At 46.1% G+C, this 144,179-nt stretch overlaps 5 protein-coding genes and 2 pseudogenes across 7 annotated transcripts; 2 read left to right on the top strand and 5 right to left on the bottom strand.

Moving 5' to 3' along the window:
* The first annotated feature begins 12,697 nt into the window (after positions 1-12,697).
* Positions 12,698-13,012, top strand: LOC136543935 (uncharacterized). The gene has a single exon (XM_066536246.1). It carries the CDS (start codon positions 12,698-12,700, stop codon positions 13,010-13,012), a length of 315 nt encoding a protein of 104 aa, XP_066392343.1.
* A 21,170-nt stretch (positions 13,013-34,182) lies between these two features.
* Positions 34,183-35,682, bottom strand: LOC136541824 (putative disease resistance protein RGA3). The gene is made up of 2 exons (XM_066533943.1): positions 35,527-35,682; positions 34,183-35,435 (listed from the first exon to the last, which is right to left on the bottom strand). Exon 2 carries the CDS (start codon positions 35,398-35,400, stop codon positions 34,297-34,299), a length of 1,104 nt encoding a protein of 367 aa, XP_066390040.1. The 5' UTR covers positions 35,401-35,435; positions 35,527-35,682; the 3' UTR covers positions 34,183-34,296.
* Positions 35,683-35,822: 140 nt separating this feature from the next.
* Positions 35,823-42,093, bottom strand: LOC136541823 (ferrochelatase-1, chloroplastic-like). The gene is made up of 10 exons (XM_066533942.1): positions 41,769-42,093; positions 41,527-41,614; positions 40,359-40,674; positions 39,761-39,904; positions 39,478-39,579; positions 38,309-38,412; positions 37,773-37,899; positions 37,170-37,319; positions 36,875-36,975; positions 35,823-36,362 (listed from the first exon to the last, which is right to left on the bottom strand). The coding sequence occupies exons 2-10, from the start codon at positions 41,598-41,600 to the stop codon at positions 36,047-36,049; spliced, it is 1,434 nt and encodes a 477-aa protein (XP_066390039.1). The 5' UTR covers positions 41,601-41,614; positions 41,769-42,093; the 3' UTR covers positions 35,823-36,046.
* A 3,913-nt stretch (positions 42,094-46,006) lies between these two features.
* LOC136541822 (uncharacterized) lies at positions 46,007-54,757 on the bottom strand. Of its 3 annotated transcripts, none has more exons than XR_010780495.1 (16): positions 54,506-54,757; positions 53,416-53,530; positions 53,010-53,159; positions 52,760-52,876; positions 52,600-52,684; positions 51,988-52,096; positions 51,818-51,885; positions 51,586-51,711; positions 51,047-51,504; positions 50,507-50,710; positions 50,348-50,408; positions 49,737-49,850; positions 49,110-49,223; positions 48,970-49,036; positions 47,568-47,682; positions 46,007-46,465 (listed from the first exon to the last, which is right to left on the bottom strand). XR_010780495.1 is itself a non-coding variant. In XM_066533941.1 (15 exons), the coding sequence occupies exons 2-14, from the start codon at positions 53,505-53,507 to the stop codon at positions 48,971-48,973; spliced, it is 1,764 nt and encodes a 587-aa protein (XP_066390038.1). In that variant the 5' UTR covers positions 53,508-53,530; positions 54,506-54,757; the 3' UTR covers positions 46,007-46,465; position 48,970. The 3 variants fall into 3 exon arrangements, 1 of the variants encoding a protein (XP_066390038.1); XR_010780496.1 differs by lacking the exon at positions 54,506-54,757 and adding an exon at positions 53,844-54,359; XM_066533941.1 differs by lacking the exon at positions 47,568-47,682.
* Positions 54,758-60,453: 5,696 nt separating this feature from the next.
* Positions 60,454-63,992, bottom strand: LOC136541821 (chlorophyll a-b binding protein 7, chloroplastic-like). The gene is made up of 5 exons (XM_066533940.1): positions 63,582-63,992; positions 63,351-63,497; positions 62,430-62,562; positions 61,491-61,583; positions 60,454-60,941 (listed from the first exon to the last, which is right to left on the bottom strand). Exons 1-5 carry the CDS (start codon positions 63,860-63,862, stop codon positions 60,645-60,647), a joined length of 951 nt encoding a protein of 316 aa, XP_066390037.1. The 5' UTR covers positions 63,863-63,992; the 3' UTR covers positions 60,454-60,644.
* A 1,066-nt stretch (positions 63,993-65,058) lies between these two features.
* LOC136541820 (G-type lectin S-receptor-like serine/threonine-protein kinase At2g19130) lies at positions 65,059-76,529 on the bottom strand (annotated as a pseudogene).
* A 64,253-nt stretch (positions 76,530-140,782) lies between these two features.
* The window catches only part of LOC136543934 (uncharacterized), a 3,541-nt pseudogene continuing 144 nt past the window's right edge, over positions 140,783-144,179 (top strand).

The raw sequence follows: 144,179 nt of genomic DNA, 5'->3' as shown, positions 1-144,179 counted from the left end.
GTTGTCCTAGCTCAAACTGTCGAGCTCTTAGGACATCTTCCCTGGACCAAGCTGCATTTCACTGGTGAGTTAACTGAGTCATCTCTTCAGTGAGCCTCTCAATCTCAGCGTTGTGCTCCCTCAGAAGCTGACGTCGGTCCTCGCGGGCATGACCAAGAGCACTAGACACATGTCTGAGGCTACGTTCAACTCCATCTAACACTCTCATCACTGCGAACATGGCGCTCATGGAAGGGTTATCACTGTTCTGCCCTTCTGCTGCCATGAGTTAGTGGAGGGATTACCTCTTGGAAAGACTCCAACTAAAGCGGCTGCCAGCTCCTGAGGAAAACGATCCATGATATCCCTCAGGATCCCAAAGGCTGCTCTGCCAGTTGCTTCTTTAGCAGTCCTGCCAGTCGACTCATAACACCAACCTGTCCACTCAGAATCGTCACCTCGGGGATGAACAACGGCCTCCACTGTAACTAAGAGACCTTCTCCCAACCACTCATTCACCCAGAAGTAGCGAGGTTCCATTCCATCAGGATAACCTACATAGCTGAGCACTCTCCACAAGAGTGTAGTCATCCCAAACTCTACAAGGAACGTGTGACGTTGACGGGTACATGGAGCAAGTTGACGGCTAGGAGCTCTGCCTCTGGTGGACTTGCGAGCAGTCTGCTTGGTGTGTGCCATCTACACCATTAACATGTACCCTTAGTGAGACAAAGCATAATGGATAAGAGTTACATAACCGAGTAAGAATTTTATAAGGGGAGGAACAATATAGTTATGTGAATGGTAATTTAACATGATGCATGCTCGTGCCATACGTCCTTACAAACTTAAGAAAAATTTGTTTCTAACGGTGGACACGGTGGCATACATACGTTCTCTCATATATAGCGTAACTAGTCGAGCTACACGTTTCATTGTTAGTGTACCTACATAAAATTTCATTTCAGCCCTAAACCCATAATGAAATATGCAGAATGTAATTGTAAATACTTTCATATATGTATACCCATACATATACTTCCGTATCAATCTACCCGACAAGAATTTAAACCCACAATTAAATACATACCATATACACATGCAAGCATGCATACATAACCGTACCAAAGCTAACTCTTCCCGACCGCACGCTCACATCTTGCGGTCATACACTCATCTTACCTTGGCGTAGAGGCATTTGATCCATACATTACCACTCAAGTGAATGGCATCCATACTATAGCACGCCGTATGGACGACGAAGCAAAGACCCCCATGTTAGTACTTAAATAGCCACCTAATAGTCCTTAATTTGGGCATAAGGAAAGTGATCGTTGGCACACTTTAGATTTCAAATACCTATTAAATAACTATTAGTTGCTAGAGAAGGGTTTTTGGAACACAAAAACTTTTGTTTTAAATACACTTGTGACAATTAACGTTGAATCTTGCTCTGATACCAGCTATCGCAGAACCGACCAATTTATAAGAATACAAGTACAATGGTAATCCGCAAGCGGTCGCACTGTCATACTTGAACCCATATAAACCCGGTAGTCCGTCGAGTACCACGACGGGTCTCGATAAACGATTTACAACAACCAAGATCGTACAGGATTCAACATACATGCCACATATTACATAAAGTTCACAGATACTTTTCATCATCAGAGTACGAATAAAAGTTATTACAAACCTAGTTTGATAAATAAAGCGAAAGCAAATAAGTTCGAAGATAAGGTTTCCAACATAGTTTGATACAGTGCCAAGCCAGATCACGGTCCACAAAAGCAAAGATAGGAATTACTAAAGAAGCCTGCCCAAGGCTTACTCCTCATCCACAGCGGGATAGAAGCAACTCTTGCAATAACTATGATACACAGTGCCATCTGCAATAATGGGAAAATAAACCCTGAGTACGAGAAGGTACTCAGCTAGACTTACCCGTCATGAACCAGAAATAAAATGACTCCAAGGATTATGCAAGGCTGTATAAGTGGACGTAACTTGACAACATTTTGCGAAAAAGGCAATTTACCCGTTGTACAATTATGATTTCTTTATCAAGTTAATTATAACTATCCATTTCTAGGTTAGCAACTATCCTGTGCCAAACATGTGGTATATCATTTAGAAGCATACAATAGTAACCATAGCAGGTATTGTAATTCCATATTCATCTGAACCATCATGTTTCATAATATAGTTACTACGATGTTGGGACTAGCCAAGTTTCTCACTATCCGGGAGAGACGGTGATTCGAATCGATTTCAACCAGCTGGGAATTTATTCCTAACACAAACCCAGGCAGACCAGATCAACGGTCACCTTAGGTCACCTTTGGTACAACTCAGGTACACATTTCGCGGGTCCATACCGCGCCGCACAATCTGGAACACCAGATGCCAGGATGCTCAGGCCAAGCCTACCCTTGGGCTTAGTCTGATCATTCCCTGGAAGGAGCGTACAACAGAATGGTTCCCAGCCTGAGTTGAATTACTCGGCTTTGTGGTCAGAACGAGTTATCCGGCTAGCTAAGTGAGAGGCATGCGTTCAATCTTGTCAGAAGCGCCAACAATGGTACGGTCCTTAATCGACACAGACGGGGATAGATCCACACCCAAGACCTCCATGTCTTGTTGCTTCTCTATCTACCTCCCGTCCGGTCTCGATTTACTTTTACCTCATGGTTCTGTTCCATGATAGCAGATATAGCCAATCGTGCTCCGGTATCCACCTATATCTCGCAAGTGACAGGACATCACCCGACTTCTACCGGTCTAAGCATGGCTAAGCATATATTCGATCCTGGACCTATACCGGTTAAAGGGTTAATATCTGGACAAGGAATGTACATGCACCGAGTGGTTTCATTCAACTCTTATAACCTAATGCATCAATCATAAATACGTAAGTAAACATTTGTAAATTACTAGGAGACTTATAATGCTCCAGGGCTTGCCTCGCATAAAGGAAGTAGGGCGGTGGTCAGGACACTCCAGAAGCTCTTCAGGGTTCTGCTCCACGCCTTCGGGAGCTGTGGCTTGCAGATCCTCCTGCGGGTTCCCTTCCTCTGCTTCTTCAAATTCTAGCAACGTGATCTCTTCCTCCGATCCTAGATGCATGAGTATGGTATGAGTATTACGAATGCATACATGTTAACAAGTGCATCACGTTGTTTGAGTAGGTGCATATCTCTTCTCGATTATTACTTAACTACTTCTACAATGCATCGACTATGCCACAAACAGTAGCTACTTATTTCACTCATAACTGGAGTTCTACAAATTAAAAATCAGTGATCCAGGACTTTCTGGAAAGCTTATCAAATTCTCTACAACTTTGTTATTAACCATTTTTATAGTCTACATCAGTTTCAACATGCAACTCATCACACTCTAGAATCAGTCCGGAAACTATTTAACATGCAATATAAAGTAAGAATACTTTTACTTTAGGTAATCATTCAAAATTTGACAACATATAATCTACCAACAGTTTAAGCATACTAATTACATTTAATACAATATAATGGTGGAGCCCAAACTATTTATTTAATTGCCTTTATTATTTTATTTAGATATCTAGGTTAATTAATAAACCTATATCGGATGTACTTCATAAATTCCCAAAATTTTACAGTGCCTTACTAATGCTATAAAAGGACTACTATAAAAATTTCATGTTATTTTACTAAGTAGAATATTCTATACAAAAATGAAAAGGAAGCAAGGCTTGAAACAGCATAAATGGAAAATCCTATTGAAAAGTGTCAAGCAACAGATTTCTTATTTTTCTTAACATCCATATGGTACTAGTATTACCTCCCACAAATTTCATGAATTTTGGACTCATAAATAATTTATAAAAATTCATGCAAGGATTGACTAGCCATAAAAGAAAAATCTATAACTATAAATATACCCATGCACTAGTCCTAACATTTTTACCCAAGCTCATATATGCTAAGACTAGCTTACCACAAAAATTTCATAATTTTTGGAGCACAGGAACTCTAGATATAAAATAAACAAATTTAAATGCATTCAAAAGCACATTTCAAATATTGATTTAAATCTCCAAAACTTTCTACTGTAAATGTTAAAAACACATTTTTCCTAAATACTACACCTCCTAAGGAATACTACAAAATTTATTTCACAATTTTAGGAGCTACCAAACTAAAGATACAAAAATAATAAAACACATGTGAATCTGCATTCAAACTGAACTGGATTTGAAATATTGAGTCGCTGACACGCGGGACCCACTGGTCAGCGAGACCAAAACAGAGCACAGCGGCGCTGCTCGACGGATGCGGCCAAAGCTCGCTGATGGCGAGTACGCCGGTGGTGACATCATCATAGTGTGACCCCCGTGACCTAACGCGTCGATTGGTCTACTTGGCCGGCCCTATCGTCGACACCAGCGACGACGGCGGCGGCCATGGCGGCTCGGCGAGGCGGGACATCGGCGGTACGCCGGCGACGACCTTGGCGGCCCAACCTAAGGTGCAGACGAGCATCTAGGAACGCTGGGGGACCTAGCGCGCTAGCTAACAGAGCAGGAGGGGGACTGTGGCGGTGTGGCCACGACGACGGAGTCCGCGGTGGAGCTCCGATGAGCATCGGCACGGCGCTGACGCTTACCAAACTCGAATGGTGGGCACGGGAAGAAGTAGTGGGTCGCTGGGGAGCTAGTTGTGCTGCTGCGGTGAAGAATGGATGGCTAGGCGTGAGCTTGCGTGGCTATGGCGACGGCGGAGGTGGAACGAGCTCGCTGCAGCACTGCGGCAAGGAGGAAGGCCGAGGCAACGCGAAAACGGAGTGCGGTTGAGTGCGGGCGGGCGCTGGCGTGATGAAGGTGCGCTTGGGCGCGTTGTGGCCTGCGTGAACAGAGCGCTGGCGACGCGTGGCTGCCGCCGGGGACACGCGGCGCGCGGGTTCTGCCGGTGTCGGCCACTAAACGGCGCCCGTTCAGTTCGTCAGTCATTCGATGGCCGCCTGACAGCGTGTTTTCAAGTCGACTTATCTGCTAAACCGTGGCTCCAACTCATAAACCGCCTTAACAAAAATCCTAGCCCTATGTACCAGCTTCAACTCTTGTTCAATAATCGTGTCTCCATTCTCAACCGAATTCGAGTTATATTGCCATGAAGGTCAGCTTGTCAGGCTGTCCAATGAACTTGACTTAGAAAAAATTTCTTAAGTGTTGAAATCAAGATTTTGATGATTCTTGTGATCCAATTTCAAACACGTTAGGAGCTGAATCAGTCAAAGACCCAAAAATCAAAGTTGTTCCTTATGTCAAACACTACAACTTTGCTTTAGTGAACTCCTCCATGCAAGGTCTCTAACACCTAGTTCAACTTTAGTCAAACATGTCACTTTGAAATCATGATACATACTCAAACCATGGCTAAATGACCAAACTAGCCCTAGCCTTAAATACCAAAGTTGTTCATGATGATATCCTAAGCATGTTTAAGAAATTTTCAAGGTCATCCTATCATTTTATGCAGTGGTCACTCATAGAGCTATCCAGGTCAACACATGAAATATTACTTAAGTGCTTGATCATGAAAGGTGGCCTTCATGAACAAGGTTCCTTGTGTTAACCTGAGTGTAGCTAAGGTGTTTTAGTGACTAGCATTACCCACTTGCATTCATTTGCACAGGATCTTATGCATATGTTCTAAGAAACACGAGATAACAAGCAATGTTTCATATGTTTCGATCAAATGTTTCAATTGTAAATGATGAGTTATGAATGCTTGATGCCCATGCTCATGTTATGCAAGTCAAGTTATGCGAGGCTAACACTCGAGGTGTTATAGTCGCTTTTACCCTTAAATCTATGCATGCTTTCTCTTATCGGTTTCGCTATCGACTCCTCAATCTTTAGTGACACCCGACCCCAGCAACGTCAAGGGGCTCAGGACCATTGATGACAAAGTCTTTGTCAATGCCTGGAACATCAAATATCTACGTTGCTTTTACCCTTAATTTACACATGCTTTCTCATATCAGTTTTGCTATCAACTCCTCGATCTTTAGTGACACCCGACCCTAGTAACGGCAGGGGGTTGGGCCTCACTCAGGGGCTGATAAGAGCATATCTATCCAGTAAACATTCTCTATGTTCAACCCTTTCTCACATTAAGACCTAGATGCAAGGGTTGCGGAAACAAACGCTGAGTAAAACTGGTCGGACCACAAGAAACCTATGCCCCAGTGGCTATGGTGTTTTTGCTCACCAGCGTGATCAGAGTTTTTTGCCCGCACCCCAAGCTTTTTAGCCTTAACTACGGAAAGAGTCATAACGCATTAAAGAGTATACCAACCTGGCAAACATTCTCTGTGCCTGACCCTTTCTCATGTTAAGATCTTTGAAGCAAGGGTTGCAAAAATGAATGCTGAGTAAAAATGGTTGGACCGCAAGAAACCTACGCCCCAGTGGCTACGGCATTTTTGCTCACCAGCGTGATCAGAGTTCTTTGCCCACACCCCGAGCTTTACAGCCTTAACGATAGAAACGGTTGGAACGCATTAACCTTCTTATACAAAAAGGGGAGAAGAGCTAAAAATCTATTCGGCCATAACAAAATTTAAGAGCTTGTCCACTTATTACAAGTTCACCGCCTGGCTTATCTACCTAACTAATTTCTCAAGGGGGTGATCTCATCCTCTATCTCCACAAGTAAGTGCTCTGCTAGAGGGGCCACCTCCTTCTTGATGTCATCTAGCTCGGTGCGAGAACCATCATAGGTAAGGTGGGATATGGAGCTAAAAACGCTCCTAAGGCCCATTTCAGCCTAGGAGTTCAAAGGCTGGCCTGCCAACGGGTTCACACCACTTCAGGGTGCCCTTAGAGTGAGGGGTGAAAATGGATGGGCCCACTAGTAGCCAATACCTAGGCACACGAGTGCCATGGGCATCCCAGCCCACGTTCGAGTCTTGGTTGGTTCCCAGTCCATGGTTTTTTCTCAAAGAAAGGCAACGAGCCCTTGGGACTGGTCGAACAGACCCAAGAACTATATGGATTGGCCACTAAGAATCTAGAGTCAGTCACTAGCTGACCCATGCTAGACCCCTATGAATAGGAACCTAGGGCCCCACTCAGACTAGCCCAATAATAGCTCACTGAGCACCATGTTTTGTCCATCGAGGAAAAAGGTGACACAGCTCAGCCCCTCTATTTTATCAAAAAAACGCTTGAGGGATGACGATCACAAAGACAAACTAACCCGTAGATCGAACCCCTGCAATGTGCTGGGGCTCAAGGGAAGCTGGACTCGCAAGGAGACCGAATGTGCGGTCGTAGGACGTTGGCTCGGATCCTAGGGAGGGGTATGTACAAAAGCTAAGGAAAACATTTATGAAACAAAAAACGCTTCCTCTTTCTAGTTTCGCTATTGTCTCCTCGATCTTTAGTGAAACCTGACCCCGATAATGGCAAGGGGATGGGCCTCACTCGAGGGTTGATAGGGGGTATATATATATCCTTTCTAAAATAGTCGCCGTGCCAACCCTTTCTCACACTCACATTAAAAACGTAGAGGCAAGGTTTGTGGAAATGAACCCTGGGTAAAACTAGTTGGACTGTAGGAAACCTACGCCCCAGTGGCTACAACACTCTTGCTTACCAGCGTGATCAGAGTTTCTCACCCACACCTTGTGCTCTATGGTCTTAACAACAGGAAGGGTCAGAATGCATTATCCCTTTTTACACATAAAAAGGGAGAAAGAACAAATTTGTTCAACCGAAACAAAAGAACAAGCTTGTTTAACAGAAACAGAACGGTTGGAACTTGTTCGCTTATTACAAATGTGCCGCCTAACCTATCTGACTAAACTAACCCCTCAGGGGATGATTTCATCTTCTATCTTGGCAAAAAGGTCATGCGCCAGGGGGGGCACCTCCTTCTCGATGTCGTCTAGCTCGGTGTTGGTATAGATGAGCGTGAAGACTTGGCTCATCATCGCTAGATCGATGTTCTCATAATGAGAAGGGCATTCACGAATGATCAGTGAACGCCAAAGTGAAGCACGCCCCTTGCCATATCACATGCCTGGTCCATGATTTGGGTGGCGCAAACCACAAGCGAGCTTGTCTCCTGCTCCGGGGCCAGCTTGAGCTCATCGTAGACTAGCTGGACAGCGATGCGTAGGTTGTCATGTTAATCACTCGTCTTTTGGACGATGTCCTTCACCTCGCTAAGCTCCTTCTCTAGGCCACAGCTCTTCACCACCTCCGCCTCGAGCTTGTTGTCGAGACCTGCCCAAGTCACCTATCGACCGTGTCAAAAGGCTTACCATGGATTCTAGGGAGAAAGACAACAAGGGAAACCAGAGACTTACCATCCACATCCGCCCAAAGCCTGCGCACCTCATCATGCTACCAGGTCACCTCGGCCTCTAGGTGTTGAACCTCTTCTTAGCACTGATCGACCACCACGGCGAGCCCGGTGGACACGCCCTTGGCTGCAACCTTCAGGTACCTCTCCCTCTAAAGCTCACCCTAGAGGTGGTTGATCTGCTACTGAGCGGTGGCGTGCTCCTAGTGAGCTAGCTCAATCCCCGTGCGGAGCTCCTCTATGGCTTAGAGCAAATTGTCACGCTCCTTTCATAGTTATTCATCCTCCACAGCGTCCATGCGCACCCTCTCGATCAGGGCTACGAGCTTGTCCTTGGCCTCACGGGCATCATCACGAGTGTCCTTATCCCTGACTCAAAGGTCGGCCACCTCTCAAGAGGTAGGGGCAAGCTTAGCCACCTCCTAATGAGCGGCAGCCAGCTTTGCAGCTAGTCCCTCATTCTACCGCATCTCCTCAGCAAGGAACTAGGACTTCTCCCAGCTATGGGCCATAAGGATCTGCAAAGAAGACAAGACTTAGAGGCACAGAAAGAGAACATGGGGGTCGAAAGCATGGTCATATCATACCTGGCCAACTGGGGTGACAATGTCATGCATCGAGCTTAGCATAGTGATTAGGGCGCGAACTATGTCCTTAACCTTTGTGTGGATGCTCCCCATTCCCTCTCCTCTACCGCTTCATCGAGGGCAGCCACCTGGACCAGAGACCGGGATGTCCCCGCACTGACCTCAAGCGGCTCCAACCTCTCTAGCGGCGGTAGCTCCTCCAGAGCGGCTCCTCTAGCAATAGAGGGGGCAGGTGACACGAACATGGAGGTCTGCCCTATCGCCACATCTGTGAAGGATGCCTCAGGTGCTCCCCCTTCTGTCTGCCCCACCGTGGACATGACCACCTACACGGATGATGGCTCCAGCCGTGCCACCTCTGCCTATGACATCAAGGACATGACTGGCCACGCCACACCCGCCATGGGCACCCTATACATGCCCTCCTCTGTCTACTCTCTTTGGGGGGTATGACCCTAGATACCCATGGTAGACCACATGGGTTGCACCCCCAGGGGTGACCCAGCCCACAAGACAAAGCCTTGCAGAGCACGGCGATGCTCGGCGCGTCCTACAAGATATTGGGAAGATATCTTGAAGGTATTATGAGATCTGTTAGGATACGTATGATCCCATGATTCCTGTAATCTGTTATTACTTTTTGGTTATCTACTAGATCTAACTGACCTATAACCCTACCACCCAAACTATATAATGCGGGTAGGGACCCCCTCTAAAAAGATGCAATATTATACGATAGCCAATACAATCCAACAGACCACAGGACTGATGGCCTGAACCTATCTAACTCTTGTGTCTCTGTTGCCTTCTTGTTCTCGATTACACGCATCTCTGTCGATCAATCTACCTTCATGGGATACCCCTCGGAGGACTGCTGATGATATTCTATCGACAGTTGGCATGCCAGGTAGGGGTGTGCGTGTTGTTTCCATGTTGAACAAGATGGTACTTTTTGTAGGCTCTTTGTCCCTCCCGTAGCCTAGCCAGATCTTCATGGTTGAATTGATCTCCTGGATCATCAATGCTGATGGAGTCAGAGAGCTCATTGAGCCGGTGCAGATCGATTCTACACCAATCACCCCAACACCTGTGACTGCAAATCCAATCTTAGAGCCACCTCTGAGGTCGTCGTCATCAACAATTCACCGCCCACTCCCTCGCTACCTGAGGAGGCAAATCAATAATGATGATATGATCGCATCCATCGATCAGGTTGGCTAGAAGCTCGCCGATTGCCTCTCCATCGCGGAATCGGCTCTGACCACTCTAGTTCAGCACTGACCACCCTCCTACTCTAATCTATCGGAGACTGATCAGGAAATGCCAAGGGTTATGGCCCTACCCTTCAGGCTCATTAGTGTTGCCACCACATACCAAGATGCCCTAAGGGGCAAATTTGCTGACCAGGTTGGAGATATCCATCCTCTCGCCGACCAGATCGCTGACCACCTCTCACCGACTGTCAACATGCTATACCTCGGCCGATGCCCTGAAGCATCGCTCCAAACCATCCTAGAGGAAAATCTAGACTCCAAGCCCTAGGGCTCTACGGAGACTGTTGTCGAAACCACCACCGTACAACCTCCTTTCCCTCCCTTCCATGGAGGCAGAATTTTCAATGTCAACATCGACAGCCCCCCATAGGATGGGGAAACTGAGGAGGACCACACCGCTCGCATCAACAGGAACATCAACCATGCACAACACCAAGCAAATGAGGTTGCCCTCATGCTAGCCGAGGCTGCTCGCAATGATCAGCTCAACTCGCAAGGAAGGCCATGCCCACTCCAACGCAACCTCGAAGATGAATTTATCTGTGTTGACAGCCACAGCATCTACAAGACCCCAAGCACCAACTTGGTCATGGCCGCCAACAAGCTCACCTGGCTCCCGCAAACACCGGAGGTCGCCAAGGTCGCCGCCATGCTTGAAGCGGCACACTACCAGGTCAACGAGATCCGCTAGGATTAGAGACCTTCCTACTCAACAAGCTCGATTCGTTGATCCACCATGCCAAGATCAAATCGCTGCCACAGCTAAAGTCATTTCGCCAACTAGCACCACGACGATGGATAGCCTCTCTAGGGGGGAGCTAGGGGCAACCGCATCGACCATCCTCGCCAACACGACCAGGAAGTCAACTAGGATGTCCGAGCACACATCAATAATCTATGAGATGTGTGATGTCATATCGACGAGTGCCGTTTCTCTCGCCATGAAGAAGTATGCCGCCATCAAGAATACGAGCAAGAGTTTGGTAATCTAGACTTTGCCCTCTGGCCAATCAACCATCGGCAATGTCACAGATCACGATGGTGATGATCCCAAAGGGCCTCGAGCATTCACAAGGGCACTCCGAACACTCCAGTGGCCCTATGGTTTCAAAATCACTAGGGTCAAGCCCTACGAGGAACGGATGAACCCCACACAGTGGCTACAAGCTATGCCACTACAGTGCGCGTCGCTAGAGGAGATACAAGCATCATGGCAAACTACCTTCCCATCATGCTCATGCAACTACGATGAATTGGTTCACAAGCCTAGCCTCGGACTCCATCGGATCCTAGGAAGAGCTGAAGAAGGTCTTCACCAACAATGACATGGCTACATGTACTTGGTCGGGCACCAAGCATGATCTGAACAGCATCTACCAAAAGCCATCTGAGCTCCTCCATTGCTACATCAGACGCTTTTCCGAGATGAGGAATTCTATTCCCAACATCACAAAAGCAGAGGTCATCACCACCTTCGTTCGAGGACTCCATCATCACGACCTCCGCTCCAAGTTCAATCGCAAGCCACCTACAGGAGTGGTGAGATGATTACGACCTCCGATCAAAACGTCGATGCCAAAGAAATTGAAGTACGTTTCAATGAGGATGCGGGCACTCATTGCCCAACTCACCGCAGTGATGAGCGACCCGACGACCGACGCCATAGCTACCGCCGCTACGACGATCGCAGTCACCATCGGGACAGTGGCCGTGAACAGCCAGAAGGGTCCAAATCTAATCAATATCGCCGCCGCCGACCAGACCACATTGTTGCCGCCATTGACAAACCTCACACCAAGCGCAACTACAATGAGCAGTACAAGAAGATCCTCAAAGGCACGTGCCCTCTCCACAAGAACAGCAAGCACAAGATGAAGGACTGCCTCGGCTTGGCTAAGGAGTTCTAGGCTAAAAAGCCAGACAATGACAACAATGACAGAGCTAGAGGCCATCGACCACCTAGGGACATCAACAACACCTTCTAAGATCACAACAAAGTGGTCTCCACCATCTTCGGGGTCCTCACCGCCATCGAGAGCAGAAGATATCGAAAGCTCACCGCCCATCGGGTGCTCGCCATCAATGCGGAAGACTTCATCGCCAACCCTAGTTATCGCCCTAGTCTGAGGTCCCCATCACCTTCAGCAGGGCTAACCAGTGGGTGGACATCCCTTACATAGGGCATTTCCCCCTTGTTCTTGATGCAACTATCAGGAAAGTGTTTTTTAGGAAAGTACTCATAGACAGCGGAAGTGCTCTAAACCTCCTCTTCGCCGGAGCCCTAAAGGAGCTAGGCCTTGGGATAGGAGACCTCACACCCTCTGACTCCTCCTTATGGGGAATGGTACCTGACAGGGCATCCAAACCACTTGGAGAGATCACCCTCCTAGTATAGTTCGGCACTGCTAGCAACTACCATGTCGAGCACATTAACTTCTACATCGCCGACTTCAACACCGCCTACCATGCCATACTTGGCTAGCTAGCTCTGGCCAAGCTCATGACCATACCACACTATGCCTATCTAGTGCTGAAGATACCTTCGCCCATAGGAGTACTGGCCCTATGGGCCAACCTCTCCATTGCCTACACCTGCGAGACAGAGAGTCTCGCCCTCGTCGAAGCCACCGACCTCTCCATCCAGATGGCTAGCATGGTCACCGATGCCAAGACGGCGCCCATCGATGACCTAGAAATCCTAGCGCTGGAGCCTCCATGTGCCTCCGCCAAGTCCAAGGAAACCAAGGAGGTCGGCCTCGGCCTCGATGACCCCTCCAAGATTGTCAAGATTGGGGCTCACCTCGACCCCAAATAGGCAAGCGCGCTCGTCTCGTTCCTATGTGCCAATGCCAACGTGTTTGCTTGGAAACCTATAGACATGCCAGGGGTACCACGGGAGAAGATCAAGCACTCCTTGAATGTCTTGCCGACCACCAAACTGATCAAGCAGAAACTCTGACAATTTGTGCCAGACAAGAAGGAGGCTACTAGGGTAAAAATAAAATGGCTCCTAGCCACCAGATTTATTAAAGAAGTGTATCATCCTATGTGGTTAGCAAACCCTATTCTTGTTCAAAAAAGAATAAAGAATGGAAAATATGTGTTAATTACACTAATCTCAACAAACACTGCCCTAAAGACCCCTTCGATCTGCCTCAGATAGACCAGGTTGTAGACTCCACCGCTAGCTACGAACTGCTCTCCTTCCTCGACTGTTACTCTGGCTATCACCAGATATCCCTAAAAGAGGATGACCAGATTAAAACGTCGTTCATCATGCCTTTTGGTGCATATTGCTATACCACCATGTCTTTTGGACTCAAGAACATCGGGGCGACCTACCAAAGGGCCATCCAGATGTGCCTTGATCAACAGATAGGCTGCAACATCAAAGCTTATATCAATGATGTGGTCGTCAAGTCCAAGACCATCGACAATCTTATCGCCGACCTCGAAGAAACGTTCGCCAACCTAGAACGATACAGATGGAAGTTGAACCCTTCAAAGTGCATCTTTGGAGTTCCATCTGACATACTCCTGGGCTACATCATCAGCGCCCGCGGTATCAAACCCAACCCTAACAAGGTCTCCGCCATCACCAACATGAAATGGCCAACTTGCGTAAAGGACATACAGAAGCTTACAGGCTGCATGGCTGCTCTCAGCCGCTTTATATCACGCCTCGGCAAAAAGGGACTACTGTTCTTCAAACTCCTCAAGGCCTCCAAGCACTTCTCCTAGTTGGAGGAGGCAGATATAGCTTTTGAGTAGCATAAGTTATTTCTAACGAATCCCCCGATCATGACGGCACCTCGACCAGACAAAACTCTACTGATCTAAGCGGAATATACGGTGGCATACATATGTTCTCTCAATTAGCGGTAACTAGTCGATCTACACGGTGCGTTATTAGCGTACCTGTAGAAAACTTCATTGCAGCCCAACCCAATAAGATATAATGCTAATGACACAAGTAGTACTAAGATACTCTCCATATATACATCCCCAGATATATATACTTCGGTATCCAAACTACCCAACAAATGTACCCACAATTAAGTACCTTCATATATACATGTATGCAACATGTAAATACTCCAGTAACCACAACTAGCTCTCCCCTAGACTGATGGTTGGACGATCATGCTCTCGCAACTCACGCTTACCTTGGCGTAGAGGCAATTGATCCATACATTACCATTCAAATGAATGGCACCCATGCAATATCACGCTGCATGAACGACGAAATAGAAACAATCAATTCCCCCAAGTTAGTAATTATATATAAGCCACCTAGAAGTCCTTAAGTGGGCTATAAGGGATGTGATCACCAGTATACCATAAAAATTTTGATTTTTTTGAACACTTATGTATAACTATGAGTTGGCAAACAGTTTTCACAACAAAAGCTTTTGTTTTAAATAGCCATAAGACATGTTTAATGTTGAATCTAGCTCTGATGCCAGCTATCATAGAACCGACCAATTTATAAGAGCACAAGTACAAAAACAATCGCCGAAATGATCAAATTCTTGAACTTGAGCCCATATAAACCCGGTAGTCAACTAAAATCTCGAAGGATTTCAAACCAACTTGCATACAACCAAGATCACAGTAATTCAACATAACATATCATACGTTACAACATTTTGCAGACGTTCACAAATAGATTACATCATCACAGAGTCATCATTATTACAAAACAAGTCTTGTAAAACATGCGGAAGCAAATAGTTTGACTTACACACCCGAGTTCAATACAAATACTGGTTCACTGATCACAATCCCGCAAAAGCATTTAGATAAGAGCAATGGAGATCATGCCCATGATCTAGTCTTCATCACCCGTCGGGTGGAGACAATACTTACAGAATCCCTGATATAGGAGGTCATCTGCAACAAGAGAGAATAAACCCTGAGTACGAGAATGTACTCAGCTAGACTTACCCATCGAAAACAAAAACAAATGACACCAAGGATTATGCGTAGCTTAATTTAGTGGATCTGGCTGACACTTTCTTTTTGCAGAAAAGCATAATTAATAATGATCAACTCTTAACCTAAACTAGCAGTGACTTTTAGCCATTAACCTATCATCTATATTAGCACTTGTACTAAGCAATCATTTTATTAGGGTGCAAACATTAATAACCATATCAGGTATACATTGTGGCAACCTTATCATCATCATCCAGTTAACCATATCGTTAAATTAATTGAATCTACGTTGCCGCTGCTCAGTCAAGTTCTCACTATCCGGGAGAGACGGCGATTCAAATCGATTCCTATCTAGCTAGAGGGTTATTCCTAACACAAACCCTGCTTCCCCCATCAGGGTCGCAAACGAGTCACCTTTGGTACGATTCAGGAGTCGCGAGTCCGAATAGATCGACATTCTCAGAGAACCACTCTGCCAAGGTTGTTCGGGACTCTAACCTACCTTGGACTTATGCCAATGGCTCTCCGCACATCCTTACTACCTCCAGAATGCACGCCACTGCTCGCGTCCCCGGCCTGAGTCGAGCTACTAGGCTTCACGGTCGGAACGACTTATCCGGCCAGCTAAGTGTTAGGCTGCGTTCAACATGACATAAGGACATACAGCGTATCGGTCCTTAAACGACTCAGACGGAGTCACTATGTCCAAACCTACACAAGACTCCGCCCGGTCTTAATTCATTATTAACATGGTTCTTTTCCATGATAGCAAATATAGCCAATCGTGATCCATCTCGTCCTAAAGCTCGCAGGTGACAAGAAATCACCTGACTTCTACCGCACTAAGCATGGCTAAGCATTTAACCCGTTCCTGAACTTAAATAGGATTCCAGTGCGATATCTGGACAAGGAGGGATATATAATGCAGCAATTGGTTCCAACCAATTCCTATACTTAACGCATCATCAACGAATAAAAGATACTCAATGTATTTGTAAAAACATGGGAGGCTTAATATGCTCCGGGGCTTGCCTTTCAGGAAAGAGGAAGGCTGGTGGTCAGGGCACTCGGGCAACTCCTCCGCGGCGGTTGCTTCATCGGCTTCCTGCACCTCAGGCTCCTTCTCCTGGTTGGCTCCGTCGAACTCCAACAACGTCACTCCCTTCGGCACACCTATTGCATGAATGCGCAAGATAAATATCATGGATGCACATGAATGAATGTCAGGGATGCTCGGGGAATGCACATGTTCGTTGTAGTCTGCATATTCCAACTTAAGCCCTATTCAAATCACTTTACTTACCAAGTTTATACAACCTAATGTATAATTGCTCATCTTCAGTTAATGACCTAGCACCTGCACCTAAGCATATTCTCAAGTTAGGCTAACCCCTAAACAATCAACGAGAACATTGCATCAAGCATACACTCAAGTATTTGTATTTCAGCAAAATGAAGACTGTGTAGTGGTACAGTAAACTAGCCATAACTAGAGATTTATAAATCTAAAAGATATGCAACAAGACAATTTGGAAAGCTTATGAAATTATCTACAATTAATTTTCAGACCTGAAAGCATTATTCAAACCATTACTAGGTCGAATTCTTTAATCAACAGAACTCTGTCCTCACAAGACAGAGAGTAAGCAAAACTGGAACCCAACTTTAAACAGTTGTAGTTCCTAAACTACTAGGACAAATGCCCTGAAATTTTGACAGGATCTAGATACATAGATTATCTACAACTTTTGTATTCATCATATTCTCAGCAAATCAAAATATCATGGGGAACTTTCTAAAGTCCCCAGATCTATCCAGAGGGACATAATGCAAACGAAATAATTATTAACTTACGATGTAAACAAATAATTGGACAAAATTAATTCTACTCACTTATTACACATATCACAAGAACACCAGAAAGTATGGTGTTCATCACCAAAACATTTCTTTGAATACCTTTCTTAATTTATTTAATTAGTTAGAGGAAATGGTAAACATATATGAAAACTACACCATTAAATCTACAAAAATTATAGTAGATACAACATGCTCTAAGTAGACTACCATAAAAATTTCACACCATTTGAGTAAGTATAACAGCCTACACAAAAATGATAAGGCATAATGGCTTAAAATGGCATAATTAGGAAACCTTGGTGAAAAGTGTCAAGCAACAGATTTCATATTTTTCCTAGCATCCTTAAGGTACTAGGATACTACCCACAAAGTTTCATGGTCATAGGATTCTTAGATAATTTACAAAAATTCACCCAAGTATCAATCAATGATAAAAGGAAAATCTATAACTCAAAAACCATACATGCAATGACTCTCAAATTTTAACCAGAGCTTCTACTAAGCAAGAATAGCTTACCCACAAAATTTCATAATTTTTGGATCACAGAAACTCAAGATATGATTTAAACAAGTTTGCATGCTTTCAAAAACACATTTCAAGTTCCTATTTAATTCATCCAAAATTTCTACATCATGTGCTCAATCCATATTTTTCTTAAATACTAGACCTCACTGTGAGTCTAACAAAATTTGAATCACACCATTTGGATCTACACATTTGGAGTTACAAAATTTACAAAATAGCATTCAAAACTAGAAATTTAAACTATCCTTTGGAACAAGCAGTCACTGACGCGTGGGCCCCGGGTGTCAGCCGACCCCACTCGTCAGCGATATAGAACAGAGGAGGCGGCGTTCAATGGCGCGGCGGTGGTCTTGCTCGCTGACGGCGAGGACTCCGGCGACACCAAGGCCACCTACGTGCTCTACGTGATGAGAGGAACTGATTGGTGCAAGTGGCAAGACCTAAGACCTAGCGGAGGGGGCTCGTCGCCGGTGATGGCAGCACGGCAGAGCTCCGGCACGAGCTGCCGGTGATGGCAAGCCATGGCTGCCTCAACCGAGCTCGGTATGAGCTTCAGGAGGTCACCACAATACTACCCAAGCAAATAGAAGAGTACGGAAAGGTTCCTAGCTACCCCAACCACGGTGGCCTTAACTCCAGCGAAGACACGCACATGGCAGCAGTGGCGGGAATGCTCAATGCGCCCTTACCAAAGCTCAATCGGCTTAGCTAAGAGGTGGAAGAGGTAGAGGAGAACACGGCGGAGCTATGGTGAAGATGTAGTTCGTGTTTTTGCGGCGGCGAGCAAGCACGAGCTCATCGGAGTTGCTGCAGCTGTTGCTGCGGAGCTTCGAGCGAGCGGAGGAAGCGAAGGAAGTAGAAATTGGACTGGCGAGCTGGTTGGTAGGCGCGTGGGGGTGGTTCATGTCATGGCCGGCCGTGCTAGGATGCCCGCGGTGCGTGGCTACGCATTCAGGCGATCAGCGACGGGTGGCGCCACACGGCGGTGATTTTCTAAACTCAGTCAGCACTGCAGCGTGTCTGAAACGGCGATTCAGTTAACCATCGACGACTGACAGTGAGACTTGATGACGTTTGATCTCTTAAACCGTGATGAATTAGTGGAAGAAATGTACATGAAAGTTGTAGAGTTAAGATAGGGCTCCAACAATGCTTGAGAAATCAACAGCTAATTTTCCATAGATCATGAGTTGTATCAAGCCAAAGTCGGCTCAATCAAACTAAAATGGCATTTAGGACATAGAAAAATTTTCAAGTGTTGAATCAGCCTTCAATACTGACTTGTGGGTCCTTTTTGAACATGTTGTGCACATTTTCATAACTTGGCTTCTAAACAAAGTTTGTTCCTTATAAAATTTTCTACAACTTTGCTTTAGGTTGCTCAGACATGCAAACATCCTAAGCTACACTTTTAAAACAGTCAAACAAAATGGTTTAGGGGTCAAAACAAATCAAACCACTTTTTGAAATCCTATTTAGGCAACATGATCAATATGAACAATGTTCCAAATGGCATTCTAGGTGTCACTAAGTTGTTTAAGAGAATTATTAGCCACACCACACCTTGGTCACACAAGAATCAAGCATCGTATGTATTGAAACAATGAAAAACACATGAAATGTTACAAACATTTCATAGTCATATTTCACATGTTTCATGATCTTGTAGCATAGTATTAACTAACCATATTTCCCTAAAGTGAGTTGCACATGCTGCACTTAAGTGTTGCACACTTTTCATTACATACAAGAAACAACACACATGAAATATGCAACATGTTGCCATGTTTCAAAATCATGTTTCATGTGATATAAGCTTATGAATGAATGAATGATGCTCATGTTCATCAAATGCAAGTGTAAATGTGGAAGCCAAACACCTAGGGTGTTACAATTATCACCGACCATAGAACTACATTCACTGGTCATCATTTTTGGGACTTCTGTAAAGACCGATGCATCTCCATCAAATACGTCTCTATTGCCCATCCTAGAGCCAATGGCCAGGTCGAATAGGCGAACGGCATGATCATTGATGCCCTCAAAAAGAGGCTATTTCAAAAAGAGGAAAAGCATCCAGGCAGATGGCTCAAAGAGCTCCTAGCTATGGTCTAGGGACTACACACTCAAGCTAGTCGCAGCACCGGTGTCTCTCCATATTTCTTGGTCTACGGCTCAGAAGACATACTTCCAGCGGATATTGCCTTCCGAGCATCTAGGGTGGAACATTATAATGAAGAGCAAGCCGCAACTGTTTGGACAGAGGACATTGATAGGGCCAAAGAAGAATGCCTCATCACTTGCATCTGCACAGCCAAATACCTAGAAGGCTTGCGAAGCTACTACAACTGCAACATCAAAGGTCGTTCATTTGCTGTCTGCAACCTCACTCTCCGTAGAAAATAGAAAACCAAAGGGATGCACAAGCTCTCCTCCGCCTGGGAAGGGCCTTACATGGTCAAAGAGGTTACTCAACCAGGGTCTTACCGGCTATGTGATTTGGACGGAATCGATATCCCCAATTCATGGCACATCGAGCACCTTATACATTTCTATCCTTGAAATGCTCTAGATATGTATTCTCCACTCCATAATGAATGAAGTTTTGGTTGCCATAATTTGTCTCAATTATTTCTCCATTGTAGTTTAATCTCCATTTGCGGTCACCAGCTCTAAGCTACTCCTTAACAAACTCCAATACGTGATCTCCATAAATGCTCCACCACGTTTCTCCATATCTCCAAGATATTTCGCCAACCGCCGAGCAGCACACGTTCTGCTCTATGTTCTTTGGAGAAGACCCAGTCTCTGATCTCTCCCTACACATGCTACGGGCTCTACGCTCTACGTTATGGGTGGTTAGCTGTGGTTCCTCGATCACGCCTGTTCCTCCTACACGTGCACAGGCTCCACGCTCAATGTTATGGAATATGGGCTAGCCGAGGCCAAGAGCCCAGTAACGAACTAACTGCTCGAATGCTACCTATACCACATATAATCATGTTAGGGTTAACACTACAATGATTTTTCACTAAAATACTAGCAAACTGCATAAACATGCACATGTCACTTTACAATGTTTGTACACATACATGAATGTTTGTCTGCGCCCTTGCGCATTTTAACTATCCTCTCTAGCTATTACAGATTACTCTTTGAGCAGGTCATTATGTTTGGCCCTCTCCGTCCACCTTGCCGAATAGGTTGACGTCTCTAGCAAGCTTCTTCGTCGCGTCCTAAACCTCATCTTCTAGCTCCTGCTGCTTCGTCGCACCAGTCCCTCTAGCGAATCTGGCCCCTATCGCTCATAGATCTATGGTAGGGTAATGAGACTAGACCACCGCTAGGGCATGGGTCACGGCAGAGATAGTGGCATCACGGTTGAAGTTTTTGAAGTTCTCCCACGCCGCCTTGCACCTGTCGCTGATGGTGTCCGAACGAGGCGGCCTGTCGTCAAGCTGAGGAGCTGCCTCCATGTCGATGTAGTCAAGCACCGGTCTGACTTCGGCCACCAAAGTGTTAAGCTTTTGCCTTTGGGTTTGCGCCTCTAGCTCCAACACATTGAACTAGGCCTTGGTCCTTTGATGGTATTCTGCAAGCACCGAGAAGATCCGTCAAGCGAATAAGTCACTTTAGCAACAACTCCGACCATGAACTACTCACCTTTTAGCTCCTCGGCCAGTTTCTCCGCTTGCCCAGATGCCTTCTTCTCCTCCTCTTGGAGTTGACTGATGACCTGATGCAACTGGCCGAGCTCCGCATCTTGCTCTACAAAAGTGACGATCATCAGCAACATTAAAGTTGTTCGGCAATACAAAAAAAAGCTCACCGATCCATAGTACCTTTTTCCTACTCGAAGAGGCTTCTCAGCTGCTCGAAGCTGGGCCCTAGTTGCTCAAAGCTGCCCCACAACTGCTTGGACATGGTCGCCAGCTGCTCGGATAAGGCCCCCTTTTGGTATTCTAGGTCTCGCGCGTTAGATTCGGCAAGATCTCGCTTGCGCTAGGCCCTCTGGATGTTTTTCTCCATAAGCTTCAACGCCTCCTTTAGCTTTGTGTTCTCCTCGGTGAGGGGCTCCATCCTCTTGATCAGCTATCTCTGTTGTTCGGCAGTTCATGCTATGCCCTGCAAAAGCAACAAGATTATGAAGAACTCCAATCTCCAACGTCAAAGATGAACATTGATGATGCAATACTAACATTGATCTGCTTCATCGCCGTGGAAAGGGCGGACTCTAGTCTCCTGACCTCCCTAGTTGTGTCCTCCTCTTCCATGACCACCACTTCATTGCCCCACTTACAGAGGATCCGGGCGGCTTGAGGTCGTGTTTCCTCATGCTCAATCTCTTCCACCTCGTCCTCTTCCTCCGTAGCCGGTGGCGCCACCTAGGGGCTCGGTGGCCACACAGCGTGTCTGACCACACCCTCTGACATCTCTAGGAATGCCACCTGCTCCTCTAGCATCACTGTTTTCTCCACCCTAGACTTTGGTGCGGCATCGGCAACTCCAGCATCTGCCTCCGAAGATCCGGCGGCTCCCGCCGTTGCCCTAGGCATCACCGCCAACTCGTCCGTCATCAACGCCAACCGTTCTCCACCGCCAAGTCCATCAGCAGTGGCGGTTGACTCCTCCATAGGCCGTCGAGCGCCTGGGGACTCTGGGATGGGGACTGCTGGTATTGCCTCTGTGCTGGGGCCAGCACCCGGCTATTCACTAGTTTGGATGGATGGATTCAAATCATTCGCACGCTTCACTCTGCATCAGATTAGCTCGTTAATCGCCGCAACTATAAGGATCCGACAGCAAAATGAATTCTAGGCAAGGATACTTACACGTCAGCCTCTCGGTACATGATTATGAACCAGCGCTGCCTACCCAAGCCCCTAGGCATGGCTCTGGGGTCAACCCGCATGCCCTGGGGTGGAGGTCTCACGGCCCCCACTGTCAGCCTCTCCTTCGCTTGTCGCTCAGGGACTCCCTTCTCCTGCTACTCGGGGACTCCCTTCACCTACTGCTCGGGGACTCCCTCCCCTCCCTTCGATTGCACCTCTGCACGCGTGTTGCATGGAGGCACTTCAGTGCTCAGAGGAGGATCTACTGGAGCCCCGTCGTCATCCGACCACTCGTACATCGCCGCACTCTGTGTCCGAGTGGTCTGGTCACCACCAAGTGAGATGCCACCCAGCTTACAAGGAGCTACACCCACCATCTTCCTCTTCTTATGGGTTGGCTCATCTACTGCCGCCTTCCCCCGGACTTTCTCCGACACCAGGAGGGACTCTCTGTCTGACCAGCGTCTGCGCCTCCAGACTCCGACGAGGCGCTGATGGCACCTTCCTTAGCCTAAGTTGTTGGCCGGGCATCCACTGCCTTTAGCCAATCGCTCCTTGGCATGCCCAATAAGTATGTCGCTTGTTCCTGTGAATGGATCTTTCAACAAGTGAATCAGTTCACTGATCCGCAACGGTACAAGACAAAAAGCATAAGGAACAAATAGTTGAGACTTTTACCTGAGGAGGTGGGTTCACAAAGTTGAAGGCTCTCATCTGCCCTTGCACGTTGAATGACACATTCAGAGCGAATAGGTCAGCTACTCGGCGTATCACATCATCCCTCGATAGCTTCTTTGTCCTCTCCCGGGTGCCGTTAGTGTCCCCCTTGAAGTCAAAGCCCGTGTGGGCCCTCTCCTTGTAGGGCTAGACGCAGTGCACTATGAATCTTGCCTCCACCAGTGTGCCATTCATCTTCATGCCCTTTGAAGCGACCTAATTTCCACGAAGGGAAATCCACAGAGTTGAAGTGTAATAAGACCGTTGTAGATCATATTATCCAAATTCCAGTCAAATATCACATCCATACAACGTAATTTTAGAGTATAAATAGTGTGGAATTATATAAATTATTACATCACTGCATTGGTGCAATGAAAAAGTAGCATTCATTCAGAATAGCTTGAAGATGAGATCGCCAAACTCGAGCATAGGAACGAACCCCTCAACTGTCAAACTCCTCGGAGCTATACCCCTCAGTAGAACCTATGTGCCAAAATGTATCAGTACGATTTGTACTGGCCACTCCCACCCTATGAGCATTGCTTTGTGGAAGTTGGATGCAAGTGGGGTATAATCAAAAGGAACCTATAAGGCTGGGGTTTCCTATGTTTTAGCATATCAAGTATATAATAATAGTTGGTCAAGTTTTAACACCATTCCCACACACATTCCACCCCATTCCCATCTAGAGCCAGGTTTTGATCCTAGGATCGATATACCACCATCCCCTTGTCATCACCATACCATCACTTAGTCGACAAGCCAACTCCCTCTTGGCACTGTCTCAAGGCCCGTAGCCCCTGGCTACGACCGACACTATCTCACGGGGGAAGAAGAGAAGGACTCATCTCATTATCTAGTTTAAGCGAAACCCAGGAAAGGTCTATAGCCAATAGGTCGGCACATGTATCGATCGATCAACCATACACTCTGCAGAGGTTTTACATAACCACAAGATCTGCCTTCTTCACTGACCGTCGTCAACTGGGCTGATTCCGGCCGCTTGCTAGCCTAGGATAATGCCACTCTACCATTCAGCCCTGGTACACCCCAAGTCTAGTCTAGGGTGGCTGAAACTATGAGTCATGAGCCAGGTCCACAAGGTCTCCATGAAGTCTCGAAAGGGTGTGGGGGAATCCTCCATGCCCCGTACCTCCTTGCACTGTCCGCTATCAACCTAGCAGTAGTGGCAATATCCTACCAAGTAGTCTGGCCATCTAGCACCATATAGGACGAGTGGTATGTAAGGCTTCCCGGTGAATCTGAGTACTAGTAAGTCCTTAGGGATGACCAAGCTAGAATATCTTCATCAGGGTTTCCATTTATCATGCCACCACAGCACCTCCACCCCGAGCTCCTCCCATCATAGGTTCACACCCAGGACCACCTCATATACCATTTACCCACCACAGGTATCCATTTCCAAGGGTGCCCAGGTAGCACCCCATGGCAAGACTTGCCCCAGGCTCATCGTATACTCCAACTTGGTCGACACAACCCTCACCCTCCACACACCCAAGTCACACATGCAGCACTCTCCCCATAGTCCAGATAACACCAGTTTCCACCACGCATTAATGTAGTATAAGCATAGTAGAAGTATAAGCAATGAAATGTAGCAGTAAGCATGTGTCTAGCCTAATAGCAGGGTATGCAGGGGTAAGGTTGCATCAAGGTAAATGCCATCAAGTGAGCATACTACCATGCAAGTCCTATCATAGTGTGAATATAACAATAAAGTAAGCAATAGCAGTTCTATATTATCCATGCGTAATAGGTGCTACGAGATTGGGTGGGATGTGGCACCTTCAGTGTAGTCATCTCCGTACTCCTCACGGTACTCACGATCCCCATCCATCTGGTTCTCCTCTGAGTCTACAAATGATTGCATTTTAGTCACGTTAGCGACGTCTATAGAATAGCACCAAAAAGCAATGAAGATTCAAAAAGAGCCAAATGCACTCAAACATGGGTTCATTGCGTAGAGCTCGATTTTAGATGAATTTTGGTCCTAGTCTTGTATTTTTCTGAGTTCATATGAATTAGTTAGGAATTTCTGAAGTTTAAATCATTTCCGAAATGGAAAAGGCAGAATTAATCCTGGGCTGACATGTGCCACACTGTGACTGGTCCATGTGGCATGCTGATGCTAGCATGATGTCATCATCTCAGTTCCGAGCTGATAGGTGGGGTCCCGCATGGCGGTGTCACTGACATGTGGCCCCGGTCAACGGTCAATGTTGACCGGTCAATGGTTAATACAGGCCAGGCCCAAACTGGACCGGTTGGGTCTGGATACGGGCTGGGCTTTGCCTACCACGTGGTGCGCGCTGGTGTGGCCATGTTGTCATACTAGGCCACTAATGGGCCGTGGTCCATGGGTGCAGGTGAGGCGTGGTTCATGGTGAACCTGCCTGTGTTGGTCCAGAGACCGCAGAGCCGGTCTATGAAGGACTTGGTCCACTTACTCCTTCCCAAGGTTTGGTTCACGTGCACGACGTGGTCATGGTCGGAGCTGCTCGGTGGAGCTGCTCGGGACGTGGTCGGCGTGGTCGTGGTTGGCGTGGTCGTGGTTGGAGCTGCTCGACGGAGCTGCTCGGGATGTGGTCGGCGTGGTCGTGGTCAGTGTGGTCATGGTTGGAGCTACTCAGCGGAGCTGCTCGGGACGTGGTCGATGTGGTCATGGTCAGTGTGGTAAAAATCCCCTTCTCTTCCCTGACAGGGCTCCCGCTGGTGGTGAGGTCACCGACAAGCCCCCGTGGCGGTGCTAGCATCCGATTATGGTAGGCAATAGCTTCCCCATGCCATGGCGACTACGACGGTGGGGTTGGGGCGACGACTAGGGCTTCCTAGGGCTCTGGCCATGGTGAACGGTGGCGTGAGTTCATCGATGTGCATGGACAGGGCTGCAGTGGTAGCGAGAGCCCAGTTGGAGGAGCGTGTGAGCTCCACGGTGCTTCTACGGCCATGGTGGGCATGTTGGAGGAGCTCCTGGTGCTCCTAGTGGCTCTGACCATGGTGGTAGGGGCAAAGCGGAGATGGTGGCACTTCGACGAGGTGCGGTGCGGCAACGTAGGGCTCCAGTGGGCTTCTTCCTTGGCTAAGGTGAGCATAGTGCATCTCTCATCATGACAGAACCTGTCGGGTGTCAATGTTGCCTTTACCGCAATGCAGAAGACATAGTGGTCTCACCATGGTCGTGCTCTCGGCCATGGTGAGCATGCCCGTGCATGTGCGCTCCTACTCTGATGTACAACATCATGGCTAGGGTCCTCCTTTTGGCTGATGGCAGCATGCATGATGCATCCTGGGTCTTGGCAAGCATGGCCATGGCGGTCTCCCTAGCTAACCAGTTGGGCTAGGCCAGAGCTCGAAGCTTCAGCAAGGTTTCGATCATGGCGGTGCATGTTCCATTTGGCTAGGGAGGTGGTCTCAGCAAGATGGCTCACTGTAGGGTTCGTGGTGGTAGGATGGCGGTGCGGTGGCGAGGCGAGGCCGTGATGAGGCAATGTAGTGCCGTGCCGAGCAGCTACGTCATTGTAGCTATTCGAGGCGGTGCTCTTGGGTCCGACGAGGTCCTCCCCGCCGTGGCTTCCTTCTCCTCCTTGCTTCTCCCTCCTCCCTCTCTCTTGGCTTGACGCTATGTGGTGCTATGCCACCAGCGGTGGCGGCGAATGGGCTGAGGGTTAGGGCTCATGGATGTTGGCCTTTAAAGCTGAGCTCCAAGGGCTCCAATGGTGGATGGTGATCGGACGGTGGTCATACGTGCAGCGCATCCGGCAGCCCACATGCGGTAGCGTAGGCACAGCGCAAGGGGAACAAGGTCATGCGATTTGCGTGACCCTAGGCCCACGCCTACCATGCTGGTTGGCTCCCGGTCGCGTGGTGGAGAATGCATGGGCAAGAGGAAGAAGATGCTACTGTGCTGACAAGTGGGGTCGGGTCGTCAGGCGCTTGGTGCGATGTGGCTGCGTGCTGTGCGTGATGGCTGGTGAGTCGGCTCAGCTTGTCAGCGGCTGTGCGCGTGCGGGCAGCGATGCTAGGCCAGCTTCGTGGGCTACGCATGTGAAAGGGCAGGCGAGACCTGGTTTGCAAGGCCGAGCAAGCCTAGGCTGCTGCTGCCCCCTCTTCTTTCCTTTCTCTTTTATTTGTTGCCAATTTGGTTAGGGTTTATCCTAATATTAAGTAAGTTAGTTAAATATCACATAAGGCAAGAGAATCCAAATCACAAGTGGGATTAAGGATGCATGCATGATTTATTTATTTAGGAATTTAATTACACACGTGGCATAAAACCAAACTATGCTTATGATCTTAACCTAGTTGGGTCACATCCAATCCAAAACTAGGGTTAGGCTTCTACATATGTCACTCAACATCACATAGGGCTAACACAAAAATTTTGTAGTTGTGATTTTTGGTGTGTGGATTTTTGGGTTGTTACACCCTTTATCAGGCTGAGGAGCTCCCTCACCTGCTCCATATCAGCACTGTTTGGCTTCTCCAACCAGCTCTTCTGGCTCTCCGAAACGTGGTCGATGTCGCAACAGATGGTAGGGTGGCTCTGCTTCATGTAGAACCACCTAGCGTTCCACCCCTTCAGTGACATGTTTAGTGGTATAGTGATGTAATCGCCCACCAACCCATCACGGAGTTGCAGATATATGCCACCGACCACTCTAGAACCGCCGTCGCATTTCTTCTTTAGCCAGAATAGGTGCTGAAAGAGGTTGAAGTGGGGAACAATTCCAAGATATGCCTCATAGAAATGGATAAAAATAGAGATGTGCAAGATGGTGTTTGGGTGGAGATTTCATAGACTAACTCCCTAGAACTCCAGCAAATCCCTCAAGAAAGGATGAACAGGAACTCCCAATCCACGCCAGAAGTAATCCTCAAAAACTACAGCTTCGTCGGTATGAGGCATTGGGTAGCGCTCACCATTGGCCGGCCACCATCCAATGGTGACACAGTCTGGAAGAACGCCCGCCTCAACCATCCCGTTGATCTCCATCTCCCCCATGAACGATGGCATCCACTCATTGTCACAGCTGGCTCCGGTGGCCGCCTTCTTCGGGTTTCCAACTCTCCTCTTCGGCGCCATCTCTCAGATCTAGTTTGGGATTGGTGGTGGAAGCGCATGTGAATATGAATCTGGAAGCACGATGGCTGAGGAGGAAGATGAAGTGGTGAAGTGGCAATGGTGGGAGCGCGGAGTGCGGCGGCACAGTTATAAAGCACTCCTCCCACCTTTCACATTTGAGGGTTTTTGGGAAACCGCTCCACGATTTGCGCCTCTCCGAATTCTCCAAAACGGCGTGGTGGATGGTTACCTGGGATTTCGCGCAACTATAGCCCATATCACCCATTTTTTGCCGTAATTTGTTACTGCTCAACTGAATATTCGCCGACTTCTCCGCAATCCATTAAGGCTCAATAACTCCTACTGTACAACCATTACTCCAGTTTTTTCTCCACGATTTGTTTTCTCCAAGATTTCCACTTGTGGCTCAGGGACTACATCATCAATATGACTTGGTTCCTCACCACACTAGGGACTTTCTTCTATTGACTTTTGTTTTGGACCCAGGCACCATGTGACCACATCACCTACTGTTAGGCTCGGGGACTAAGTGGGCACACTTCACCTTATGGTGAATGTGCTTTTCTCATTTTGGGGCTACGCTTGGGGACTGGCTACCTGCTCGGCTGGTCTTCTACTTTTCTTCTACTTTGGACCCTGGCACCATGTGACTACGTCACCTACTGTTGGGCTCGGGGACTAAGTGGGCACACTTCATCTTGCAGTGAGTGTGCTTGCTTTAATCTGGAAGACTCCACGCCTAATGAAGTCGAAGAAGACTATCTCCCTTCCTCATGGTCAGACTCTAAGTGGGCACACTTGGTCCACTATGAGGAAATTTTTGAATTTGAACTTGAGCTCCTTACATCCTTATGACAAGCCTTACTTGGGATACACTGCTTGGCGACGGTTCACACTACTCAGCGATGGTTCACACTGCTCGGCGATAGTTCACAACTGCTCGGCAACTAATCACGGTGGTCGGACCATGAGTCTGACTGCTCGGACAAGCTCAAGATGGTGTTGCACAACAGATACAAGGCGCTCGGGGACTAGCTGTAGGGGGTATGACCCCGGATACCCATGACAGACCACATGGGTTGCGCCCCCAGGGGTGGCCTAGCCCACAAGACGAAGCCTTGCGAAGCACGGTGCTGCTCGGCGCGTCCCACAAGACACCAGGAAGATATGCTAAAGGTATTACGAGATCTGTTAGGATACGTATGATCCCATGATTCCTGTAATCTATTATTACTTTTTGGTTATCTCCTAGATCTAACCAACTTGTAACCCTGCCCCCCGGACTATATAAGGCGGGCAGGGACCCCCTCCAAACACACGTAATATCATACGATAGCCAATACAATCTAATAGACCACAGGAGTAGAGTATTATATCACGCTGATGGCCTAAACATGTCTAACTCTTGTGTCTCTGTTGCCTTCTTGTTCTCGATTACACGCATCTCTACCGATCAATCTACCTTCGTGGGATACCCCTCGGAGGACTGCTAATGATATTCTATCGACACTCTCCCATGGACGCAGCCATCGGCTGTGCCACCCTGATCGATGCCGTGGCCACCCCGATGCCACTCATGCCCTCCACCGATGTGGCGCCAGCTAGCTCCTAGTGTGCTTGCTAGAGGAGGATCTTTTTCAAAGCGAGCCATAGATGAGTCCCACGTCCTCCGACGCTGCGAGGGACATGGCGGTCAGTTTGCGGCAAAAATCTGTTAAGACAAAAGGATGAAAAAACTCTTGACTCACCTTGATGCCATCATCCGAGGACATTTAGGGGTCAGCTTGCCCAACTCTGGCTGCTCCTCGTTGGCACATTGCCGCTTCGAGCCCTCCCTCGGCTCGAAGGGCTCGGACAAATCAGAACGGCCACCTCCCATCGACTCCAGAGGCGCCGCCGAGGGCTCAGACAGAGCAGGGTGACCTATTTCCACCGGCTCTGGGGCCGCCATGGAAGGCCCAGACAAGGCAAGGTGGCCTGATTTTGCTAGTTCTAAGACCGTCGTCGAAGGTCCAGACAGGGCGGGGCGGTTTGATTCCACTGGCTCTGGGGGCGTGTCCTCCCCCTCCTGCCCTGAGACATGCCATGGGAAGGGCCCCACCTATGGTGAAGGCAGGTCCTCATCCTCGGTGGCTAGTTCATCCCACTAGATGGGCGACCTAGAGCCACCATCCTCCCCCCACCCCTCCTCTTCTTACTCTTCCACCTCTTCTCCCAACGAACCTTGACACCGCTTCCCTCGATGTAGCTTCGCTCGCTGCTTCAACCGCCGTTTCTTCTCCTTGTCATCCATCTTCTTCTTCCTTTGTCATCCATGGCATGGTTCGCCTCCCTCATAGCCACATGCTCTGGTAGTGGCGCAACAGAGTCCTAGAAGGCTGACCCCACCGATAGCTCGATGAAGCCCATGTTCGGCCGCATCACGGGATGCCCTAGGATCAAGAACACGGCATCAGCCTCCCCCATGGCCTCCTTGATGCGCTGTGTGACCTCACTATTTTAGAGAAGCCCCTGGGCGAGCGTCGTCCTGACGAGCTACGCGTCGGGCATCATCCCGTACGGCGGGAGGATGCGCGCCATCAGCGGCGCCACCGTCCTCGCTTGATACCCCCCGATGACGCTGGCCCCGTGGAGGCCATAGGTCTTTAGGAACATGATGGCCTCGAGGAGGTTGCGCATCCTTTTCTTCTCCAGCGGCAGGGTCATTCTTCAAGTAGAACCAATGTGAGTGCCACCCCTTGTTGGATCTAGGGAGCTGGCAGGGCATGTACTCGGCCGCCCACTGCCCCTAGAGGTGGATGCCCACGCATCCCATCGGCACTAGGGTCTCCCAACCTCTCTCCTTCTTGATTAGGGAAATGGAGAAGAAATATCTCCAGAGCTCGAAGTGGGGCTCGATCCCTAGGTACCCCTCACATATCGCGATAAAGGCCGCGATGTGCTAGATCCCATTGGGGTTCAAGTGCTGCAGCTCGATCTGATAGTGGTACAGCAGACCCTAGAAGAACGGGTGGGGAGGAACTATGAGTCCGCACTCGTGGAAGAGCGTGAAGGAGATGATGTAGCCATCGAGTGGCGCCGGCGCATCCTCACGACCGGGCACAAGCCACTCGGCCGCATTGGTCCTCCCATGGAGAAGACCATGTTTGATGAGGCCCTCCATGTGCGCATGGGTAACATCAGAGCAGTACCACGAATCAATGGAGGACGGAGGTGGCTGCGGAGAAGCAAAGGCGGCAGCGGAGGAGCGGAAGCTATAGATCTAGGGCTTCGGCGGTGGATTAGCAAGCATGGCAGATCCAAACGGCAGAGATGGAGAAATGAAAAAGGTAAGGCTGTGGTTTTGGTGTGTAGAAACGTGAAGGGGGAGACCGCTATTTATAGGGCGGAGCGGGGCGAGAAGGCAAACCGTTCACCTAGATTCACGCGCCTGTTGCGCTGCGTCACGTCACCTCCCTTCAAAGATCACGCGCATGCTATCTCTAGCCGTGTCCTCGAATGATATGTCGAATGACGGTTCACCCATTCAATGGGCCAAGAATCGTCGTAGGTTAGGAGGGATACATAGCTGAAAAATGCTCCTATGGCCTATTCAGGACTAGGAGTTCGAAGGCTGGCCCACCGACAGGTTCACAACCGCTTTGGGGTACCCTTAGAGCGAGGGGTGGAAAGGGATGGGCCCACTAGCGGCCAGTACCCGGGCGCATGAGCGCCACGGGCATCCCAGCCCATGTTCGAGTCTTAGTCGGTTCCCAGTCCATGTTTTTTCCTCGAAGAAAGGCAACAAACCCTTGGGACCAACCGAATGGACCCAAGAACTATATGGATTGGCCGCCAAGATTCTAGAGTCGGTCACCAGCTGACCCATGCTGGACCCCCACGAATGGGAAGCCGAGGCCCACATGGACTAGCCCTTTAATAGCTCATCGAGCACTAGGTTTCGTCTATCGAGGAAAAACGTGGCACGGCTCAGCCCCTCCGTTTTACCAAAAAACGCTTAAGGAATGACGATCACAAAGATGAGCCGACCCTCGACCGGACCCCTGCTACGCGTGGGGGCTCAAGGAAAGTTGGACTCGCAAGGAGACCGAACGCGCGGTCACAGTACAACGGCGGACCGATCGGATCCTAGGGGACTGGAATCAAGAAAAATCTTTCTGACCTCTCGAATCCTACGGTTACATGCCCCAAGAAGACCGATCGCGACAAAAGGGAACCACCGCCCTACTAGGACACAACGCGGGCTACAAAAAGAAGGCCAAGGCCCTCAGAGTCCTCCCGTCCGAAAAAACATCCAAAGGAGTATTCTACTCCTCCGTAGGCTCGAGGGCTACTGTTAGGTATCGATATTAGGGGTACCCAAAGTAAGGAGGTTAGCGCCAACGCTAACTTTCTCGGATGGAGCAAGACATATTAAAAGGTCTTGCCTGACCCTAAGGCCATGGACTCCGTCTCGCCCAACCTCGTGGCCACGGGCTCCGTCTCGCCCAAGGCCATGGGCTCCGTCTCGCCCGACCCCAAGGACGTGGTTTCTGTCTCGCCCAAGGCCGTGGGCTCCGTCTCGCCTGACCCCTTGGGTGCGGGCTCCGTCTTCCCTGACCCCAAGGACGCGGTTTCCGTCTCGTCCGACGGGGATCCATACCGCCGCCAACCACTCTAAGTCCAAGCGTATGGGTCTGGGTCAAAACTCTGACACCAGGGAAGAGACTGACACGCCTCGATGTAACCCGTGGCCATGATGGGCCATACCTGGGTATTCACATCAAGAACGGTGTCGGACGTGCCGGTGCTGTTCTGCCAAACCCTCGTACAGACGCTGGCAGGCGTGTCAGTTCACTACGACGTCCGCCGGGATGAAGTGGAACGCCATGACCGGTAGATGACGCCTACGCATGGCGCCAGTGACGATCAGGGCCGCGACGTGAAGCCGTCCCTGTTGACATCTACAGGATCGGCGAGACCCGCATGAAGGAGAAAGACCCAACGACCCTGGAAGCCTTCTCCTCTCTCGTTCTTCTCCTCTTTCTCCGCTATAACTCGTGTTTTTCCTTCGCCTATAAAAAGAGAAGCAGGGCGCCCCATGAAAGGGGATGGGGATCCGGACAAAATCAGAACACAAGCGCACGACACGAGCACACGGCTGAGTGGCAAGCGAGCTCTCAGCATCCGTTCACTCCTTCCACTAAAGACTTGGGATCATCTCCCTCTCTTGCCTGTTTGTAACTCATACTGTAAACCAAGTGCCGGTAACACGAGCAGCAGCGAACTATACGTAGGGACGTTCCGCCCGAACCAGTATAAACCCTTATGTCATCCGAGAATATCATCCGAACCAGATGCGTAAATACAAATTTACTCGTCGGTGGTCCAAAAACACCGACAAGATCATACATAATGACATGCAAAACTTCAATAATATTGTGTTCTTTCTGAATTGTCATTCGACAAATTGTTGTAAAATTCAACACATTATAATGTTTTTGTCGGAAGCTGTAGAGGCGTGATGATTCCGCATTTTTGCTTGTTGATTGCATCTGATTTGGATATGGCACAATTATAAATACAGCTACCATATGGCGGCATGCGGGACTTCCATGCGAGGACCTCAGGTCTCTTTTGACATAGAACACGTCCGGATAGAACATCCTGCAATGTTATTTTAGGAACCGCATTGTGAGGGCCTGTTTGGTTTCCATAAGTCAGGTGACTTGTTAAGTCAGATGACTGAAAATCAGTGATTTATAAGTCATGCATGTTTGGTTGTGGATGGCTTATAAGCTCATTTAAGGTGTGGGCTCCACGTGGAAAAGGGTGACTTATAAGTTTTAAGCAGGGGTGAACCAACTTAAAACTTATAAGTAGGGGTGACTTATAAGTTGGTGGTGTTTGGCAAAATAAATCACGTATTTCACTTTTTAACTTATAAGTAGGTGACTTATTTGGAACCAAACAAGCCCTGAATTGTCCGGTAGCAACCATAAAACACAAAATAACGACTACTATCTGATTCTGTTCTCCGATAATATTGAGGCTTATGTTCTTGCCTAAAACCATTGCAGGGATATTTTTTGTAGCATGCAAGGATTCGTAGCCAATATATTGAGCAGTGAAATTGTCTCTTAGCAAGCTGTGAACGATCCATTCATCTTACTTGCTATTTCTAGGGCAACCGATTCCAGTTTTGGATGATCTTTGGGATTTGCACTCCCAAATGTAAGCACCTTAAAGAAATACCAGTATGCTTCTATCGGTAGAACATTTAATACAAGGGCTTGTGTAGTACCAAATTTTATGATTTTGCTTGATCTACTCGTGATAACGATTTTGCTTCCAGATTCAAGGCAGGCAGCAGAGTCAACATTCCACCTCTTCCACGTATCCTCTTCAACGTCCTCTAATAATTCAGTGATAACTAGCAATCTCCTCTTTCCATTTTGTGTATTATTATTTTGGTGGATTGTCAGATAACCTCCATCGTCCTTCAAAGTTGCCAACCGTCTGTCTTTGACATCTTGGGTGATTAGCACTATCCGAGAAAAATGTTGACGCACTTTCTCGCTATTGTACACATGTGCAACTAGAGCGCTCTTCCCAACAGCTGCTGCACCAATAATTGGTAGAACCCCTATACTTTGTTCAGTACAAAGCTCGTTTTGCATCAATAAATTGATGACCCTCTCCATTTCCATTTCACGGCCAAACATGCTCAGGCCAATCATCAGATGCATAAAGTAAGGTTGGCGGTACCGCGGAGGATAGTTCTTCAGAAATGCGAGAAACTCACTCATGTGTAAGATGATAGTGCCCAAGTTTTTGGACACTTGCTGATCTTCTTTCATGCATGGTGTGCATGTACCACCAACACTAGAGAGAAAAAGGCGCTTGGCAGGACTGAATTTGGAGAGGCTAAAATAGTGGCTCATGTTATTGTGACCTTTGGCCTCGTCTTCTCTGGCTTGGTTTCCTCTGAAACTGACCAGGACGTAGTAGTCCCTGTGCATCTCCTTCCTCAGGATGTTCAGTTGCTGCAGCATGGCTTGGCTTGTGATACTTCGCCCGTCCGCCTCCTCCAGGATGACGCGGACACGAAGTAGCAGCAGTTTCAGACTCTGGGGCATCTCATCCACACTTTCTATTGATTCTTCTGCCATGTATTTGTCAATCAAGAATGAAAAAGATCTGCTCGCAACTTCACCCAGAATCGCAGTCAAGATGACCTCCATTGATCGAGAAACCTCTCTTTGCAAGATTGGCACTCCTATCAGTCACCAAAAACTGCCTCTCAATTCGGATAGTCACTACGTATTAACGTTGACATTATATATAACAATGCAGAAGGCGTTACTTACAACATCTAAGCATAGGAGTATCAGCCACCTCGTCAGGATAATACCAAATGGCAGGTGCATGCATTCGTAATAGCGTTCGGCATAAGTCAGTGACCAAGATTAGCATTACATCACCTATGTATAGGAATAGCAGTCACCTTGGCAGTCATAAAACAAATGTAGCAATAGCAGTATAGCACATGCATGCCAAAGTATGGAGAAACTTTCAAGGAAGACAGCTGCTGCCTACAACAGCCTCCAGTATTACCGATGGGCTAAATAAGATTATCCAAAAAAGAGAAGGGCCTACAAAGACCTTTGAGCTGTAATGTTCTGTGCTTTCATAGATTCATTTATGAGACCAATGTTTCCTGTGAACAATATCAGAAACAGCAAATTGCAAGCTCCTACCTTGTGGCCTAAAGGATCTCTAGTTATGATCACCAAGTTCCTTGCAGTTTTTCCCATTATCAATCTCAAAATTTAATGCTTTGGGAAACTACCTATCACACCATTTCTGCTTAGTGCTTACCTAGCAAACCTAAAGCATGGTGTTCCGGAAAGCAGAAACTAGCCTTGGTGATAACAGCAGGATAAATGCCAAGATTGAGCCAAAGAACATCTTGGTCAGGTACTGCATCAGGTCCATGTTGGAATCAGTGTCTTCAGGCTTTCTGGTTGAGAGTGCTGAAGCAGAGGGCAGGGCTTCGACAACAGCATCTGCAAGGTCGGAGATGAACGTTGAAGTGCATCCAAGAGCAGGAACCCGACCCCAGTTCTCAATGCCAGATTCTAGAGCCAACTCCTTGTACTCCATGTCTATTTCTTCCAATGTCTCGATGTGCTCACTCACAAAGCTGTATTTGTCATAAATGGTTCAGCTTACATCAATAACCACAGCAACATAATATTGACTGGTAAACAGAGTAACCAGATACTAGCATATCAAAAAACCCCAACAAGACATTCATTGACTGTAAAAACTGAGCTCCTGGATTGTGTAGTTGTGTTCTATGGACAAGTTCTCATGCAAAAGATCCTTTTAGGGGAGGCATCTGATTCTAAAATTGTTTGAAATAAGTTCTCCATTCATTAATACAATGGAACATACAAGCTTTTGCAAACACATAAGATGCGCATAACATGTTATAACATTAAATTCATATTTCATAAGGCTTTCAGATGGTCAACATTGTGCCAGAGATACCAATGTGATCAATACAAACAGAAATGAGGAACTAACATGTATCATGAGAAGTGCATGTCGTAAACTAACCTAAAGGAAATGAAGATCATATAGAGCTACATGTTGCTTATCTCGTTTGTACCAAAAAAAAATTGCCAGGCCAGAAATGCTAAACTTGATTACCTTACTGGAACAGCCAGGAGGCTCTTCACACCGTTTTGACCAAGTTCTACTAAAACTTCATCAGTATATGGCTTCAGCCATTGAACTGGCCCCACCCGACTCTACATGTAAAAGAAATGTTAACAGTAGTAAATTGTGACCAGAAAAAACTAAAGAACTGGTAACTCAGAACTCTATAAACTTGGCATTTTCCATTTCTAGTTTTCTTGCAAGATAATTTGATCATTTAAACATAAGTGCACATCTTTGAAATTGTTAGTGACACAAGTACATATCAAATTTGAATAGCCTATACCTGATACGCCAAAGTGTGACCATTTAAGATTCCTCTGGATCTCAGCTCCCCCATTATCAAAGAAATACAATCCTCCATCTGATCTCTGTAAGGATCTCCAGCATCCTCAACATAGGTAAGTGGCACATGTGCACTGAAGAATATCATAACCTGCCATTTATTTTCACAACAATAAAAAGTATTGTCAGACTGAAATTACAGCACAATTTTCACATGATTATCTGTAAACTAACTGCAATGCTGCTTTCAGCAAAAACAATATCTCGTGCTACTCAGAAATTAACATGGACTTAGAACGTGCCAATATGTTAGTTAAGGTAACAAACAAAGTGTCATGGAAGTATTTTTTGCTATACATCTAATAATAACATCTGCATTTACCTACTCTTAAGTCTTAACACATTTGTGTATATTACTGGTCAAGTTTATCCAGAGAAAGATACCTATAACAATCTCAAATCACAGTTCCAATAAAATTCTCTTTGTAAGGAATTGTATAGCTAGTGAATAGCTCTAGTGAAATTTGGAATGTGTATATCAAATAAGTGATCCTCTGTTGCTAACTGTAGAATTAAGATGGAGCTAGAATTACGAATAGGGCACCTCTTCAGGATTGGAAAAGGCAGATAGCTCTTTTTCAATTAGGTCAGCCATTGATTTCACATAGCCACCACGTTGGTACCACGATTCGATAATGGAAATTGGCAAGCCAGAAAAATATGAATCTTCCCTGCATGGAAACCTATGCATTAGTATTCCAAGTTCTTGTAGCATCAAAGACGATAGAATCTCATATGCTAGAAGTGGTATGTTTGATGGTGCCTCGGACAACCTAGCAACCCTGCTGCTGCCGGCAGTTAATGAAATGAACTTATGGGGTCTAGCAGGTAGCCAGGTACCAAAGGGATTTCTTTCTTTGTGGCCTTGCAGCGAGGAAATGGTTAGTGGTAGTGTTTTTGTTGGTTGTGGTAGTTTCTTGAGTTAAAAAATGTGAATGTAATGTTCAGTACCTAGGGGTGTGGTTGTGTGTGTGTTGTTTGGGTTCTTTACCCTCTTTTTCTTCTTAATATAAAAGATAACGCAGCTCTCCTACATGTTAGAGAAAATAAAAGGGTCTCATATGGGAGAAGGGATCCTACTTGACAATGTTTTGGAGAACACGAATGCTTGACCCACTTGTTGATATGGAGTACTGAGGGTAGAGTGGAAGAACAACGAGCTTGGAAATCTTATCCTTCTTAATCTATCATTAACCAAAAACAAGAAATAGTTAATCATCAAATAAGAGTTGTATGGACAACAAGGAATAACTATGAAATCTGTTTGGTGGAATACTTGAACATATGACACTTAGGCCCTGTTTGGTTGGGCTTTTGGCTTTGGCTTTTGGCCCCAAAAGCCAAAAGCCCAACCAAAGGGGCTGCTTTTAGAGGCTGCTTTTTCAGAAGCGGCTGCTTTTCCGTAGTACATTTTTGAAAGCTGGTTTGACCCTGCTTTTGGCTTTTGGCTTTCTGCTTTTCAAAATTGGTGGAATAAAAAGCTCTTCCATAGTTATTTCAAGAGAGATAAAGATAGAAGGTATATTTTATACTTGTTTAACCAAACAGCTTTCAGCTTTTCTACAGCTCACAGCCCACAGCAGCTTTTCCACAGCTCACAGCCTACAGCAGCTTTTTCCCACAGCCACAGCTCAACCAAACAGGGCCTTAAATTAGGGTAAAAAATGTCAACTAGAATAATGCAAACATTGAGTCCATAGAAGAAAATTATATTCAAAATAACTACATTCCAAGTATACATGTTATTCTAGCTTCTAAATCTTGATAATAAAAATATTTCAGTCTAAAGTTCCAAGATTACTTAAAATTATTTTTCTGATACACCCTTCCACCCTCACTATATCATCATTACAAGCAAAAGTAAAGATTTACAATCAATTGCAGTAGCAATGTCATTGACATTGTCGATTTCTCGCAACAAATTTTTCTCTTTTTGGACTCAACCACAAAGGATCCGTCTAAACCAATGCTGGTTGCAAAGATGGAATTAGCTATCACGTGATTATTGTTAGCTCATACACGGACAGGCAAGTGCATATACAAGCAGGAGTTATTAGGGACAACTCTACATACGCCACTCGATGAGGGTACTATGGTCTTTTGAATGGATGACAAGGTTTTTCTGCTAGATGCTAGAATGATATGCATTTGGAAACTGATTGAATGCTCATGAGACAAAAGAAAGAAACCGAAGAAAAAAAGATTTAACAGGAGGAAAACATTAACAGAGGCAGGGCGCTAGAATTTACCTGATCAATGGCTTCTTCTGTGAAAGGATACCAATACCGCATCCCAACATATATATTTGCGTTCCAATTTTTCTTTTCCAAAGCAATCTTCAAAGCATTTGCCTGAAATATCAGTTATCTTACTGAGAATGCGATTTACACTGAATTGCTATCAACACGTCTTGAAAGATTCAGAGATTTAACAAGTTTTGAACAAACTGATAAACCACAATCAATAAAACAGGTCAAAAGTAAAGAAATGCAACAATAATTTCACAACACGGTCAGCCTTGTGAACTTATACCTGCTCATCTGTAATTTTCCTCAATGGTGACCCACCACCGATTGAAGCATACCCTTCTTTACTCTTAGGAGCTCTAAAAGTAGAAATAAGTTTGGCCAGTGGTCTTTGAAGAAACCTGAAGAGCCTAGGCAGTCGAATGATATCCTGAAAAATAGAAAAGAATTATGATAATTTTTAAAACTAAACTGTAACAATTGATAAAACAAATTCAGTACACATACAAGAAAGAGGGATTCTGAATTTATAAATTCATATAATTAATGAGAGAACTTCGTAAATTAGTATTTGCTATGTTCAGTAGCACAGACATGCAAAAGTTTTTGTTTTAGTTGGCACTCATTCAAGATTCAACTACCATGGAAAACAGTTAAAATGGAAACTTCAATTGGTAAAACACACAAATAAGGTGTTTTTTTTTTTTTTTTGCTTTAGGCTCCAAATTGCTAGGCTGATCAGTTCAGAAGCTGATATTAAGGAGTTGCATACAATCATTCGAAGTTATCAGACAGCATTCGATAAATTGGCTAGATACAATTAGTGAACAGGTCCACTGGCAGAGAAATTATCATTGTGGTGGTACTGGGGTATGACCACTTACTGAATCAGCAAATAGGTTGAACAAGAATGGTTGAACATCGTCGAGGGTCTCTGGACCACCAAGATTTAATAACAGTACTCCAATTTTTTCTTCAACAACACTGGAAGATACATCTTGTTCATCATCAAAAGTGGCAACCACATTTGCAGAGGAAAAACTAGCAGAAAGATTCCACTGATGTTTAAACACTGGACTTCTGTAAGCCAAACGAGAGGATCCATTTGTTGCCAATTGCAACGGCTTAACATTCTCATGCAAGTTCTGCTCATGTTTGGTAGAACCAGTAAAACTTGTAGAGGTTGTTTTGCCACATGACCTGCCAATAGTAGAACAACCAATCAAATATAGAACCGATGATGTATGCTTGCATGCCAATAGAACAGATCATCCAATTTGAAAATAAAGGCCATTCCGTCTGTCCATCCCCAGTAGCGAAATCATCTAAGCTCAGCTCGAACACATCCCAAAAAGTTTATAAAATTAGTGATGTGAAGGATGAAGTGTCAAATAGAATTATGCCCTGATTTACTACGGGTTCCAATCAAAATGTCTACTACTAGCTAGCAACATATTTGATTTAGCAATATAACTTAAATACTTACATATATTCTTACCAGTAGATCCTTTTAAATTTGTAGATTTCAGTTTCTGTGTATTACAAAATAATCAAGAAATAAAAGATAACAATTTTTTGGGTAGGTCTCATAGTATTAACCTTCTTCCAGAAAATGCAAACCCAAATAACATGGTTTGTAACCACAGTATTATGCCATCTTGCCGGCAGATTAGATACCCTCAACTCTTGTAGTAACATGCATATCTTGATTTGGCGATCGAAAAGAAATTGATCTTACTCAAGTACACTTTCTGAAATGGGTTGCTCTGGTGGGGAAACAATGGATCACTAATGAAAATTATATATATATATATATATATATATATATATATATATATATATATATATATATATATAGGAATGGAAAACAAAACAATCATCATAAATAATGCTAGAATCCCAAGGCTTCACAGCCCCAAGAACAATATTCCATACAGCGTTTTCACTCCAACAATCATAAAAACTGAATTAGTTAGTCCCACGGTACGATCCCAGACCTGCCTGCACCCGATCACAAAAGAATGACAAGAGAAGGGACCGAGGAGCACTCACGTCGCGGCCCCGGTCTTCGTCCCCAAGATTTGGACGGCGCCGGCGCCCCTGGAGCCCAGAACCCCGCGCTCCATGATGCCTCCTTCAGCTGCAGGATTTTTCATTTTATAGGAACATATATAAAAAAAACAATAAAGCCAACCCTCCATCGGAGGAGAACGTGGGGGCCCGGCCTGCATCCATCAAGCGCCATGAACAGGAAAGACGCGCGGAAAGAAGAAGGGCGGAGAGAAGGAACCAACCGGGGGAGCGGCGGAGAGGAAGCGCGGTCGGCACAGCGTGGAGGGAGATCTGCTTGTACCTGCTCGCTGTCCTGAGTAGTGGGGAGGGAGTGGCGTGATGGCGTTGGCGTTGGTGTGGGCGTGGATCTCTGTCTTCTTCGCGCCTTCCTGTGTCCTCTCGAGTCGTCTGCTGTTTGCTTTCCGCTTTCGGTCGGTTTGGGTTCGTCGTGGCGTGAAGGAGACGAAGAAGAAACAAAATGCTGGGTCAAATGTGGCAGCCCGAAATGACGAATCCGCAACTACCCGGAGGCCGGGAGGCGGACCCCCGTTCGGCCAGTCGTTTCCACGAAATATGGCAAGTAAAATTAAATCATTCTTATAGTAAAATTTAGCAAGAAAATAAGTTGTATGATAGGATATTAAGGAAATATGGCACATTATAATTATAGCAATAAACCAAATAGCTGCAAAAAAAACTATGACATAATTAATATGTAGCGTACCAAATTATGATCACAAACTAAACAGACCCTTAATGCACCACAAGTGTATAGCGTGGCAAGCCAAAGCGGAGAAAAAATAAAAAACATTGTACATATATTTTTTTAATCTATCATTTAATAAGTTCTTTGAATTAAAAAGTAAAAAACCAAGAGTGTAATTTCACGTAAGTACACAGTACACTGCGGTTGTGGAAAATATAGCTAAACTACACAGGATAAAATCAGTTTCTCAAAAATGTACACATAGATATCACAAAAAAAAAAAAATATAGAAACTACACTTTTAGGAATCAACTTTTTTGAAAAAACTCTAGAAATCAATTGTAGAAAATGTGTTAAGTGTAGCTCCTTAAACTTTCCCCATATTTTCCTTGATCGACAAACTCTAAAAGTAAAGTCATGGCTCCTTAAATTTTTAAAGTAGAAGACTAGATCTAGGGCTGCAAAATATAGAGATGACTAACCGAAGAGAGCAGCATAGCGCTACAAAAGGTTTGGTATGGCTCCTCCGGAGAAGCCGAAGCTAGAAAAAGGCCTGCCAAATAGGCCCTAAGCCCCTTAACCTCATATATATTCGATCCGAAAACTAAAAAATTCATACGCTTCGTTGTCTACCTTTTTACATGAAAAAGTTGTATGCAATTTTGATATTAAGATGTCCTGCAGCAAATATACATTCTACTTAGCAAAAACAATATATCTAGAAAAATCAAAACATCTTATAATTTAAGACGAATAGAGTAATATGGAACTATTGAAAATACTTAGTAGTGACAGACCCAACCTTGTTTCAGTTATATCTTCCCCATCTTTTTAGAACCTGCGGTGCACATGAGATCCCAAGTTTGATGAATAGACCATGAGGAGGTAGGATGACATGTGAAAATGGTCGCAAATGGTGATTTTCAGAGTTTTAACACTGCTTCCCCTGTGTAGGAATGTCATACCAGTAGGGTTGCTCAAAACATGCGATACAGTGCATGTTTTAATAGTAGCACATGTTCTAACAACCTGTTGTGTACATACATGGACGCGCATGCATACATGTTATATAGCTCACTCTGCCTGTCTTAACTAACTCACTTCGGGTTTTTTTTTTTGACAAACACTTTGCTTGGTATAGACAACCTTCCCTAAGGGGAAGAATGCCCATCCCTTCCCTCGCTTCACTCGGACAATTGTTAAAGAAGAGAGAGCTAGCTGGGGGGCCGAATTTTTTACTTTTTCGTCTTTTTTTTAAGTTTCTCACAAATAGACTCTTGAGGAAAGATTTTAGAATCTGAACCTTTAGCTCGGCACTATCGATGCTGCCGCCGAGATAACACGTCTCGGCGCCAGCGTCCCTGGCGCTGAGCTCTTGGGCTCGACGCTGACGTGACGTTGATTTGGCAGGCATCTCGGCGCCGTCTACTCTGACGCCGAGCTTGGCGCCGTCGACTCTGGCGCCGAGCTTGGCTCCAGGACGTATGGCGCCGAACGTGGGGTAAGCGCTAACAGTGGCAGGACGCGAGCCCCGGACAGCCTCTCAATCTGATAGCGCTAACTTCTCGCTCTGCCGCCGTCCCGTCCCATCATCTATCCATCGTCCGGTCGTCGTCCACTCGTCCTACAGTCCCACACAGCACACAGGCGCACACACACACAAGGCCGCACGTTGCACGCTCCTCCAAGCAGCAGCAGCTCAGCTCATCACTTCATCAGCACATCACGGCCGCATGCAGCAGAAGAAATGAAGAGAGAACCTCAGTTTTCTCGCGCATCCATCCATCCATCCATATATATATACACACACACGAGCACACGCGCATGCCTATAAATCATGGTCTGCCTCTCTTTGTTGCTGCGTGTAAGACGTGATTGACCTTTGACTTTAACTTATGATCGACTAGACTAGGCACGGAGCCAGCGGTGGGGCTAGGGGGGCTCCAGCCCCCCTACCGCTCGCGAGCAAACGAAGTCCCGTAGAGCCGCCGTCTGAAATTTCAGCTGTAGATGTACAGATAGAAGGGGCTGAGATTTACTGAACCTCTTTTCTTACTAATTGCCGTTGTTTAGCCCCTCCTATATGTTTTCCAAGCTTCGTCCCTGGACTAGACAGTGTGAGCGATCTAAGATTTGAACATGAATGTGAAGGCTGATGGATGAGATGAGACGAGACTGATTGAAACCGTTTCATTTTTTTTTTTTTTTTGTTTGGAAGCACGTGGCTTGTCCGCTCTTTGTTTCGCCCGCCGCGCTTCCCTGCCCGCGAAAGGGTGCAAGGGCAAGGAAAAGCTCAAAGCTCCCCCTGCCACTGCCGCAGCCAGTGCCAGACGCCCAGACCCGGCCTCGCAAGTCGAGACTAGCGGGCAGAAGGCAGAAGCTGCCTGCACAGCGCAGTACTGGCACCGGAATTGTTAAAAATTTAAAAGGAAGACGTGGACGACTACTTGCATTCACATGTCTACTAGACTGTATAGTAGAGTATTATTTTTATATTAGCCGCTGTAATACGTGAAAATAGTACTATGCTACTCTGTTTCAAATTATTTGTCGCTTTTGGTTTCTGTGCCACGAGTTGAACTCGATTCGTACAAAATATGTGCAACATTTATATCTCCAAATATATTTATTAAAAAAACTAGATTCAAAATTTTTTTCAAATGATACTAATTATATACTATAGATATTTTTGTCAAAGTTGTTTCTCGAGAAGACGAAAAGACAAGATATTTTAGAACGGAGTGAGTATCTCTTCCTCTCTACTCCACCTCCATCATCTTTCTCTAGTCTAGTACTAGTAGTACTCATCCTGTCACTGTAGGCTCATGGCTCATGGCTCTCTCCCTCGGCCTGCTCAAAGCTTTCACGCGCCGCTGTACTGTCACTCTGTCAGAGAGAGAGAGAGAGAGAGAGAGTAGACTAGGCCGGGGTGGATGGGCAGCTTCGAGGGACGACGGACGGACAGGTAATGTCGCTGTCCGTCAGTACTCACCCGTCCAGTCCTGCTGTGCAAGCCTGCAAGGCCAAAGGCCCACGATGCAGGCATATGCAGCCCTCCCCGGCGCCTCGGGCAGCGAGTGGGGGCCCAGCACCGGCATGCGTAGCGGGGTGGTTTGTCTCGCGGCGCTTGGACAGGAGCCGGCCTGCCCAATCCGCGGGCATGATATTGGCTAAAGTGCTTTCGAACAATTCAAAGCAAGGTGAAAAGGAGTTTCAAAATGAGGTAAGCTAATATTTGTACGCCTGCCGCGTCGACGTCCCCTGCTCGAACCTAGCAACTCATTCGTGCACGCACAGGCACGGCCGCACCGTCCCTTGCTCGACCTCGCAACTCATTCGTGCACGCACAGGCATGGCCGCACCGTCCCCTGCTCGAACCTCGCAACTCATTCGTGCACGCACAGGCACGGCCGCACACCACGTCGCTGTCTGCGCTGCACTCCCACATCGCTGTAGTCACCGTTAGGTTTTAGTACACGTCACTACTGGCCAGTCAGTTTTCTAGTGCGACAACATGAGAGCTGCCAAAGGCAACGTGCAGTGCGCATGATGAGCTAGTGACCAGAGCTCGACGCCAGCATCTACGGCGCCGAGATGCCTGCCAAATCAACACCACGTCAGCGTCGAGCCCAAAAGCTCGGCGCCAAGGACGCTGGCGCCGAGACATGTTAGCTCGGCGCCAGCATCAATGACGCCGAGCTAAGGATCCAGAATCTGAAATCTTTCCTCTAAGGGTCTATTTGTGAGAAACTTTAAAAAAAAAACTAAAAAGTTAAAAATTCGGGCTTGGGGGCGCCGCTCCCTTTCATCAAATACATTTATTCGCAGCCCTGTATACAAGAACAAGAATGGTAACAATTTCAAAAAACTTATTATCATCATCATCAAACTAAGCAAAGCACTCATCACATCTCGGAGGCCAGGCGTCAGTACATGGCTCGCATCCATATTCATACAGGCGACCGTATTCTTTGGTGGTGTCCTCATACAAGTAGTCTACCATCGTTGGTAATTCATGCTGGATGAGGCGGCGACTTGTCCATTTTCTCATAGACGGGGGCTTCTTACACACGTTAACCGCACCTAAGATAGCAGCCCTCGTTGCTGGTACAATGGTTTTGCAAAGAGTGGCTCGTTAATCAGAATAATCGGAGGCTGAAATCTGATGTTTTCCGTTAGGCCCTCTTAGTCTTGGAGACAGATGAAAGTATGGTCTTAGTTGAGCATAAGTTCCTGTAATAACAATGAACCACCTTCAGCAAAAAGCAAAACCATTTCAAATGAACAATATTGAAATTAGTTTATGCATAGGGTCGACAGTTGACAAGCCTTCACCAAAGAAACATACAATTCAAACCCCTCTAACGGTACTAACCTTTGTAAACCCACTATATCACTTAAGTTTACCATTAAAAAGTTGGCATGGACGCATGGCGTAGACTAAAATGCAGTGGACATCCAAACATAGTCGATGTAAGTAAAGAAATTTTCTAATACTTCCTCAAGTCACAAAGCGGCATTTTGGAGGTGTCTTAAGCCAACAATTCTAATCTTTGATCGCATATTACCTTGTGTTGAGTTCGGATATTTGAAAAATGATACCACTAGATTTTTCTTGAAACAGGGTTTCACAAATATATACTTTTTCCATATTTTATAAATATTTTGTAACAAAAAGTAGTGAAAGTTGTGCCTTGGAGACCATGTCAATATCCAAAAGTCACTTGTGACTAGAGGAGTAAAATCTAGCTAAAAATTGAAAGCTACTGATGACATTTTCCTTTGTCTGCCATACTGTAGTATGTACATATATAGATATTGATTTTTGCAGATCTCTAACTTGTTTTCTGAGACATAATATTATTCTGGATATTTTGATGTAAAGTTTGAAACGATTCGCACTGCAAATCTCCCTTCATGATGCCTAAGTCCTAAGCATTAAACAAATGCACCATATAAGATGTTAATTGTACACAACTACATAATTAGTGGCACTCAACATTGATTTTTTTTCCTGATTTAAAACTCTACAACAATTTACAATAAACCGCTAGGGAGAATTTAAACAGTGCACTGAACTAACAGTTCAGCTCATGATGGCAAGGGCGCATGGCAGCCTTAAGGAAATGCTTGTCCAGCCGATACCATGATTATATCTAAGGCTTGCCATTGGAATAAAATATAACATTGACTACTTGTAAGGGATGGAAAATTAAAGCATCTAATAGCAAACGATCATTTATTAGTGGGTGACAACCAGAACCTGGGCATTCTGTTTCCACATATGTACAAGCATCATCAGAACATGAACATATAAAAAAAGAATAAAGGGGACCTCTTCCAGGATGTTGCAGAAGACACAATCAAGATAGGGTTCAGCAGCATAAGAATGTGATGCTGAGATTCAGTTAATATGTCCAGAATTGCATTTAAAGCACATGCCTCTAAATCTACAATGACAAACAAAGAAACAGAAAGTTATCTTGAGTGGATCAATGCTAGCAATTAAAATCCAAAAATTATACTGCAATAGTAGCATGTTGCAATAATGAGCGTTCAAGACTTCAGGGTATGGTAAAAGACGTAAAGATCAAGGCTACTACAAGAATGAGCTTGGGCAAGCACAAGCACACTATGAAGTCTTCATCCTCAACCGTAACTAGCTTAAGATCAACTTAGTATGCTTGTGCTTATGTACTTGAAATAAGTGTTATTGCTATCCGAGAAAATAGACCTAGTGGAACCCCTCCTGACAAGAGCTTGGCTACATATCTTAGAACCCCTGTTTTTAGTTTCTCGTTATTGAACAATTGAACATTATAAATAGAGAAAATGTTTAGTGTTCAATCCTGTGAAATGTACTGCGAAGTCAAACTACTGTACCAGCCAAGTACCAAACTGCAATCCTTGCAAACAGTAAAATGGCAACAGTGAAACAACTAAGGCCCTGTTTGGAATGGAGTTTTTTCACAGGAATTTTGAAGGATTGCTCTTCCTCAATTTTGCTGATGTCATAGGATGTTTGGATTGAAGGAAAGGATCCTCCCGTTCCGGAGGAAAGTTTTGCTTTCCTACACAAAACACAGGAATAAAAACATCCACCGCAATCCAAAGTTTTCGTTGATGGCCGAGGCAAGCACACGGTGAAGAGAGAGAGGATGAGGGTGGGAGACAGTCAGACTGTGAGCCGGCAATAAAGAGAGAAGGACACAGTACTTCCAAATAAAAAAATACAATAAAATATAGAAAAGTACTAGCTGTGAACCGGCCAACTAAAATCTCATGCCCAAACATGTTACAATTCCTATGTTATAAATTCCTGTGTTCCAAACAGCCTAAATTTTCTGTTCCTGTGTTTTGAAATCCCGTAGTTTTTCACTTTTCATCATACCTTATTCCTGCGTTTTTTCCTATTCCTGTGTTTTGGATTCCTTCGTTCCAAACAGGCCCTAAAAGGTTGTCTATAGATATCTGAATGCCATTTTCTATTTATAACTCACACTGCCAGACTACATACAGGGAATAAAAGGAACATGGCTAATCATGATCCAATGCGAAGTGCACTCTGTCTAATTATGACAAGATTCAAACTAAGTACATATCATACTCCTCTGGGCTCGTTTGGATAAACAAATCCCGATGGGCATTGGACTCCAACTAATTATCCCCTCAATCCCTACCACCAAATCCCCATGCGGAATAGTTAATCCGAACAAACAATGGTAGGAAAGTAATACCTCATGAGCATTCTCCCCAGCGAGCGGATACTGCACCATGGTGCTGAAGAAACCTAACCTTCCCTTGCTGTTGTACACCAGAAGCATCAGCAGAGCAATATTTATTCCATTTTTGTAGCTGATCTTAACTTGCTACTCACCTTAGTCCCATAAACAAGACTTGATCCAGGGGAAGGATGAAAACATGCAACATTGACTTCTTCTCCAGCACTAGGAAGAACTCTTACAAGCTCCATGTCTGAAACTCGATACACCTATGGTAGTGGAAAACAACAATGATACTAATACTTAGATTCTCAAACCACTAGGTTGTACTGCAATGTAAATTACAATGAATAAAGTGCATCTATTTTCAACTGTCATAAATAGGTATTGTGAGAGCAGTTTGGTCAGATATTCCATAACAGATTATTAATTCATATACTTATTAGTTAGTAATCAACATGCTTAACACAACTTGCTAGGAACAAAAAGGCTTTGTTGTTGTTGTTAGTTAGTTAGTCCCTTTGTTGTTCCAAATTATAGGTCACTTTAGCTTCGTCCTAAGTCAAACTTCACTAACTTTGACCAAGTTTTTAGAAAAATCTATTTACATTTACAAGCTCAAATAAATGCAGAACTAATATGATGTTGCAGATGTTGGTGCATTTTTCTAAAAAAAAAAGTTCAAATTTAGACTTAGGGCAAAGCTAGAATGACATATAATTTGGAACAGTAGTAGTAGTTAGTAAACAACATATGGTTTAGAGCAAGTTAACCATATATACCTCCAAGACTGTGTACATCGGAACTCTGGTCTCCCCACTGATGAAAATGGTCCTCAACAGTGAACTATGTTGCCGGCCATATGCCAATAGTATGTGTTCTGATGTGGGTGAAAACTGCGGTGTATGAAAAATATTACAACACAGAAAAAAACGATATTCACTCACATACATCCAAATTAAATAATCAGAACTGCAGATTTGTATAACATATAAAATCTATCATGCATTGCTTCAACGCTAAAGGTATCATATACAGATTGATTCCTAAGTGAGTCCACACGATTGATATATAATCACCCAACACGATGTTAATTGCTCTCAGAAGAGAAGGAATAGATGAGAACTCATATTTGTTGCTAAAAAAAAATTGGGAAACTGGACATATGTGCAGTTTGCTGCCTATAAAAAACAAATGGTAGATAAGTAAAATAAACAACCTAAAAAATAAATGATAGCAAATTTAAACTGGACAAAAGTGCAGTTTGCCAGTGAGCTGCCTACATTGCTCTAGAAAGGAATACATGGGAACACATATTTGTCTCTTCAAACAAGCACACCTCGTAAATAAAACAATAACACAACCCGAAAAACAAAGGTTCAAGGAAAATAACCTGGATGGAAGTTAAACAGTGAGCAGCCTTTATTGCTCTAGATGCAAGAACTGTTCCAAATCTATATGGGTGTAACAAAATATTTATTATTGGTCCATTTGCAAACAATAGCTAGATAAAGGTTATCTGATGGAAAAGAACAGCAACAAGCAAACTAACGTTGCGTCTTCAAGAGAATAAACCCGAAGCTCATATATAATTTGGCGAGACGGAAGGGTGTGCCGAGTTGGTGATGTTCCAGCCCCAGCAGAATCATAATGTTCATGCAATTGACTTCCATGGTCACCATCTCTGTGTGGCAGCACACATGCAACACAAGCAACCAAAAATCGCCCACAGGGGGAAAAATGGGTACCCATTTCGCTGCAGAAAATTTAACAGAAACTTCAAGTAAGTAAATAAGTCTCAAACTTCAGCTGCAATAGAAATCTAGCAAAGATGATAAGTGCTACCCAATATTACCAATGCAGCCAAATGATACAAATTGTAGCTGTTACTGTTTTCTGGCGTAACCAAACATATAGAAGTTGATTGCCAACAACAGTATGTAGCAGTTCAGAATTAGCATGAAAAAGAGTAAAGAATCAGCCTTTTGTGTCTAGTGCATCAAATACGTTATACATTAAGAAGCGACATCAAAAGATCTAGTTAGTTGTGATGCACAGGAACATTTAGGGGAAAAGAAGGAACATTGGGCACCTGCAAAGTACAGCATGAGGAATTGTCAAGAGGCATGCCTCAGGCCCTAATGCGATAAATGGATTCTTCATGTTGTGACGCCATATTCTTAGCTTCACCGTACAAGGTAATTCAGTGCCACCACCAAGCAGAGACGTAGTTTGTTCTCCCCCAACACTTAATGAGATAGCAGGAGCTTCAGCTTCAGCAGTATGAGTACCCAGAAGGGAACTCCCAATACCAGGTACTGAGGTCATCAGATGATGGCCTGCGGTATCATGTTTCCTTGACCCATCGAAACTGCCAGTAGTGACTGGAACTGATGATGAAGCATCAACCTGCTCAAAATTATGCATGTACGATAGTTCACTAATCAAGTTATCTACCCCAGAACCACCAAGGAGAGGTGTGTCTCTGAAGGAATAATTGCTCAGAAGTGCAGGGGTCATCGTTGAATCTTCAGAATCAAGGTTGTGAACCTGTAAATGGACCTACCCATGAGTTTCATCACAACCAATTAGACTAGGAAAAGTTTGGATGTAGCGGACACAAAAATTGACCTCTGCTGTAAGTAGATATGGCGCACCATGGGGGTGAAACTGCACAGCTCTCAGTGAACGGCGGGTTTTTAGTATGATTGGAGGTTCCAAAGTTTCAAATCGGTTATTACAGTCCCATATAAACAACTGAAAAATGTGTTTATAGTTTGTACATTAGTATATATCATTTTAACAATTAATGGTGAAACAAGTAAATATAGATACAATAGTAAATTCAACACACAGTTCTCACTTTGTGACCTGATGCAACTGCCAGAAGCTCCCCTGTTGCATGAAATGCAATTGATGCAATTGGCCTATCTGTGAAACAAATGTTAATAAAAATTAAAGCGTGTTACTTTAGAAATACCCATAAATAGGGAAAAAGTTATCTATGGCAATTGGCTTGTCAAGGATGATTACAGAAGGGCAGTACTGCAGTGCAGCGAGATGTTTTAGCATCCCAAAGACGAACTTCACAATCCAAACTTCCACTAGCAAGAATATCAGAACGCTGAGGATGGAATCTAACCTGCAACAGAAAACCACCTTAATACATAGATACTCAGAATGATAGGTCTGTGACAAATGATACTTTTCAAATTGAGAAACAAATCTCTAGTTTCTCTTTATAATGCTTCCCTGATCTAGTAAGTTTGTTGTGAAATGGAAAATATGCAGTGTGTTTTTCAATCTCCAGCAAATGGTGTGTGTTTCAATTTCCAACAAGCAGTGCGTTTTTGGAGGAAGACGACGACCTCAAAGGGCCCCTTTGCACATTTTTTATAACTATTGGTCATTGTTTGTCAAAATGTATTGTTTTCCTTAATATATACATCAGATCTGAGACACTTATGTCTGTTTTAAAAATATAAATTTAGAAAATATGCAGCATAAAAACATAGATGACAAACTAGTATTGTTTAAACTGTTGATCACTAGAAAACATTACGAACAAATTACTATTTGTGTATCTATTTAGAAGTGGTTTAAGCACATAAGGAAACAAAATACAATAAGAATTACGTCACGTACCACCCATGGAGTGCGCTGATGTCCAAACAGTACATTCAAGCATTTCCCAGTTTGGCAATCAATTATTTTGACAGTATGGTCACCACTGGGGATAAAGCGAAGTTAGTCTAAATGTTCTTTGGTATTTATAGATCATAATTCAGCAAGTTAATTAACCTACTGTGTGGATGCAAGTACTCTCCCATCTGGACTAAATGCAGCTGCAATAGTTGCCTTCGAAGAAGGCAGAAGAGGGCAATATTTGGGAATCCACCAACGCAAGAACTCTGATTCAGCCCTGTAAAAAGAGGGTAAAAAGAGGGTCAAAAAAGGATGACAAAATCGATTAGAAGTAAAGCAAACAGTTTAAGCCTTTATAAAAACAACTCGTAAATATGCATCTTGATTTGGTAAGAAAAAGGGTCACTTACCAAGAAAGGAGATCATGCCGAGCATCGGTGCCCCAAAATTTTAATTCAACAGGACAAGCATCACGTCTTGGAGGTTTGGTCCAAAGATTTTTTGCTTGGTTTTTTGTTCGAGGTGAGACCTCCCGCTGAGCTAATAGACCAAAAATGTTTCTGGTAATGAGATAGGGGAAATGAGTCACACTCAGCAGATGATTGTTGCCATCAACAGTTAAAAGGAAATTGTTTTGGTAACAGATATAGTTCATTGGTTCTTTTACAAGCAGAACCTCACTCAATTTATCTCCACGGGATAAATCATAGGGCTCAAATCACAATTCGGGATTCTAATGTCCTCGAGGTAATGCAACAGAAGTTTCTATAGCTCAAAATACTAGAAAAAGAAATGATATGTTATCATCAGTTTTACCTTTGCCTTATTCTTGGTATTGATGCTTCATGTCTAGAAACTGATTCTGGAGCTGAAGTGCGCTTCCAGTCTTGTATCCGACATTCTGCCATCTCAGAAATTTAACAAATCCCACCTAAAATAATTTAACAGACCAAACAAGACACGACCATAAATGTGGTGTTCATTACACTTACCTTAATATAAATTGTAAAAATTGAGAAATTTGCAGAATGATGGGTTTGGGAAAAAAAACATAGAGAGGATACTAGCACAGATGTCCAAAGCCCTGGTTCCTCAGGGCAGCATATGCTAAGATATTCTTAGCACAGCCAACGGTGACAACATACTGATTCCTGATTTGGAACAATTATCTCATATGCTAAATGAGTGTAATAAAGGCTGAGTTAGCACAGCAGATTACATCATACTGCAACAAAAAATTGTACACTGGTGATGTAGTTTTGTAGTTTTCATCCATGTCCTGTGAATGATTTGTCTCCATGGTCATGTACCTATGCTCTCATATAGATTGATGCACCCTCTTCCACATACATGATCAAATTCAAGGTTCCTTTGTGATCGTTAGGTAGCTAATATGTCATACAACATATATCAAACATAATGACCAGCATGCAATTGATTTATTCTATCAGAACACATGCTAACTGCTAACAGAGATCAAAATACAGGAAGTTTTATTCTCCATCATACTTGCAAGCACGACTCCACGGTGAACTCCGTACAGATGGGAAGGGAAGCTTTCAGCAACGCAAACCAATACAAAATACGGGTACGCCACACGGGACTCGCAGCAAATTCAACGGAAAAATAGGCGGGCATAAGCTAATCCTGATTTGGGGAATTCGGACTGCAGAAGACTCCAACCACGGATCCGGTCGCAGCAGCAAAGCCCATCTACGAGAAAGAAAACTAGTCCCCAACGCAATCCGCCACCCCCCATACTACTACCCTCCGTCCCTCCCCCAGGACAACCGCCTGACCCCCACCCTTTTCCCCCGAGACGAAACGCGAATTGCCTCCGCAGGAATTCTTCGAGGAAGGGAACGCGAATCGCCACGGTCGGCGACGAACCGCGGCGTGGGAATACCTTCGCTTGCGACTTGCGAGGACGGCAGATGCCCTGTGACGGTGGCCCGGGACGCGGGCGCAGCAGCCAGGACGAACAAGCTGGCGTGGGAGGTGGATGGAGGTCCAGCAGCCGCCACCCCCGCCGCCGGCTGGCCAAGGAAAAACCCTGACACGCTCGTTCGTAACGGCAGGAGGCAGGCAGCAACGAAACAACAGGGAAAACCAAATAGAAGAGGGACAGGGCAGGCGGGCGAGGAGACGACGAGGAGGAGCGGAAATGTCTTGCACAAGCGGAAACTGCGTGGTGACCCGTTTAATGCGAAAATGTGTCTGCACGCGCATTTGGCACAATTTGTCAAAGTTTCTTTTTTATCCATACCAATTTTCCAAGTTTGGAGAACTAGCGTTACTGTTTACCTATTTTGAAACGTACTATTATAATTCTTTGAAATACGCCTCGGTTTACGGTTGGGTTGGACTTAGACCCACCTGTAGGTGCACGGGACCGTATAGGTATTTCTATACGGATGATATTGCCCTTAGCTACTCCCCTCTTTCTACTCATTGACGTGTAGGCCCCACTTGTCATCCCCTTCTCTTCTCTCCTTCTCTTACCAATGGTGGCTCTGGCGCACATGCTGGTGGTGGTCATCATGCAGCGCTCGCATTCCTCCTTCTTGCCTTCCTCTCCTTCCCTACGGCTCAGCTTCGCGCTCGCCTGCCTCCTTGCCTTCCTCACCTGCATAGGCGGCGCGCGCCCGTGCTGGTGGGTTTGGTCATTGGCGCCATGGCGAGAAAGAGCTCGCGCACCGCCATGGCGGGCGGAGGTCCCACATGCGCCTCGCCGCCAAGGGCATGGGCCTGTTGCAGGTCGAGGGCATGCGCAGTGATGCAGATCCAGAAGCAAGCCTCGGACGTGGCTGCATCCGTCGCTACTCGCGAGGCGTCGCAACGGCTCCACCTCGGCCGTGTCACATGGCCATGGAGGGGTAGACCTCCAGGCGCACGCGCTCCTCCTCCTCGCCGCGCCGGCGGCCTTCCTTTGCCTCGTCGCCGAGATTTGACCGGGGGAGCTCTGAAGCAGGCCATCGACGAGAGCGAGCACGGCGACTAGAAAAACAGAGGCGGCGACGACACGTGTTCGCCGCAGTTCCGACAAACGAGGCGACGATGTGGAAACGGCTGCCCTCGTCCGGTGCGGATTATGTCTAGGAGTACCGCAGCGCGAGGTTGAAGGAGAAGCTGGCATGTGGGGCCCACACGTCAGCGAGTGCAGGGAGAGAGAAGCATTATGGGTATTTTGGAACATACGTGAATACACTAGCCTTTAGTCGCCTGTGCTTGAGCCCAACGCTGTCAAATACGTAGAAAATGGCACAATTCAAGCTAAAAAAGAATTATAATGGCATGTTTCCAAATAGTCGAACAACAATGGTATTTCTCTAAACTTGTAAAATTATAATGGTACCAATAAAAACCCTTTCTCAAGCGAGCTGAATATGCTCTCATAAAAGATTAGTATATAATGAAAATAAATATGGTTGCATTTTTCAACTTCAATTCGCTTTGGTGGGGCAATTCATTCTCTTTCTTCCTATATAAAGTTGTTTTGTCAAACGGTTTATCAAAATAGTTTTTACTTCACGAGTAAAGATATTTGTTAAGCAGAAAAGTTATTCGACGAGTCAAGCTGACCTATGCTAAACGGAGCCTTAGAGCATCTTTAAGAGCCTTTCTAAATCTCACTCTCTAAATCATCATTTGGAGAGCCATTTGCATAAAAAATCACTTTCTATATCTTTTCACTCTTCAACAATTTTTCCATATCTCATGTGCACTCTAGAAAGCCATTCTCGTCTTCTATTTTTGGCTAGCGAAAAATCTGAAATAGAAGATGGCTATATTTGGATGACCATTTAGAAAAGCTGTTGGAGGGTAGTTTTTCACCAAAATCTCTATTCTAGCATTTAGTAAAGATCCTGGAAATGCTCTTAAGACAGAAAATAAGTGTTTTAAAACGTGATAGATCCATCTGTTTGAGCCTGGCTCAGTTTGCTCCCCTGTACTTTTCAATTATTCCACTCTATCTTAATGTGAATTTTTTTTGTTACTACATATATATAAATTGAGTTGTAGATTCAGAGTTAATACATAATGTCATATGTTGAAAAATAGATTGAGATTTTCATAATTATTTGTAAAAGAATGTGAGAATCTAATGCTAATTTTACCTTACAAATTACATGAAAAGTAACCATAAAAGTGTTTATATAATTTTCTGACATAGCGCATCATGTCCCTCTACCACCACATAAATATTGAACTTGTGTATAGAGAGAAACAGAAAAAAAAAAGACAAAACGCATTAACGGTAGATTGGATCAATTGGAATACTTCAGGGGAGTGAATCAAGTGTAATTTTTTATTTCAAAGGGCTAAACGGATAAAGTGTTCACTAGTAGAGTAGACAAATCTGACTTCTCCCGCTAAAAATATGCGTTACCGTACTTTTTAGGAAGCAAATTCAAACCGAAATGGAAGTACTATTTGTGGTCCAACAAATTAATCTTGAACAAGACCATCATGGTTCTCTTGGCGACGTAGCCTCGTTTATGACGAGATCCACGATTACACTTCGTTACAAACTTTTTGAAAGTTATTAATTTTCTTTTAGTATTTTGTGGATAAGAATCGTTACATCATCATGTTCAAATATAAACGAGTAATGTCATTTTCACACAAAAAGGTATACATATTACAATATTAGGCTTATAGAATGGTAATGCTACGATTAGAGCGTCCGCCCGGGCGTGTGCATCCGGATGGCCCTATTCCTAGGCCTGCACAGCGACCGGACCTATTAGGCAATCGGCCTGCTTCCTTCTATGCTCTTTCCCCCATCTCTACCCCATGACAGAATCGCCATCGACAGAAAATCCCCATTCGCTTACGCTCGTCGCGGCTTCACCGTATCGGTCGCTCGCCCCACTCCACCTCGCCGATGCACGCTACTTCTGCCACCACGCCACGTCCACTCCTCCTACAGAACCTCGTCGACGCCCGCCTCACTCCGCCTCACCGCTGCGCACCGTGTCTACCGCCGCGCCGCGCCCACTCCTTGTACAGAACCTCGTCAACGTCGGCGTGGTCGACGAGTCAGACGTCTTCGCGGCACGGGGGATGACAACGATGACTTCCTCCGGGCACTCATCAACGCGGACCTCCCTGGCGGGGACGTCGACCTCGGCGTGTGGAAGCTCCTGGTCGTTGCGGCGCTCTCCTTCGTCAGCGTGCCCATGCTGCTCGGGTACCTCGTCCAAGCAGCAAGGTGACATTGCACAACACATGTTGTAAGCTTGTGTTTCAAGTATGTCAGATGTTTCATCTGGATGTTGCAAGTGTTTCATTTGGATGTTGCACATGATGCAATGGCTATACACGTATGTTTCAAGCGTTTGTTCCAAATATTTTATCTGGATGTTGCAAGTGTTTCATTTTGTTAGTGTTTCACCTGGGTGTTGCATATATTTTACACGTATGTTGCAAGTGTTTTATCTGGATGTTACATATGTTTGCAATGGTTTTTTAAGAATTTCCAAGTGTTTTGCGAGTGTTTCAGACGCATGTTGCAAGTGTTTCATACGTATGTTGCAAGTGTTTTATTTGAATGTTTCAAAAGTAGATCGGTATATTACACATGTTGCAATGTGACCCACCCTGCCACAACTGCCTGCTGCAGCTTCTTGGGTGCCGTGCATGCGCATGGGGGAGGGCGGAAAGATGGAGCACTGCTTAGCAGCGGGCGCGAGAAGTGGAGGGCGATGGCGGTAGGGACACAGGCGGTACCCGCGCGCCATGCGGGTGTGGCAAGCGGAGGGGCGCGCGCGGAAAGCGGATGGGGCGTGGGCATCCGGACAGAGGCACGAAGTGAGGGCGTTCCTGTGAGCAGCAGCGTGAGGCGCAGAAACAGACTGCAGCAACACGGGCGCCTGCGCGTTCGTCCGGACCGTATATAGAAATAATGCTCTTATGCTGATACGGTCAAGTGCTATGGTTATTTTCTTTTAAAATTCAGAGTTTTTTTTATTCTTGACATTGTATTTTTATCGTACACTAATGCTCACACGGACAAGCCAAGATAAAGCTAGCCAGAAAAAGGAAAGGACAGAGATAAATAGAGAGTGCGCGAAGCGGTTCCTCCCCGCGCTCGCGCTCACACTTGTCTTCCTCCTCGTACTCGCGCTCGTCCTTGCCCCTTCGCCGCCTCCTCCACCATCGTCGCCGGCCAGTGGCTGCCTCGCCGCCCGCCTTCCACCTCCGCCCCTGGACCCCACCCTCCCCTAACCTCAGCCTCGACGTGCCTCCACCGTCCTCGTCCTTGCCCACCCTCGCCCCCGCCCCCACCACTGGCGACCGGCACGCGAGCCGCCTTGCTGCGCCACCCACCTCCCGCGCGCGCCCCTGGACCCCGCCCACCCTAATCCTAGGGCGCCTGCAAGCTCCATCGCGACACCCGCTCCGCCCCGCCCCGCCGCTGTCTCGCCCGCCTCCACCGTTGTGTCACGGCCGCCGTTCCGCAAACCCCCCTCTAAGCCCGCCAGGGAATGGAACCCTAAACCCGCCACTCTGCCACCATCTTCTTCTTCGTTTCCGGCGTGCACTCGGTTGGGCGCGGGCGCGAGCAGGAGGAAGAGCGCGGGAGGCAGAGGGAGACGCATGACCCGTCGCTTAATAGAATTTGCGAAAAGGAAAACCCAAGGGAGAGGCGCGCGTGACGTCGTGGTAAAAACAAACGAAGGCAGGAAACTTATTGTTGGTCAACATCAAGAAATTCAAATCTTCAAGTAAACAGCCTGTTCGGTTGGCTTGTGCTTGTCGTAAACGATCGTGAATTTTCAACCGGAACAGTATTTTTCTCTCATACCAAATCAACCAGCAATACTTCTTCACAAACCAGCAACGAACAAGCCCAGCCAAACGAACAGGCTGAAAATTAGGAACAGAGGGACTCTTGTCGTTTAATCATAATCATTGGATTGGATCCAGAAAATCCATTGCAGCATGTAAGGCACTCCGAAGACGCACTACCAAACTGTAATAATCCAACTGTACATAGATCACTAACCACTGTTAAATACGAATATCTATCTAAGTAACTATAAAAAAAAAGGACATACCTAGTGCAGAAAGCTCCCGCTCTGTGTGTGATCTGAAAAATGATGTTAGTGACAAGCTTTACCCTCGCCTGTGTAATGCGAGGAAATCGCGACTCGAACCTGGGACCTTCCGGTTAAGCCTGGGCGTTCGGGTTACCCGATTTTTTTGGGTCGGGTAATTTGGGTAATTCAAAATTCGGGTAATAAAAATTGCTACCCGATATTACCCCCGAAAAAACACTACCCGCAAATTCAGGTACCCGATAATTCGGGTTCGGGTTCGGGTATTACCCGATATACCCAAATTTACAGAAAACAACAAACTACACTAAATTTCAGTAGCGATCTATATATAATTTCAGCAGCAATTTGTATAGAATTTCAATAGCAATTTGTAGAGAATAATATATTACAGTCACTCATTCAAATAGAGAGAATTATATTCTAATAAAGTGATAAGTTAAATGGTTCAGCTAACAACACATGATAAATATAAAGACAAAACAAATCTTTGGGTAGTTCAGGTAGTTTGGGTACCGGGGGATATTACCCGAATTACCCAAACTAATTTCGGGTAATCAAAATCGCTATCCGAATTTGGGATCGGATACCTCGGGTTCGGGTAATTCGGATCCGGGTTCGGGTAATTCGGGTACGGGTAATGGGTATCGGGTATTTTGCCCAGGCTTACTTCCGGTCACCGACGGTAAGACTCTACCGCTTGCACTAGGCCCGCCCTTCTATCTATTTAAATAACTATAGTAGCCAATTTTCCAAACCCATTGGGCTTGTTCGGCAGGACTGAAAAATAAGCCAAAATACTGTTCCGACTGATTGCTGTGAGGGAAAAATATCGTTCTGTCTGAAAACACGGTTCGCGTGAACAGTGCCACTGTGAGAGCGCTGGCCAGCCAGCCGAACGCGGCCATAGTGTAAAACTGTAGATGCTATACAATATACACACGCGTTGTTCTGATTCGTGCCACTCTGGCAAATTTTCTTTTAGTGGAAGGAGGACAAGATGTTATTATGGAGTGGGTCGGACAGGTGTTCAACCAGGTTCTGTACAGGGCCCTTGCCAGTCACAGCCGCCTGGATGTAGAATCCTAACCATGCTACCATCGCCAGGCGACCGTTCTTGATTTCTTTCACCTTGAGATCCTCAAATGCCACGGGATCCTTGGACAGGCCCAAGGGATCAAAAAGTGCTCCTCCTGGGTAGTTTATGTCACCAGGAAGATATATTCCCAACGGTTCTAGTGCCTCGATCCCACAATACCTCGCATATTCAGGTCCAACCTGACAAATAGTGTCAAGATAATCTTGTTAGTGCAATACTTAATCATTTGAAGCAAGGGATAACAAGGGAATCATGCGACAATGGAATATTCTTAAAAGACGAAGAATCTTTGTGAAGTGAATGTCTATGTTTCCAAAGTGTTTGCAAGCATTTTTTTTAAAAGAAAATGCATGGTACTCCCTTTGTTTTACTCTATGGTGATTGCCTAACCAAGTAAGTATGAGTTCCAAGAAAAAAATAACTGTACGATGAATATTCATACATACCTCTATTTTATAACATTGATACAACCACTTCTCATCTTTCAAAGTACTTATTTAGGATTATGGAGTACAAATATTGCAATAACTATACTGATGATGAAAATTGGACATATTCTCCCAAGGCCATGGACAGAGTGAAATGGAGGGAGTACCTTACAAGGTCAATGAATTTCCATGGAGCAGGTCTTTATGTTCTCAAATTGTTTAGGCATCAGCAACAAATGAATCACTATGTACAGAGGGGGGGGGGGGGGGGGGGGGGGTTGTTACAAAGGACAGTATTACCATCAAGAGGGCTTGGCAGATAGCAATTACAATGACACCTTGACCACCAGCAATTCGGAATCCAGGAATCCCAAGGTAATCAAGGGTATCACCCTGTATAATTGAGCCAACAGTTAAACGGAAAATACCAGACAAAAAGGACAATGTTGAGAATATATATTTTATAAATATAAAAAATAGTATAGTTTTCCTTACAAAATTTCTGTAAACATTACAGATGTAGCGGAGCTGGAGTACATGCTATATTGACACAATTTTACGGTCCACTCAATAACATTTTAAAGATAAGAATATAAAATGAAACGTTATTTGAACAGTTTTGCTAAGTAATTTCCTTTGCTCTTTATTGCAGATTTGATAAAATTTTACCTTCAAATCTGTCTTCTCAGTTTCCGTTAAGATTCCTAAGTTTGATTCTCATGACAGTTTTAGGTGCCACTCTTTATCTAAAAAGTTCTAGGTGCCACTGTGAAACAACACAGCAAAATAATAGTGCATCAACTATAAATAAAATCCTGATTTTGATAGTAGAGCATGCATGTGTATTCATCGGCCGCTACTGTTCCATCTCCCAATACAAGTAAAATGGCTGATGTGCCAGCATTTTGAGATTTTAGTTTTGCCAGGACGTGCCACCATGCATTGCATAGAGGATTAGAGGGCAACAGGCCGGTTCTTTTCCAGCTCTGGAATTTGCAGCAATGCAGATGATTCATCAGAGAGAAATGAAAACTAGCCATCAGATGCTGAACATCTATTTGCCTAGCAAATAGAATGGATCAATCATGCAAAAGCAAATGACAGAGAACCCTACCACTTATGATTGTAACATGCCAGATTTAATCTTAAAAACTGCAGGTTTGTACAATTCAATTCTAGGAATTATCAATTTGTTCTACACAAATTTGAAATTGAAAAACATGAACACCAGCATTGTACCTGAAGTTTTGCATAACCAACTTTCCACCAGACAGGCTCAACAAAATGCACTAACCCAAATAGATCTAATAGCTCAGGAATAACAACACCGAGAGCAGCAAGCATGGCCCACCGACAATGTAAGATCTCGAAGCTGCAAGGTAATATTGTTGGACAGAAGTCAGAACTAGGAAAGTAGAGAGAAACGCAAAGCACTTACAAAGCTAGCACAAGTGAAGAAAGTCTATATCACAATTTCAGAAACATAATTGATTTCATGAAGCTGTGAAAAGCAGTAATCATTGTTGGTCAGAACCTGGAAAATATGAATGGTGCAGAGAAATCAAAGGGATTAACAAGCTCCAATGGAAAAAGGTTCACATCATGATTTCAGAAGCAAAAGTAGCCCTTAAAAGGGGCGTACCCAGTGCAGAGAGCTCCTGCTCTGTGCGGGGTCTGGGGAAGGGTGTCAGTGGCAAGCCTTACCCTCGCCTGTGCAATGCGAGGAGACCGCGACTTGAACCCGGGACCTTCCGGTCACAGGCGGTAAGACCCTACCGCTTGCACCAGGCCCGCCCTTCAAAAGTAGCCTGTGCAACGCAAAAGTAGCCCTTAAGGACTGCCAAATATTCAATCGTTTCAGGATAGGGACAAACACAACAATATATTGCCTGTAAGTTAAACAACGAGTCAACGACAACAGGCGGGTACTGAAAAAGATGGTATAGTTCTGCCAATTAATGTAAGGAATACTTTACTTTGGTACTAGGAGCACCCTAAAACTACCTGAAGAAGATAAACAAGCTATTGTTCCACTGCTAGTTAGTACTTAAAGAAGACGGTATAATTAACTGGAAGAAAAGAAGACAGTATAATAAGGGGAAGGGGAAGAAAAGACAGTATAAGTAACTGATGCGAAGGAAAGGAACAACGGTGACATACTTAAAGTAGTTTGCGAAAGCAACGGGATCCCTGCCCAGACCTGCAATATCGAACCCATAATCTCCAGGGTACTCTCCGGTTAAATGCTCAGGGTATTCGTAAGGCACGGGACCAAGCCACCGCGGCCGATCTCCGCCGTACCAAAAGCTGCAATCGTTGCCACTCAGCTACAGCTCAGACAAATCAAATGCTGTTTTCCCTTTCTAATGAAGCAAATAGGACGGACTGCACCTGTTGTTACGGGCGCCGCGCGCGGCAGCGCGGAGAGCGTCGGCCTCGGCAGCTGCGGCGGCCTTCCTGTCCTCGAGGCGGCGGCGGAGGCGGGCGCCCAGGGGGCTGTTGGCGAGGGCCTTGACGGCGGTGAAGGGGATGGCGGAGAACACCAACACGCCCGCCAGCTCCTGCCATGACGCCCGCACTGGCGTGGGACTCCGCCGCCGCCGCCCCTGCAGGGGGAGTGCGCTGGGCGGCGCGCCGGAGCGGAGCAGGAGGAGAGACGGTGGCGGCAGCATTGCACGCGAGTCAGGACCCACTTGTCAGTGTCAGAAGGAAAATGCTCCAGCCGAACCGAACCGCTCGAGGAGAGTGTGGAAGGAAGAGCACGGGCAGCGCCACCGCCACGTGGCGGGAAGATGGTCACGAACATTTCTCCGTGCTCTAGAAACGCATTCCCAAGACTCGTCACCGATTTATTCCGGTCCCAGCTGTAAAAAAGGTATTTTCTGATTCAGAAAATTGGTTCCCCAACACATTCGCTTTGATCTAAAAGAGTTTCCCAATTTTAGCAAGATTGAAAAAAAAACTCGATTTGCGGTGGCTAAACAGCCGCCGGTCCGTCGGCCTGTTCGCTTGTTGGTTTCAACCAATCCAAATCAGCTAGCCAACAGTGTTTTCCTCTTACAATAAACCAGTACCAGCCAGCCCAAACCAGCCCAGAAACCAACCAGCGAACAGGCCACGTAGCTTTATGAGATGAGCCGGTCACAGACCTGTGCTTTGGACGTGGGACAGACGAGGAAGTTTTTCCCCCTAAAAAAACTCATCTCCAACGACTCGCAAATCCACCTCCCAATCTTTTTGTCACTTGAAAAAAAACCCACCCCCAATCCTAGACGCTAATAGGCATTAGACGCCTAGCCCTACGCAAGGACGCTGTAACGCCGTAAGAAACAACCACAAATAAAGGTACACAAGTCACGCGCAATTTACTTAGAGTTAGCTATCGTGGCTTCCACGGGGAATAGGTACAAGAACCCCTCACAAATCACCGATCAGAGCTGGAAACAATCACCACTCTCCGCTCAACGATCACCGCTGCTCCAAGCCATCTAGGTGGCGGCAACCACCAAGAATAATAAGAGAATCTGCAGCCAACATGATCGCAAGTGCCACTAAACACGATGTAAATGCACTTTGGATGCACTCCCAACTCACTAGACGATATATCAAGGAGTTACTTTTGTAATGGAAATTGTAAATAGAGATCTCGTTAGTTCAGATAACCATTAGTGTTTGGCACTTAGTTGGCATATTTGTGCCTTGTTGAGCTATATATTAATATTTTAGTTTATGCATTAAATTAATGTCTTGAATATCCCGTAAAAGATCAAAAAATTCCAAGGTGCAAGAAAGAAATTATTTATTTAATATTTTGGGCAGTCACAGGCTCCACACCAGGACTTCATAATTTGCTGAAATAAATAAAGTAGCTTCAACTTTAGAACTATTTAGAATTATTACATTGCAGCCACACTGGAGCATTCTGTAATAGCCGCAAGCAGTCTTGGCATGGGAGGAATATCAAGGTCCTGTAGACCCTCAAGAACTCGAACTACTTCACCCATTGTTGGCCGGTCAGACTCATTGTCCTGGATAGACCAGCATGCTTCTCAGCCTCCTCCAAGCTGAAGTCTCCATGTAAATTTGGATCCACCAAGCTCTGCATATCTCCCTCATGAAGCTGGCTCATGGCACGCACAGGGAAATAAGAAACATGGTCCATGCTGGTAGTGTTGGATACCACAGATGCATTCCTTCTTCCTGATATGATTTCCATCGGTACCGTGCCAAAGCTATAAACATCAACTTTTGACGTGATAGGAACCCCGCTGAGCCACTCAGGGGTAAGATACCCCATAGTTCCTTTAAATCAGCCTGTTCGGTTGGCTGGTTCGTATTGTTGCTAGTTCGTGAAGAAGTACTGCTGACTGATTTGTGTAAGAGAAAAATACTGTTCCGGCTAGAAATTTACGATCATTTACGACAAACCACAGCCAAACGAACAGGTTGAATGTAGTTAGAATCCGGCTAAAATCCCTACCTATGACCGACGCCAACCCAAAGTCTGCAATTTTAGGTACAAAGGATTCATCGAGAAGTATGTTTTCTAATGTCACAATGTACGATGCATTCCCGACAACTCTGATGCAGGTAGGACAATCCTCTAGCAACCCAATAGCTATCTGATGTCTGGTGCTCCAGTCTAGGACAGCCGCAGCACCATTCCTTCGGAAGAGATGGGAATTGTTGGCCCCTGGATCTTTGAAATGGGTGAGCTGATCATTCACCTACGTTGCCGACCACACACTATGGCTAGAGATATAAAAAGGGAGAGAGAACATAGCGCACACACACAGCACAAGTATCAGCGTTGGCCGGAGTTCTGCAGAGGAGATGGCAAAACTGAACTCGCTCTCTTTACTGAGTTGCAGTGGGAATCTATATATACAACTCTACCCATCTAATCTTAGTACACAGACATGTCAGGCTGCCATATTGCTACAGTGACTAGATATGACAGCAGGACTGACTTTGGCGCCTGCCCCTGCTGTGGCTACAGTGCGGCAGGGGAGCTTTTCGGCGCCTGTCCCTGCCACGTGTTCATACATGGAAGCAGCAGATTACTTAACAATTCTTCCCCTAATTCTGCTGCTAACCCCTCGAACCTCCACCATGCCAATCTTCTTCAACTCCGTGAACCGAAGACAGTCGAGTGGCTTGGTGAGAACGTCCACGAGTTGCCGACCAGTTTCGACGAACTCGATGACGATTTGCCCTCTATTGACACAATCCCTAAGAAAGTGGAACTTGACGTCGATGTGCTTGCTTCGGTCATAGAGAATTGGATTCTTCGCGAGGGCGATGGCGGGCTGGTTGTCTACCATCAGTACTGGTGGATGAGCTTCCACACCGGCCAGCTCGCCCAGCAGCCGGCGCAGCCATATAGCTTGGCACGCCGCTATGACCGCCGCCACGTACTCTGCCTCGCACGTGGACAGCACCATCACCTTCTGTTTCAGCGACAACCATGAGATTGGAGCCGATCCGGGGAAGACGAGCACGCCAGAGGTGCTCCACCGTCCGTCGATGTCCCTAGCCATGTCTGCATCGCTGAACACAGTGAGCTACAACCCACTTTCGCCCGTCTTGGGGAAGACGATCCCATGATCCACTATCCCCTTGACGTAGCGCAGCAGCCGCTTTACTACAGCCCAGTGATCTTCTTGGGGATCCTCCATGAAGAGGCTGACGTAGCCCATGATGAACGCAATGTCCGACCTCGTGTGGACTAGGTAGCGTAGACCGCCGATGATGCTCCGGTAGATTGTTGCATCTACCTTCACCGTGGTACTGGCCTTCGTCAGCTTCAGTCGCTCCTCTATTGGAGTCACGCACGGCTTGCACTCATCCATGCCGCTCCGCTCCAATAGCTTTGAGGTGTACGCGCTCTGACCAAGCGTGAGCGCCTCCTTCCCCTGTCTCACCTCGATGCCGAGGTAGTAGGAGAGCACGCTGAGATCGCTCATTCGAAAACGAGCTGCCATCTCGCGCTTGAAGCTATCGATGTTCTCTACACGCGTGCCGGTGACGATCAAGTCATCCACATACATGTCGACGATGAGCTGCTCCTTCCCCCATAGCCACGTGTAGAGCACGTGCTCGGTTACGCACTGCGTGAACCCAAGCTCGCCCAGCCTGGCATCAAGCTTGGCGTTCCACGCTCGCGGGGCCTGCCGCAGCTTGTAGAGCGCCTTGCGCAGTCGGAGCACCCTGTGCTTTGCTCCCTTGATAGCAAAACCCAAAGGTTGTCTGATGAAGACCGTCTTCGCCAGCTCACCATTAAGGAAGGCCGATTTTACGTCTAGATGATGGACACGCCAGTCCTTCACTGCTGCCAAAGCCAGAAGCAGTCGGACAGACTCCATGCGCGCTACCGGCACAAAGACTTCCATGCGCACTGGACAAAGCCTCGAGCGACAAGGCGCTCCTTGTGCTTGATAATGGCGCTGCGCTCATCCCGCTAGGGGCGATCGGACGACATCTTGGAGGTGGATCGATGAGCTCTTAAGTCTCATTTTTCTCGATCGCCTTCATCTCCTCCAGCATCGCCCGTCGCAAATTTGTATCACGCTCGGCCAGCGTGAACGTGGGCGGTTCCTCTGCACTGATAAGAAGTAGCTCTGGGTCATTGAGCAGCCAACCAGCCAGCCCTAAGGATCCTATGCCGCCGATGATGTCGTCCAACCTGCGGAACCGCACCTCCTAACCGTCGTGGAAGGCATCCACAAACTCAGTGATGTCGCTTGGAGGTGAGGCGAACTCAATCGGCGTCGATGGAGTTCCCTGTTCCGCTGGAGTGATCAACACATCACCTAGAGTGCTTGGCACCCCAGCTGTAGTGTTCGGGACTACTCCTGGACTGCTCGTCACCACTCCTAGAGTGGTCGACATCACTGCAGGAGTGCTCGGCACCAGTCTTGGAGTGGTCGGCACCACTGCAAGACTTTATGGCTCCGCTACAGGAGCACTCGGCACCCGTCCTAGAGTGGTCTGCCCCACTACAGGACCGCTCGGCACCACTCCTAAAGTGCTCGACACCCATCCCAAAGTGCTCGGCACCGCCCTAGGAGTGCTCGACTCTGTTGCTGGAGTGGTCGACACCTCCTCTCCAGCATCTCCACCACCATGGATGACCAAGTGTTCGACGACGAAGGTGCTGGTGAAGCCGCCAGCTTTCCCCATGCCTGGACTGTCCCAGTCCTAGGCCGCCTTCTCGTTGAACACGACGTTGCATGAGACAAGCACCTTACCTCCACATGGGTCATAGAGTCGGTACGCCTTGGTACCTTCCGTGTAGCCTAGGAGCACCATCGGTGTGCTCTTGTCTTTGAGCTTGCCGAGGTGAGACTTGGTGTTCCTCACATGGCCGACGTAGCCAAATGTCCTGAGGAAGGACATATTTGGCTTGCATCCATGCCAAGCCTCGAGTAGTGTTTTGCCCTTCAGGGCCTTGGTGGGCGTGTGGTTGAGGATGAACACCGTCGTGGTCACCGCCTCACCCTAGAACCTTGCCGGCATGCTCTTGGCCTTCATCATGGATCGAACCATGCCGACCACCGTCTGGTTCTGCTGCTCCACCACACCATTCTGCTGTGGCGAGTACGGCGTAGTGTGGTGTCGCACCACACCCTAATTCATGCAGTACACAGCGAACTCCACCGAAGTGAATTCATCGCCCCGATGAGTCCGCAGCACGCGCAGCTTCTTGCCGCTCTTCGCCTCCTCGCGTGCCTTGAACTTCTTGATCACCTCCACCGCCTCGTCCTTGCTCGTTAGGAGTTATAGCCACATATAGTGACTATAATCATCCACGAGCAGGAGGAAGTACTGCCGACCACCGTTTGTGGCTGGCGTGATTGGTCCGCAGAGATCGCCGTGGACGAGCTCGAGAGCGTTCACCGCGTGATACTTGGCCGCCTTTAGGAACGGTAGCCTCCTTTGCTTCCTAGCCAGGCAGTTGTCACATAGCTCGCCTCCATGCTTAATGTGGGGGCAGCCCTTGGACCATCTTCTCTAGCCGATCGAGCACGTTGAAGCTGAGATGGCCAAACCGGGCATGCCACAACCATGGCTCCTCGGTGTGCCATGCTGCCAGGCACACTGGCTGCTCCACCTTCAAGTCGAACAGGTATAGCCGGTTCCAGGAACTTTTCACCTTGGCAAGAAGGCGCTGCTCTCGGTCCCTGATCCTGAGGACGCCGTCCTTGATCAGTACCTTGCTACCGCACTCATCCAGCTAGCCAATGCTGACGATGCTTGAACGCAGCTACGGGATGTAATATACATCTGTTAGCGTGCGGTGCTCGCCTTTCTAGCACCTAAAGATGATGGTGCCACGCCCTCAGATCGCTACCCTTGAGCCGTCACCGAACTTCACCGTACCGGTCATGTCATCGTCGAGCTCGGAGAAGGCTGCCTTAGAGCCCATCATGTAGTTGCTGGCGCCGGAGTCCAGGTACCACCGTTGCTCCTGCTCGCCACCCACACGTTCGAGGTGGACTTGGGCGCGCGGTTTGTTGAGGTGGACATCCTTCAGAGCCTTGCTAGGCCCTCTCACCGCCATCACCTCTCCCCTCTTCTTGGTCTCAATGTCATGCAGTGCGTAGAACGTCGCCATCAGAAGAGTAGCCTCATCATCATCATCATCAGCCTACGCCAGATGAGCCTCAGTCTTCTTCCCCTGCTTGCGATTTGGGTACTCCTTTGTCCAATGGCCTGTCTTCCTGTAGCGCCGACAGGCGTTGGTGTTGACCTTCTTCTTCTTCTTCTTCTTCTCCGAAGAAGCCTTGCCGCGGCGCTTGCCATCGCCACCGCGGTTGGAGAAAGCTTCTTCGGAGTTCGTTCGGGCAGCCTACTCCTCCTCTGTCAGCAGCAGCTTGCCACTATTCGTTGTCACTGTGGCCTGCTCCATGCGCTCATCCACCGCACGTAGACGACCTGTCACATCCTCAATGGTGAGGGTGGATAAGTCCAGCATCGTCTCTATAGAAAGAGCGATCTGGATGTACTTCATCGGCATGGAGTGGAGGTACATGGAGACTGCATCTTCTTCATCGATGGTGACACCGTGGCTCCTCAGCTTGCTGATGAGCATCTGTAGGCAGAGGGAGAAGTCCTCCACCGATTCAGCATCCTTGAACTTGAGGTTGGCATACTCCTGCTTTAGCAACTAGGCCGTCGCCTTCTTTGCGTGGTCGGAACCGACGCGCATCGCCGCAATGGTCTCCCACGTCTCCTTAGTAGAGCTCTTTGCCACCAACGGCTCCTTGTACTTCGCTGGCACAGCAATGAGGATAGCCTCCAATGTTGATATGTCGTCTTCTTTGTTGTCGGTGCTCTTGTCAATAGCATTCCAGAGCTGTCAGGCTCTAAGCTTGACCTTCATGGTCACCGACCACTCGCCATAGTTTGTGTGAGTTAGCGTCGGCCAACTGGTGCCGCTGACCTCCCGCACTATGCACACGACGACCTTCTATCATGGTTGGACAGCCACAGCAACGCCGCTGCTGTCATCCATCTCCAAACCGTCCGTCATCGTCAACGGTTAGTCCGACGACGACGCTTGTATGGCTCCGATACCACTTGTTGGCCCCTGGATCTTCGGAACGGGTGAGCCGACCACTCACCTACGTTGCCGACCACACACTATGGCTAGAGGTAGACGAAGAGAGGGAGAACAGAGCACACACACAATACAAGCACCAGCGTTGGCCGGAACTCTGCAGAGGAGATGGCAAAACTGAACTCGCTCTCTTTACTGAGTTGCAGTGGGAAGCTATATATACAACTCTACCCATCTAATCCTAGTACACAGATATGTCAGGCTGCCATGTTGTTACAATGACTAGATGTGACAGTAGGGCTGACTTTGGCATCTGCCCCTGCTGTGGCTACAGTGCGCTATGGGAGTCTTTTGGTGCTTGCCTCTGCAGCAGCCACAGTGCAACAGCAGGGAACCTTTCGGCGCCTATCCCTACCGCGCGTTCATACAGGGAAGCAGCTGATTACTTAACAGGAATCAAGAGAACCATCGCACATATGTTCATACACAAGCAGCCTCTTATCACCTTGACAGCAGAAAACAACCAATTTGACCAGATTGATGTGTTGGATGAGTCCAAGTGCACTCACCTCTACCCTGAATTGCTTCTCTCCCTAGCGGACACCGTCAAGCCTTGTCACCTCTATGGTAGAGAGGCCACTTATTACTCCCTTGTATACGGAACGAAAGCCTCCTGCTCCCAGCTTCTCTGAGAAATTCCTTGTAGCACGACCTAAATCGGCGTAGCTGAAGACAGCAACTCCAACACTAGCTTGACTGCTTGGCGCCGGTGATGACACACCACACCAGTACTTGAACCTCTTCTTCCTTGAGATCATCAGTATGACGATTAGCAGCACCCCAGAACCGATTACGCTTGCAGCAGTAATGGCTCCAATGGGTAGTTGTTTTCTTGTCATACCGGCTCGGGTCAAGCTTGAAAAATCTCTGGCGGCGAGGCCGATGTAGACTGAATCTTCAGAGCTGATCTTGATGCCATCATCCTAGTTCACACTGAACAACTTGCCGTGCCAGACATAGCATTTGGTGCCTTGGTAGGAGTAAGCAGTGCAGGAGCAGTTGCTAAGGCAGACTTGCAGGCATTCGCTCCTGGTCATAGTATGCAGGCTGCTTTGGGGGCCATAGGGCAACGTGACACGAGCTATGGGGCGGAACACGTCCGTCGAACTGCTGCTGCCGGTGTTGGCACCACTGCAGTCCAAGGTAGTGTTTCTGGAGCACCCTCATGTCCGATCACCGAGGTCCCAGTCCTGGGGTGACGTCCGGGAGAAGCTCTCCATGCACTCGTAGGGCGGGCGTGAGCTCCCCGTGCAGACGGTGAAGGGTCCGCAGGTGGCGTAGGGACTGCAGGGGTCCACGGGCTAGACGTAGATGCTGTACCATGACTGGTTGGCGTGTGACCACACGTTCATCTTCACCTAGCCATTCGTGTCGATGGAGAAGAAGGTGGAGGAGGACTCGTCCGGCGAGATGTACATGTAGTACTCCTCCTCGCTGTTGTCGACGTACTCCGGGACGACCAGCCCACTGGCCTGCGGGTTCATGTGTAGCAGCGCCCTGAGCGCCGGGATCTTCATCCCTCCTGCCGCGTCCGGCGACCACCACTAGTAGGTCTTGTAGGGGTAGATCCGGCGCCTGATGGTGACGTTATTCCTGGTGGTGGCGTTGGTCTCCAGCCCAACGCGGAAGGAGCCGAGGCCTGGGTCTATCTGGCTCTTCCATGAGATGCCCACACGGTTGAGGCCAGTGACCTTGTTCCAGCCAATCTTGGCGTGGGGGAGCAACACGTTGGTTGGGTAGTCGAAGCTCTGCCACAGCCACACCATCGCCGTGGCATTGGACGAGGGGTTTTCTAATGATTCTATGACAAGGTTTCCACTGTTCTTGAGGATGGCTCTGCAGGTTGCCGTGTTGTTGGCTTTTGCTATGTGGGTGGACCAGATGACGACGGATTGTGTTTGTGTGGTGGTGGCGTTGTTTGAGACGATGACAAACAGGTTGCCATCTACTGAGATCTGGAGCTGCGTTGCACTTAGATAGGGCTCCAAGATTGGCCTCTCCCGGTTGGCGACCCAGACGGGAGTGACGAGAGGGATCTTGTTGAACCATATGCCAAGGTACCAACCGGGAGAGGTAGACGACGGCTTCTTCATGTTGCCGGGTCTGGGCTACCCCAGACCAGTTTTTTCCCCACGGTGCGGAGCACTCCCCTCGGCTCTGAACCTCCCGTCACGGACGCTAGACCTTCCCTCGCGTGCACAGCAACCCGAGACGGAAGAAGGTTGTACTGTCAGGGATGCCCTGTGGACCCCAGAACCAAACCGGCGCCCCCGAAATGCAAGATTGGCGCGCTCCAATCCTGGGCATGGCCCACGCGTAAGAGAGAGTGAGCGAAAAGAAGGGCGCGGGGTCGCGCAGGTGGGAGGCGCATGTAGCCCGCGAGGCCAGAAAAAATCTCCCCATCCTTATCCTGTCAACTGCTCACCTCCCAGATTCGTCTCCCCATTCCCCTTCCCTTTCTCTCTCTCCCTCTCAGATCTCGACAGCCGGCGGCGGAGCACGGCCAAGCGCAGGTAAGGCCGCCACCATTAGGCGTCCCTGTGATAAGCTGAGTCGAGGTTCCCTCTCTCTTCTCATAGCTTCTCCCTGTCGTTCCTTCTCAGGGCCATGGTGTCGCGGCACCTCCGAGGACCGCACCGACAACCGACAACGGCACGGGCACGGCGTCAACATGCTGCTGCTTCTCTCTATCCTCCACGGCCTCGTGCCATGCCTCGACGGCACTTGGGCGGATGCAAGGGCCCCAAGCCCCTTGAGGCGGCGTTTGAGATCCAGCAACGGCGGCAGTGCTTGGGCCACCCGAGTCCCCCAGCGCCGGGCACCTATGAGCACCCCCAGCGCCGACGGCATCAGCTCCCCCAAGCGGTGGCACGAGATCCCCCAAGCGGCGGCGCGAGATCCCCGGCAGCAGTGCGAGCTCCCCCAAGCAGCGACACGAGATCGGGAGTACGAGATCCCCCTTAGCACGAGCTCCCCTGGCGATATGGTTATTGTTTAAGGTAAGCACCCTTTCTCCGGCCTTCCTACTGTGCGAAGCCAAGCACCGGACAAACCCTAGATTATTCTATTTGGCAATCTGTATTTCGATGTGATCTAATCACAACTTCACAAACGTATGCACCACGGCCAGGGCGCCAGGCCGGCAGCCATCCTCCCAGTTGCGCAATCTTCTTCCCCTTTTCCCCTCCCTATTCTAGCTCGCTCGCATGTCACCAGGGCACCAGGATCTGAATGCTCTGTGTTTGATAAAGTATACAAGGGCATTCCAGATATTTAATTTATAAAGCATATACAAGGGCTCCATGATTTTGCATTGCTCACCACAACGTCTCTACCCAATGATGTTTTGACCTTTTCTTTGCAGGTTGGGTGCATCATTGCAAACTGAAAGATCTAGTTATGCATAGATCCGGCTTCAGCACTGAATTTTTTAGATGGCCCTTCTACAGAGTGCTAGAGCACTGAGCAATAGACACTGAATATTATGATTTGACTTATTAAAATGTTTGTTTGCAAATAAACGACTCTGCAGAGGTGCTAGAACCCTGAATTTATATTGTTTTAGGTAATTTATATTGTTTTAGGAAATTTATTTACCCATCTATAGAGGTGCTAGAACACTGAATTTGAACAATAGGCACTGAATTTGTATTGGGCAGCTGCATTTTCACTGATTTGCTGTACAGACATGCAGTCCATTTGTCCTCAATGAGCTGTGCCTTATTACCTAGATATAGGTTAATAATTTGTGTTAACATTTGCTTGCACTTTTGTCAATTTGGATTTGGCAACTACTTCTTGCAGGTGAAAAAGATCAAACTGTTCTGTAGGACAAGACACTTTTCAACTAGATTAGGTAAAAAATGTTTATCAACTATCATATGCCTACATTACCTTTCCTCACTTAATAGAAGCATGCATATGCCTATAGTTTATTATTTTCACATGCTTATATTTATTTGAGCTCCAACTGTCAACCTCAGATTTGTACTGAATGCCATATATAGTGACTTTGCTGCAGGTTTGGATCTGAATGACATATTAACATTGACCGAATAATTTCCAAGATTTAGTATGTCCACTTAGAAAAGAATGATTTCCAAAAACATTGACAGTATTATCTATTCACTCACAGAGGACATTACTTGAGATGATCGATTTCCAAGATTTAGTCTGTTTGCAATTATAAAGGTCCAAGAAGCATTCATCATGTTGATACAAATTTTTTGCAGGTCATTGCTGACAATAAAAAACAAATGGAGATACTGCCTGTCATGCTTAAGGAAGAAGAAAGTAAACATGGTAAGATTACCGGCTCACATTATTTTTGCTCTTAGTTGACCTGTTTAGGATCTGACGCTTATGCAAACACAAGATCTGACTGTAGTGTTATCCAAAAAAAAGATTTGGCTGTTCTATGATTCATATAGATTTTCTGTCCTTGCATCACTAGTGGAATAATATACTCAAGGGCAGTCCTGAATTTAATTGATAATAAAGCATACACAAAGCTAGTGAGTTTCATTCACTTGCCATCTTCCCTGCTTCTATCTGTCCCAGGTCTTCCCATACCTCTGTAACACAAAGCTAGATACATGTTTTATTAGGACTGTTCTAGTGTTTCAGACAACACTACAAGACTATTTTAGCATTTCAAACTACACTGCACAAAGTGCACGTAAGCTTTAGTGTTTTAGTGCTCTATTTGTATCTGAACTGCAATTAGAAGATTCTACTTACACTTGCTGTGAGTATAATCTCATGGCTACATCCATGACATATGATGATCTCATGAATGGTTCTATATATCTTGTTTTGATTGTAGAGAGGGACCGGACATGTGCAGTAGCTGCTGCATTGCCATCACAGGGCCTGTTAGGATAGTTACTTGACTTCTATTTCTTACATATGTAGCACTGCAGCTTCGCTCTTCTAAGTTTATTTTGCAAGACAACTAGAATGTAGCTTAAGATTGATCTGTTGAACATTGTACTATCTGATCTATGTACAATGTTAAGATATGGTTATATGTACCAAGACTACTGAGTGTAATATTTACCGCTTGTGTGGATGCATGATTAAATGATGAGTATTTGATTATATGTACCAAGACTACCTAGTGTGACATATAGGATGCATGATTAAATGAGCTATGAATCACTGATTTGAATGGTTAAATGATGGTTTATGGAGCCCTGACGGTTGGCAACCGACAGGGAAGATCCTACGTTCGTCTCCTGACGGGTTGTAGCCGACGGGAAAGATTTAGATTTTCCCTGACGGTTTCGAGACGACAGGAAAGATTTGGATTTTGCCTGATGGTAGGTGACCGACGGGGGAAGTTTCTGTGACGGCAGATGAAAAACTGACACCAAAGATCTTCCCTGACGGCTCTAACCGTCAGGAATCAATCTCTGACGGATTTCCGTCAGGGAAAGTGGACTTTCCCTGTCAGTTCATTCTTGACGGCTTATCCCTGACGGTTACCGTCACGGATCACTTTCCCTGACGGTATTAGCCACTTTCCCTGATGGTGTCGGCCGTCAGGAAAGAAATTTGCCGTTGCTGGAGACGAGCTTGTTGCCCATGGTGAACGCCTGGCCTGGCATCAGAGTGTTGTCGTCGTCTCTTGCAGCTGCACCAGTACCAGGAGGAATAGCATGCAGATGCAGTGTAAGGATGAGGAGGCCGCGGAGGAACGTGTGGATGGTAGGCATGGCTGCTCTGTATATATAACTATGTCTATGTGTGCTTGCGCTCCACCTCTGCTCTCTTTGTTATTTAGAGAAGGACGCATAGAAGACGAGACCTGCAGGCAACTAGCGTTGCATACGGGTCAAGTCAAGGCGTCCGTCAAGTTCATCCAGATCCAGCGCTGTTCACGAAAAATACAGCACTGGACATGATGGCGAGCCCCACAGCTTTGAATTTCTCAGTAATGCAGCTTGTACCATAGGCGTTTACTTGGTCAACCATGCATTCTATTGAAGCTCTTCGCTACATTTTTTGCACATCCCACCAATGAAAAAAAAACATTTTAAGACACAGGACCCTAATTAGCAGAGGCTGGTATATTTATGAGCCATCTCTGCAAATGGTTAAGTGGATCTCAGACAAATGGCATGTCTCTGTTAATCATCTATAGAGGCGAAGAGACCGCCATTGTTAATCAATTATTTACAGAGACGAACGTCCTCAAATGCCCTGTCTCTACTAATCATTTACAGATATGAACATCGTAAGAAGACCGTCTCTATTAATTGATTATAAGAGAGGCGGCCTTCTTAAAATGTTCGCCTCTGAAAATAGCTATTAATCGAGACGCATGTTTAAGGGGGTCTGTCTCGAAGAATAGTTGTCTAGAAAAATTCATAATTTTTGAAGATGAACTCAGATGAAGATATACTTCATACAGAAATTGCATGGCTCCACGCGATCTACAACTTTATAGTTGATAGGTTTTTTATTAGGAACATGCAGAGTTCGAAATTCATTTAAATTCTTAGATTTTAAAATTTAAGATTTAGAATTTTTAAACAACCTCAAATGTTGACATGATCAATATAAAGTTGTAGTTCTAAATACAATCTACAACTTTGTACTTAACACTTTTTAAGTTTGAAGTCATAGAGACCTAAATATATTCATTTTATGTTCTAAGTTTCAAATTTTAAAATCTTGAATATTCAAATGATTTCGTATGTTGACGTCATCTATACCAAAGTTATAGTTGTCAATGCAATCTATAATATTTTGGTTGACAAGTCTTTTATTTAAAAACATTTTGAGTGCCAAAAGTTTGTTTCAAAATTCTCATATTTTGAGATCAAAAATTTGAAATTTTCAAACTATTTCGGATGGAGACACCCCTATACAAAAATTGTAGATCCTGATGACATCTAAAAGTTTGTAGTTGACACTTTTTTCATTTGAAATCATTTAAGGGCTGAAATATTCAATACAAAATTCTTAAAGTTAATATGAAAATAGCATCTTTCAATTTCATAAGGTAATGTGCAGTGTAGTGGCAGGGAGTGAATACTTAAGATTAGAGGTTGTGGTTTTAAGTCTTAAAAGTACATTTTTTGTTTTTTGAAATTTATTTTTTGTTTACATAGGTGGACTGATTTGCAGAGCGTTACACCGCCTGCCTGCCTCCATAAATGGCCCTCTGCCTCTATAAATGTCCTGTACTAGTGTGCCATGGTAGTGGTAGTTACACCTGGTTTTGGTTTTGCATATTTTACACTTGAGAAAATTCATATAATGTATACACATGATGTACAGCATATGTCGAAACAAGATTACACATGCATGAACATTTCTGTAGACAGTCTGATGACCACTAAAAATAATCCGGAGAGATAATGTCGGGTTCAAAAACCCGAGGTCCCTCATGGACCGGCTTCCCAGCAAAAGGCTCGGCCCAGCAGATAATGTTGCGAACAACGCACAAACTCTTGGGCCGGCCCAAGTACCTGAACGATAGGTCAGAAGAGCGATCCGATCGCCGACCGAAAGGCCTGGCCGAGGAGGAACGGCGCCCGCTTCCGACTCTAGCCCGCCTCTCTGACCGGAGCGCTCCCTTCGGTCTCCAGCCCGCCTCCGGATGGCCTCTTCGACCGGAAGTCCTGGCCAAACACCACTTCCGGCTCTGACCCGCTTCTCCGACCGGGGATGCGCCGAACCCCTGCTTACAACTCCTCTCTGATTGGCGCAAATCAGAGCCGACTGGGACCAACCGACCAGGGACGCCCACTCGGTAAGGACCAGGAAATAGACGGAGAAAGCAAGGCAGGGCACTGAAGTCAACCGCAATACCGAGGACCGTACCCTGTACACCTACAGGATAGTACCCTGCGACCTCCCTGGCATAACAGAACCTAAGCAGTGTTGTAGGCGCCGACATTTCCCTTACAGTGTTGTGGGCGCCATCAACTCCCATACCGGACAAACACGGTAAGGCTCCCCCCACATACATCTGGGGCATCAACAGTTTTGTAGGTGCCGGCACTTATCGTATCAAGCGAACATGGTAAAACACCTCAGATGCCTCCGGGCATCAACAGTATAGCAGGCACCGACATCTGCTATGCCGGTGGAAGACGACGTAACCTCCCACATGCATCTGACATTCAACAGTGACATTAATAGTGTTATGGGCGCCTACAATCATCTTGTACCCGACGGCGTAGACAACAAGACTTAGCATACGTACTCTCTCTCTCTCTTGTAAGATTATCCTCTTCATCTATAAAAGGGGATGCGTTCTCTCCAACACAGTTCAGTTGATTCAGATCGATCAAGTTCACTAGTACACAACAATAGAACCACCAGGTTCAAACCTCGAGCACACGCTCGAATACATAGCACCTAGCGGAGCTCCCGTCACTCTCGGCCCCTCTGACCAGAGTCCGACCGGACCTCTTGTACCCCCATCTTTCTCCTTCTCGTTTGTAACCCCACTGCAAACTTCGAGCACTTGGGCTCAGGAATAAAGTCACCGACCGACTGAAACTAGACGTAGGGCACGTTGCCTGAACCAGTATAAACCCCGTGTCATTGAGTGCTAGGCCACCTCCGATCACAACGTATGATAAAACTACAAATATTTACGTGTTGGTCACTTTCTGCACCGACAGTTGGCGCCGTCCATGGGGAAGACGCTGTACGTTCAACACTTTTTGGTCATCGGATGACCCACTTTTCCGCCGCCTTCGCCATGGCGGGCTCAAGCGATACGACTCGCTTTGGCTTACTTGAGTTTCCCGCACTCCCACCTGTTGGGACATGGGTTCCACCCGTCTTCGAGCCGTCCCAGGCCTTCCTCTTCGGAAGCCTAGACTTCGCCGCCGACCAGCTCGGCGTACTACACCTCCGTGAGGAGGCACTCGTTCCAGCGCCCGTCGGAGGGGCACCCTCCATCGGCTCCGGAACGCACGACGACTTCAACGATGAGGCGCCTGCACTTCATTCCGAGTAAACTCTCTACTCAAACCCCACTGTGAGTAATGTACATGCTGTTATTTACTCGCTATTCACTATCTTTCGCCAATTATCCGGGGGACCCCGTTGTCCCCACCGTGACCTCCATGCGACTGGTTCCCCTATGGCCTTGCGTCCCCCGTGGATGCGTACCCCCGGGGGCTCCGAAGGATGCTGGCGCCGCCCCCTCTCACGTATGAATTCATAGGGATGGCGAGCTATGCTCCCACTTGTTTTCTCAACCTCATAGATGACGATGTTGAGAGTGACGGCTCCAGCATTGGTGACGTGGCACCTAGCCACCGTCCGTCCTAGGAGTGTGCTATGGCAGACGCTCTGGAACAGCCACCGGTGGTAGCGGAGTCCTTGCAGACTAACACCACTCTAGACCCTCATGCGGGGACCCTCGCGCTCACAAGAGAGCACGGCAAGGAGCTACGACAACAGTGGTGCACCACACTGCGCCCCGTGCACATAAACCAGTGAGCGGCGCCTGGGGTCACGCCCCCCAGGTCTAGCGCAACATCAGGGACGAGGGGAACGATCCCCCACTGTTCGCTCGGGCTGACCAGAACATCGCCGCTATGACCCCTAGGAACAGGCGATTCACCGGAACCTCCGGGCACTGGTGGAAACCGCTGCCATTCAACAGGCGATGAGCTCCGCATCACGACACCGACTCGTGGCCTCTCTCCCCACCAAGGGAGTGGGGACGCACTAGATGAATCACTCCACCCGCTCACCGCTACAGCCGTTGAGCGCAGCCCAGGAGGCCACATCTGTGCCCCGGCTTGACCTGGCACCCGCTCCGCACTGACCGCCTATACACGAGCCGCTCGGGCTAAACCAAGACGCTCGCAGCATGATCAGCAACCAACATTGGTCCTGGTATGATGATGATGTCCATCAAGCGACAATGATGGCAGGCGACATAGACCCTGGCCGGACCGTCGCAAGGAGTGGTGAAACACACCCAGGCTTGGTCGCCGGTTGAACGACCGGAGTCCCAGCCCAGATGGCCTGGGACCATGAGCCTTTGGCCGATGCATCCCGAAAGCGCTGTTCCCACACGCTTCAACAGAGGCCAGGGCAAAGGCAAGGCCAAGTGCGAGGATCAGGACGAGGGCCCTCCGTGCAGAGGGGCAAAAAGAACAGAAAAGATCACCACCGACCGGCTAACTTCGCGTTGGTCGCCACGGCTGGTCATATGGGCAAGCAGCCCCAGTAGGGCCTTCCGGACCACTTCAATGTGCTCATGGAGAGCCCGTGCACCAACCACGCCTACCCCGTCAAACACCTCTACGAGAGCTGCGAGCTCCTCAAGCACCTTCTATGACAGGCCGGTGGGCCGAAGGAAGAAAAAGGCGAAGAAGCAGTGGCCAAGAAAGGGAGCGTAGCGAGCAAGGATCCGGACGACTAAAGGTCAAGGTGATCCGACCGGTCTACCGACTGAAGGACGACAACGATAATGTTCTCACCAGCGCTTGAAACAGCTATGTCGTTTCTCCCCCTAAAATTCAGTCTTACCATTGTTTACTTAACGTTTGCTCCTATAAAAGCGTCCTGACCCAAACACTTTCGGCTCGGGTCACTCGGGGGGCTCCACTACCACCTCTCTTTTTACTTTCACATGATAAATACATTTTTCCCGAATGAAAGGGTGGTCCATTCCTTCAATTTCCTTACATAACTTTGCTTAAAATATTCTGACCAATTGTGCCCCGCCTCTACCTGTGGTTACGAGCGACTTATCCTTGCGGACCATGCCCAAGCTCTTAAAGTTGCAGCCTACGGTGCGAACGGGTAGGTGAGAAAAAGAAGAGAATAAAAAACAAAGTTATGCTAAGGTAAAAATAAGGAACGAACGGAACAAGCTTCCCCGAACGGAGCAGTTCCATCACAAAAACAAAGTTACTATATTCATAAATACACAAAAATGCTTTACACAGGGGGCTCCCCAACGGCATTATCTTCTAACAATTGCTAAAGTATTTCTACTACTTGTACTATGGCTCCACGGTGGCATCGACCACCGGCTCAACTGACGAGGGCACAGGCTGCTCGCTCCCTGGCTAGACGACATTCAGCTTGGTTGAAGGCAGGGCGGCGTCCACTTCTGACCTAGGCTCCACGCCATCTGCAGGCTGGGCGATGTCCTCCTGACGCACGCTTCCGACCATGTCCTCATGGCGAGCATCCATCACCCACTGCGCGGAGACTTGCATGGCCAACAACCTTGCGTGTGGCAGCAAGCTCTCCCCGAGCGACTAGATGTCCTTCGTGCTATAGCCGTCAGCATACCCACTGCAGATGGTGGCAAAGTCTAGGTTCGGGTGGTAAATCGCCACTGAAGTCAACACCCCCGATGCTTCGTAGAACAGCCCTTGGGTGATGATGGCCCGGACCTCACCCGAAACCTCCGCCAGCCGGATGGCGGGCGCACTAGTACTTGGCGCCAACCCGAAGATCTCTGAGACGATGAGCTGGGCAACATTGCGGATCTGGCCAAGTTCCCCCTCGAGAGCACATCACTCTTCAAGGGACTTGGCCAGTGCCTCCGCATTTCGGCCAAATGTCGCCTTGGCCGTCTCCAGGCCCCACTCCAATGATTCCACCTTTCCACCCAGCTCTAGAAAAAGGATGACAAGCTTAGAATCAAGCTAAAGGAAGAAACCAACATGTCGAAAGTAGAAAAGGTACTTACCGAGGTAGGTATTCTTGAGGACAGAGATTCCCTCTGCCTGCTGGGTCACTTGCTCGCGCAGCTGGGCGTTCACCTCCTCTGTCCCCATCACTCGGCCCCGAAGCGCGAGCACTTCCTGGTCTGTCTCCGACCAGGCCTTTCGCTCCGACTCCAGGGCATTCCGCTCCAACTCCAAGGCATTCTGCTCTGACTCCAGGGCATTTCGCTCCAACTCCAGGGTCTCCAAGGATCTTTGGAACGCTGCCTCGGTGTCCGCTAGGGACTTCCATAGCTCCACCTTGGTCTCTACCTAGCGGGCCTTCGCCGCCTCAAGCCCCCGATCGATGGTGGTCGCCCGCTCCGCCGTCCGTGCCTCGGTCGCCTCCGCCGCCTAGTCCTGGGACTCACGGCGGGTGGACTCCAGCGGACGCTCAAGCTTAGCCATCCGGGCGTGCTCCATTTGGAGGAAGCAGGACTTGCAGCATGACATCTCCTCTAGGCCCTGCAAAAACGAGAAGCAAGCATGTTGAGGCAACCGACGAAAGACCAAGGGGTTAGGGACGAGCGCGTGAAACTCACCATCACAGCATGGCGTAGGTCAACCTTGACCAACTGTTGGACGGACTTAACCCGCTCCTAGGCATCCTCAAGCTTTACCGACAGCTTGGCAAGATTGGACTCCATGGTGAGTCCTCTCCCCCCAAGGATGTCCCAGAGTTGACACTCCTACGAATTCCGAAGGATGAAACGAACCTTGGTCGGGTCCTTAGGATAGGGCCACTCCAGGTTAGTCTCCTCCAGCCTGCTGGAGGGCCTAGCCCTCAACTAGACCACTGCCAGCTCCTACGACGGCGCTAGCAGCTCCACCACATTGTCTGCTTCATCATCGGAGGAGATCTCCACCACCTCAGTTTCATGGGCCACCGACAGGCATTCTGGCTCTGTCCTGGCTGCATCTCCCACTGGCACCACCAGTGCTGACTGGGAAGGTGAGCCATGTAGCCCTCCACCTGGTGAAGCAGGAAGCTTGGTCTCCCTCTCCTCTTCTGCCGTAGCCAGTGGAGGAGGGGCCATGAGGGACACCTCCGACGCAGCCTCCGCCATCACCACCGGGATCACCGCCAGCACCGTCACCGCCGCTATTGTTGTACTAGCAACCACCCCCAGAAGGGAAGGACTCGCCGCCACCACCCTGCTCTCCTCGCCGCTTGCCGCGGCGCGCTGTAAGGTCTCCAAACCTCCTGCATGGGAGTTCGGGTGATGCTCAACCCCGTCAGCATCCGGCCACTATCAAAAAGTATAGGTCAGTCGTACTCCATAAAGACTCAACAGCAAGGTCAAAAAGAAACAAAGAAAGACATACCGGGATGTAAGCGATACGACTCAAAAACCAAGACCTGACATTGATGGGCCCGCTGGGTGAGGACCGCTCCTGGGCTGTGACCCGCGCCACCTCACTTTAGCTGGGGCAGAGTCAACCCAACCGGCTCCTGCTTGGCCCATGAGTCACCACGACCTTTGGCTCAGGGCACGCTGACCGGAGCAGTAGGTGGGGCATCCTCTCGTTGTGAGTCACGCGCTGGCGTTGACCCCAGTGATGCGTGGGTGCAAGCCCGCTCCTCTGACATCCTAGCTTGCTCGGCCGTGCCCGTGGCAGGTGGGGATGAGACCGGCGATGCCACCGAATGGCGTGGTGACCGCATCCGCTTCGCCTCCTATTTGCCAGCAGCGTCCGTGCTCGCAGCACGCTTCCTCAGCACGGGAACATCGCCGCGCCTCTCCGCCTCCTGCTCACCGCCAGCGGACAACGCCATAGGATCACGATGACCTCCCGACTTTCCTCCTCCTCGGAGAAAATCATGTCATCCCCCACCTCTATGGGGTAGTTTGACTTGAGCTCTAACTTGACGTCGCTCCTATTTTCCCTGACCTTCACGCGCTGGGCAATCTCCTTCTCCTTCTCATACTTCCGCTGAGCCTCCTCAGCTTTCTTCTTCTTCTTGGCGTCCACCGCCTCCTTCTGGGCGGCCTGCCGAGCCACGCCCTCCGGCCCCTTTAGAAGGTGCGGCCGAGACTTGTAAGCTTCAAGTCCCTACAAAATAGGTGACTCAAAATAAAAAAAGCAGGAAAGCAAAGGGGTAAAGAACATGGAGCAAAGAGAGGGGAGCATACCAGTTTGGACACCATTGAGGCGTTGAGAGGTCCGGGCTTTCCATCAACCTTCTCTTTGGGCTTTAGCTGCAGCACCCGATCGAGGCGACTCTAGACCTCGTCATTCGGTAGCTCCTCCGACGACACATGATCGGGGTCTGTCGGGCTGCTGTACTTCCACATCGGCCGTGCCCTCTCCGGCAAAGGAGCAACCCGATAGCGGTAGAGGGTGTGGAACACCCGCACCCCATCAAGGCCATGCCGCACGAGCTTCTAGAGCTCCGCCTCGATGATCTCCACCTTCTTCTTCTCCTGATGGGAAGGGCCCCACGACCAACTTTTCTACTAGTGAATGCCAGAAACGATGCCTCCACCAGGTTCCTGATATAGAACCACTCCCCGTGCCACCCCCGGTTGGAGTCATAGGGGATGTGCACGGGATACGAGCCTCTAACACTTGGTTTCTTCTGCAGGGTGAAGCCCCCCACCGGCGCAGCCTCGGGCAGATTCCCCATCGACAAAGTTCGCCTAGAGAACAGCCACCGAAAGAAGTCCGTGTGCGGCTCCATCCTGAGGAAGGCCTCGCAGACGGTGATGAAGCCGATGATATGTAGCACCCCTATTGGATTAAGGTGCTGTAGCTCCAAACCCCACTCATTGAGGAGCCTGCATAGGAACCAGTGCGCGGGGTATCCTAACCCACGCTCGTGAAAGGCAAGGAAGGAAACCACCTTGCCGGGCCAAGGTTGTGGGAAATCCTCCCTCCTGGGAATCCTCTAGTGCGCCACCTCATTCGGTGGTAGGAACCCCTTCACGACGAAGGCTTCTAGTACCGACTCCCTCACAATGGATAACCTCTAGCTTGACATTTTGCTCTGGGTTTACAAGTGAAAACTATGAGTTTTCTCCTCTCCCTCACTCTCCCCTTTTCTCTCCCGGGAACCACCATGGCTCTCAAACGCTCTCGGCAAGAAGGAAGATGAGAAGAGGTGGCAGATGAGGAATAGGCGAAGGAACAAGGTGAAAGCCTTCTCCCTTCTCCTACTTAAGGAAAAGGGCGCAACAATAGGGAAGGCGCACCGATCGAGGAAAGGCAAAACGACAGGGGCGAAAAACCCTCTCCCTTCCCCATTTAATGCAGATGGGATACAATGGGACGTGCCCTGACCAATGAGACGCGCCCTGCCCAACGGAACGGTGCCTGATTAGATAGGACGTGGCCTGGGTCTGGCCCACCACTACTGCACACCGAGCGCAAGAACCAAAGCGCCACAATGCGTAGGCAGCTCTTCGCCTTCCTAGGCAGGACTTGGAAAAACCCAAAACAACGGGATCTCCACCAGGAGAGACCATCGGGCTTCCTAAGTCGATCAAACGGCTCAGGAAAACACCAAGAGACAGGTAAGGAGCAAAGGGACGCCCCATGTGGGCCATGCTGACTTCATCATGAACGACGAGCATGGGTCCCGGTTGGACATTTCCGATTGGACCTCTTCAAACCCCGTCACTCGAGTCATCAAGGTAACATTATCGACCCCTGCTCTTTCTTTATAATCATTTCATGCATCCGTATACACATTCATTCCATACGCCCATGCCCCCAGATGATTCAGGCCCCTGCTCTTTCTTTATAATCATTTCATGCATCTGTATACGCATTCATTCCATATGCCCATGCCCCCCGAACGATTCATGCCTGAATCATCCGGGGGCTCGGGAACTAAGGCATCGCACATGTAGCTAAATGCATCACAACGCTCCGTGTTGCATCATGAAGCGGTAGTTGCCTCATTCAACATGAGCAACGACCGACCAAGGTTTGAAGGCCGGCCCACGAAGGGCTCGAGGCTGCCTCGTGTCAAACCAAGCCAGGGGAGAAAATACAGATGAGCCCCATGTGGCCCTCGCCCAGTCTGCCCCAAAGCAGACGGGGTCATCTCAACCTTCTCGTTCGATCCTAAACCTCTGCCAAACCCATAGAATCTCCATCGAGGGAAGGCCAGCGGGCCACCTGGGTCAGTCTCTAGAAGGACCTAGGCATCTGCCTGGTTGCAGGTAAAGGAGCAGTGGAATGTCACAAGAGGGCTATGCTGACCCCATCACGAATGATGGGCCCGGATTCTACTCGATCATACCCGTTAGCGAGCTCACCGAGCACGTCACTCGAGCCCGAGCGATCGAGGCAAGCGACAAAACTTAGCCCCTCTGGTTGTGAGAAACCAAGGACGGGGTAATGCACAAAACTCAAACTGACCCCTACCAAGCCCAACGGGACTCAGGGGCCCAAGACACCTAAAACTAACTACCTCGGCTACGTGGGCTGCACCGAGGCTAGGATCCACAAGCTCCAACTCACCCGATCCCTAAACTAATTGCCTCGGCTGTGTGGGCTGCACCGAGGCCAGGATCTGCGAGCTCCGACTCTCCCAATCCCTAAACTAACTACCTCAGCTGTGTGGGCTGCACCGAGGCCAGGATCCATGAGCTCCGTCTCACTTGATCCCTAAATTAACTGCCTCGGCTGCGTGGGCTGCACCGAGGCCCGGATCCACGAGCTCCGTCTCGCCCTATCCTAGGCTAGGATACGTGAGCTCTGACTCGCCCGATCCCTAAACAAACTGCCTTAGCTACGCAGGTTGCACGGAGGCCAGGATCCACGAGCTCAGTCTAACTAACTTCCTCGGCTGCGCGGGCTGCACCGAGGCCAGGATCCGCGAGCTCCATCTTGCCCGATCCCTAAACTAACTGCCTTGGCTACATAGGCTGCACTGAGGCATGGATCCGCGAGCTCCATCTTGCTCAATCCTAAAAACTAACTACCTCGACTGTGCGGGCGGTACCGAGGCTAGGATCCACGAGCTCTGCCTCACCCGACCCCAAAAACTAACTACCTCGGCTACGCAGACTGCACCGAGGCCAGGATCCACGAGCTCTATCTCACCTGATCTCTAAACTAAACTACCTCGGTTGCGCGGGCTGCACCGACGCCAGGATCCGTGGCTCCATCTCGCCTGATCTCAAAACTAACTACCTTGGCTACACGGGCTACACCAACGCCGGGATTTGGTTGATGACTCCGTCTCAATTAAAAATGCACACACACACGCCCGCTGACAAAACCCCCCAGGCGATCCTGCCCAAATCGTCCGGGGGCTCGGGGGCTACACCCGCGGGTGCGCTCGTGTGCACCCGCTGACAAAACAAAACTTCTCCCGCTGGCAACACAAAAAACCCCCAGGCGATTCCACCCAAATCGCTCGGGGGCTCGGGGGCTACACCTACGGGTGCGCTCGTGCGCACCCGCCGTCATGACAAAAATCCCCTAGATGATTCTATCCAAATCGCTTGGGGCTCGGGGGCTCCTGTCGAGTTCATAAACCCAGGGTCCCTCATGGACCGGCTTCCCAGCAAAAGGCTCGGCCCTGCAGATATCGTTGTGAACAACGCACAAACTCTTGGGCTGGCCCAAGTACTTGAATGATAGGCCAGAATAGCAATTTGATCTCCAACCGAAAGGCCTGGCCGAGGAGGAACGGCGCCTGTTTCTGACTCTGGCCCGTCTCTCCGACCAGAGCACTCCCTCGGTCTCTAGCCCGCCTCTAGACGGCCTCTCCGACCAAAAGGCCTAGCCAAACACCACTTCTGACTTCGACCCGTTTCTCTGACCGGGGATGCGCCGAACCCCTGCTTACAACTCCTCTCCGACTGGCGCAAATCAGAGCCGACTAGGACCAACCGACCGGGGAAAGCAAGGTAGGGCACTCAAGTCAACCGCAATACCAAGGACCGTACCCTATACACCTACAGGATAGTACCCTACGACCTCCCTGGCATGACAGAACCCAAGCAGTGTTGTAGGAGCCATCAACTCCCATACTAGACAAACATGGTAAGGCTCCCCCCACATACCTCTAGGGCATCAACAGTGTTGTAGGCGCTGACACTTACCATACTAAGCGAACATGGTAAAACACCTCCATGCCTCTGGGCATCAACAGTATAGTAGGCACCGACATCTGCTATGCTAGTGGAAGACGACGTAACCTTCCACATGCATCTGACATTCAACAGTGACATTAACAGTGTTATGGGCGCCTACAATCATCTTGTACCCGACGGCGTGGGCAACAAGACTTAGCATACGTACTCTCTCTCTCTTGTAAGGCCATCCCATTCATCTATAAAAGGGGATGCGCTCTCTCCAACATAGTTCAGTTGATTCAGATCGATCAAGTTCACTAGTACACAATAATAGAACCACCAGGTTCAAACCTCGAGCACACGCTCAAACACATAGCACCTAGCGGAGCTCCCATCACTCTCGGCCCCTCTGACCAGAGTCCGACCGGACCTCTTGTACCCCCCATCTTTCTACTTCTCGTTTGTAACTCCACTGCAAACTTCAAGCACCTGGGCTCAGGAATAAAGTCACCGACCTACTCAAACTGGACGTAGGGCATGTTGCCTGAACCAGTATAAACCCTGTGTCATTGAGTGCTAGGCCACCTCCGATCACAATGTACGACAAAACTAAAAATATTTATGTGTTGGTCACTTTCTGCACTGATAGATAACATGTTTGTCTTCGTACTAGAGACATATATGATCGTATTTTACACAAAAAGTGTGTGCAAACTTATTTCAGCATGCTTTACGTGTTTGCATATTTTTTTTCACAATTATATCAAGTACAAACAAAAAAAATCCAAATCTAATTAGATAGGATGTAGCTACCATGTGGGGAAAGACCGAACTATGCTGCTACATTCTCGTTCAACTTGTTCAACCACTTTGCACGGACTATCTCATTGGATTATTGCATGGACCAAGTTTTTTTATTCCTCAAAACGGGTCATACAAGTTGTATATTATCAGAACATAGACTAAACACACATCGCACACGTACACCGCTAGGGTGCATGCTAGATCTAAAACCAATACTACCCATAACACAAGTCTACATTCACAAAGACACAGAGCTTCACTACCTATTGGCGCTTGTTGGTATTTATTAATGGCACTTGTAATTTAGGAAAGAATATATATATACAAAGAATTTTGCAAGCGCATAGATATACCATTATAGTACTTTACCCGAGAGTACTTTATGTATCGTTATTTATATTTTTACCACAGGGAGGAGCGATGGCTAGAGATATTGATAAACATAATACTTATGATGAGATCATTAACTAAACACTTAATCTAAATAGGGTAAGCGAAATGATATATATAATAAGTGTAAGGCAATGATAATAATCCAGAGATAGAATTAGATACTCATAAATGTAGTATAGCTAGACTAAGTGATAAAATAAGAGAAAGATTCCTAAGTCATTCCTATTTACCAAGTCTTTTGTACACTCTAGCATATATACTTTCATCTATAGCATAATTAACTCTTTATCTACGCATAAGGAACATTACTAAGGAAAATCAAGAACAGAGCTTGACTTCCTTCGCAATTAGGTCTTACTTGTTCTACAGACGGGGAGTGGACTACAAAGGACTCAACAAGAATGTCACACTTGCGATCTACCACATGGCTCGGAATGTAGAGTGCATCCACAGGTAAACAACATATAAGCACCATGCTTACATAATGTCGACCACTTAACTCACTCGAGTACTGAGCTAAGCGCTTTGCGAACTTATGCATAAACTTAGTATCAACTATGACTATATCAAGCATACTACCAAAGCAAACTAAGAACATAATAGATAGAAACATAATATAGATTAAGCATAAAGTCATGAATAATAGAGGATACAATGGCTATACTAGTCTCCTGATGATGAATCCCAAATCCTGAGCAGTAGCCCAACTCTACATGAATCTTACTAGCTAGCCTATACTAAAGCTTTAAAGTATTGGAGATCTATCCTATTCTCTCTGGTGGATCTTGTCAAATGATTGTGGTAGCTCTTGATTGAAGATGAAGAAGATGCCTCTGGAGGGGGTTTGGGGTGCCTTATATAGCAGGAACCAGGAGTCCTGTGGGCCCATGAATCTATGGCATCATCAAATCCGCGCCCTCAAATCGAACCGACCTTGAGCAATGGTGTAAGATTGATCCTTAGAGGCGGTGGAGAACCGATGTTGAAGAGGAGACTAACAGGTGGCCCCCACAGGCCAAGGGCCTGCAGGTGGGGCCGGCCAGCCCCACATGGCTGCCCCTCGGGCTGGGTCGCGGTGGTTTGCCTTCTAGAGTGTTCTAGAGTCTTCCTAAGTCGGTTTCATCATGGATAAACGTGATTTGATCTGACGATTGGGTCCACCTTGCTCATTTTCTGAATAAACCCTACTGAAAACACAGATTCACCAAAACTCATAGAATTTGTCAGTTTAAACCCATAAACCTATGTTGGTGATCATTTTTATGCATTTATACAAGTTATATTGATGGTTTATGATGAATATTAATTATCATCAATAGCGCTACATCTCCCCATGTGGTCAATACACTAGTAGAGAGCACATCTTCAGTTTTTACCTTTATAGTCCCGGTCAGAGTTGGGCCCAAGACTAATGTGAGCATTAGTTCCAGTTGGAGCCACTTGTAAGGCACTTGTGAGCATTGGTCCCAGGACTAATGTGAGCATTAGTCTTGGTTGCACCAAGTTTGTAAGGCACTTGTGATAGATAGAGAGGTGTGGTTGAGGCTAGACCCAATAGTTTAATTCCTCTTTTTTCTTGGTTAACTGGCATGGTTATATTTTAGAAATGACTATATTCACACCCCCTCTAGTTGGCTCCTTGTTCCTAAGAACGGCGTGCGAAGCCGAGGAGCATGCGCAATCGACACAAAATGCAAAGAAGTGCGCACAGGAGGGGTCACGGGGTGGCAGCGCATGGAACAAAGGAGAGCACGCGCATTGGTGGATCGTGAGGAGGCAATAGGGTGCACATGGGAAAAGTGTGTGTAGTAGAGTGGGAAACACGCGGATGTGCAGGGAGAGAAGGCCTATGCATGGGGGCATCACGCGGTGGGGTGTCCGTGTGGCCATGGAGTCAGCGGTGTGGGAGAGATGCTAGGGCAGAGAAGGAAGCTAGAGGGACCCGAACTCTTGATACGATGTAGAGAATTAGGGAACATCTCACACGCGTTAAGGGAGAGGTGACTTATATATATAATAATCAAGATTTACAACTCAGAGTACAAGTAATGTACATACATATCTAATTCGCAAAAAAGTACATACATATCTCTAGGCTATACATATCTCTAATATACACCACTATCAACTACACATAGAAAGAGTTGTTATAGATATATATAACGACCAATCATAAGTCACTGAAATAGCTTATATAACGACATATAAGAAGACACTAAAGATGGGTTGTGGTATAATGAATCTCACTCGTTGTGATATGGCTAAATCTTGCAATATAGTTATTTCATTAGCCGATGTCATACAATGGATATATTTGTAGTTTGCATGTTCTACTAAAAGGTGGAAAATTTTGCTTGATCATGTTGATAGGTTGACTGTCAAAAACCCTTATCTCATACTCATTGGGAGAGTCGAATAAGTATTGTGCAGTGTTGGTATTTCTTATGCTCATGTAGAATATTCCGCAAGTGCACAGAATACCACTACAGCATTTCACCCAGGAGTATTCTAGGGTATCATATTTATCCACAGGGAAGCAATGGTAAAGAAGGTGATAGTTAACCTTGTACTCCCCTTTTGTCCTCTCACCATTGAATTCTCCTGTGTCTCATATATGATAAGAGTTATGGATAATGAGACACAAGAGAATTCAATGGTGAGAGGACAAAGGGGGAGTACAAGGTTCCTATACACTTCTCTATGACTATGGTTCTATTCTAGTATACATCAGAGTGGAGAACTAAGGAATAGGTAAAACATAGTGATCACCTAATAACACTTTGGAGCAATAGTACCTTTCCAACCCTCGAAGGAGATGAGAAAGAGTGGTCGGGGGAAGGCTACCAAAATGCTCTATGAAAACACCAATCTGAACATGGTGGATTGCAAAGGCCTTACGGAGTTGTCACCTCTAGGGCTACCACAACTATCCATGGGATTGGGCGCAAGCTTAGGTAAACACTAGCCTAGACACCATGTCTACTGTTGGTATAAATTAATACACATAGAATAATCCACAAACGCATGGATATTATACCGATGTAGCACTTCACTGGGAGTACCCTATTTTATATCAAACTCGCTGAAACGTGTGTGAGAATAACCAAATCTAACTTAACCCAACTTCACAATCAAGGCTAGATAATAGGAGCATAGAGGAGATGACAGAGGTCTTCTAGTTCTAACTTCAGTATTGTCTTCTATTGTTCAATTCTAGGGATATTACTAAAGAAAACACAGGCAGAGTATGTTTCCTATAGCAACAATGTCTAGCTAGGACTATTAACAGGAGCTGGACTATAAAGGATTCAACAAGGCTATAAGAGTCACCCTGGTGAGCTACCATCGATCTGGAAAGTAGGGTACATCCACGAGTACTCGAGTCTAAGCACCATGCTTATACTATAAATACTACTTTAACCCAGGAGCTACAAGGATTAAAGTACTCAAAGTGAGTCGCAAACCTGAAGAACAATATGAACAAGATGCTTACTTGAATTAGAAGTCAATTACTAGAGAAATCTCAGAAGCAAGCTCATGAAGAGCTTGATTCCACCAAGGTACAAGCTATTGAGAGAGCACCGACAGGCTAGGACTCCTCTGAAACTCTTCCCTCTCACTCTATCTCTCTATCTCTAATACAAGACTAGATCCTATCGAGGACTAATCTTCTCTTGATTGCTAGCTCTGATCATAGTGGAAATATGAATTAGGGTTTTTAGCCCTCAGGCTCTCAGGATCAAATGCATCTCTATACCCTAGAGGGGGGTGTAGGCTGGTATATATAGGCCCCTTGAATCATCCTGGACATTCGGATCAAACCGACTTGAATAAACGGCGTAGATGCAATCTAGGAGGCGGTGGAGAACTGACGTAGGAAGCTAGAGGCTGACTGGTGGGCCTAGGGACCAGCCTGCCTGCATGTGGGACCAATCAGTCCCACATGTTAGGAGCTCAGGCTTCGCTTCGATGGAGAGCCTTCTAGAGTCTTCTAGAGTCTTCCCACATTGTTTATCCTGCGGAATTACGTGATTTCCCTTGACGAATAGGTCCTCCTTGGCGGTTTTCTGATTAAATCCTACTAGAAATACAGATTCACCAAAACTCATGAAATTTGTCAGTTAAAACCCCTAAGTCTATGTTGGTGATCTATTTTAGTCATTTATGTTAAGTATATTGACGGTTTGTGATTGGTGTTAACTACCGTCAATGAACTCCCCCACACTTAGGCTTTTACTCGTCCTCGATAAAAGGATGGATTACTCAAGACATAACCTTAGGACAAGACATCAACATAAAACCATTCCCAGTCATACATGTACTATGGGATTCAAAGTGTCACCATCTTCCTTTAGTCAAGTCATTTGGAGAAACAATTTAAAATTTTGAAAAACAAAACATAGCTTACCTTCTCCTCATGTAGTACTCTCAAATCGCTCAATATGTAGTATTTTTGGATCCTCACCAAGGCATGGATGACTTTGACTTCTTTCTGCCTACTTCTAAAAAGCTTATGTGGAGCTCAGGTTAAGATGAATATGAAAACATACTTGTATTGCATATATTGTAAAGTCAAAACAAGGATATGAGGAGAAAAATGTCATACTCTTAGATCAAGATGTGTATGTGTGTGGATATATATATGGTGGCTAACCTAATTCTACTATGCTCCTTGAAACATACCTCTCTTGTTGAAACTTTGAAGCACTTCTGCAAGAAAACATGGGCTATCTTCTTCATCATATTTTTTTTTCTTCTTCTTCTTTTTTCATGGCGGGAATCTAAGCACCCATTGTTTTAGATATTTCAGACACTTGTCCATTTTTAATACTTTCTTTTCTTTTTATGAATAACTTTTGCATAGCCCGTGCCTCTCCTTCTACAATTGAAACTTTTCAAGAGAGACATTTACAAGAACTTGGAGCATTTATCCTAACAAGCATATTTTTGTGTCTATTCCCAGTGTAGGAGTAGAACTTTTTTGGGTGAATGGAAAACATGTTTTTGTGTACTCCTAGTGTAGGAGTAGCAGATATGTGTGGTGTGTACATGATCTTGATCTTGAGAGCATGATGAATTTCTCAACAAGGGTCACAAGGTTGACCAAACTCAATACAATGACAAGTAGTATATGTAGAAGGTTCTCCTAGTCTATCATATTGGCTCTGGTGGGATATTGCTTACCACAAAGGAGAGGTATAGCTATTCATTTTACTTTTTGAAATAAAATTCTCCAATAACGAGACATCAAGAATCAAGTTCTCATTATTCTACTATATCTCATTCCACAACAACTTACGTAGCATGGGGTCCCTAATAATAAGTTCTCAATAGTAGCAAGAATTCCAAGAAAAGTATTTTGTGAATCTATCCTTTAGTCATGACTAAAATAATCTTTTCCTCAGGTTTTAAAATTGTTTTATCAAAGGATTTTCAATTCAGTTCGAAACAGAAAGTATAACATGTGAAAATAGAACATATGGGCCGCGAACCTGACCGTGGACGAAGTACTAGGCGAGGAGGCATAGAGATGGGCCAGCCGACCCATAGAGGAGACCGGGTGTCCTACTTCGGAGCCTGTTTGGGTCTTACTTTGGTCGGCGTGGTTCTTTGCCCATTACTTCCTAAATTTCATGATTTTTGTGAGCGAATTCTGTTTTGTTGTCGTGGTGTGCTTCCCCCACACTAGTTTCCTGTTTACCTTTATGCACAACATGTGGAGACAAACACATATCTAAAAAGAAATAGAGAGTAGGTAATAATAACAAGACTCCATTATAAGGCACTTTATTACACAATCAAACTTAAACACAAACTTTAAACTAGCAAACTTTCAACCACTTTAACAACTGAGCTAAATGAGCCACCTAAACATACTATCTTTAAATACTTGACTTAACCACTCGTGCCTTATCATATCCTATCTCACTCTTACTTCCTAGGCTTGGTAACATAATGATTTAAAACATTTACATTGTGTTGTAGGCTCTTGCGATGAACGTGTTCTTCGTCAATCGTCAGTTCTAAAGTGTGAACAAAATCAGTAAGATCTTTAATCTTTTTCCGCAAGAGTGCCATGGTCATCCATGGGCACTTCTCCTCATTCTCTAGCATAGCTGATGGTGCCCTCCTCTTCTCCTCCTTAGGAGGAACAACCTTGATCTGCTCCAGCATAGCCCGGACTCCATCAATGGTTGTACGTGGGGTGATCGATTTATACTTCGCGCATGTAACATCGCCGAACTTATTGGTCTTTACTCTAGTTAGCACTTCGTGCCCCTTTGGAGGGAGGAGGTTGATCTCCTTCGTCACCTTGATCAACTTCGGGACATCCAGCTAAGGTTTTTGCTGGCATGGCTTGTCTTCAAGAAGTAGACATGGAGGCAGCGGAGCGATCACCAAACGATGGATAGCTTGGGCGAAGTAGGATTGGCTTTGATGAACGAGAGTTATCTCTTTTGGAGGAATGATGCTCAGCGCAAGGGCATTGGGTTTCTTGTTTAGATCAAAATTGAAGGGGACGATCTCTCTACCGGCCATTGAAACTAGAGAGGAGAGCTTTGGTACTGTTAGAGATGGAATGCTTTGATGGGATGGCTATGGAGGTAGGTAGAGGCTCGTTTATATAGGGGGACCAACTTGTAGCAGGGGTCAAGATCTATCTATTAAGGTCTCATAACGAAGGAATATGCGAATGCGATGAAAAACTATAGGATTGTGAAAGGGGAAGGTTCTAGAATACACGAGAGAATTGACTGGACAGGAGGTAGCTGATAGTGGGGGCGGCCGATCTAGAGGTGGGACCAGCTGGTCCCACATGGTGTCCTCCCACGGAGATTTTTCTCGTGGCGGTTTCTAATCCCTATCTAACCCCGAAAACAATATTTACCCGTTACGAAACATAAAGAGGATGGTAGTGGTGTAAATCTATGGTAAAATCAGAAAATCTACCTCATCCAAATCCTTAGGTGGTTTTTAGGTTCTAGAAAGATCTTGAGACAGTGGCCATTTACCTTGAATAATGTACCTTCATCATTTTGAAGTGTTACCGCTCCATGCGACGAAGTGCTTATAACTTTGAATGGTCCTTCCCATTTGCTTTGAAGTTTTCCATGGCCTAATAATTAACCCTGGAATTAAAAAGTAATACCTTATGTCCCGAGGCGAACTCCTTCTTGATCCTCTTATCATGCCATCTTTTTGTTCTTTCCTTGTATATATTGGCGTTATGATATGCTTTTTCACGCTATTCATCAAGCTCAGAGAGTTGCATCTTTCTCTTGGTCCCTGCAGCTTCAAAGTCCATGTTCCATCACTTGATGGCCTAGTGAGCTTTGAATTCTAGCTTAACAAGTAGATGACATGTCTTTCCATAGACAAGTTGATATGGTGACATCCCAAGTGGTGTTTTATAGGCTATTCTGTAAGCCCATAATGCATTGGGTAGTCTATCCTTCCATGCAATCCCCATTTCGCTGACTATCTTTTGCAAAATGTTTTTAATTTGTTTATTTGATGTTTCTGCTTGGCCACTTGTTTGAGGGTGGTATGGAGTAGCGATGTTGTGATGGATCCCATGTCTCAACAAGTAGTTGTGAAAGTTCTTGTCAGTGAAGTGAGGGCCTCCACTAATCACCATTCTTGGAACTCTAAAACGTGGAAATATTGTCTCTTCAAATATCTTTTTGGTGTTCTTAGCATCAGTAGCTCTGCATGGCATGGCTTCAACCCACTTAGAGACATAGTCAACTGCCACAAATATGTATTCATAGTTCTTCGACTTTGGAAATGGTCCCATGTAGTCAATTCCCCAGACATCAAAAAGTTCAATCTAGAGGTTGTTGGTAAGTGACATGACATCTCTTAAATTGATATTCCCGTGCCTCTGACACGCTCCACACCTTTAGATGAAGTCCTTTGTATCTTCATACATGGTTGGCCAAAAGAATCCACTTTGTTAGATCTTCGAATGAGTGCGGAATGCACCATAATGTCCTCCATACGGTGATGAGTGGCATCATTCTATGATCTTAATGCCTTCTTCCACTGGTACACACCTTCTGAGTAGGCCAACAGAGCAGACTCTGAAGAGGTATGGTTCATCCCATATGTGGAGACAACTTTCATAGATGAGCTTCCTTTTGTTCTCCCCTAGTGGTACATAGCCTGCAACCATGAAATTAATAATATTTGCGTACTAGGGATCGGATTTTGTGATCTTGAAGAGCATGTCGTCCCGTAAAGAGTCATTGATGGGCATTTCATGTGAATTCTCAAACTGCATTCTGGACAAGTGATCAACAACAGAATTTTCTACTCCCTTTTTTTATCTTTTATTTCTAAATTAAATTCTTGGAGTAGCAAAATCCATCTTATAAGTCAAGGTTTAGCATCTTTCTTAGTGAGCAGGTATTTCAAAGCAGCATGGTTAGTATAAACAATCACCTTTTGCTCCTACTAAGTAAGATCTAAACTTATCAATAGCAAAAACAATAGCCAAGAGTTCTTTTTCGGTTGTTGCATAATTAAGTTGAGGTCCTGTCAGAGTTTTGCTAGCATAAGCAATTGCATGATGCTTTTTATCTTTTGTTTGTCCCAAAACTACCCCCATAGCATAATCACTAGCATCACACATAATTTCAAAAGGTAAGAATCAATCAGGGGGTTGAATGATTGGTGCAGAGATGAGTGATTTATTAAGAATGTTAAAAGATTTCAAGCATGCATCATCAAATTCAAAGGGAACATCCTTGGCCAAAAGATTTGTAAGTGGTCTAGCAATATGTGAAAAATCTTTTATGAAGTGGTGGTAAAACACTGCATGACCAAGAAAACTGCGGATCCCTCTGATATTTATAGGAGGTGGTAACTGTTCAATTACTTTAATTTTAGCTCTATCTACCTCAATCCCTCATTCGGACAACAAGTGTCCAAGCACTATGCCTTCTTTAACCATGAAATGACATTTTCCCAATTAAGGACTAAGTGCTTTTCTTCACATCTTTGCAAAACCTTGTCTAAATTTTCAAGACAATCATCAAATGTTTTTCCATAAATAGAAAAATCATTCATGAAAACTTCCATGATTTCTTCAATCATATCCGAAAATATAGACATCATGCATCTTTGAAAAGAAGCTGAAGCATTACATAATCCAAAAGACATTCTACGATAAGCATAAGTTCCATATGGACTGTTTACACCAAAATTTAGAAGAACGTGGGAACTCGAAGCTTCCAAGATTGTGTCATCAAGGAATCGATTGCATAAGGATCTATATCAGCTGGTTCAGATGCGATACTTGGATCGGCTCTCTTCGGATGACGTCAGTAGATAACATCAATAAGCTACAGTTGGCATCGGGAGAAACATGTCGGACTCTACAAAAAGGGAAAGATTAGGGTCCAAGTTATCTTAAGTTAGGAATGTTTTCTCTTATGCCAAAAATTGTAAGGAGTTATATTTGAGTAGGATTCACACTTAGGTTCTGGGTATAAATATTGGACCCCGACTATTGTAAGGAGGATATCCAATCAATCAATACCAATTACTTTTTTTTTGCTTCACGCCAACCCTTAGGAGTTGGAGTACTGTAGATCTCGGCGAGTTCTTCAACAAGCAAGGCTGCATCGGTCCGACCGACCTTCAACTTGTCTGTAAGTACCGTCATGGCTTATACTTCTGTTTGTAAGGCTGCATCGGTTCGGCCGACCTCTTATGAGCTCTAGTATGACCTCCACTGCTCGAATTAGATTAAGGTCAAGTTATCGGCTCTGCCTAAGGGTGGCATCCTTCGGGTAGATTCATTAAGTTACCAATTTTGCTGATATTCTTATTGTCATTAGTTTCAGCAATATCAACCTGCCCGATCGAGATCGATCTAGATCGGCCTCACATCCTTTTAGTCCATCGTTTATTTATGTCACATTGCGATGATTCTTACTTTAAACGATGGATTATGTTTTATCAGCTGTTCTACTTTGATCTTGATCATGCATAGTACGCGGCTAAGGCATGTCTGATCTTGAGAAGGTTTACTAGCTAGTTGAATCTGGTCTATATTTTGCTATTATGATGTAACGATCTGGTCGATCCCCACTATTAGTACTTTAGATCGGAGTATGCTAGTTGGTAGATTTGCTTTCGACCAGGCATGACCTTGACTGTTTGCTATGCCTGCATTGGCTAAATAGCCGATTGCCTATACTTTAACACTTATAGTGTGTCTTCATGATTCTGTTAAATGTGAATATATCTATTTATTTTAAAGGTTTGATTTGTTGTCTTTATCACGGCTACCATCGATCTAGTCAAACCCCACTGTTAAAGATAACAGGTTAGGTCTAATGAGTTTATAGATCTATCCATATTGAATAGTCGATTGCTCTCATGCTGTAATCCCTTTTTTACCTGAATCGGCTATTTTAGCCGATTCGTCTGCGCTTTCACATATATAGCATGTTTTTCATGAACCTGTCAACATATAGATGGTTTTATGGATTTATTGGCTTTAGTTTGTTATCATCATCATAGTTGTATTAATCCGGTCAACCCTCACTATTGATGGTAACAGATTAGATTCAGATCATTTGTAGATTCATCTGTACTAGACAGTCGATTTGTTCGCATGTTATATCTTTTCTCGTTCAACTTATCGGCTCAATGCTTTACACTGGTTAAATCCACCTAGCTGATGATGTTACTTATGTCTAGGTGGATTGTACTCATTATCATGAATCAATCATGACCCATGAATACCACAGTGTTTAACAGCCAATTTCTTCTCATATCAGCTATTTAGTCGATTTTCCCGTCTGGCTGCTCTCAAAGCGGCACACTTGGAACTGTCTGGGCAAACCCGACATGTTCCACCCTAAATTACTGATAAACTTTCTCTCCTTGTCAATTGTAGGTCAAATTGACTGGCACGCCCTCGGGAGGAATTCGCAGGATCGGCTGGTCCTGCGTTGAATCCAAGTGGATCTCCAGCCTTGCTCCATCAAGTAGATCCTTCTGGCTTGCTGTGTGTTGACATTTTCGCGTCGACACACATTCTAGCATGCTCAGTGGGACCCCATAATTGTCATCGCAACTCACAACAATAGGGACATCCTTATGGTGCCTTATGAAGACCTACCTGATGAGGATAAAGATGTCATCAGTAAAGCTATAGAAGAATTTTAGAACAAGTGTTTGTTGTCCTACACCAAGACACGTGACAATAAAGTTGTTCAAAAATATCCACTACCAAGAGTTTTGATGCATGGGCAGTCAGATACAGATGAAGTTGATGATAGGCGTTTCTTTGTAGATGCCGTAAACAAATATGTTCATGATGCCATGTTGAACCATAATACAGCTTTCTTGAACACATTCCATAATACCATGAGAGAGGTGTTTCATGGATGTCCAATTGATTAGGTTGGACCGGCTTACTACAACATCCCACATCTGTCGACTCAGGGGACTAATCAAGCCGGTACTAGCCATCAAGAAGCAGAACTAACTGGTAATGATGATGTCCAGGTAGTTTAGAGCTCATCTGAACAAGTTCAAGGTACCACTACTAATCAAATGCAAAATAATCCTAGATTATCAGTGCAGTATATGCAACAGCCAACGGGGCAAGTTCAGAATTAAATGGTTAATTTTGGCACATCAGGCCAAATATCGTCGTGGGCTCAAAAGATAGCGCCATCAGTTCAAAGGATTCGTAGAGACATGGATCCCAACATCTACAACCAAAGACTTCAAGCAGCAAATTAGCAAAGGACCCAACAGATAGAGATCCCCCATGGATATCATTATGGAACAGATTACAATGCCCTTCATATGATTCCAAATCTAGGGTATCAAGGTACCCGAAATTTTAATCCACAGATGAGTCAGCGATTGTAAAGAAATCTAGATTCAAATGCTGATAAGTTGTTGCTCAGAGTGACCGAGATGATGAAGAATCAGTTTGGTTTGAAGCCAAAAGGGCAGACCTTTTCGTACAAACATCCATATCTAGAGTGGTATGATTTGGTCGCTCTTCCTACAAATTACAGGCTCCTAGAGTTTGCTAAGTTCGCTGGCCAAGATAGCACAAGCACAATAGAATATGTCAGTCAATATCTTATATAGTTGGGCGAAGCATCCATTGAAGAGGCTCACCGAGAGAAAAGAAAATTACTGATTTGACGACCATAAGGCAGAGAACTAATGAATCAGGTGTCGAGTTTCTTCAGAGGTTCTGAGAGACTAGAAATTTGTGCTTCTCATTGAATCTAACTGATGATCAGCTAGCTGCTTTAGCTGTTCAAGGAATGTTGCCAACATAGAGAGAGAAGCTGTTGGGGCAAGAGTTTGACAATTTAGGTTAGTTGGCTCAATGAGTGGTAGCCCTCAATAGCTAATTCTGGAATATGCGCAGAGATACCCGATTCTAGAAGAGTGCCGCAATTGTCGAAGCCTATAATCCATATTCTGTTGATGACGGCGATGAGGACGACAAAGAAGAAGAGATTGCTGCGGCCAAATGGAATTGGGGTAAGAAGACAGTAATGGTGCCAAATCCTTGGGGAAAAGGAGTTGAAGAAAGCTATGATTTTGACGTCACAAAATCAGACAAGCTCTTTGACTTCTTGCTTGAGAGGGGACAAATCAAGTTGCCCACCAATCATGTTATGTTAACTCCTGATCAATTGAAGAATAAGAAGTTCTGCAAATTTCATAACGCTACTTCTCATTCTACTAATGAGTGCAGAATTTTCCGGCAACAAATACAAAGGGCTATTCAGCAAGGGAAGCTCAAATTTGATACACCTCAGAAGATAAAAGTTGATGATAATCCTTTCCCATGAGATCAGAACATGGTTGATGCTAGGTTGCTCAAAGGGAAAACTAAAGTCTTAACATCAACTAGGGCCAAAGAAGCCAGAACCATCGACCCAAAGATGCAAATATCGGCTGATGAATATAGAAATATTAAAAGACGTTGTGACCAACAGAAGAGCTGATACAAGCAAGGAGAGACGTCAAGGGATAGAGCAATAAGGCCGCATGTCACATCTCAAATTTTGTTGAATAAATGGCAACAATAGAGGAAAAAAGATTATCAGCGTTGGTTAGAAGAGAAAGAATACCAGCGTCAATAGGAAAAAGATAGGTAGAAAGAAAGCAAGCTGAATCACATTGGAATTGTTCTTTCTTCAGACATTGTTGGAATGAAGGTTTGAAATTGCCTACTAGAAATGATTGCCCAGAGTGCAGTGAGCAATATTGGGAGTTTAGACAATCTCAAGCCAACCACCGGTCTGTCCATACTCGAGATGAGTATCATCATAATAATGTGGATCGGCGCTTAAAAAATAGAAGTGTTCCTGATCGGCTTGGGAAGCGAGTCATTGATCAAACTGGGCTGATTATGAAGAAGGAGGTGACGAGGAAGAGTATGTTTGGTAGGAAGGGCAATGGTGTCCAGGAGGTTTGACAAGAAGCCAAAAAAGAAGAGTGCAACGCCTAAGGAACATAGAGCTAGAATAGGCTCAAGCATCTGGTAGACCTCAAGTGTGGCGTGCTAAACAAACAGCCGATAGGGGTCAACCATCGGCTAACATTCAAATGGCTTTTCTATTGCTGTTAGAATTTAGAGCTCCAGTAGACTAAGAAGTCTATCTAGATTTTGACGAATTGGAGTATGAGGAGATAGTTGCCAAGTTGACAGTTGTACACCAAGCTATATTCAATAAGCCAGTCAAGCATCAGCACTTAAAAGCTTTATATGTAAAAGGTTTCGTTGATGGGAAGCCGATGAGCAAAATGTTGGTGGACGGAGGTGCTTCTGTCAATCTTATGCCTTATACTACTTTTCGTAAACTTGGCAAGGGTCCAAGAGATTTGATTGAGACTGACATGATGCTTAAGGATTTTGGGGGTAATGCATCCAAGACTAGGGGGCAATGAACGTCAAATTGACAATCGGAAGTAAAACTTTGCTCACCACATTCTTCGTCATTGATGGAAAAGGTTCATACAGTTTACTCCTTGGTCGTGATTGGATTCATGCAAATTGTTATGTACCATCGACTATGCATTAATGCTTGATTCAGTGGCATGGAGATGATGTTGAGCTGGTTCATGCTGATGATTCTATAAGTATCGCAACAGCTGATCCAATGTATTGGGAGCTAGAAGACTTTGAGTGTTTTTCTAGCAAGCTATGGGAAGGAGGCTTCATTAAAATCAATGATGATGGCCAATAGCCGATCCAAGCAGTCGGCTCTGAGAGTTTGTTTTAATGGATAATCCAATAGATGGTACGAATGGTAAACTAGGACATGGCTTTACGTCGGCCGATGAATTAAAAGAGATAGATATTGGTTCTGGAGATTGGCCTAGGTCAACGTATGTAAGTGCTAAGTTGGATCCTGAGTATAAGCAAGAGTTGGTAGATTTATTAAAGGAATTTAAAGATTGTTTTGCTTGGGAATATTATGAGATACCTGGTTTAGACCGATCAATTATTGAACATCAGTTGTCAGTCAAACTTGGATATTGGCCATTTAAACAAGCTTCGAGGAGATTCAACCCAAACGTTCTTGATGATATCAAAAAGGAGACTAAAAGATTACTAGAAGCAAAATTTATTCGACCATGCCGATATGTAGAGTGGATATCGAATGTTGTTCCTGTGTATAAGAAGAATGGGAAGTTAAGAGTTTGCATCGATTTCAGAGATCTGAACAAGGCTACACCCATGGATGGTTATTTGATGCCAATAGTCAATATGTTGGTAGATGCAACAACCGGACACAAGGTTATTAGTTTCATGGACGGCAATGCAGGACATAATCAAATTTTTATGGCTGAGGAAGACATAGCAAAAATAGCTTTTGGGTGCCCTAGCATGATTGATTTATTTGAATGGGTTGTGATGACTTTTGGTTTGAAGAATACTGGTGCAACTTATTAGAGGGCGATGTATTATATTTTTCATAAGTTGATCAGTAGGATTATTGAAATCTACATTGATGATGTGATGATAAAATCTATGGGGTACAAGGAACATCTAGCTGATTTGCGGGAGACTTTGGAGTGCATAAGAAAATATGGTCTAAAGATGAATCCCAATAAGTGCGCCTTTGGAGTATTAGCTGAACAATTTTTGGGTTTAATGGTCCACGAGAGAGGAATCAAAATTGGTAAAAAAAGTATGAAAGCAATTGACGAGGCAGTGCCCCCGACTACTAAAATAGAGTTACAATCTTTGCTTGGTAAGATTAATTTTATCAGGAGGTTTATTTCAAATTTGTTGAAAAAGGTTCTGCCGTTTTCTCCCTTGTTGAAGTTGAAAAATGATCAAGAATTTAAGTGGGGTAACGTACAACAAAAGACGTTTGAGGAGATAAAAGAATACATGAAATGTCCACCCATGCTGGTCCCTCCTCAGCAAGGTAAGCCTTTTAAGTTGTACGCATCGACCGATGACCAAATGATTGGATCGGCCTTAATACAAGGGTTTGAAGGAAAAGAACGAGTTGTTTTCTATCTAAGTAGAAGACTTTTGGATCTAGAAATAAGATATTCCCCTATTGAAAAGTTATGCTTGTGCTTATATTTCTCTTGCACTAAGTTGCGACATTACTTGCTATCGGCTGAGTGTATAGTTGTTTCCAAGGCTGATGTGATCAAGCACATGCTATCAATGCCAATATTAAATGGGAGAATGGGGAAATTGATTCTTGCATTGTCAGAATTTGACTTGAGGTACGAATCAGCTAAAGCAGTCAAAGGGCTAGTAATAGCCGATTTTGTCACCCAGCATCATAAGCCAAGTATTGGCTATGTAGAGCTGGTACCTTGGATGTTATTCTTTGATGGATCCTCATGCAAGCAAGGTGGTGGCATTGGTATTGTTATTATTTCACCTCGGGGGGGGGGGGGGCAAGTTTTGAGTTTGCTTTTTCGACTGAACCAATGACTACCAACAATAAAGCAGAATATAAAGCTATTCTTAAGGGGTTTCAACTTCTTCATGAAGTAAAGGCTGAGACAATTAAAGTATTTGGAGATTCACAGTTAATTATTAATAAGTTGATTGGCCTATATGAATGTAAAGATAATATTATGAGGGATATTATGATGAATGCCGAAGGTTACTCAAGGGGTTTCCTCATTTTTCTCTTCAGCATATTCCGAGAGCATAGAATCAAGAGGCTAATCGTTTAGCTCAAAGTGCGTCAGGTTATCAAGTGTTTCAAGAGATCTTAAGTAGTAAAACCTTGACTAATGATTGGAGAGTTGAAATAGCCGATTACCTTAAGAATCCATCACAGAAGGTTACTAGGAAGCTAAGGTATAAATCAACTAAGTATGTTTGGCTAGATGATCAGCTATATTACAAGATAGTCGATGGGGTGTTGCTTAAATGCTTAAATCAAGAAGAAGCTAAGGTGTTGATGGGTGAAGTACATGAAGGGATATGTGGAGCTCATCAATCGGCTTATAAGATGAAATGGATTATTCGTAGGACTGGATATTTCTGGCCAACAATGCTAGAAGATTGTTTTGAATATTATAAGGGGTGTCAGGATTGTCAATGTTTTGGTAATATTCAAAAATCACCCACATCGGCTATGAATCCAATAATCAAACCATGGCTGTTTCAAGGTTGAGGAATTGATTTAATTTGCTAGATTTTTCGCCTTCGAGTAAAGGTCATAAATTTATATTGGTAGCAACAGATTACTTCACTAAGTGGGTTGAGACAATTCCTTTGAAGACGGTAACCTCAAAGAACATGGTTGATTTTGTCAAGGAGCATATTGTGTATCATTTTGGGATTCCTCAAACTATCACTACTGATCAGAGGACATTGTTCACATCAGAAGAGTTTAGAGATTTTGCTGCCAGTATGGGAATTAAGTTATTAAATTCTTCTCCTTACTATGCTTAGGCTAATGGCCAGGCAGAGGCGTCCAATCAAATTATGATTAAGCTGATCAAAAAAAGATCGAAGAACAGCCAAGGAAGGGGCATTCAACGCTTAATGAGGCATTATGGGCATATAGGATGGCCTATCATGGATCGATTAAAGTGTCACCTTATGAACTTGTGTATGGTCATAATGCAGTCCTTCTCTGGGAGATTCAAACTGGATCAAGGCATGTCACGCTGCAAAATGATTTGTCAGCCGAAGTTTAAAAGAATCTTATGATGGATGACTTAGAAGACTTAAGTTGCCATTGACTGCGTGCTCTTGAGAATATCAAAGCCAATAAGTTAAGGATTGTGAAGTATTACAATAAGAAGGTCAAGAGCAAATAATTTTCTGAAGGGGACTTGGTCTGGAAGGTGAAATTACCGATCGGGTCAAGAGATAACAAGTTCGGCAAGTGGTCACCTAATTGGGAAGGACCTTATCGGATTAAACGTTGTGCGCCTGGCAATGCTTATATTTTGGAAACACTAGGAGGAGAAGAGGAGTTTGACAGAGCAATCAATGGAAAATATCTAAAGAAATATTATCCTAGCATTTGGATTAATACTTGATAGCTGATTTGTTTAGTCATCGGCTCTAATGGCCGGTAACAGAAGGATATCGCCTCTAGTTCAAAAATAGACCCGAAGGGGTAAAAGCCGGTATGATATGTATCGCCTATAGAGCAAAAACAAGCACAGACAAATTGGTACATGGGACATGAGTATAGGGCAAAAGAGAAGTCACCTAAAACGAAGAGATTGTTTGCTAGCTTCTCCTATTACAAACTAAAGGCTATGGAACACTTTGTTCACTATGTCTTCGGCCTGGGAAGTGAGGGCTATAGAGTTGGCGATGTTGAAGAAGTCCTTGACCAGGCGCTCATGGTCCTTAGGGTGTTCGGTGGCTGGGAAACTATGGGGAAGAAGTCAAAGCTCGTAACCAGAGCGGGCTTGCACAACAGCCAGTGCCATGGCAGCACCGTGATGAACACCATGAAGGGCAACTTCTCTGACGCGGTTTGGGACATCATACAAATGAACCACTGGCATGGCACCCCTGGCATTGACGGATCCTGCCACATACTCTACAACTGATTGAAGGCTGTCCAACTAGGCCGATAGGTCTAAAAGAATTCAAAGGGGGGATAATCAAGTCTTGAAGACAAAACTAAGAAAAATAGAAAATTGTGGTGGACATCTCACCAATGATTCTAGCCTCGGCCTTGGCCAGCCTTGCTTGAGTAGAGTCGGCCCTATGTTCCAAGATGGTGAGAGTGTCCTGCAGCATGTGCAGATGAAGGTCCATCCGCCCAAAATCACGGGTTGCATCCTCCTGATGATGAAGACGGTGGCATGGTGGCACAGACTCATCAAGGGCCTCTTCAGCGGACCTCTTGCCATTCTCTATGCCTTTGAGCCTATTGAAAAGCAAATTGCACCAAAGACACATAAGGTTTGGGAAGAAGCAGGTTGTTTTTTGATCCACATCCATGGCCTGTATATATAGCCTAGGAGGTGAGAAGATAGGCTTCGTCGGGGTTATGGAATTGAAGTCAGTTATGGAAATAGATCAACACTCCGGAAATTCAGGGCACAGATCATGAAAAAACAATGGATTCGGACTTATTGCTTCCCATAATTACAAGATACCGTGAGATTGATACAAAAGGTTTACATTAACTGACGGTCAACCCACTAAGGCTTCTTTGGATTAAAGGGAGTCCGGACACCCACAAGGCCGAAGGTCATCATGGACCAAGTCATATCGGCCCGCTGATAGAAGTGGCATCAGGGGAGAGAAAAGGCCGCTTGCTAAAAAGATGCCCATATATCCAACCAATTTCTTGGTGGCTGGGAAACCATGGGGAAGAAGTCTGTGGTTTCCCCCGATGAGCATTTGATAGAGTGAACAAGGGAAAGGTGTCCACACATTTTAACCCTTGCAAACACTAGAACAGCTCTATGATCATGGTGAGAAAACTCAGGTGATGTCACAAGAGTTCTTCTAACCGTAGCAGCTGATCCTCTTGCTCGACAAGGCACTGAAATGAGCGACACAATCACCCTATGCACAAGAATTCTTCTAACCACTCAAGACCCTCATAGCAAGGAATTAGACCATGGAGGGTCTAGCAGAGCCAAGGGCACTCGAGGCGGCAAGCAGAAGAGAAACATAACTAAGTTATTGGATTGCTCTCGCCAGAGTCGTATAGACATTTATAGTCGGTCTAGAAGGATGGATCCAAGCGCCCATGAAGTAGTAGTGCTCTCGTGAAGCTTTAAAGTATGGGCTCATAAGCAGGCAAGGACGTTAGTAAAGGTGACAGATAGTAGGCCCTAGATCTAGATTCTCTACCCATGACTACAGTACAGACGTGGTAATTTTGGAATAAAATTCCTTTTATCCCAAAATTGGGGGGCATGTGTTTACACCAACATTTGGAAGAAGAACGCAGGAACTCGAAGCTTCCAAGATTGTGTCATCAAGGAATTGATTGCATAAGGATCGATATTAGCTAGTTCATATGCGATACTAGGATTGGCTCTCTTCGGATGACTGTTTGCTATGCCTGCATCGGCTAAATAGCTGATCGCCTGTACTTTAACGCTTACAGTGTGTCTTCATGATTCTATTAAATGTGAATATATCTGTTTATTTTAAAGGTTTGATTTGTTGTCTTTATCATGGCTGCCATTGACCCGGTCGAACCCCACTGTTAAAGATAACAGGTTAGGCCTAATGAGTTTATAGATCTGTCCATATTGAATAGTCGATTACTTTCATGCTGTAATCCCTTTTCTACCTGAATCGACTATTTTAGCCGATTCGCCTGCGCTTTCACATATATAGCATGTTCTTCTCGTATTGGCTATTTAGTCGATTTTTCCGTCTGACTGTTCCTGAAGCGGCACACTTGGAACTGTCTGGGCAAAACTAGCTTGTTCCATCCTAAATTACTGATAAACTTTCTCTCCTTGTCAATTGAAGGTAAAATTAACTGGCATGCCCTGAGGAGGAATTCGTAGGATCGGCTGGTCCTATGTTGAAGCCAAGTGGATCTCGAGCCTTGCTCCATCAAGCAGATCCTTTTGACTTGCTGTGTGTTGACATTTTTGTGTCGACATGGACATGTAAAGGTGGTTTTACTTTGGTCATCTGGATGGATTAGTATCTGGTGATAACCTGAATAGCCATCAAGGAAATAAAAGAAGGAGTGATTCGCCAGTCGCTCCAACATTTCATCAATGAAGGGCAATGGAAAATGATCTTTCTTTGTTGCCTTGTTTAGTTTTCAGTAATCTATGCATATCCGCCATCCAGTGATGGTTCTTTAGGGGATTAATTCATTCTTTTCATTTTTAACAGCAGTCATGCCTCCCTTTTTAGGATCAACTTGAACTGGGCTTACCCACTCACTGTACAGAATGAGATAAATGATCCCAGCGTGCAGGAGTTTCAAAACCTCTTTCTTAACAATCTCTCTCATCATATTATTAAGCCTACATTGTGGCTCCTTAGAAGGTGTAGAATCTAGATCTATCAGGATGCGATGGATGCAAAGAATAGGGCTAATCCCTTAAGGTCTTGGAGCGAGTAGCTAAAAGTAGAATGATGCTTTTCTAAGACAGTTATCAAGCGAAGGGATTCTTCCTGAGAGAGTTTATCACTTATGATCATAGGAGAATCCTGATCATTATTGCAAAAAGTATATCTAAGACTAGAAGGCAGGGGTTTAAGCTCAATGGTGGGCTTAGGTGGTTCTAGCAAATCATCTAAGGGTTCAGACTCTATAGGATTTTCTTCTTCCTCCTCGATGAAGAATTGGGCATCATCTTCAAGGTTGGGTTCGATCAAATCATCAAGAGATGCAACCTTAACCTCTTCCATTGGGTCTTCCTCAGGAATTGGCTCAGTCTCAGCATTCAGAGAATGAGTGATGAATATAGAGAGTTTAAAATTTTTCTTGAGTCTTATATTCAACTTCCCTGTTTGTCCTTCTTCAATAAGTCTTTCAATTAGTTGTCCTATCAACAGGTCAAATTCCATGATATCAAAGATATAGAAGCTCAAATGAACCATTGTTTTTTTACCTAGATAGGGAGGACATAAAGTATCCTCAAACTTGGGAGAATGTTTTGAAAGACTTTTCAATAACTTTGTTGTTGGGGTTAATGGCATGTGTTTCAATAAATCATGGGCAAAGGATGTAGACATGATATTAACACCCATAACTGGATAGTAAAGAGCATCAAAAGGAGCTTTGTTGATTTGGTAACGAATGGAAATAGAAGGTGAATCTAAATGAATCACATCAGAAGAAAGCACTGATTCTTCTAGCCATTCATTGCTTATTGTGGACACTAGCTCTTTTGTAGTCTTTTTAAGGAAAGCTTCCTCAGAAGGGTCTAAGGGTTCTTGATTGTATTATGATTTCCTAGGCTTATGGGGTTTCCTTATAATATGGTAATTCGAGGTATTTCCATATTCGTCAAAAAGTTCATCGTCGAGTTCAAGCATAATATCTGAAATTGGAGTTTTCTCCTTTTGCGGTGGTTCGAGATTTAGGATAGCTAAAGTTAGTGATGGGTTAGACAAGAGTTTAGGTTCAGCTATCTGGGATTCCTCCTCTAGTGACTTCTTTTCTACGTCTTCAGGAGTGTTCTCTAGGATTTTAGTAAGAATGCTTCTCCCCAAATTGGTAGAAACATGGAGGAATGAGCCTCCTGAGGCCATATCAAGATGCTTCGAGGTTTTCCTATCAAGACCCATATAAAAGTGTTGAAGAAGGATGGGTTCTTGAATGGCAAGGTCAGGGCCAGTATTAATGAGAGCATTAAAATGTTCCCATGCCATGCCTAGAGATTTTTTTTCTTCTTGTTTAAAAGATAGAACCTCTGAACGAAGGCTGACTACTCTAGAGATGGGAAAGAAATGCAAGCAAAAGCTAGAACATAAGGCTTCCCAATCTCCTTGTCTACTCCTTATGGTGAGCTTGTACCAATGTTTAACTTTTCCTGTCAAAGAGAAAGGAAAAAGTTTCCATCGTAAGGTTTCGTCTGATAAGCCCGCTATGCGTAGGCATGCATAGGTCTACTCAAACTCATTTAGGTGGGAATAGGGATTTTCATCATCTTCACCCGAAAAGGATTGATCCTGAACCATGTTAATTAAGCACAGGCGCAGCTCATAGCTAGGTGTTAGGATAGGATTTGCAGATTCTAGTGGCTGTAAGCGTGCACTTGTAGGTGCGGCGTATTGGTAGATAGGGGTGGATTCTGGATCCATGGTAAAAAGGGAAAGAAAAGATAAAATAATAATGATACAAGGATAAGCTAGGTTCGAAGTTAACTTAGCAACCGTTTCCCTGGTAATGACGCTAGAAATGCTTGTTGGTATAAATTAATGCACACAGAATAATCCGCAAGCGCACGGATATTATACCGATGTAGCACTTCACCGGGAGTACCCAGTTTTATATCGAACTCGAGGAAACGTGTGTGAGAAAACCAAATCTAACTTAACCCAACTTCACAATCAAGGCTAGATAATAGGAGCATAGAGGAAATGACAGAGGTCTTCTAGTTCTAACTTCGGTAAGCTTTGTCTTCTATTGTTCAATTCTAGGGATATTACTAAAGAAAACACAGGCAGAGTATGTTTCCTATAGCAACAATGTCCTGCTAGGCCTAATAACAGGAGGTGGACTATAAAGGATTCAACGAGGATATATGAGTCACCCTCGCAAGCTACCACCGATCCGGAAAGTAGTGTACATACATGAGTATGCAAGTCTAAGCGCCATGCTTACACTACAAATACTACTTTAACCCAGAAGCTACAAGGATTAAAGTACTCAAAGAGAGTCGCAAACCTGAAGAACAATATGAACAAGATGCTTACTTGAATTAGAAGTCAATTACCAGAGAAATCTTAGAAGCAAGCTTATGAAGAACTTGATTCCACCAGGGTACAAGCTATAGAGAGAGCACCAACAGGCCAAGACTCCTCCAAAACTCTTCCCTCTCACTCTATCTCTCTATCTCTAATACAAGACTAGATCCTATCGAGGACTAATCTTCTCTTGATTGCTAGCTCTGATCCTGGTGGAAATATGAATTAGGGTTTCTGGCCCTCAGGCTCTTAGGATCAAATGCATCTCTATACCCTAGAGGGGGGTACATGTAGGTATATATAGGCTCCTTGAATCATCCTGGACCTTTGGATTAAACCGACTTGAATAAACGACGTAGATGCAATCTAGGAGGCAGTGGAGAACCGATGTAGGAAGCTGGAGGCTGACTGGAGGGCCTAGGGACCGACCGGCCTGCATGTGGGACCGACCGATCCCAAATGTCAGGGGCTCAGGCTCTGCTTTGGTGGAGAGCCTCCTGGAGTCTTCTAGAGTCTTCCCACATTGTTTATCCTACGGAATTACGCGATTTCCTTTGACGAATAGGTCCTCCTTTGCGGTTTTTTGATTAAATCCTGTTGGAAACATAGATTCACCAAAACTCATGGAATTTGTTAGTTAAAACCCCTAAGTCTATGTTGGTGATCCATTTTAGTCATTTATGCAATGTATATTGATGGTTTGTGATTGGTGTTAACTACCGTCAACATCTACGCTAACGATTACTACTCTAGTCATGATCTATAACTAGAGCACTCGATGCGAGCGAAGAACCCATGCTAAGCTAAGATACAATTATACTAACCACACTTAGCTATACAACTAAGTCATTAACTAGATAAGCAGGTAAGGCATACAAGTAAATAGAGAAAGATAATTATACTAAAGCATGAATCTTACAAAGAAAAGATACAAAGGCATACTAGACCTCAGAAGACACCTCCGGAACCCAAGCATAGCTCAACTCTTCCTCACTCCCAACTCACTATTCTACTTCTACATCTTGAGAGAGTAGAGAGAGCTTCTCTTATGGTGTGTGTTACAAGTGAGGGGTGAGGGTCCTATTTATAGCCTAAGGTGGAGTAGGGGCTACTCCAATGCCACGTCAGCGATCCACGTGACATCCTCTCCTTGCCCTTGGATCAAACTAACCTTGAACCACCATAAATCAATGCATAAGATTGCTCCCAAGTGTGTTTCCTTGCATGTGTCCGAAGGAGAGGTAGTGGAGTGACTGAGGGGCGCCGTGTGGCATAGGTAGGGCGCCAACCAACCCCTCACTGTTGAGTGGGCCCTCCTCCTCTAATGTGGGGCCCCTTGGGATGTAGTAGAGTGTGGGTATGAACACCATTTGTCCATTTGAGCACCGACATACCACATGGTGAGTCAACAATCCAAGTGATGCCTCTTTTTGGACCTTCATCTTGAGCTGACTTGGAATCAACGATGGAGAAGACTTGGAGGTGTGTTTCTTGGCCTTGGGGTGAATCGGTGACGTGGCAAGGGACCATAGGGTGCCGGCCGGCCCCACCAAGTGGGCCTAGACCCTCCTGCCATGTGGAATACCTTCTAGAAGCCTTGTATTGATGTGTGCTGAACATTTTTGCCCTTGCATACACAATCTTCCAAGTACAAGTTGAAATATGTGAATTATAAACATAAATCTCTACTTGTGGTATTGTTTTCTCCCATTGTTAGTGCAATGTTGATGGTCAAATTGGCATTTAGTGACCATCAACATGCAGCCTATCAGGTATCAAGCTCCTTAGATAAGACCAGCTTGTAGGAAACAGAGAAAACTTCAACTGATGACATAAAAGCAGTGAGTGATGCTCAATCAGTTGTAACTGCACTTGAGAATTTTGAATTTTTAGTTGGTATGTGATGAGATCCTAACATATGGGTATATTAAACCTCGAGATCTATGGTTCTTGACCAAAGAGACAACCCAGCCAATCCCTCCAAGATTGCCTAGGGCTCGGGGGCTATACGCATCGGGTACGCTCATGCGCACCCTCAGACTAAGGAACTTGCCCGAGAGCGAGCACGCCAGGGCCTCTACTCAGGGCTCGAGGGCTCGCTTGAGCCTCAGGCTCCTGATTGATGGGAAACCTACGCCCAGCCCTTGGTTCTTGCTCGGCCTACGATGCTAGCCATGGCCTAGGCATAAGATGACACACCTTGACTCATCGAGGCTCGGGGCTCCTCGATGCAGCACCTTGGGCGTGGCCTTGCCGACCGCTCCCCCGATAGGGTCATGCATGGGGTGTGACACAAGAAGACAAGTTCCCTCTCGGCCTCTAGGGCCTCGAGGGCTCCTAGGCCTATGCATTAGCCCATAGAGCCGACCTCCTTCGCCACCAAGAAGACTCTAGAAGGCCAACCTAGGGGAGGCTGGTCCAAGCCAACATAGCCTAACATGCAGAGTGTTAGAATAGAGTAGCCATATGATGCCCAAGGCTTCTTTGGCTCCATGACATCGCCATAGTCCATAGAGCACCACTGTAGGACCCTCCTAGGCTCCGGCGCATGTAGACCATAGGCTCAACCCCCAAACTGCCATGTACATGACCTCTCTCGATATATAAGGGGTAAGGTTGGATCCTAGAGGGGGAGGATGATCCGAGATAGATCATTCCATTCCTCATCCATCCGCTCCTACTCAGCACCAAGAGCAAAGCAACCCAAAGAGAGAGGGTCACCGAGAGCTCTTCCATCATACCCGTCGTCTTCCTCCTCTCCGATGAGGGGAAGACTCCACTGGCGGTGAGGCAACCTCATGATTAGCATCAAGCTAACCCCCTAACAAATCTTTTCCTTCCTCCTGTACACTCTATTGTAACCCCCCGATTTTGGGTGCTCTTGAGTACAAGGATCATTAGCTGCTGGACATAGGGCATCGATCGGCCCGAACCAGGATAAACCATTGCATCCTCTCTGTGATTCTTGTGTTCATGAGTCCGCCCTAGCCACCAGAGACACATACTCTGACACCAACTTGAACAATAATGCTTGTCGTGGATCTGACCCCATGGCAGTTGGTGCGCTAGGTAGGGGGTAGTGTCCAGAGTGATTCAGGCTCTACAGTGGTTAGAGCCACCCACCTCATCGCCGGAGCAAGTGGCACCACCTTAGAAGGCAGTGTCCACTTCCCCAGTGAGTTCTTCATCACAGTCACCGCCTTTGCTCTAGGCTAGATCCTCAACTTTGTGAGCCTAGCCTACATTGCCGACTACTATGGAGAGCTTCGTTCACTCAATGGGGCTGCGTCGATGGGCAATGAGCTCCTAACGCTGCCTCACCATTGGGCCTCCTAGGAGTAGATCTTGAGGTCTTGTCCCAATAGATCCAACGTGGTCTGGGTCTGCACCCTACCATGTTGGTTCATCACCAGATGTTCTACATGCTAGCCAACATCCACCACCAGATTGCCACCGGCGAGGAGCTCCCACCGCCTGACTGCTTCTGGTACTACCTCCTAGACCTTCCTTTTGGGATCCAGAATGCGGTGACATCCTTCTAGCTAGAGCTAAAGCACCTCATCAGCCATGAGACACCACAGAGCGCCATCCTCTCCAGCGCTGCGAGGGCTGACGTCCCCTTGTTGCGCACCTTCCATGAGATCCTCTCGGGGAATGCCCCGAAGTATGACTCCGATGACATTGACTGCCACACTCTGCCATGCATGTGCTACCACATCGATGGTGAGGTTCCAACCGAGGAGCTGCCTGAGCCCATGCTGTTGGAACTGAGTCCCCGTAGCCATGTGAACTACCTTCGGGAGAAGGCCGCTCGGTTGTAGGCTCTACAAGCAGACCTGGAGGCTAGGTCGGCTCTAGGGGCTAATGCACATGCCTAGGATCCATGGTGTCAATGTCATGTACATGACCTCTCTCGATATATAAGGGGTAAAGTTGGATCCTAGAGGGGGGAGGATGATCTGAGATAGATCATTCCATTCCTCATCCATCTGCTCCTGCTCAGCACCGAGAGCAAAGCAACCTAGAGAGAGAGGGTCACCGAGAGCTCTTCCATCGTACCTGTCGTCTTCCTCCTCTCCGATGAGGGGAAGACTCCACTGGCGGTGAGGCAACCTCAAGATTAGCACTGAGCTAACCCCCTAACAAATCTCTTCCTTCCTCCTATACACTCTGTTGTAACCCCCTAATTTTGGGTGCTCTTGAGTATAAGGATCATCAGCTACTAGATGTAGGGAATCGATCTGCTCGAACAAGGATAAACCATTGCCCTGGAGTATGACTCCGATGACATTGACTGCCACACTCTACCATGCATGTGCTACCACATCGACGGTGAGGTTCCTGCCAAGGAGGAGCCTGAGCTCACGCCGCTGGAACAGAGTCCCTGTAGCCACATGAACTACCTTTGAGAGAAGGCCGCTTGGTTGTAGGCTCTACAAGCAGACCTAGAGGCCACCGAGGAAGAGCTCAAGCGCCAAAGGCAGGACTTTGTGGGGCAACAAGCTGCGTAGCCTCTCGGCAATGACAATGATGCTCGCACGAGGGCTCCCAGCACACTACGCTTGCCCTAAGCGGCCTACAACATGGCAGCCATTGCTTGCCGGTTGGAGGACATCTTCGACATGCCAAACCCAAAGACCAATGAGTGGTTGCACGAGGCTAGGAGGCTTCTCTATGTCACCCTCGAGCAGTAGGCTGAGAGCGCTGTTTCTCGGTGTCATGCTAGGCCATCTCAGCTGACGACCATCGCCAATGGGGATCTCTCCAACACTCACGCCCCATCGATAGGTTGGAACAGTGGTGACTCCTTCGACAGTAGCTCCGATTGTCTACGGACCAGGGGCATCAAGCCTCGATAGGAGTGAAGGTGTGAGCTTTCCCCATGGTAGCCACCTGTGCACCACCGAGTTAGTGGTGGCTGCAACATTTGTGACAACATTGAGGCTAGGCGCCATACACTGCCATAGTCCCGCACTCTAGAGCGGGGTGTAGGGACGCCGCCCCAGATCACTTTGGCCCCCAGGCATTTTGGGCGGCAATCTAGACGGCCCCCAACTCTAGGTGGTTCTAGTCATCGACGCACATCTCCAGGTACGATGGTGAGACCAACCTAGACCATTGGCTCGAGGACTACTGCCTCGCCATGAAGGCTAGGGGGGGTCAGATGATGACTTCACCATCTAGTACCTTACCTAGCTTCTATCAAGCTCAACCAGAGCTTGGCTTGAGCATCTTGAGCCCGGTAGTACCTGCTGCTGGGGCGACCTTCGTTCAATCTTTGTCGGTCACTTCTAGGGTATGTACACTCAACCCGGGAACTCATGGGACCTACACAACCATAGGAAGAGGGCTAACGAGACCCTCCAAGAGTACATCTAGTGCTTCTCCAAGAAGTGTAATGAGCTCCCCAACATCATCGATGCCGACATGATCAATGCCTTCATCTACAGCACGACTTGCGAAGCACTCATCCACATGCTCGGCTGTGAGACCCCATGCACAACACAAGAGCTCCTAGATGTCGCCACCCAGTATGCCACCAGTGAGGAGGCTATCTAGGCCAACTTCTGTGGCAAGGCCAAGGCCGCCGGCCACTTCAGCGGTGGGGATGGTGGCGACGACCCTACCTTGTCCTAGCGTCACCGCAACAAGAGGAACAGGGACATGAAGTATCATGGGGAGGAGATGGTGGCCGTGGCTGACTGCGCCACCAGGCCTCAGCCCCATGGGCACTCTGCATGCCCTGAACACTTTGAGAAGGTACCCCAAACACTTCGAGAAGGCACTTGAAGCCCCCTGCCCGTTCCATGGAGGCCAGGCAAAGCACCTCCTCAAGGACTGCGCCACCATCAGGGGCTACATCTGTGGCACCCTTGGCCAGTATGGCAAGGCACAGAAGCTATCCCTAAAGGCTGGTGAACCAGCGGACACTACCCCAAAGGACAACACCGAGTTTCCCGAGGCCGATCGCTGCCTCATGATCTTCAGGGGCTCCCAGGCGTATGAATCCCGCCGGCAGCGCTGCATCACCGAGCAGGAGGTGAACATCGCTCACACCCTTGCCACTCCAACATGGCTCCAATGGTCCTAGACAACCATCACCTTCGACCAGGGGGATCACCCTAATCGTGTTCCTCACTCAAGGTGCTACCCGCTCGTGGTCAGCCCGATTGTGGGCACCATGCGCCTCTCCAAGGTGTTGATGGACGAGGGTAGCAGCCTCAACATACTCTACGCTAGCACCATGGATAGGATAGGCATCCTGTAGAGCAGTCTATGCCCTAGCAAGGCATCATTCTATGGGATCATCCTAGGGAAAGAAGCCGTGCCCCTCGGGCGCATCCGGTTCAGCACCACCTTCATCTCGCCAGACAACTTCCGCAAGGAGCCACTTACCTTTGAGGTGGTTGACTTCCCCAGTGTCTACCATGCCCTCCTATGTTGGACATGGTTCACCAAGTTCATGGCTGTCCCCAACTAGACCTTTGGATTAAACCGACTTGAATAAACGACGTAGATGCAATCTAGGAGGCAGTGGAGAACCGATGTAGGAAGCTGGAGGCTGACTGGAGGGCCTAGGGACCGACCGGCCTGCATGTGGGACCGACCGATCCCAAATGTTAGGGGCTCAGGCTTTGCTTTGGTGGAGAGCCTCCTGGAGTCTTCTAGAGTCTTCCCACATTGTTTATCCTACGGAATTACGCGATTTCCTTTGACGAATAGGTCCTCCTTTGCGGTTTTCTGATTAAATCCTGCTGGAAACATAGATTCACCAAAACTCATGGAATTTGTTAGTTAAAACCCCTAAGTCTATGTTGGTGATCCATTTTAGTCATTTATGCAAAGTATATTGATGGTTTGTGATTGGTGTTAACTACCGTCAACATCTACGCTAACGATTACTACTCTAGTCATGATCTATAACTAGAGCACTCGATGCGAGTGAAGAACCCATGCTAAGCTAAGATACAATTATACTAACCACACTTAGCTATACAACTAAGGCATTAACTAGATAAGCAGGTAAGGCATACAAGTAAATAGAGAAAGATAATTATACTAAAGCATGAATCTTATAAAGAAAAGATACAAAGGCATACTAGACCTCAGAAGACACCTCCGGAACCCGAGCATAGCTCAACTCTTCCTCACTCCCAACTCACTATTCTACTTCTACATCTTGAGAGAGTAGAGAGAGCTTCTCTTATGGTGTGCGTTACAAGTGAGGGGTGAGGGTCCTATTTATAGCCTAAGGTGGAGTAGGGGCTACTCCAATGCCACGTCAGCGATCCACGTGACATCCTCTCCTTGCCCTTGGATCAAACTAACCTTGAACCACCATAAATCAATGCATAAGATTGCTCCCAAGTGTGTTTCCTTGCATGTGTCCGAAGGAGAGGTAGTGGAGTGACTGAGGGGTGCCGGGTGGCATTGGTAGGGCGCCAGCCAGCCCCTCACTGTTGAGTGGGCCCTCCTCCTCTAATGTGGGGCCCCTTGGGATGTAGTAGAGTGTGGGTATGAACACCATTTGTCCATTTGAGCACCGACATACCACATGGTGAGTCAACAATCCAAGTGATGCCTCTTTTCGGACCTTCATCTTGAGCTGACTTGGAATCAACGATGGAGAAGACTTGGAGGTGTGTTTCTTGGCCTTGGGGTGGATCGGTGACGTGGCAAGGGACCATAGGGCGCCGGCCGGCCCCACCAAGTGGGCCTAGACCCTCCTGCCATGTGGAATACCTTCTAGAAGCCTTGTATTGATGTGTGCTGAACATTTTTGCCCTTGCAAACACAATCTTCCAAGTACAAGTTGAAATATGTGAATTATAAACATAAATCTCTACTTGTGGTATTGTTTTCTCCCATTGTTAGTGCAATGTTGATGGTCAAATTGGCATTTAGTGACCGTCAACATGCAGGCTATCAGGTATCAAGCTCCTCTAGATAAGACCAGCTTGTAGGAAACAGAGAGAACTTCAACTGATGACATAAAAGCAGTGAGTGATGCTCAATCAGTTGTAACTGCACTTGAGAATTTTGAATTTTTAGTTGGTATGTGATGAGATCCTAACATATGGGTATATTAAGCCTCAAGATCTATGGTTCTCGACCAAAGAGACAACCCAGCCAATCCCTCCAAGATTGCCCAGGGCTCGGGGGCTATACGCATTGGGTACGCTCACGCGCACCCTCAGACTAAGGAACTTGCCCGAGAGCAAGCACGCCAGGGCCTCTACTTAGGGCTCGAGGGCTCGCTTGAGCCTCAGGCTCCTGATTGATGGGAAACCTAAGCTTGGCCCTCGGTTCTTGCTCGGCCTATGATGCTAGCCATGGCCTAGGCATAAGATGACACACCATGGGTCATCGAGGCTCGGGGCTCCTTGATGCAACACGTTGGGCGCGGCCTTGCCGACCGCTCCCCCGATAGGGTCATGCATGGGGTGTGACACAAGAAGACAAGTTCCCTCTCGGCCTCCAGGGCCTCGAGGGCTCCTAGGCCTATGCATTAGCCCATAGAGCCGACCTCCTTCACCACCAAGAAGACTCTAGAAGGCCAACCTAGGGGAGGCCGGTCCAAGGCAACATAGCCTAACACGCAGAGTGTTAGAATAGAGTAGCCGTACGATGCCTAAGGCTTCTTTGGCTCCATGACATCGCCATAGTCCATAGAGCACCGCTACAGGACCCTCCTAGGCTCTGATGCATGTAGACCATAGGCTCAACCCCCCAAACTACCATGTACATGACCTCTCTCGATATATAAGGGGTAAGGTTGGATCCTAGAGGGGGGAGGACGATCCGAGATAGATCATTCCATTCCTCATCCATCTGCTCCTACTCAGCACTGAGAGCAAAGCAACCCAAAGAGAGAGGGTCACCAAGAGCTCTTCCATCATACCCGTCGTCTTCCTCCTCTCCGATGAGGGGAAGACTCCACTGGCGGTGAGGCAACCTCATGATTAGCATTGAGCTAACCCCCTAACAAATCTCTTCCTTCCTCCTGTACACTCTATTGTAACCCCCCAATTTTGGGTGCTCTTGAGTACAAGGATCATCAGCTACTGGACATAGGGCATCGATTGGCCCGAACCAGGATAAACCATTGCATCCTCTCTGTGATTCTTGTGTTCATGAGTCCGCCCTAGCCACCAGAGACACATACTCTGACACCAACTCGAACAATAATGCTTGTCGTGGTTCTGACCCCATGGCAGTTGGTGCACTAGGTAGGGGGCAGTGTCTAGAGTGATTCAGGCTCTACGGTGGTCAGAGCCACCCACCTCATCGTTGGAGCAAGTGGCACCACCTTAGAAGGCAGTGTCCACTTCCCTAGTGAGTTCTTCATCATAGTCACCGCCTTTGCTCTAGGCTAGATCCTCAACTTTGTGAGCCTAGCCTACATCACCGACTACTATGGAGAGCTTTGTTCACTCAATGGGGCTGTACCAATGGGCAACGAGCTCCCGACGCTGCCTCACCATTGGGCCTCCTAGGAGTAGATCTTGAGGTCTTGTCCCAACAGATCCAACACGGTCTGGGTCTGCACCCTACCATGTTGGATCATTGCCAGATGTTCTACATGCTGGCCAACATCCACCACCAGATCACCACCGGCGAGGAGCTCCCACCGCCCGACTGCTTCTGGTACTACCTCCTAGACCTTCCTTTTGGGATCCAGAATGCGGCGGCATCCTTCCAGCTAGAGCTAGAGCACCTCATCAGCCATGAGACACCACAGAGCACCATCCTCTCCAGTGCTGCGAGGGCTGATGTCCCCTTGTTGCGCACCTTCCATGAGATCCTCTCGAGGAATGCCCCAGAGTATGACTCTGATGACATTGACTGCCACACTCTGCCATGCATGTGCTACCACATCGACGGTGAGGTTCTAGCCGAGGAGCTACCTAAGCCCATGCCATTGGAACAGAGTCCCCGTAGCCACGTGAACTACCTTCAAGAGAAGGCCGCTCGGTTACAGGCTCTACAAGCAGACCTAGAGGCTAGGTCAGCTCTAGGGGCTGATGCACATGCCTAGGATCCATGGTGTCAATGTCATGTACATGACCTCTCTCGATATATAAGGGGTAAAGTTGGATCCTAGAGGGGGGAGGATGATCTGAGATAGATCATTCCATTCCTCATCCATCCGCTCCTGCTCAGCACCGAGAGCAAAGCAACCTAGAGAGAGAGGGTCATCGAGAGCTCTTCCATCGTACCCGTCATCTTCCTCCTCTCTGATGAGGGGAAGACTCCACTGGCGGTGAGGCAACCTCAGGATTAGCACTGAGCTAACCCCCTAACAAATCTCTTCCTTCCTCCTGTACACTCTATTGTAACCCCCTGATTTTGGGTGCTCTTGAGTATAAGGATCATCAGCTGCTAGATGTAGGGAATTGATCTGCTCGAACAAGGATAAACCATTGCCCTAGAGTATGACTCCGATGACATTGACTGCCACACTCTGCCATGCATGTGCTACCACATCGACGGTGAGGTTCCTATCGAGGAGGAGCCTGAGCTCACGCCGCTGGAACAGAGTCCCTGTAGCCACATGAACTACCTTTGAGAGAAGGCCGCTTGGTTGTAGGCTCTACAAGCGGACCTAGAGGCCACCGAGGAAGAGCTCAAGCACCAAAGGCAGGACTTTGTGGGGCAACAAGCTGTGCAGCCTCTCGGCAATGACAATGATGCTCGCACAAGGGCTCCTAGCACACTACGCTTGCCCTAAGCGGCCTACAACATGGCAGCCATTGCTTGCCGGCTGGAGGACATCTTCAACATGCCAAACCCGAAGACCAATGAGCGGTTGCACGAGGCTAGGAGGCTTCTCTATGTCACCCTCGAGCAGCAGGCTGAGAGCGCTATTTCTCGGTGTCATGCTAGGCCATCTCAGCTGACGACCATCGCCAATGGGGATCTCTCCAACACTCATGCCCCATCGATAGGTTGGAGCAGTGGTGACTCCTTCGACAGTAGCTCCGATTATCTGCGGACCAGGGGCATCAAGCCTCGATAGGAGCGAAGGTGTGAGCTTTCCCCATGGTAGCCACCCGCGCACCACCGAGTTAGTGGTGGCTGCAACATTCGTGACACCATTGAGGCTAGGCGCCATACACTGCCATAGTCCCACACTCTAGAGCGGGGTGTAGGGATGCTGCCCCGGATCACTTTGGCCCCTAGGCATTTTGGGCGGTAATCTGGACGGCCCCCTACTCTAGGTGGTTCTAGTCATCGACGCACATCTCCAGGTACGACAGCGAGACCAACCTAGACCATTGGCTCGAGGACTACTGCCTCGCCATGAAGGCCTGGGGGGTCAGATGATGACTTCACCATCTAGTACCTTACCTAGCTTCTGTTGAGCTCAACCAGAGCTTGGCTTGAGCATCTTGAGCCCGGTAGTACCTGCTGCTAGGGTGACCTTCGTTCAATCTTTGTCGGTCACTTCTAGGGTACATACACTCAACCCAGGAACTCATGGGACCTACACAACCTTAGGAAGAGGGCTAACGAGACCCTCCAAGAGTACATCTAGTGCTTCTCTAAGAAGTGTAACGAGCTCCCCAACATCATCGATGCCGACATGATCAATGCCTTCATCTGTGGCAGGACTTATGAAGCACTCATCCACACGCTCGGCTGTGAGACCCCGTGCACAACACAAGAGCTCCTAGATGTCGCCACCCAGTATGCCATCGGTGAGGAGGCTATCTAGGCCAACTTCTGTGGCAAGGCCAAGGACGCCAGCCACTTCAGCGGTGGGGATGGTGGCGATGACCCTACCTTGTCCTAGCGTCACCGCAACAAGAGGAACAGGGACATGAAGTATCATGGGGAGGAGATGGTGGCTGTGGCTGACTGCGCCACTAGGCCTCAGCCCCATGGGCACTCTGCATGCCCTGAACACTTTGAGAAGGTACCCCAAACACTTCGAGAAGGCACTTGAAGCCCCCTGCCCGTTCCATGGAGGGCAGGCAAAGCACCTCCTCAAGGACTGCGCCATCATAAGGGGCTACATCCGTGGCACCCTTAGCCAGTAGGGCAAGGCATAGAAGCTATCCCTAAAGGCTGGTGAACCAGCGGACACTGCCCCAAAGGACGACACCAAGTTTCCCAAGGCCGATCGCTACCTCATGATCTTCGGGGGCTCCCAGGCGTATGAATCCCACCGGCAGTGCTGCATCACCGAGCAGGAGGTGAACATCGCTCACACCCTTGCCACTCCAACATGGCTCCAATGGTCCTAGACAACCATCACCTTCGACCAGGGGGATCACCCTAATCGTGTTCCTCACTCGGGGTGCTACCCGCTCATGGTCAGCCCAATTATGGGCACCATGCGCCTCTCCAAGGTGTTGATGGATGAGGGTAGCGGCCTCAACATACTCTACGCTAGCACCATGGATAGGATGGGCATCCTGCAGTGTAGCCTATGCCCTAGCAAGGCATCATTCTATGGGATCGTCCTAGGGAAAGAAGCCATGCCCCACGGGCACATCCAGTTCAGCACCACCTTCATCTCGCCAGACAACTTCCGCAAGGAGCCACTTACCTTTGAGGTGGTTGACTTCCCCAGTGTCTACCATGCCCTCCTATGTTGGACATGGTTCACCAAGTTCATGGCTATCCCCAACTAGACCTATCTAAAGCTAAAGATTCCTGGCCCCAAGGGGGTCATCACCATTGAGGGCAGCTTCGAGCAAGCCTACTACTCAAGAAAGATTGTGTCATCCAAGCAGCCACACTAATTGCCCATTGTGATCCAAATAGCCTAGGCCATGACATAGGAAGGGTGCCAGTGAAGGAAGTGACCAAGGTAGCGGCGGTGCTCGACCGACCGAGCATCGGCGAGGCGACCAAGGACCCTGGTGGTAGTGATGGCTCGGCTAGCCCCTCCATCTAGGTGCTTGGCCCCCTAGAAGGGGTTAACCTAATTGAGGTGGGTTCTGACCTTTCCCAATGAGGGAAGGCCACCATAGAGCCATCCACCTAGAAGTGCCACCTCCCAAGCCAGTACCCTCCTGTCGACCTCCTTCGTCGGTCTACCTCTCCAACAACAAAAAACCAAGATAAGTCCCATCCTACCAACCTTCTTGCTTCACATGTCTTTGCTAATGTCTCCTTTATCCTGAGCAACTCCCATAGTGGCTCGATTGCACCAAAGAATTGACTAAATTAACCACCTATTGCCCTCTGTGAAGGAGAACTGCACCGAAAGACCCCCCGAGCGAGGCAAGGCCAGGATGGATGGAACAAGAGGACTAGGTAAGAGATCAGAAAAAGCGTTAATGGAACAACCCCAACCACTGCATTACTAGCTCTGTCCTCTTTCCCTTCTCTTGTGTCCATTTTGTTCATTTGCAGCTATCTCCCTGTTTCCTGATTCTTCATCGGATCATGTCTCCTAGTCGCATGATGGTATGGGGGCCCCTCAAAAGGGGCATCATTGATGGTTCCAAGGCTAGCCCACTAGGTTTCAAGGCCACCTAAGGCATCCAAATGTGCGAGGGATGTTCAAGGTTGGGCACTAAAGGCCTTAGCTGGGCACTTAGAAGCGAAATCGGTCGACCTTCTAACGACGTCTAAGTACTGACCTCAAGCCGCTCGTGGTGACCCAATGAGGTAGGTAGAGAGCCCCTGAGCATCGATAGATGGGCTCAGGAACTATACGAGTGGCTCGATCGGGAAGCCAAGGATCTCCCCTTTGGGGGACATGACCGGGGCACAAAACGACCGTAAACCTAGGGTTCTCACGAACTCACCCACTAGCAGCACGAATGCGGCAATCTTGGCCACCGAGGCCATTGTTGTAACAACCCATCCCCATGAGGGACCTAAGTCTCTGAGCTTGACTCGTGAGCAATGAGATTACAAACGAAAGTAATTTCATCTCATTAATTGGGAACGACCCAATTACAATATATGGCGGCAAAAACCACTAGATTTACAAAGTACTGGCCACCGCGGCTAGGCATCAACAAAGGCCTACTAGCGACCGGCCATGCAAGTGACCTAACCTCCCCCTCCCAAGGTCAGCATGCTAGCCGAGGGAGGAGGTCAGGGATCTGAGCGAAGAGTTTGACAAACCATCGGCGGGAGGGTCGGAGCGCACTGAGAAGAGGTAGAGATCTCCTAGCTGTAGCTTGGAGATTGGCTCTACATTAAGCTACTCGAGCCCTCCAAAGAACATAATGTCCAGCCCAACAACAAGCTCGAGTAGACGATCGGGGGCTCATGAGCGATGATATGTGGCTCGGGCACTCCCGAGCCTCATAGGTGCTTAGAAGCCTGCAGGCGTCGTCGTGTTGCCCCGTGCAACTGCCTATGCTGCTCCCACCAATAGGGCCACAGGGGTAGCTCAAGAGGGTAGGTCAGCCACTGGTCGGCCCCCTCCTGGCATGTGCACCTCAGCGCCTCCACAAGGGGCCCAAGCCCCGCGACTGCCTCAACTCCAAGTCACGGCTAGGGCCTTGCTGGAATCCTTCCACTCTCACAAGTGATGGCATAGATGGCCAGGGAAGGGGAAGCTAGGCTCACTAAGTGGGAGGCGTCGCACTTCATCATCACCATGGCCGCTAGGAGTTGGATCTGAGAGGAAGAAGAGAGAACCAAAGGAGGGATAGAAGGCGCCGTGTCCTCGGAACTCCCCTTTTATAGCCCTAGTCAATGCGCGGCAAGCGGCTCTAGGTGTCCTTTCAATCCTGCAATGCACCCTAGGGCGGTTACGTGATGGAGGCTGTGCTGTAAAGGTAGAGCCAGGATGACACTGATAACGAGTCAAGTCCCTGCTCCACTTTCCACCACGCGCGCCGCCCACTCCGCGCATGCCTCCTCATGGGACTTGAGGGAATCTGACTCCCCTCGGGCTCATCGACTGCCATCAATAGCCCGGATCCACGCACACTAAGTGTCATGGCTCCTCCTCCGCTAGATCTGCACCACGTGGCCCGACGTCCCATTTCCCAAATGAAGTGGGATGGCATGAGAGTGCATGCCATAACTCCTCCGCTGGGCATGGCATCCTAGGTGCCATCAACTGCCTACGTAGAGCATCAGCGGATGGGACGTGCCTAGAAGCCACCACGCCCACTGACAAGGAGGACCCACGACGGCCTCGGGGGCTACACCGGTGTTGATATTTATTAACTTGTCACTTGTTTTAGTAGCCACCTATTAATTACCTACATCTCCTAACATTATTTTACTAGGTTGTCATCCCTAGTGATGGTGCCAGAGATGCTTGTTGGTACTTCCTAGCATCACTACTAGAATGATACTAAGTAGTTCTTTATCATTTTATGTGACTAGAAAGAATATAAAGATATATGAATGAAAAGAAATCTTCAAGTGCACAAATAATTATACCATTATAGCACTTCACCCGGGAGTATTCTAGGTATTGTTATTTATATTTTACCACAGGCAAGGTCTAGCATGGACAAGTATTGATAACTTATACTATTGATGGAGAAGTAAACCATAACTAATTATTCTACTCATAATAGGGGCAAGTCATAGGATAAGAGATATGAAAAGTAATGATCAATGATGATGATAAATCACTCAGAGTACTCCTTTCTATGGTATTAGCATGGTCATGTAGAATATTAGAGGAATAATTCCTAAATCATTCTTAATTACAAGTCAAAGCATACATTGATTAGTGCAATTACACCTAGTAATCATGGCTAAGATCATCTTTATATCTACACATAAGGGATATTACTAAGGAAGATTAAGAACACATCTTGCCCTTCCTTATTAACCACATCCTACGTGCTACCTATATCGGGTAGTGGACTATAAAGGACTCAATGGGAGTGTCACATCCGTGATCTACCACATGGCCAAGAATATAGGGTGTATCCACAGGTAAACAATGTATAAGCACCACTCTTACACAATGTCGACCACTCACCCCGTGTGCTTTGGAGCGAGCACTTTGCGAACTTATGCATAAACATAATGATAAACTAGCTATACTAAGTATATAATCAAAGTAGATGATGAACATTATAACAAAGAACATGAATAAGATGAATACTAATATTATCATAACAATTGTAGCAAGCATATAAAAATAATGGAGATACAAAAGAGAGGGGGTATAAGGATTATACCAAACCTCGGTCTTGACACGATCGGGAATCCAAGCGAAGCCTGCTTGCCTCCCTCTAGACATAACCTAACTAGCTATGCCCTAGAATTGATGGAGCTCTAAGGATGATTAGGGTTTCTATCTTCTCAAATGACTTGATGCCTCAGGGGGTTGGCAGGGGCTGCTATATATAGCCCAGAGCATCAAATGTGAGCCCTTGGATCAAATCAACTTAAGGAACGGCGTAGATACAACCTAGGAGGCGGTGGAGAATCGACATTGCAACACAAAGACCGATAGGTGGGCCTAGGGGCTGGCCCCACCTGGTAGCCTCTGCCTCTTTGCCTTGGTCTAGTGTCCTCTAGAACCTTCTAGTGTCCATTTTGCGATGGAAAAGCGCAATTAAATCTGACATATAGGTCTACCTTGACGGTTTTCTGGTTAAACCCTATAGAAAATATAGATTCACCAAAACTTGTGGAATTTATTAGTTTAAGCCCCTAGACCTTTGTTGGTGATCATATTTATGCCCTTATTCATGTTTCTTTGATGGTTTATAATGGTTGTTAACTACTGTCAACAAACTCCCCCAAGCTTAACCTTTGCTAGTCCCTTAGCAAAATTAAACTTAGCAAAAATTGGATCAGTAGTTGCTTCAATATTTTCACTCCTCAAAAGTACACATGAATTCAAACAAGAATTCTCCTCTGGATTAGAATAAACCAATCTGACTTTTAAATTCACCCATATTACCTTCAACCATGGGGCTTCTTAGCCTTCACTTAGATCTTGAGCAATCGAAAGACAGAACGATCAAGTCAAGCACTATGTCTCAAGTTCTTTGTTCAACCAGTATTCTAGAGTTTTTGTAAGTTTTCAAAATAAAACTTAGAGCTTCCATTGTATGACACTCTCAAGTCTCTCAATATATGTGGTATTTTTGGATCCTTACCAAAGGCAATTGTGATGTTATGCCTTTCTTTTCCTACAACTAAAGCTTATATGGAGCTCATAGGAGTGGAAAAAGCATGAAAGAGCATAATTGCAATACATATATTGTAAAGTCAAACCTCAGATCCAAAGAGAGTTGAGTCATACAATCAAATCAAGATGTGCATGTGTGAATGTATGGTATATATATGGTGGCTAACCTAATTCTACTTTGCTCTTTGAAAACTTATCTCTTTTTTTGGAATTTAGAAACATAACCTTGCAAGAAAACATGAGCTATCTTATTCATCTCTTTCTTTCTTCTCTTTTTTTAGGCAGGCATTTGAACACCCATTGTTTTAGATATCTCGGACACTTGTCCATTTTTTTTCAATACTCTTTCTTTTTCTGCAATAAAACTTTTGAGAGATAGCAACAAGAACTTTGGAGAATTTAATTGGAGGATATCCTATAAAAATATTTTTGTGTTCACTCGTAGTGTAGGAGTGAAACATTTTTGGGTGGATATAGATGGAATGGCATGTTGTTGCGTCTACCCCTAGTGTAGGAGTAGTGCATATGTGGGTGGTATGTATGTGATCTCGATTTTAAGAGCATGACAAACCTCTCATAAGAGTCAACAAAGCTTAACTAAACTCAATGCAAAAGCAAGTAGCATATATGAGTGGAAGTTTTCCTAGTCTAAATATCATTTATGGCTCTGGTAGGAATTCAAAGTTTGTCATACAAGGACCTCATCATGAAGCATTTTTATATTTTTCAAAAGATAAATCTTTGAAACTCTAGTATCACTTGGACCAAGATAAACAACAGCTCATACCTTCTCATATCATATCCATCAATTACCTAGACTTAGATCAAGCAAATGCTACCCACGAGTTTCAAGTTCAGAGTAAATTCTTATATCCAAAACTCGAGAGAATTCAAGGCTGAAAACTAGTTACTTAAAAGGAATTACGACAGAGCAACTATTCATTATTTCCATTGTTAAAGATTATCTTCAGAGTCTTTTTATTTATTTAGCTCTTTTCTCTTCTTTTTTAAAGAAAAATCAAACTAAAAAGAAAACTAACACACTTTTTATTTTGTTTTCAAGTTTTAAGATCACACCTTATAATATATATATAACTGGCTAAGATAAATTTTTATTTTGTTATGCATCTTTTTATTTCTTTAGCTAATATAAAGCAAAGTTACTAATAGTAAAACTAAAAGAAGGAAATACTTAGCTAGATACACGGGGGATGTTCCTCCCCCAAGCGAGATGTTGCCATGATCGATTGTTGGATGTTGATTGATCTTGATCGTGTTTGTCAACATATGTCCTTCTCATCCACGAGTGGAGCGAGATGAAGACAACCGAGTGAACTTATCTTGATCGTGTGAATCATCCTGCAAAATACTCCAACAAGAACAAACTCGTGGCTCGATTAAGATAAGAGGTTAGTGGTCAGCCATTCAGAGATTTGTTCTTGTGGATTTATATAGATTTTCTAATGGCAGAATTTTAACAGGATGTCTATATAATATTTTTGGATTTTTTATTTTTTGTATATGCAAGAAAGAAAATATGTAGGTATAGTATATATATATATATTATATTTTTATGCCACCATGGTGAATATTCCTTAGGCTTGTTACACCATGAAAATTATTCACATGGGGCTTACAAATGCAATAATATTTTTATTTTCTTTTCTTATGCGATGATGATCTGTAGTAATAAAACTTTTTTATTTTTCTTTATATGCAGAAAATGAAATATAACTAGATGTATGCATATATTTTGAACTAATGCAATGCTAATGTAGAAAAGTACATATGCTAAAGTAAGAACAATTCATGAAATACTGAAAATAAATATGGATAACTACCGATATTACCTCACGGCGAGGGTTCGGATTTTTAAGTCCTCCGGACATGACTTTACTCCAGTCTTATTCATTCTTTGGGTGCATCATCCGATCTCAGTGATGCAGACCCTGATGGTTGCAGCTCTTGTAATTCTGATGATGTCACCTTCTCCTTCCACACCTGCTTGGCCGGTGGGCTTGACTTAGGTGGTGTAGGTTCCTTTTTCATAAATTCTTTAGGTTGTTCATCTTCCTCCCATTCATTCCATAGGGATTGGTTCCCTTGATGTTGGGATGATCTATGTCTCCTCCTGGAGCGGTTCTTCTTTGGCTACTCATAAGTAGTATAACTATTGAAATAACAACGTACCTTTTCTCTAAGGAATTAGAAGTGGACTTGTCTAGATCTGATGTAGATGATCATGTTGGTGGTGTTGAGGAACGGTCTTCCTAGGATGATGGGTGTATCGTCTTCTTCTTCTCCCATGTCCAAAACCATGAAGTCGGTAGGGGCAAAGTGGTAGTGTATTCTTACGATAACATCCTTTGCTGTTCCTTCCGGGAGTTAGATTGATTGGTCTACCATCTGCAATTGCATATATGTAGGGTACAAGGGTTTGTTACCAAGTAAATATTCATATGTTACCTTAGACATTATGTTGACACCCGATCCAATGTCGTAGAAGTTCTTGTGGAAGATTCTTTGTCCAATGGTACACTTGATCATTGGTACACCAGGATCATCCTTCTTGGCAAGGAATGGTGAAGCGAGGAGATGGTCGTACTCTGATCTGAGTGTGTTGTGTGTTGATCATGTTAACTGATTCTTCTTATGGCTACCTGACCTTGTTCTTCCTTCTTTTGTTCTTCTTCTTCTTAGTCACTATTATCTCTTCAGATGGGTATGGTGTCTGCGAATGTCTAGGAGATTGTAGGATACGATTCTTGAAAGAAAACTTCTCTTTCTTGTCCTTGATTGTGAAGCAGATCTTTGCACTATTCACGTAGATGATGGCCTTTGTGGTGCTTAGGAAAGGTCGTGTAACACCTTAGGTGTTTGTCACCAGTTAAGCAGTGGGCTTGAGCTCCAACATGACAAGTTCAGTGGTAATCAAGAGCTCTAGTTCAAACTTGTAAGTGGTGACAAAGGTGTTGGGATCAACTCTCTAAGAATGAGCCCCAACTTAAACTTGGACAACACACCTTTACTTCTATGTTGACCCCTTTTTAAAAGGTATGCCTGAGTAATGTTGAAAGTGCTCCTTTTATGTGCCTCACATCTATTTCCATCTACATTGACTATTGGAAAAGTTTCATGAAGTTTGGAACCAAGAAGTCACATGAAATAATAAGTTATAATCTTTTTTGAATTGCTTCATCCGGTGAATGGGAACATGGGATGTCTACCAAACCTTGCAACCTTTCCCAAATTACTCTAATTGAACTCTACAACAAAAGTCATGAAGGGTTCATGTTGAGTAAATGTTAAGAAAATGCCTCAATTGGTCAAAAACCCTAATTCTAGGGTTTAACAAGGTGCTACTTTGACCAAGATGAACCAATGATTTTGGTACCAGTGGTGAAGCTTGACCTTTAATAAAAGTTGAAGTTTGAGTGGAGTACAACAAACTTTATTTTTGGACCAAGCCCTGATTCAACTCCTAAGTGACTCAAACAGTGGCCTCAAGTTTGAATGTAGTGCTCCTTTGGGCTCTCATAAATCTTTCCAAGTCCCTGATCGGCAACAGCGAGTTGACATGTTGTGACATTTTTATCTTCTAAATTCATATGGTAACTCGATTGGATTCCTTAATATGAGTTGAAGTACACTTTGTGAAGGAAACAACAAAATAAGTCTCAGCAGATTTGGAGCTCATTTGGTCATTCAAAGGTTCTCTCCAAAATGGCAAGTTCACTGAATTTGGTCACTTTGCTGAAACTCTGAAATCCAAATTTTAGTTTCATCTACCTATCTTTGGAGATTTGTATCTTCCTAACTGAGCTGAACCAGTCCATTATCCTTTACGAAAAGTTGCAGAGCAAAATGTGTACAACAAACTTTGTTCAATGACTCAATCCTAAATCACCATCTAAGTTTGTCAAATAGAGGCCCGAAGATTGAATCTGTGGCTATTTTCAGACATAAATATTCTAAGTTTGGGATTAGTAACCACTTAATTGACATGCCACGTTCTCTTGTTTTTGGTAAGCAACTCAAGTTGAGCTAAATATAAAAGTTGGACTATATGTTTCGGGGAAGAGCATGCAAAAAGATGGCACTAGTTTGACTTCGTTTTGACCATCAATTTGGATTTTCGCTCATCGCTGTCAATGCGCTGACATTATCATGTTGGGGCGCTAATTACCCACTAATTTGTTACTCTAATGATTGAGCACCCTAAATATGAGTTGGAGAGCATTAGAAAAGGAACAATTTTGCTTTAAGGCCCGAGGCCTAGATCGGACGGTAAGCAACCCAAAATCGTGCCCCAAGCCAGTTACTTTATCACCCACCACCTGTTCGTTGAAATGGGCGCGTGGCCACCATGTAAGGTAGGCGCGCCCCACCTCCTTGCCACATGGTCATGCCCCTACTTCTCTATGAGTGGACACCCGATCCCTCCCTCGGACTCCCTCACTCGCTCTCGCTCTCCCTGGCTCTCCCCCTCGCTCTATTGCGCATGCGCGCGGGCACGCTGAGCTCCGCCATGGCCGGCCAAGAGCGAGCTCGTGGCGCCGCTGCTATGCTCTCTCTGTCCCAACCAAGCATGTCATCGTCATCTCCAGCTTGGGCTACCCCTCCTACGCATCTTTCTTGGCCACCGTGGTCGCCGGAGCGCCCCGCCGTCGGAGGTGCTGCGGGCATGGCCACCGGCGCACGTGGCCGAGCCACCTCGAGCCATCTCGGGCCAAGCTGTGGGCACCGGTGGGTGCGCTTGGTGATGAGGATGCTCCCCCGCATCTTCCCCGCCACCGGCGAGACTTCCTCGACCGGCATCGAGCCTCCCCGTGCCTTTCCACTACTCAAATTCACGTCGGGGACCTTGCGTAAGAATTCGAAGAAAGGGAAGGGCCTATCTGCAAAGTCTATGACTCATGTGAATAGTGACTAGAAGGACCGTTTTGCTGGAATCTATTTTTGTGAAAGTTCGGGGTCCTCTGTGCAAATTTGTTTTCCTTTTATGGCTGAAACTTTGAAAAATCATAATAAATTGTAGAAAAATCATAAAATAGCAAATGAAGACTTTTTGGAATCCTTGAGAGTAGATCTATGCAGTGGAGTCATAATATGATATGTGTTAGTAGAAGGTTTTTGCTGTTTTCATTTATCTATGTTAATTAGGGTTTTCTAGAAATAAATTCATATATAAAGTTGTGGTACTCCAAATGCTATGAAATTTGCATGGTAGGCTACTGATACTATATGTGTGTTGTGGTAAAATTTCATGCTCATTGGATGCAGTATGGTTGAGTTATTGATTTAACTTGTTTAGTGCTTGATAAATGGTTTTAAATGAGTTATAATTTTTTATGAAGGTGTAAAAATGGAAAATTTTGTTCCATTACCTTGGTAGGAGGTTGTTGTGTCATGTTGATACATAATATGGCTATGTGTTTACAAAAAATAGTGTGTTTTAGATTTATCTTGCTCTCATATGTTTTCTTGCATTAGCAATTTGTCTTTTTTGTAATGATTAATCTATAAAACTTGAGCATGTAAGATTTATACAGTAATCATGTTTTGTCATCATCTATCTCTCATAAAAACTTGAGATCCAAATGAGATGCTTGCAACATCACCTATAATTAATATATAGGTTTTTATATATAGAAAAGCTAATGAAAGTTTGTTAGTAGATGCTTGTGTTTATGCCATGTAATACTTCTAATAATTGGTGCTAGGTAATGTGATTGCTTGGTTATAGTTAGGAGTTGCATGGAGCTGCATATATAGCAACAAAATGTTAGTTGTTAACAACATAAATGGTAAATGCATATAGTTGTATCTCTGCCGTTATGGCTGCATGTACAGTTTTTGTGGTGGTGATATTTTCATGATGCAAATTATGTTTTCTATAGATATGTTGAATACAAAAGTTGTAGATGATTTCCTTATACTTCTTGTCCTAAAAGTTTATGATTTTATGCGTGCTGGTTTATGAGTTATAGATTTTACAAGTTTGCTATCAGCTTTTACAGATCTGGATGATTGTATTATTTAGCTTATTTAACAAGGAATCATGTATTGGTGATAATAGGAGAGTTGTAGTGATTTTCCTAAGCTTTCTAAAATCTCTAAGATCATTGTTTTTGATGGTCTAGAACTCAAGTTATAGCTGTCCAAAGTGGAATGGCAGATTCTGTTCTAAGTTTGGATAGAGATGCCTTCTTGGTGTTGTTTGACCTTGTTATCTGTATAATCATCTTCAAATGATAACGAGAAAGTTATAGATAACTTAATAATCTTTCCATAAAGTTAAGAATCATGTTTTCTGAATATCTAGAACTCCAGTTATGCATCCCTGAAGTTACTGTCAGTTTTTTGTCCTTGTCTATGTAGACCTAAATTATTGGCATAATTGATCATGTTAACCTATGAATTAGCTTTTGATATGAATAACAAAGTTATAGATAGTTTCCTAATCTTTCCATAAAGTCTAGGATCACACTTTTTGCATGCCTAGAACTCTGGGTATGGTTGAAACAAGTGACTGTTGTGCTGCTGCCCAGAATCTGAGCATGTACCTAAAGTTGTTTGCTTCACTTTGCATTGCTTTGTATGCTTGTTAGTGTTATCTCATGACACTACTAGAGTTAAATTGATCTACCTGAGGTATCTTATAAATGTGTTGTATAATATTGGTCAAGCACGTAACTAATAAATGGTCATGTTTGCATGTTGCCACAAAATAATCTTGATGCATGTTTTGCTAGAGCTTTAATTATGTTGGTGTCATTCACCGCAGCCCTAGTTCTTATGTGATGCTAGGCTTAATTATTTCTTGATTGTTAAATGCTTGTAATAGTTTGACTTGAGCTAACAGGTGTGCCATGCTTGTTATGCTTGCTACCCCTATGCTAGACTTGAGTGATAGTTAGTTAAATAACTTGCTCTCTAAGTGCATATGTCTTGAGGTGTAACCTTATACTTATCTTGAATGCTGTTATATGATGCATCTCATGTTACCATTTTTCGCATTCATGCACTGGCATTGTTGCATCTCATCTAGGTACGCTAGATGCACAACGCGTGGGCGTGAAGCACGTGATAATAGAGTCGAACCAGAAGACGGTGTTGGTGGACCTATCCCGAAGATGGAAGGACCCCTAGAGTACATGCCTAGAGTGGAAGATGTTCCATAAGATGATTCAAGCTAACTGAACTGACTTTGTGTTGGATCCCAGGCAAGCCTCGGAGCATTCTAAGCCTCCTATGTTTTTACAAATATCACTTGTGTCCTTTATGTTTGATGCATTAGGTTATAGGAGTTGATTGGAAACACTTGATGCATATAACTTTCTTGTCCAGAAATATACCTTAAACCCTATGTAGGTCTAGGATCGAATATATGCTTAGCAATGCTTAGACTGGTAGAAGTCAGATGATTTCCTGTCACCTGCTAGATATAGGTGGATACCGAAGCACGGTTGGCTATATTTGCTATCGTGGAACAAAACCATGGGGTGATGAATAAATGGAGGCCGGGCGGAGTCTATGTGTAGGTTGACTCATGTGATTCCGTCTGTACCAATTAAGGACCGCATCGTTGGAGGCCCTCTTATCATTTTGAATGCATGCCTCTCACTTAGCTGTCCGGATAACTCGTTCCGACCGTGAGGCCGAATAGCTCAACTCAGGTCGGGCCTCGTTCTGTCAAAGTGCGCAATCTGGATGGTAGTAAGGATGTATGGGGAGTTAGACGTGAGCCCAAGGGCAGGCCAAGCCTGAATGTCTTGGTAGCTGGTTATCCCTGGTTGTGCGACGCTGATTGAACCCACGAAATGTGGACCTGAGTTGTACCAAAGGTGACCTAAGACTACCTTGGCGCAGGTATGTCTGGGTTTGTATTAGGAATAAATTCCTAGCTAGTTGAAATTGATTTGAATCGCCGTCTCTCCTAGATAGTGAGAAACTTGATGGAGCCCCTTCATCATAGCAATGGGATTATGGAATATGATGGTTCTGATGAATATGAAAATCTTACACCGTCTATGGTTACTATTGTTATGCTACTAAGTGATATACCACATGTTTGGCACATGTTAGTTGCTAATCTAGAGATGAATAACTATAATTAACTTGATGACCGAATTATAAAATATATAGCTGAATTAGTGGTTTTTTATGCAAAATGTTGTTGAGCTAGCTCCACTTATAAAGCCTTGCATGATCCTTGGAGTCACTTTATTTTTGGTTTATGATGGGTAAGTATAGCTGAGTATCTTCTTGTACTCAGGGTTTATCCCACCATATTGCAGGTGAAGTTCTTGGCCTACGAAAGAGGGTGGCTAACCGTCGGTGGCTTGGTGACTCTATATTTATTTCTCATCTATATACTTTTATCAGAGGATGTCACTTATGCTAGCAATGTATTTAGAACTTATATTAATGTAATCATTTGAAAGTTATGTTGTTTCCCTTAACTGATTTTGAAACCCAAACTTGTATTATTATTTGTGAACCCATTTGTAATATTATTTCTCCTGCAACTCCAAGTATGTGATGTGTATTTGCTTAATCATGCGATCTTGGTTGTGATGTTGATTTACCGAGGTTCTTCGTGACACTCAGCGGACTACCGGGTTTATATAAGTGAAAGTATGTGCGCATCAACGTGTTAAACATGGACAGCCGTACTTGATCTTGTATAAATTGGGCAGTTCTGTCATAGGTCGGCCCAAGATGATGGGTGCCCTTTCATCTCCATTAGTTTCTAAAACCACAAAGTCTATGGGAACATATGATTGTCCCACTCAAATGATAGTGTCTTCAAGAACTCCCTTGGGGTAGTAGAGTGACTGATCTACAAGCTATAAACGCATATTTGTGTACAACAAAGGATCTCCTAGGATTTTCTCATAAATTACCTTAGGCACGATGTTGAAACTTGCTCCAAAGTTACAGACAGCTTCTTGGAAGATGTGAGGTCCAATGACGATGGGGATGATAGGTCTCCTAGGATCGCCCTTCTTGTTGGGTAGGGAATAATTTATCCACCTTCCCGCCGATGGCTCCATGTAGTTATAAGCAACATTGTGAATATCAACAAGATTTACAGTTTCTAGATCTTCCGGTTGCCCCCGAATCTTACCTTTGTCAGACGGAGAAACAACAGCCGCCAGCTGAGCTATTTGTGATTCTATCATTTTATTAAACATATGCTGGTTCTTAATGGCAGAAGCAAAGCTATCCATTCTATTACTTATATTTTCTAGAATTGTATCACTGGTAGCTACCTTATTAGATAATCCTTCCATGAGTCTAGATTGGCTAGCAATTAATTCTCTCAAGAGTGGTTGATTGAAGTTATTATAATTGTTACCTTGAGGGTTACCTTGATAGTTACTTTGGTAGTTCGGCCTCTGATGCTGGTTTCATCCTTGATTTTGTTGAGGACGATAGTAGTTGTTGTTGACAAAGTTCACATCTAAGCTGAACCACTTGACCCCGGGGGCGTTATGGTCCAACTCGAGATAGAAGCATATCCAATGGCCACGCTCTCTTCATGACTTAGCTTCGCCTCAACGAAAGCCTCGTGATGACGCCACGTGCTGCCTCCGATTCTCGCCAAAACCGTACATGTATTTTGAGGCCCAAATCCGAAAATCGTCCACCCGGTGGTTTTTGAGGCTCAACCCACCAAACTGCTCGCGAGTAGCGTACTTCATATGCGTCCCCCACAACTCGATACATGTCACCAGCGTCCTCGACTGCCCGGCCACTAAGTCTTCCAGAGCCTCCGCTCGACTTGCTCGACCACCGTCTTGACTTGGTCAACACGGTCATCACGTACACTTGCGCCTGTCGATGTCCCCCTAGTGTCAGCCACACGGTCAGTCGCCCGACTTCTCTGATCCCTGAGTCCAAGCCACCGGCATCCATCCTTCACCGCTCCCACTCCATCAGCATAGACCCGCTTGACCTTCACCTTCGCCGCCGACCACGATCTCCAAGCTCTACACCTCCGCACCACAGGCCAAGAGACATGTTGCACAACACAACCTATTATCGAAACATGTTACACGACAAAGTTACTGGCTCAATCTGTTCATAAACCCGGTTGTACTCGTAGCTAGTACTGTATAGTATGTATAGTACCATGATTTTACTGTCTTCCCTACATGGGCATTTGCTTCGTGACTCGGACGGTAATTCGGACACAGTGGCTTGCATTTTCTTCATGACTTGAATGGTAGTTCAGAACTCATAAATGGTGCCTGCAGCTTCGTTCCACTATATAAAGAGAAGAGTCGAATGGAAACAGGCTCTTCACAGTGCATTGACTAGAGTAGTCGTTTGTCTAGTTTTCAAATTGAAAAAAAGGGACTTCCTTTTCTCCCTCTCTTCGTTCGGTAGCATGGACAGCAGCTCTTTGTGACGTGGCAGCAGCGATGGAGGTTAGCAAGAGCAAGGGTGGAGATACATTAATTATTTGCATATGTTGGATCGACGATATTGATTAATTGTTTTCCTAACTCTCGAACCATTTTACAAGCAACCAGAGGCCTCACAGAGGCTCCAAGGTTTTCCGGTCTTGTTTCAACTAGGAGAAAAAGAATGATCCTATAGGTAAATTAAATCTCTCTACATATAAAAGCATTGCATTGCATCATTGTAGTCCGAAATATATAGGTTATGTTCAACTAATATTTTGTTTTTTTATTTCTAGCACCACCTCCTTTGGTTTGGAATGTCGAGGACGTTGGTGGTATTGTGATGGCTACATTTGAGCCTATGGGTTGCGACTACCTTCACGGTACAAATAACCCGATAGCTCCACTTCCGCATTCGTCCCTCGATGAGCCTCACCGCCATGGGTGGGGGTGAAAACGCTACAGATGTTTTTCGACCGTATTCGAGACCGAATCCGCGATGCCGAGCACCACCGCCGGCGCCATTGTCACGGACAATTGGTTTAAATTAGATCCTAATCCTAAACACTGTCCCCTCCTCTCTCGAATCCTATTTCCTGGCCTCGGCACGATGCGCTACCTAGACAAATTCAGGATCTCGAACGCCCCCGGAATCAGCACAATGAGGCGCATCTATGGGCCGGGAGACGTCCCCGACGAGTTTGCACAAGAGGGAAGGTGACTTCCGCAGCGTTGTTCACGATGTCGAGACGAATTACAGGGCGGCGCTCCTCTACCAGGAGAAATTGCACAGCAGCTGCTGCTGCTTGGGCCTCCTGGATCCCATCAGCAACATCCGTGTCAACGGCTGCATCTACGATGCCTTTCACGCGCCGCCGGAAGAAGGATCAGGAAACATGGCCGCCGAGCGTTCGGTCGACGGCCTCATCGCCTTCCTGACCAGACTCTTCCCGCACCTCCCGGAAGCGGAGGCCTTGGGTACCTCGACGCTGTCGGCCCCGACCCCCTTGTCGCCGCCCTCGTCATCATCGACAGACGCAGGATGCAGGAGTTCGGCTTCGACTCCGCCACCACCAGGGCAGCGGTCGAGGCGGCCCTCCGATTCACAGCGGTCGCCGCCAAGCACCCGGACCTGAAGCTGTTCGTGCTCGGGTGGAAGCGCGCTTCAGCTGGCCTCAAGGAGTTGGCCGGCATATCAGTCCCCTATCACGACCACAACGCTGCAAGTCGTGCAGTGCACCTGATTGGGACACCGAAATCCGATGATGATCTTCAACTCCAAGAGTTGTGGGAACTCGCCAAAGGCAGGCTTGCTCAGCAAAAAAACATTTCGCAAGGAGCTTCCTTCTGCCCGGGCAGGAATGATGCGCATACTCCTGGCAACAATCCATGGATCCTACCTCAAGGCGCTGGGCAGCCTGCCACAGCAGGAGCTCACCAATTGGCTTCACCACAGCATGCTCACGGCCGGTAACTGCCTTGGTCCACTGGACCCTGTCTCCAACATCATTATTAACACCATCTGTATGCGGGAACCTTCCCACCAAGCAAACAAGTTACACTCACCATGATCAGCACTGAGTGCCTGTGGCGTGCTGCGGCCCGGTCACTCTATGGTCTCATATCGTTCCTGTGCACCCCGCTACCCAGATCTCACACCTGATGAAGCCATACATCACCTTCTGATGAACAAGGCCAAGCTGTCAGCCGCTGATCCCCGTTTTCAGCATAGCATGGTGCCAGCAGAAGCATATGTTGCTGCAGCCATTGCCGCGTTTCACCCCAAGCCTCATGAACAGACAGAGTTTCTTGGATCACAGGGTCTTATGGACAGAATCAAGGTTGCCTCAGAGTTGTTGTGTCTGGAGAATGGTCGCCTGCTCTCTGCTATGGATCTTGAGATCCTCAAACTGCACATCTTCGGGGTTTCCTCTGATGTCATGTTTCACAAGCCACCGGAACTGCCTAAAAAAGTAGCCAAGCTGTACTACACCATGTTCTGGGGCCAGCATGAACGAGCCAGGAGAATGGTGGAAGATGCATTGAGCAAGTTCAACGAGACCATGGTTCGTCCTTTTTATTCCTCACTTTTTCTGCAAATAATCTCTTTTTTGTTATGTCTGGTTTCCAATTTAACACTCTTCTTCATGGTTGAAGGAACCCAATGCAAGTACCGTCTTCATGTTATCTGTGGTGTCAATGAGCTCGTATCTGGCCCAGAGTTCAGCAGAGACACTTTTGGAGCCTACAATCCATAGACTCCTCACATATATCGGCACTCTCATATCAATTTTCTGGCTACTCGCAAAGGCGAGCATGCAATGCTCTTCTTTGCTGAATGTGGCAACCATGACACAAGTGCTTGGTGTGTCCCCGTGAGTCGGCCATGGCGAGATGCTGTTGTTAATTCAGATGCTATTGTGTCTATGCATTCAGATGGTATTGTGAGTATGCATCCAAAAGCTATTGAGAATACAGATGATGATATTGGTCCATACACTGGTATGCTCTAGACCTTACAATTGCTGTGTTTGTATTACTTGTCAAGTAGATTGATCTCGTTCATTCTTATATTTCACATTCTGGCATGCCTCGTTTTGGAGCCCGTTGTAAAATACACTAGCGCAGAATATTGCCAACTCTATCCATAAAACACAAGCATTTAGGCTTACATAATAATGCATGTTCATGATAGCTCAGATAACCACTAAAGCAAATCTGATCTGAGAGAGGAAAACAGTGTAATCACAGTATTTGCATTTTTACTGCAGTAGCTATGATAAGACACTGACATGGCCAAGGGGGAAATAAGCCATCTAATATATCTTTTGTGTGGTCATTCCTTTTGTGTACATTCATGGATTTCTTTCCATCATTGAATTTCTGTTGGTGCTTTACTTCAATGTTGTCCTCCAGCCATGCGGTTTGGAACGTGTCAAGCACCAGTAATAATTTACCATAAATTATATAAAAAATGGTAAAATTAACCAGCATAGTTTCAGATATGTTAGTTCTGTCATGATTAACTTCTACATGGTGCAGGGTAGATTTGGAATAAGGTAATGGGACATAGCTTCTAGGAAAGGTTTGACTGCGCTACCTCAGAACAACAGCATTGTCGATACCTCCTCTAGTTAGCTATGTAGTAATGTTCCTGTACTAGTTGCTGAAATATCGTCCATGTTTTCAAAGAATATTTACTCGTAGGTTGCAATGCATTGTATGTATTCATTTGCAGTATTGCAGCTCACAGTTTTGAGATACTTGTCATTGTAGAGTTTAGGAATGCACCTGCAAGATCATCATATTAAGAAAAATGGCACTTCTTGTGTTGTTCTCCCTGGGTATTACCAAGTTGGACTATAATGCCCAGGTGTCCTTCCCTTTTTTTTACTCATTATGTTTAGGAACTGAGTTCTTAGTTTTGCTAGTGGCTGTGGGTAATAAGAACAAGTTGAGCAGAACGCATATGAGCCTACTACTATTGTGACGTGTATATCAAATAACCGGTTCAAACTTCTAGATCCTATTTCAAAAACTTGCAACTACTTTGACATATGATCAAGATACCGCAACTTTTGTGATCACATGACAAAGTAGCCCCACATGTCAGCCTCATAACATGGAACTTTATTCCATGGTGTCAACATGTGGAGCCACATTGTCATGTAGTCACAAAGATTGTAAGTTTTTGAGACTGTCAAAATAGTTTGTATTTTTTTTTTGAAATAGGATACAAAAATTGCAGTTTTATGATACAATAATATGATAAAATAGCTCTAGTTTTTTTTTTTGGAAATTGACTCTAAATAAAAAATGTTTTTTCCTGATACAAATTTACAATTTGTTTGCCTTCTGTATGTACAGAGCAGGTTCGGTGCATATACTGTGAGCGCCAGGGGAACAGGATTGTTCATCCAGCAGTGTCCAGTTTTCATGGACGTGACAATTTTGTGGAGTTGTATCAATCTGACTGCAGGTTGTACAAGAACGACAGTGTGCTCAAAAGCAAACCTGTGGACTGGGTGCATGATCTCCAAGATGACGCCATCTATTTCAACTATATCCGTA

This window comes from Miscanthus floridulus, chromosome 3 (genome assembly GCF_019320115.1).
Source record: "Miscanthus floridulus cultivar M001 chromosome 3, ASM1932011v1, whole genome shotgun sequence".
NCBI lineage: Eukaryota > Viridiplantae > Streptophyta > Magnoliopsida > Poales > Poaceae > Miscanthus > Miscanthus floridulus.
This window is presented reverse-complemented; position numbering and strand designations above follow the sequence as displayed.

Bases quoted from the DNA above. Each gene is read 5' to 3' on its own strand.
- LOC136541824 (XM_066533943.1), bottom strand. From the start codon at position 35,400: ATGGAGGTCATCTTGACTGCGATTCTGGGTGAAGTTGCGAGCAGATCT.
- LOC136541821 (XM_066533940.1), bottom strand. From the start codon at position 63,862: ATGCTGCCGCCACCGTCTCTCCTCCTGCTCCGCTCCGGCGCGCCGCCC. The intron at 61,584-62,429 runs GTACAATGCTGG...TCAATTATACAG, and splicing joins TTGGTTATGCAAAACTTCAG to GGTGATACCCTTGATTACCT. The intron at 60,942-61,490 runs GTAATACTGTCC...ACTATTTGTCAG, and splicing joins TCTGCCAAGCCCTCTTGATG to GTTGGACCTGAATATGCGAG.
- LOC136541823 (XM_066533942.1), bottom strand. From the start codon at position 41,600: ATGGAGCGCGGGGTTCTGGGCTCCAGGGGCGCCGGCGCCGTCCAAATC. The intron at 36,976-37,169 runs GTATAGGCTATT...TTTTACATGTAG, and splicing joins GTCACACTTTGGCGTATCAG to AGTCGGGTGGGGCCAGTTCA. The intron at 36,363-36,874 runs GTAATCAAGTTT...TGACAAATACAG, and splicing joins CTCCTGGCTGTTCCAGTAAG to CTTTGTGAGTGAGCACATCG.
- LOC136543935 (XM_066536246.1), top strand. From the start codon at position 12,698: ATGACCATACCACACTATGCCTATCTAGTGCTGAAGATACCTTCGCCC.
- LOC136541822 (XM_066533941.1), bottom strand. From the start codon at position 53,507: ATGGCAGAATGTCGGATACAAGACTGGAAGCGCACTTCAGCTCCAGAA. The intron at 51,505-51,585 runs GTCAATTTTTGT...GTCCATTTACAG, and splicing joins CATATCTACTTACAGCAGAG to GTTCACAACCTTGATTCTGA. The intron at 49,037-49,109 runs GTGAGTAGCAAG...GGTGTACAACAG, and splicing joins GTCTTGTTTATGGGACTAAG to CAAGGGAAGGTTAGGTTTCT.